The sequence below is a fragment of the Pelobates fuscus genome, chromosome 2 (genome assembly GCF_036172605.1).
Source record: "Pelobates fuscus isolate aPelFus1 chromosome 2, aPelFus1.pri, whole genome shotgun sequence".
Lineage (NCBI taxonomy): Eukaryota > Metazoa > Chordata > Amphibia > Anura > Pelobatidae > Pelobates > Pelobates fuscus.
The window spans coordinates 70,960,834-71,105,012 of NC_086318.1; the positions used below are offsets into that span (position 1 = coordinate 70,960,834).

Genomic DNA, 144,179 nt, shown 5'->3' on the forward strand with positions numbered 1-144,179 from the left:
TGCCTTTGAGAGCGTATGGTAGCCCAGGAATGAGAATTACCCCCATGATGAAAAAGTAGACAACCCAAGGTATTGCAAGTGGGGTATGTCCAGTCTTTCTTAGTAGCCACTTAGTCACAAACACTGGCCAAATATTCGTTTTTTGCTTTAACACAAAAACAAATATGAACGCTAACTTTGGCCAGTGTTTGTGACTAAGTGGCTACTAAAAAAAGACTAAACATACCCCACTTTCAATACCTTTGGTTGTCTACTTTTTCAAATGGTATGCCATTATGGGGGTAATTCTCATTGCTGGGCTACCACACCGTCTCAAAGGTAACATTACCAATCTGGCAAATTTCTATTTGAAAATGGAACGTTCTATATTTGACCCTGTAACTTTCCAAAACACCATAAAACCTGTTAATGGGGGATACTGTTGTACTCGTGAGACATTGCTGATTACAAATATGTGCATTTTTGTGCAGTAAAACCTAACAGTATTATGACATTCACAGCTAAAATGTCAGACGGAAATACAAATTTAAAAAAAAAAAATCTTATTTTCTCACTTTTTTTTAAATTTTATTCATAATGAATTATGTTCCATATATGAATAGTTAATGATAAATTAAAGCCCTGTTTCTCCTGAACAAAATTATATATAATAAGTGTGGGTGCATATAATATGAAAGAGGGGAACTACGGGTAAACAGACATATAGCGCAAATTCCAGTTTTTGTTTACGTTTTGTTTTGATCAGAACGTGCACTATTGACTCCGTCCTGAAGGGGTTAATAGGCTTTTTTTTTGGCGGTTTTACTTCTCCTGTTTTACTTTTTCCTGTGAATTAAAAAAAAAAAAAAAAAAAAAACAGGTTTCTGGCTGTGCTATTAGCTGTCATGTAAACAACTTAAAATAAATAATATATAAAATAACCATAACTTGTGCAGGAGATTGGGAGTTAAAACTGTGGGGATCATTGTTGCCGCTTCAGCAAAGGAAGCAGCACACATGGTTATTTGTTTACCCTATACAATGCATTGTGGGTAGAAGATGAAAACAGATGGGTTTGGGTAACCTCACTCTGCCAACCTATTTTCACACTAGGGTTGGCAGAGTGAGGTTAAATATAAGTATTCAGTTACCACCAACTAGTTCATTCACACTGTTGTATCAGAAGGGCTAATACAATTAATCTGGAAATATCCAGATCCTCTTCCTAGTCAGGCATAGTCAGGGAATCTCTAATTACCATACGCCATGTTTACCCAGCATAATACCTGAAAAAAATCTTTGCCTACAGGTGCTTGTGATGTAAATCCATCCGTGTCGGAGTGTTCATGCTCTATTTCTCACATTGATTACTGTAATTCTCTCCTAAATGGTCTCCCCAGAAACTGTACTGCCTCACTAAAGTCTGTAATGAATGCTGCCCCTAGAAAGAATTTTCCCAAGCCCCCCATGGAAATTCCCTGGATACTTCCACTCCAATACAGGACTCCGGGTGAAGGTTTGAAAAAAGCGGCTTTAATTTGTATAAAAGTATAAAATAGATACAAACAATGGACCATTGTTTGTATCTATTGTATACTTTTTTTAAATTCTTTATTTATTCCAGTGCAAGACATCACAAGCAGATTACATACATCAACTGTGCGATCAGCGTGAACAAGTATATATACTGAGAATAAAGCACTTTACTTTTACAAGACAAAGTAGTAGATAAGGTCTGTTAACAGGGATCGCCAAGTATCAGCAGGTTTCCACCCTCCTGAGTAAACAGCTGTCCATAGGAATCTTGGACCTCCTGCCTGGGTTTTTTTCCATATATAAAAATTAAACTGACATTGAACATTAAGGAAAGATCGCGTTCGTCAGGTCAAAAGAATAATAGGGATATTACACCATTTTGCCATATGAAAAGCATAACGTTTCCCCACAACATTTCGGTGTTCCCCATGTATAGTCCGCATATGCGATCTTGACCAAAAAATAAATAAAATAAATAAATAAAAATTAAAGGTAAAGAAGAAAGGAATAGTGTAAGAGGTGCCTCGGAGATCCGAGGACTTAGAGAAGGTGGACATAAGGGTAGGGAGTTGGGGGGGGGGGGGGGGTAGGCCGAGGGAAAGTGCCCAGGAGATAGGTGTCTGAAAAAGTATCCCTATTGTGTCCCCGCTGTCTCTCGCTGGAGGCCACAGGAGCGTACCCTGTGTCCAAATCAAAGTACAGCATCCTGCCGCCCTCCTTGTACTTCCTCCCACAAGCTAGTGGTGTCCTTAAGTCACCCGGCCCAACTCAAGCGTTTGCTGTGCTATTGATCCAGGGGTCCCATATTTTAGCAAATTTCTTCTGAGTCCCCCTGACCTGAGCCGTCAGCTTATCCATCAGAAAAGTATCTCTGATTTTCTGCCTGACCATCTCAATAGTAGGTGATCTCCTCTGCATCCACACCTGCGCCAGTGCTCTCCTAGCAGCTAGGTTTATTTTATGAACAAGAGCTTGTTCCGCTCTCGTCCAGCCATCCATGGATCTTGACAGCAGGTACACCCATGGGTCAAACTTCACCTCTCTTCCCCATACTTCTCGCTGCAGAGCCGCAATCCTTTTCCAATAGGCTTGTGCCTCCGCGCAGTCCCACCACATGTGCATATAGGTGCCCCTAATACCGCAGCCCCTCCAGTATAGGTCTGTCGGGTTTACACCCATACGCACAGTTTCACTGGGGTGGTGTACCACCGAAACATTATCTTGTAAGATTGTTCCTGCACAGAGACACATACCGAGGACTTTGCGGCCGTTTCCCAAATATCCTGCCATTCTACTCCCTCTAATGTCTCCTTAAGGTCTGCCTCCCACTGGTCCGTATATCTAAGATCCCCCCATTCCAGAGTACGCAAGCTTAAATGAGAGTACAAACAAGATATGATGCCGGTCGGGAACTGTTCCCCTTTGCACATCTTTTCAAAAAAAGTCAACGGGGCCAGCGCCGCCGTTTTGACCAGGGGATCTCTGACAAAATCCCGAAGCTGGAGATACCGAAAATAGTCAAAGGGGCGCAGCGGAGCTCTGCTTCGCAACACATCGAATGTAATAAAAGAGCCATTTTCGAATAACTCACATAACCTTTGTATCCCCGCGTTCTCTATACCCTTGAAATCTCGGGGATACAATCCCGGCGAAAAAGCCTTGTTCCTCAGGAAGGGGGTCATGGGCGATAAGGTAGAGGTCAAGCCATATGTGACGGCGGCAGTGTCCCAAATCTTAAGTGAGCTGTGTATCGCCGGGCACACCACTTGATCAGTCGGTCTATGTTCTTTAGGGGTCCACATAAGGAATTGAGGCATGTCCTGTCCCATCATCTATTGTATACTTTTATACAAATTAAAGCCGCTTTTTTCAAACCTTCACCCGGAGTCCTGTATTGGAGTGGAAGTATCCAGGGAATTTTCCCAAGCCCCCCATATCATCAGGGGAGGCACCATATATGCCTGAACTGTCCAAGATCCCGTGAGTGCATTTCATATTGCGCAGTGTCAATATTGTAAACTGTATTACACTATATTTTGTTTATTTATTTCCATTCAGATAATCAGCTGGTTCCCTCGTTGTGTTTTGTATATTCTATTTCCATCAGACTCTACCCATGTCTTTAATCATTTAAGAAGTCCCTCAAAATGCATCTGTTCTGAAATGCTGTTACTTTGTTTTTCATAAAAGACCACACTTCTCTTTCCCCTTTGAGTTCTGCTAATTTCCCACCTTGTTGGTCTGTTGCTATCTCCCTCAATGTCCTTTCTATTTTGTTTTTATGCCCCTACTCCTCTAGATTGTAAGCTTGTTTTGAGTCCTCATCAACCTATTTTTCCTGTAACATTTTGTAATTGTCATTTCCCCCCTTTTACAATGTAAAGCGCTGCGAAAAGAATATGTTGGCGCTATATAAATGCTAATAATAATAATAATAATAAATAATAATAATAATAATAATAATAAGTGAATAAGCCACTTTCACTTTCAGTCCCACTTTAATTGAAGAGCTGAAACCAGATTGAAGTCAGTGGATATTGAAATGTAGTTCAGGGTTGTCCAACCTGTGGCCTGCGGCCCTGCATACAGCCCAGGACTGGTAGAAGTGCGCCCGGTTGCCATCTACATTGCCAGACGGCGAGGGAGGCTGGAAGCTCTTTACATTCTGTGCTCCACATGGACAGCTCCCTTGTGCATCCCGCAATGAGCCGGCCGCTGCGCTATGACATCATCCCTGGATCAAAATCACTTTTAAAATCATTATTGTTATTATTATTATAGAACCAGAATTTTATATTGAGCCCTATATCTTACGAGAAGCCAATGCAGGGACTGACAGAGGGATGAGACATGGGAGGTGCGGGCGGACAGAAAGATGAGCCTTGCCGCCGCATTCATTATATACTGCAGGGGGCAAGTTGGAAACATGTAATACCACTGAGAAGCAGATTGCAGAAGTCAAGGCAAGAGAGGACAGTAGCACCTTAGCCGCATCTGGCATTAAGAAGCGACGGATGCGCTCAATGTTTTTAAGATGGAAGCGGCAGAATTTGGCGATTGACTGGACATGAGGGATGAAGGAGAGGTCAGAGTCAAAGAAAACGTAGGCAGCGAGCCTGCATGGTTGAGCTGATGGTAGCACCATTAACGTGGAGGGAGACAGAAATGGGGGTAGCAACACTTGAGGGAGGAAAGACCAGAATTCTGTTTTGGACAAGTTGAGCTTAAGGAAGTGGGCAGCCATACAGTTAGAAATAGCAGAGAGGCAATCAGAGACACTAGTCAAGAGGGGCTGGGAGAGATCAGGGGAGGACAGACAGATTTGTGTGTCATTCGCATAGAAGTGATATTGGAAGCCAAAGGAGCTGATGAGTTTACCAAGGGCGGCAGAATAGATAGAGAACAGTAGGGGACCAAGGACTGAACCTTGGGGGACACCAACAGAGAGATGTTGGGAGAAAGAGATACTAAAAGAGCACTGGGTGAGGTAGGAAGAGCACCAGGAAAGAGCAATATCTCGTAGACCAAGATTACGGAGGATGAGAAGAAGCTGTTTATGATCAACAGTTTTAAAAGCAGCAGAAAGGTCAAGGAGAATTCTGATAGAGTAGTGACCTTGAGATTTTGCAACAAGTAGCTCGTTTGGTACTTTGGTCAGCGCTGTTTCCACAGAGTGCTGAGCGCGGAAACCAGACTGAAGTGGACTGAGCAGAAAATTGGACTCAAGGAAGTCTGTCAATCTCACAGACACAAATCTTGGGCGCAAAAGGCAGTAGCGAGAGAGGGCGGTAGTTGGACGGGGAGTTAAGGTCAAGGTTGAGCTTTTTTAAAATCCGGGTTACAGTTGCATGTTTGAAGGGTAATGGAAATATGCCAGAGGAGAGGGAGAGATTGAAAATTTTAGTAAGAGGCATATGAGATATGAGGAAATAGGATCAAGGAAGCAGGTGGTGGGGCGGGAGGACTGGAGCAGGTCAGAAACCCCTTCCGCTGTAGCAGGTGTGAATGAACATAGAACAGCAGAGGGAGTGAGGTTGGGGGAAATATTGTAAGGGGAAGGAGAGAGATGAGAGATTTCTTCCCTGATTGTAGAGATCTTGTCAGTGAAGTAAGTTGCAAAGTGTGTGGGGTTAAGTCGGTAGGAGGAAGAGGAGCAACAGGGCATGGAAGAGAGTTAAAGTGTGAAATAGTCATTTGGGTTGGTGGGAGAGTGTGGTTATGAGAGTATTGAAGTAATTTACTTTTGAAGAGTAAAGAGCCAAGCTGTAAGAGTGCAGCATAAATTGATAGTGGAGAACGTCAGATGCGGAGTGAGACTTTCTCCAGCAGCGTTCAGCAGTTCTGGAGCATTTTTGGAGGTATCGAGTCAGCTTGGTGTGCCAAGGTTGTAGTTGGGGGCGCTTGGTGTGTTTAAGTTGTCTAAGATGTCTAGTTGAGAGGAGAGGGTGGGATTGTAGATGGAGATTGCAGAGCTAGAGCAGGTGAGGTTTGACATAGGTAAAAGGAGAGTTTGGAGGTTAGTGGAGTAGTGCTTTACGTCAAGACATTGGAGTTTTCAGTGATATTGATGTGCCGAGGGTGGTCAGTTGGGTCCTGGGTGTGCTGATGTCAAAGTCAGCAGATGGTGGTCAAATACAGAAAAAGGAATATTGGAGAGATTAGAGGTGATACAGAGGTTGGTGAAGGCGAGATCAAGAAAGTTTCCCGCTGTATGGGCTGCTGAATTGGACCATTGTGTGAGGCCAAAGGAGGAGGTTACAGAGAGCATGCATCAGTGTAGTTGGGGTTATTGATTGGGATATTGAAAATATAACAGAAGTAGTGCTAGAGGAGAGGAAGTGAGGTAGCCAGGAAGAAAAGTGCTCAATAAATAGTCTAGGATGACTGGGGGGAGGAGAAGGGGGGCAGTAGATGATGACAATTCTTAAAGGAGTGGGTTGAAATAGGCAGACAGTGTGAACTTCAAAGGAAGTAAAGGATAGGGCAAGGGCAGGGGAGATTGGTTGAAAGGTACATTGAGGGGAGAGAAGCATGCCTACACCACCTCCTTTACAGTTAGGTCTTGGAGTGTGGGAGAATTGTAGCCCACCAAAGCATAAAAAGGCAGGAGTAGCACTATCGAGGGGGAAAGCAAGGTCTCTGTGAGTGCTAGTAGTGTGAGTGAGTTTGAGATAAAAAAAAAAAAAAGGTTGTGTTTGGCTGTTGATATCAGATTGCCACAGACCGAGCAGGCGTTCCACAGTGCACACTGCATGTTGGCAAATAAGGATAAAGGGCAGGGTATTTGTGTTGTTTCTGGTTATCTTAGTGTGTGCAGAGGGGATGAAGGGCCCTGGGTTGGGAGAGACATCACCAACTGCTAGAAGATGGAGGAGAGATAGTGACAGGAGGTGTGAGTGGGTTTTATGTGCATGGGGTCTAGGAGAGAGGGAGCAGAAAAATGAGTGTGGGGCATGAGTTGAGAGGGGGGAGTGTAGCAGAGAAGGGGAAATGTAAAGGTTGTTGGGTGGAAGAGGAAAGTGGTTGTAGGGAGAGATTTTGATACTGAGGGAGAAGGAGGAAATGAAGAGGAGGAGAAGACAGAGCATTGCTAAACTGGGAAAAAGTCAATTTGGAGGGAAAAAAAATAATGAATAAATAAATTCATAAATAAATTGGAATATCAGTGTAGCGGTACTTACCCTTTCCAGGGGCCGGCCGGGGTCCTCTGTTCAAGCCGGGCGCGGTCCTGCTGCTGCACGAGCCACGCGCGGCTCATCCGACGGCTGCAACAGGAGGGCGGGCAGTGACCGCGAGAAGCGGTCACGTGTCCCGCCTGACTCTAAGAGCGCACCGCGGGTCTCGGGCGCGCTCTTAAAGGGACAGTGGTAGCCTAAATTGGCAAAGGCCTCCCATTGGTCCCTGTCATGCCACACTCCCCATACACTTACCTTTTGGGGGCGTGGATGTGACAGGGACCAATCAAAATAGATGTTAAGGCATTTATACTCACCTTTTTCCCTTAGTTCATTGCCCTATCGTGGTTTCTGTTTCAGTTCCCTTTAGCGCTTGTTGTGTTCAGTTTTGTTCCTTCGTACTTGACCTTGGCTTTGTTTCTGACTACGTTATCTCTTTATCATTATCTGTTCTGTTCGCCGGCTTGCTGTTTACTGTGTACCAGACCCCGGCTAGTCCTAGTTTACGCTGTCTCTTTGTGCCCTTGACCTCGGATCGCTCCTGACTCTGTACTCCTCTCATATACGTCGAGTCTGGCCATTCTAAGGTCCGGTAGACATATCTCCCCTCTGTGTTGTTTTCTGTTGAGTTGAATCCTGCGTGTTGGGGTATATTTTCGTTACAATCAGGAGTAGGAAGTGTAAAGATTAAGTTTTGGGAATAAAGAAAGTGCAGGAGTGTAGTGATAAGAGGCAGTGTGTACACCTGCTGTTTCTGCTTATCTAAAATTTGAGTGTGACAGACTATCTATTAATGTAATAATGATTGTGGGGTGATGAGGGTAGGGGTGGGTGGGTATCAGACTTTCTTGCAGCAATAATAGGGCTGGGAAGTTTAGAAATCGGGCTGTGGAAGAAAGGTATGTGACGGTCAGATATTGTGTATGTGTGTGTGTGTGTGTCTGTGTTTGTACAGCTGTGATTACATGTGTGTGACTGTGTGTATAGGTCTGTGATTGTGTTTGTGTATATTTGTGATTGTGTGTAAAAGTCTGTGATTGTTTGCATGTGTGTCTGTGATTTTGTGGGTATATGTGTGGTTATGTGTGCATATGTATATACATGTGCATGTGTTTAGTAGATAGCTCCCTAAGTCGGTATCCTTAAAGATGGCAATCTCACATAAGGATAACAAATAAGAGAGTTATCTACTAAACAAATTTAAGAAAAAAGCATTAGACATTTTATTATATAAATTATTCTATTATAGATTTTAATTGTATTATAGATTTTATGTGCAGCCCAAAACAATTCCACTACGCTCAATGCGGCCCAGGGAAGCCAGAAGGTTGGACACCCATGATGTAGTTGATTGAAAAGGGCTATGAGTTTTGTGGGTTCAAAATAATAAGAAGTACTTTTGTTAAGTTATTAGTAAGCATAATATAACAATACTTCCACTATAAAAATATACATATATGTAATAACAGCTATAGCTTCCACAAATATGTTTAGTAATGACTAGAAACACTGGCATGTATTATTTATATGGTGAATTACCAATAACAGATTTATCAGGTATTATGCTCAATTTTTATTATGAGCTAATGGTTTGTTTTTTTCTTCTCCACAGTGTCAGCTACATTAACAGTACATTGCAACAATGTTGAAAATCCAAAAGATCCTGCTCTTGTACATTGTAATAACAGCTGTAGTACTTGACATTGCTATCAATAAACAAAGTGGCATCCAATTAATGTACTCATATATGAGAAATTATACAGGTTTAGATCCTTTAGGACCAGAGGATGTCTTAAGAAGCGGCAATGGTATCATATTTCTGGAGACGAGTAACAGGACAGAGCTACCCTCCTTAATACTATGTGCAATAGAGTCGGCTGCTCGTGTATATCATGATAGGCCAATAGTTTTCTTCCTTAAAGAATTGTCTGAAATAAACTCTGTCAAAGATGAGAGGATAACACGGAGGAGATACCCAACACTCTCAGCTTTTCGAAATATCTATTTCTTCCCTTTAAAACCTGAAGAAATATTTAAGGACACACCCCTTCTCCATTGGTATCAAAACGTAAGTAAACTATTGAAAACATTAATGAACTTTGTCAAAACTAATAATTCTTAAACTTCTCATATAGAATCACAAATATATTTGCAGTGGAAATGATAATTTTACCTATATGTACCTAGCAGCTGTATGTTTGTTTGTTTTTTAAACAAAATTAAAATATACGTTATTTAATATTTATACCATCAGAGATCAGACACCAGAGAGGCCAACTTTCAACATTATTCAGGGAGTTGATCATCTCCCCAACTTTATCACTGCTAATGAAAATCCCTAAATAATTTAGTTAATATAGTTGATCGTTTTACTTACAACACACCAAAGAAGTTTCTGTAGAAACCTTATGGAATTTGCAAATGATTTATCCGGTATCTTAGTTTTTTTTCCATTTAACCTCGATCAGGTAGACTGGGGAGGAGGGATTATTAAGTAAAAGTGCCGCCCATCATTCATGAGCTGGCATTTAAAAGGAGAGTTCAGTAAGCACTACTATATGCATTGATAAAGTCACACTTGTTGCGAAACCCGTTTGGTGTTCTACACCTGTGAAGTTTCATAGACTTTTGTCTATTAGTTTTATGAGTTCTAGACTTGAAAATTAATTTTGGGCCGTACTGCAATTCATCCGAATTTGGGGAGATTAAGTGTTCATCCAAATTCCTAAACTCCAAGCTGAAATGTAGCTAATCATGAACCAAACAAGCCACAAAATACCAAACATGTTTATGTTTTGTGATTCAGAATTCTGTGTCAGTCCCAAAATTCTGGCAACCAAACCAACTTATGGCCTAAATTCAAGCATCCCAAATCTTTCTTTTTTTGTTTTTAACCCCTTAAGGACACATGACATGTGTGACATGTCATCATTCCCTTTTATTTCAGAAGTTTGGTCCTTAAGGGGTTAAACTGGCAAATATTCCTATTGATTATGTCCTAGGGTCAAGGTTGCAGAAACCAGATTCATTATTGTACAGCATACAGAAATATAAATGGGGAAATGCATTGAGTCTTTTGAAAACCAAACCTTGATTTAGAACAATTGATAACACTTTAATCTAATGAAAATGTATTTCATAATTTTAATAGAAATTTCTAAACTTAAATTCTTCATACAAAAGGCAGGGAACATACCATTAAGAATGAAAAAGTTAATATAGATTTTAAAAATATCTCAAGATAACATAATTTTATTGTTATAATATTATATTGTTATTTAAGATTTTTCATGGTTTTACTGATGTTAAAATTACTTATTCATTTTACTTAGTAACTTCAATTTCTAATTGCAGATTAATCCTAAACAGGAGCCATACTTGGTAAACAACTACGCAAATGGCTGTAGATTGGCCCTTATTTGGAAATATGGTGGCATTTATATGGACACAGATATGATTTCCATTCAACCCATTGCACATTTCAACTTCCTGACAGCGCAGAGTCCAGAACTATCAAACAATGCTGTTTTTGGACTATCCTCACATCATTATTTCACTTGGAATGCTATGGAGGATTTTGCTGAGAACTATAACGGAAGCTTGTGGGGAAATCAAGGTCCCCACCTCTTTACACGTGTTTTGGAGAAATTTTGCAACATATCTAATTATGAAGGTGTAGAAGATGTCATATGTGGAGATATCTCCTATTTACACCCGCAAAGCTACTATCCTTTTTCATTTGGATCTTGGAGAAAATACTATGAGACATGGGATGAGTTTCCATCCTTCAATGACAGTTATGCTTTGCATATCTGGAATAAAATGAATGAAGAACATAACACTATGGTTCCTGGGAGTAAAACATTAATAGAACATTTATACCAAAAGCACTGTCCAACCACTTATGAAACACTTGCAAGAAATGAGAATATTTATATATAGACATATGGATCTCCCTACTACTGTTCTCCAAATTATTTACAACCACAAGCATATTACTTGTGGTTTGTTCATTTTACATATCAGCATTCTATTTCTGTAACTAATTTCTTTGACACATCCCCGCGAACTGTTCGGGACATCTCTAGTCACATCCAATCAGCCACCTCCTTATTGATATTTTATGTCCTGCACCCATCTTTTTACAAATGATCCTCAGCTTTATCTCCCTCCTAAACTCATTTGACCTTGTTGATAATACACATTTTAATTGATTTATAATTTTGATAATAATATGGACTACTGATTATAATGCATGTGCTTTTTTGAGGATTGTATCATTAATACGCTTTGTGATTACTGTACTATTGCTGAGCTACGACTCTTGCTAAGATGTCAAAGAAACAATTCATGCAAAACAATGAGCAGGTTTCTTGGTTATGTTAGCATTGGAATTTTCAAACCCTTGTTGCATAAAATAATGCAGCCTCCCTGTGTGTTTTGTTATGCATTAATCTTTTCAAGCACATCATCTTTTATACCTATGCTCTGTGGAAGCAATTCATCCTTTTTTGTCAGCAGTAATGCTCATCCGACTTAAGATAATGCTCAATTTGAATGTCTGAAACCAGCTAAGAATGTGACTTTTAAGATATCCAGCACTTACATATGAGGATTTGCTTGACACATGTGGACTATTGCACATAAATGTTTTCAAAGTAATAGAGGAGAGATAATTAATGAGGATGTGGATTTTTTAAGTTGTATTTAACATAATCTTACCGCCTTTAGCATTGTAAAATACAAACTAAAAATGCAAAAAAAAACACAATGCTATTAATTTATTCTGTAGTGATAACCAAGTGTATACAATGTTCCTATTTTATTTATAAACAGAAAATCTATTTAAATACAAAATAAAAAAAATTCTGCACTCAAACTCCCATCCCTCCTGGGCGGCAGCAAAGACCATAGTACACATCAGCCCCAGTACATACAGTAAAAACCAAAGAAAAAAGTTACCTGCGCTCTCTTCCAAATCCCTATGTATATTTAAACAAATGGAGGTTATTTAGTCTAAATAACCTCCATTTGTTTAAATATACATAGGGATTTGGGAGAGAGTACATGTCACTTTTTTCTTTAGAAAATTAATTTACTCAAGCTGCAAGTAGGGATCTAAAAGGAGGGTAAAAATAGTTTTATCCAAGATACAATATTCTCCTGCAGCTGTTTTTAATCAGTGTACATCTGCTAGGCAGATGTCATCATTAGATTGAGGATGAACTACCTTAATGTCCTAATGTTCATATTAGTGAAATATGGATATTAACAGTAGTGGAACTACCAGGGTTGCAAACTACAACTGGCCTGGAGTTTCGTCTTTAAGGGAGAGGCTCAGCCGAGATGAAAAGTGCAGGGAGGGCAGCAGTTGGTAAATAACTTTAATTAGTTTGCTCACCTGCTGCTGCCCTGCACAGAATTCAGTCCCTGCTCCACTCCTCCCCTGGTTTTCCGGTGTTAATATGTGATGCTCTGAAACCCTTCTGGTAACCATCATATCCTCTCCCTCATAACTCCTGTACTCAGTGAGTCAGAGTGCAGCTGAAGGCATTCCCAGAATGCACTCTGACTCAACTTTGAGCACAGGAAATTGGAGGGAGAGGATATGATAGAGGGTTACCGGGAAGGGTGAAGCGTTTTTACAGATCATCAACCGGACCGCTAGGGCTAAGAGCCAGCAGTAGCACTGGACCACCAGGCAAGGAAGTGCCATGGGGTCCTGCCGCATGAGGGATGGAGGCAGGCTCCTTTGTAGCCATACCCCGGGGTCCAAGGGGAGGCAGTTAAAATGCTACAAGACCACAGGAGAGAGAGCTGGACTGAAACAGAGGGTAAGTGTGTCTATGTGTGTCAGTGTATGCATCTGTACATGCGTGTGAGCGTGTGTCAGTCTATAACTGTGAGTATGTTAGTGTTTGTATGTCAGTGTATGCATCTGTGTTTCTGTGTGTGTCAGTGTATGTATCTGTGCATGTTTGTCAGTATATGCAACTGTGCCTGTGTGTCAATGTTTGTATGTGCCAGTGTATGTGTCTGTACATGTATCAGTGTTTGTGGATCTGTGTGTGTGTGTGTGTATCTGTGTATGTTAGTCAATGTAATTATGTATGTGTGTCATTCGGTGTGTGTGTGTGTGTGTGTGTGTGTGTATCTCTCAGAGTGAATCTGTGTGTATATTCATCTGTTGGCATCATTTAGTAGCAGTGTATAAATGTTTCTATGTATTGAAATACCCCTGTATGTGTGTGTGTGTGTGGCAGTGCATATGTATTTGTGAATACACATTTGCATGCAATCACAAGTATTATACACAAACACATCTCTGCATTCAAACACCAATACTGCTCAAAATAGCAGTTCTGCATTCAAATGCCAACACTACACACAAACACACCTCTGCATTATTATTATTATTATTATTATTATTATTTGTATAGCTCAAACAAATTACGCAGCGCTTTACAGTGGGTGGACTAACAAACATATAATTGTAACCTGACAAGATGGACACTCAGGAACAGAGGGGCTGATGGCCCTGCTCAATAAGCTTACATGCTAGAGGGAGTGGGGTAAAGTGATACAAAAGGTAAGGATAGTATTAAAGAAGTAGATTAGTATAATAGTATTCAATGAAGACTAGAGTGTGTTTTTTGTGGGGGGTTTTTTTGCAGGAGAGGAATCAGTTGGATACATTTTTGTGAACATCCCAACATTACAGACAAACACACCCCTGCATTCATACACTAACACTACATAAAACATATTGCATTCAAACAACACTACACCCCCCCTGCATTTAAATGCCTTCACTACACACAAACAGACCCCCTGCATTCAAACATCAGCATTATACAAAAACGTTCACACAAGTATACTCCATACAAAAGAGATACTGCATAATAAAGAACACTGCAGGTAAATAACAGATCCACAGCTGGCAATGCATCATAGGGTTCATACTGGCACTGAAGAGAATCTACATTTTAGCTACCTCTGCCCTATAGACGATGGAGGGGGGGCATTAACAGATTCTGGCACCAGAGGTTTCCAGTTACACATCTGGTTATTAAGTGCACAATGTGATGAAAAATATATGATGTAAGTAATTTAAATGATTATCAAGCAATATCAGTATATAAGCTAGTTAGGTAATGACATATTCATTGTCATACTGGTATGATAGACATACATATCACATCTGAGTAATTAAGCGCATGTAACTGGCCCTATTTAAAAGATAGCGCCACTGAGCCTCAGTGATGGATTAGTGCTTTAGACAAGCTGTCAGTTTAAGCCCGCTTCATTTTTTACATAGGCATGGTTAATGGAGGCAAAGCAGATTCATGGTACTGGGGCCCCAGATTAACCCATTGAAGCTAGACAGTTGCCTATCGCTATTGTATGGTTAATCTTTCTCTACTTTGATTGCATATAGAAAGAAGTGCTTATTAAATATCTTGTTATAACTTTATTGGTAGATTACTGGGATGAGTTATCAACTGAAAATTGAGAAGAGTCAGAATAAGTGACAGAAGTCTTTTTCCCATTTGCCCATATCTGAAGGAAGTGAAGTGTGATTAAGGAAGGGAGTGTTTCATAGAAAGTAAATGCTCTTTGTAAGTAATACAGATGTTGCAGTAATATAGATTACATATACAATTTGGTTAAAATTATAGATTTGTAGCGGAGCGCTAGTCCTAACAGGGACTCTCCTCCGCTGGTTACTCCAACATACATTCAGGAACAAGTAGAATACTCCAAGGGAACAGCCAAACACAGTAAAGTAATTCAGGAATATTCCACCACCTCCCCAGCAACTGGACAACACTCAACTCTGAGGGTATAACTGATTTTAATGAAGCCACACATAGTCTTTAAGGTGAATCCCCGTGCAAGGGGTTTCCAAATGCACATTCCAGGGGCATGTCAAAATACACAACATAATTACATTAACTCTCAGGTCCAATACATGTACAATATGAATCACCCCAAAACATACATTTCCCACAAGGTATCCCCTTAAGTCCTATATACCCGGATAGCCTGGGTCTGAGTGCCCAACATATCTGAAAAGTGCTCAGATCCCACAAACGCAGCCAAAACGCCACCAGGGTATAGTTTAGACTGTTAGCACACTAGGCGCCTGCTCAAAAAGGTTCCATGAAATTAGGCTGTGCAGTCGGTCTCTTTCGGTAGTATTAAATATACAAAACACCAAGCATTCATTTTTTGTGCAAACATTCTGGGTACCTGGTTCGGGACTTTGCTCCCCCAAACACCACTCTGTTCGTTTGAATCCCCACGAACATAATGGAGGATGGAAGTCCCAGCGGAGTTCGCGCTGTCGAGTGTCCGATTTTAGTTCCATGCACTCGACAACCAAACACTGCTGTTCGCGATTAAAGATGGCCGCCGCCACGTGTTCGCACATACGAACTCTGGCCACCCAGCCTACCGCTTGGAATGTTCAGGTTATTGCGGTTGGTGGAGGTGTGAACAGAGGTTACTGGGGTTAACGAGCGGAACACTCCACATGCGGGTGGTCTGGCCGTTCGGAAATTTGTTCGGGTGTCGAACAAGACGTTGTTAATAGACCAGGGAACTGCTATTTTACCAAACAGCCAGGCAAATGAGGGAAAGAACAAGATGATCCCGGGACTAGGAGCACAAAACATAGGAAATAACAGGGGGACAAGCTACGGACAGCCCATAGCAGGAATAAGGGTGACAGTCCAAGGTTCAATCTGCTACACGATTAACTGACAACTGTCAAACTAAGTATATTTTTATATTTATATATACATATACATTATTATAAGAAGTAAATAAAAATAAATTAAAAAATGTAAAAATATTTTTTTCATTTAAAAAAAAAAAATGATTATATATATATATATATATATATATATATATACACACACACACACACACAATTCACGCTGGGTCCCGTACTCCTGCCCCCAGTCTTGTTTATTGCCTAGGTGCCACTTCGACCTCAAAATATAAAATACCTTGCTGGAAGTGCACTCACAGCACTCTATACTGTTGGCAAAAATGTGCTATTTATTCAAGCTTCCAAAGTAATCAACTTTTGAAGCTTGAATAAATGGCACGTTTTTGGCAACAGTATCAAGTCCTGTGAGTGCACTTCCAACAAGGTATTATATATATATATATATATATATATTTATGTCAAAATACACTTAGAATGAAATGAGATCTCTCTATATCTATATATATATATATATATATATATATTTGTGTTCGGGGCATTCTCATATGATATAGAATAAGATGGTTGTAGCGATGTAGCTTTAGGAATAATCGGTTGAGGTGTGCCGAAACAGACGTATGCTGTAGGCCGGTAAAAAGTGGGCTTACATAGAAGAAATATGAACAATGGGAGTGGAGGGTGGGGCTATTCGTCTGACCCACAAAGGTAAGTAGGGAAAAGGGGGAGTCCCTTTTGTAGGTCTATAGCCCCCTCCCACAACTTCAGACCATGCCTTCCAATATGCTGTAGGCCGGTAAAAAGTGGGCAAAAAGAGAAATATTAATGCAAAACATTATACAGGATCATAGTGCCTTTGTTAACCATCAGGTAGACATTTTAATGAAAGCTTCCCAATTCCTGAATCGGCTGTGGTATGTAAGTCGCATAAGCCTATGATTCCGAGCGGCCCCGTGTCTTTAACGTGTGTGGGGATATCTTGGCTAAATAGTGCATGAACTTACCTGTGGTAAGGACAGCATTGTATAGTGACAGTAATGGTTCAGTGGTACGTATGGTGGCATGCCCAAGAACGTAACCAGTACCTTAAACCGGGCACCCAGCATTGCTTGTAAGATAGTAGGTTATATGCACTGGTTCGCACATCCGACTCGTCTTAGTTTTAGGAAGGGACCGGACATAGTGGTATTGTGTGTTTTAGAACAATAAGAGGTCAACAGGCACTCTTGTTTATGATGTTTGCAGCTGATAGTGAGTTATACCTTGAGAAAGCAGTTAAAGGCTAGATAGGTAGCAGTTTTGATGACTGCATTGGTGCATGGTTCGGAAGGTGCATGGTCGAGTGGTTCTGATATGGTTTGAACATTGTATGTCTATGGCCAGTATTTAGTTGTAGCGGGAACGTCCGCTTGGCTATGTCTAAGTAAGGTATGGATGGGGTAGGAGGATAGGAACCTTTGTTGTTTGGGAAGGAGAAATATGTATAGTGTTGAATGTTCGTGAGATAAAGTTTAACCGTGTTGTGCAAGAATTTTTAACTTAAGGTGGCAAAAAGAAGTGAATGCCATAAATGGTGAAACCTCAAACCATGGTCCGACATGAAACGTATTGTATAAGTGGAAACCCTGTAGCAAGCGTGTTGAGTGCTGGTGGACAAGGCCAGTTTAGTCAGAGCCCTGCTATGTTGGCGAGGTTCATGTAATCCATGACCTTGACCATAAATGACCCCCTGCCATGGCGGCTGTCACGTCAGCTGCCACAGTAGTTTACCATTACATGTGGTTAGGTCTGCCGTGGCTTGGTTGTCTAGGGACAGCCCCTGATCATCATGCGGGAGTGTGGAAAAAGCAAAGTGGTCTGAGATGAAAGCGCAGCCTGCGGTATGATGCGCATGGCAAATTTTAAGGAACCTGGTAGGGATTGTAGTTCCATGCGGTTGCGAGTACCAAGCAGGAGTTGGTAATTGGTGTTGTTGCGACTGTTCCTATTTCTCACATGGTAACTTGTTGGCAAGGATGCCAAGTCAAGTTGTATGCCCAGGAATGTAACGATAGTGTCTGGGTCTTCTGTGACCTTAGGGAATACTGGGACCCCCAAGTGTTCAGACATACTAATGGCTTCCTTGAAGCTTCTAGAGGGAAAGGCGTTCCTTTTGACCAACAAGAAATCATCTCGGGAGTGTATGACTGTGGGGCCTCTGGATATGTTTAACCACAACCAGCAAATAGTTCTACGAATATATTTAAGATTGTGGCTGCTATTGACCCGAAAGTTAAGCAGGAGAAGAAATATATGACTGCTGCCCATAAATGCCAGTGTAGGGTGGATGATGGCAGTCTGAAATGCGTTGTGATATCAGTTTTCCTTAACCAGGCTTCCCCCGCTGCTTGAGTGATAGCTGTAATGGTATGAACAATGGTGGTATACTGTAATGAAGACTCCTCAGAAGGGTATGAGGGAGTTGAGACTTGGGGTAGCCGAGGCGTGAGGTGCAGATAAGTCTATGATCAGTTACAGTGTGAGGGAAGATTCCCTGTGACAATCCCAATGGGATTGCGCCACGCGGTAAATGGTGTAGATCGGAGAGGCCCAAGTAGAAATCTTTCTGCCATTCTTGGGCCATGAGTGTATTGCTAGCTGTTGGATGCTGCTGTGATGACTGCAAGTTAGGGCATTCTAGATTTCCCCAAAAGTATATGGCAATACCTGTCCGGAAGGCCTTTAAAATCGGAGATTAGGAAATCAACTAAATGTCTGGAAGGGTGATGAGTTAGAAAGTACTGGAAATGCATAATGTTTACAGAGGTGAAGTAATGTTCAGGGTACATTTATTTGGGACACATGGTTTTCATGTGCCCTGACGTATTGGGAACATACCTGCCACAGTCTGCATGCACTGAAACTACTTGTGCCAACATGGAAATTGTTGCAAATCTGGGATTTGCCAAAGAGAATGAGACGACCCAATTTGTCTCTGGTAGTTCTGAGGTGCTAGAGCTTGGAGCCTGAAACGTGATCGTCCGCTGTGTTGGGACAAAATTGTTGTGTGGGACTAGCAACATCCTCTCCAAGTGAAAGATGCAGATAGCCATTATTATATGAACCCACAGTGTGCTAGTACTGGCTTGCTAGCTAAAGCCACATGGCGAAACAATTAATCCTTTGTTTAGTGACAGGTGAGGCCCTGCTAGTTGCCAAGTGGCTTGAGAGGCTCTATCTATGCAATGGCGCAAGGGAATTTTGTGGCCACCAACGTAATGGCAGGATGTTGGCCTCTCGGTGACTGTAACCAGAAAAAAGGGGAGGGGAGTGACAGGTGATGCCCTCTCTATATACCATGCGAGGCGGCTAGATCACGAGTGGCCCGATGGGTGTTTGCCTCCGAGCGTTGAGGCGGGGTGTTGGCCTTGCGGGACCACTATACGACAGGCGTAGATGCCAAGAAAGGAGAATACCTATTGGAAACCTATAGTCCCTAATTGCCAGTACGCTAAGGATGTATCCAGGGGAAAACAGAAAATGTATGTAAATACCATATAAGCAGGTGTATATACCTGGTAGTATGATTAGATACCCCTACTGGTCGTAAGGGTTATTAATACCTGTGTCCTGGATGGGTAAAACAATGTATGAAAATTGAATATAGACATTAAAAGCGTATACCCATATGTGTGTTATGCATGTTTAATAGCGCAAAGTGCTCCGTCCCAATGTTTTTGTATGTTTGTTAATGCCCCTGTTTGAAGGAAATTAACTTGTCGGGAGTGTTATATCATCTGTGATATGGAATACAACTGTACCCAGAAACATGAGTGTAGTGAACCATGACTGGCTGCTGAATAACCTAATGTGTGAAAGTACGTAATTGGAAGGACTTATATTTTAAGCGTGCAACCATGCAAATATTCCGTAGGAGTCAGTATAAAAGCGAAAATGCTGTAGTTAGTTTGTTTGCTTATGAAGTGAAATAAAGTCTGAGAAGCCTGTAGTATACCGATTTACCAGTAGGGGGTCAGCATGTAAGCGAAAATGCAGTGGTTCGTTGGTTTCTACATGAAATGCAATAATGTCTGAGAAGCCTGTAGTACACCGAATGACCAGTAGGGGGTCAGTGTGTAGGCTCAAATGCAGTGGTTCGTTGGTTTGTACATGAAATGCAATAATGTCTGAGAAGCCTGTAGTACACCGAATGACCGGTAGGGGTCAGTGTGTAGGTGAAAATTTAGTGGTTTATACATGAAAAGGCAAACAACATCTAAGAAGCCTGTAGTACACCGAAATGACCGATAGGGGTCAGTGTGTAGGTGAAAATGCAGTGGTTTATTGGTTTGTACATGAAAATTCAAACAACATCTAAGAAGCCTGTAGTACACCGAAATGACCGATAGGGGTCAGTGTGTAGGCGAAAATGCAGTAGTTAGTTGGTTTGTACATGAAATGCAATAATGTCTGAGAGGCCTGTAGTACACCGAATGACCGGTAGGGGTCAGTGTGTAGGTGAAAATTTAGTGGTTTATACATGAAAAGGCAAACAACATCTAAGAAGCCTGTAGTACACCGAAATGACCGATAGGGGTCAGTGTGTAGGTGAAAATGCAGTGGTTTATTGGTTTGTACATGAAAATTCAAACAACATCTAAGAAGCCTGTAGTACACCGAAATGACCGATTAGGGGTCAGTGTGTAGGCGAAAATGCAGTAGTTAGTTGGTTTGTACATGAAATGCAATAATGTCTGAGAGGCCTGTAGTACACCGAAATGACCGATAGGGGTCAGTGTGTAGGCGAAAATGCAGTAGTTAGTTGGTTTGTACATGAAATGCAATAATGTCTGAGAAGCCTGTAGTACACCGAAATGACCGATAGGGGTCAGTATGTGGACGAAAATGCAGTGGTTCGTTGGTTTGTACATGAAATGCGATAATGTCTAAGAAGCCTGTAGTACACCCAAAGACCAGTAGGGGACAGTGTGTAGGCGAAAAATTGTATTTCGTTTGTAGTTTTAACCGCACAGATGATTTTAAACAACAGATTTTACATGAACAGCTAGGTGAGTATTAGGTAATGAAATAACCGTGCAAAACGAAAGGAAACCGTAAAGTGAGGACCCGTGCTGTGCTGAACGCCGTGGGAACTAATCCTAGCGCGACAGGTGGGTCAACTTACGGTTTGAGAGTCCCTGCATTGACGGATCCAGGGGGGGGGCAACGGGGCAATTGCCCCCCCCGAGATTCCCCCCTGCCGGCTAGTGCAGGGCTGGCATTGCCCAAGCGCCAGCCCTGCAATGTGCCTGCGGATCGGGGAGAGTGATCAGTGATCTCCCTCCCCGGTCTGCAGGCACTGTGCTGACAGCCGGCAGGGGAGGGAGGGAGAGAGGACCCGGGAGCTGTTACCAGCAGCTCCTCCGGGTCCTCCTCTCGCGAGATTTGGAGCATTGCCGCGGTTACCACGGCAACGCTCCAAATCTCGCGAGAGTGAACTCTAGCCCTGGAGCGCGGGCTAGAGTTCACTGGAACCACTGGACCACCAGGGATTCCCCACTGGGACCACCAGGGATCCAGAAATGTCCCCCCTCCTCCTCAATAAAGGTAAGAAGGGAGGGGGGGCATAAATATATTTTATTAAATACATTTTTTTTTTAATTAAAAAAGCGCCCCTTCCCTCCTCCCCTCCCCCCCATACACACTGCCCCACATACACACTATACACACACTACACACACTGACCCCATACACACACTACAAACACTACACACACTGCCCCACATACACACACTGACCCCATACAGACACTACACACACTGACCCCATACACACACTGACCCCATACACACACTGACCCCATACACACACTGACCCCATACACACACTGACCCCATACACACACTGACCCCATACACACACTGACCCCATACACACACTGTCCCCATACACACACTGCCCCCATACACACTGCCCCATACACACTACACACACTTCCCCCTTACACACTGACCCCATACACACACACACTACACACACTGACCCCATACACACACTGTCCACATACAAACACTGCCCCCATACACACACTGCCCCCACAAACACTGCCCCAACATACACTGCCCCCATACACACACTGCCCCACAAACACTGTCCCCATACAACACTGTCCCACAAACACTGTCCCACAAACACTGTCCCCATACAACACTGTCCCCATACAACACTGTCCCCATGCACACACTGCCCCGCACACCCATACACACACAGTGCCCTACACAAACTGCTGCCCCATACACACATTGCCCCAAACACACACACACGACCCCCCCCATACACACAGTGCCCCCCATACACACACTGCCCCACACATACATACAGTGCCCCCATACACACACTGTCACCCTTACGCACTCACACTCACTTCACCGCTCACACACACACACTGCACCTTTCACACACACTTCACCCGTAACACACACCACTTCTCCTATGCCCTATATCCCAGCAGACCCCAGGTAAGTTGTCAAACTGTTCTTAAACGGTATGACTACTTACTCTGGGGTGGGATCCTGGCACTACTGGCACCATAACTACTAAACTGAGCTGTAGTGGTTATTGTGCCAGGATTATTTTTTTTAAATAATCTACAAGTGCCCCTCCCGAGATCAGGCTCTGGATCCGCCACTGAGTCCCTGAGGCACCAAATGTGATGCTGACCGGAAAGAAAGCCACTGGATTAACGGAAAGCCCTGCAGCAGGATTCCTGGACACAGCTTGGAGTATGAGACCTCATGGAGCAAAGGTGAAATCAAAATGGCGTCTTGTATGACCTGGAAGTGCTATTCGTCTGACCCACAAAGGTAAGTAGGGAAAAGGGGGAGTCCCTTTTGTAGGTCTATAGCCCCTCCCACAACTTCAGGCCATGCCTTCCAATATATATATATGTGTGTATAAATAAATAAATAAAAATAATACAAAATATACATATGTCCATATACATAATTACATAAATAATTTCATGAATATACACATAGACTTCAAATATATAAATATGTATATATATATATATATATATATTAAATTCTACGTTCATATTTATGTAATATTTTTACATAATTATGTGATTTTATTGATTGCAATTTGAGGGACATGCATGACAACCCAGGCCAAAAGTACAGAGAATTTAATTTGCTAGCACTGTGTTTAACCCTGTAACTTTCTATGACACCCTAAAACCAGTACATGGGGAGCACTGTTTTACTCGGGAAACTTTGCTCAACACAAATATTAGTGTTTCAAAACAGTAAAACATATCACAGGGATGATATTGTCAGTGAAAGTGACGTTTTTTGCATTTTTCATACACAAACGGCATTTTCACTGATGAGATTATTGCTGTGATACGTTTTACTGTTTTGAAACACTAATATTTGTATTCAGCAAAGTCTCCTGAGTATAACAGTACCCCACATGTAGTGGTTTTATAGTGTTTTTGAAAGTTACAGGGTCAAATATAAGGCTTGGTTTTACTTTTTTTTCATTGAAATTTGTCAGATTGGTTATGTTGCCTTTGAGAGCGTATGGTAGTCCAGAAATGAGAATTGCCCCCATGATGGTATACCATTTGCAAAAGAAGACAACCCAAGGTATTGGAAATGGGGTATGTTCAGCCTTTTTTTGTGGTCACTTAGTCACAAACACTGATCAAAGTTAGCGTTTTTTACATTTTTAACACACAAACAAATATAAATGCTAACTTTGGCCAGTGTTTGTGACTAAGTGGCTACAAAAAAAGACTGGACATACCACATATTGAATACCCTACTTTAAAATAAATATGTACATGTGGGGTGTTTTTCAGAGATTTATGACAGATAACAGTTTTACAATGTCACTATTGATAAATTTAAAAATTATATATATTGAAACAGCAATTTCCTACTTGTACTTGTAGCCACATTCTATGTTTCTATGTTTCTATAACTTGCAAAAAAAAAGCAAAAAAGCTAGTAAACACTGGTTATTTTTAAACTCAGGACAAAATTTTGAATCTATTTAGCAGGTTTTTTTTATTAGCTTTTGTATATACGTAAAAGATGTTTCAAGTAAGAGTCCAAAAACATGTTTTCTTTTCAATTTTTCATCATATTTTATTATTTTTTTTAAAGTAAATTATTTGACATGATACAAATAATGGTATGTAATGAAAGCCCTTCTTGTCCTGAAAAAAAACAATATATAATTTGTATGGAAACCGTAAATGAGAGAGCGAAAAATTACATCTAAACACAAACACCACAAAAGTGTTAAAACCGCTCTGGTCCTTAATGTGCAACATGGCCAAAACAGGCTGTTCTTTAAGGGGTTAAGCACCTAACTGACAGAGAATTGAATTATACTGCAGAGGCATAGTTTATACACAGAAACCACAGGATTAATCTGTTTTGGTGCTTAAAGTGTCCCTTTAAATCACAGGCTGAAGTGGTACACCTGCTGGAAATTGTTGGTAAACTCAAACTAGGGATTTATCCTCGAGGTATGTCTGCAAAAAGCTCTCTGATGGTTTGCTATTCAGCAGTAACTATGGTGACATAGAGCAAACTGATTTACAACAAAATTCCAAATAACCACTATGCTACTTACGTGCACAGGCTTTTCAGAGATGAGATGACAATGACAACATGACAATTTATTAGTCCTTAAAGGGTTATTCAATATAATGAAAAATATTTTTTCTTTAACATATTTTCATAAATTGAACATGGCCTTAGGACGTTTACCCAACTTGATTATTTTACTATGGGATTTACTCACAGGGCATTATAAATAATTGAGAAAGGTATCACAAGTATTATACCAAATAGATGTCATGGACTTGGTGCATAGTGTTTACAATATTGTGCAGCAGTTGATATTTTTATTATTAATTCCTTCACAACCGAGCACTTTTTGATTGAAGTATAGCATAACATATTTGAAGGGAGGCAATATTTGCATGTGAACATAATACAGCATTTTTCAGTATGTACTGCTTTGCAGGCATATGTAACAATGGTCAAATATCTTGCTTTAAATATTTTTTTTTTTATTATTATTATTATTTTTATTTTTGTTTAACATTAAATAATGGTATTTGATTCATAATATCTTTGTCTATTATTATATATACTATATTATTATATTATATATACTATATTAAATATTTATATTTAAACAAAATGACGTAGCTGCAGTCTGCCTCAATTACACATCCAGTCACACTGATCTCATACATTCTTGAGCACTGTCGGGAGGAGAGGGAATCAGCCTTCTAGGTCACCTCGGAAACGTCTATATTCTCACAGGGATTCCATGTTCTATAAAATTCCTCTTTTTTTTCCATATTAACATACACTGCTCTTTCCATCATTTTTTGAAAATGTATCTGAGCTTGTATTTCCGTCCATGTCGGGACTAGACTAGTTTTCCATCGCCTAGCCATACAAATTTTTGATGCCATTATAATCTGCATCGTCAGCCTATGAGAATAAATATTGCTATCTGGAAAATCTAAATGAAATAAGAATGTGTAAGAGGTTAATCAGATATTCATTCCATATATTCCACCTATTACCATTTCCAATTTATTTTTCACTAATTGAAGCCTTGGACAATCCCACCATATATGTAAATGTGTGCCCATAAACAGATTACATCGCCAACAGATATCATTCAAACTTTTTTGAAATATAAAAAGTTTCACTGGTACCATGTACCACCGATGTAGAATTTTGATGTAATTCTCATAGATAATAATATTATGTTTTTGCTTTTTTTGTTAATTTAAATGCCTTTGCCCAATCTTCTTCAGAAAAAAACTATTTTGATTTCTTGTTCCCATCTACGGATTTTATTTCATTTGTTCCTAGGAGTATAATCATATGATATTCTATTTATTTTTGAAATTATCTTATCTTTCCTCTTAATCGATACAATTTTATCAAACAGATCTTCAATACACTTAGTTTTCAGAATGTTTCTTATTTTTTGGTAAGCTAAGAACTGCGATCTTAAAGGGCTATTCAATTCATATATTTCTTGGAAAGACTTTATGTTTTTATCTATATAAAAATCTCCCATGACTTTATATCCTTCCTGTTTCCATTTGTTCAGATTTGTACCAATTAGATATCCCTTCAATACCTCAATTGGAGCGGATACTGAAATATTATTTTCAATTTTATATATTTTTTTTAAATAATTCATATAATTATATAATTCTGTCAAGATATTATTTTGTACTTTTAATTTCTTAAAAGCTATATTATCCAACCATATTAAGCCAATTGAGTCTAAATTATTCATTAGTCGTTCTATATTTGTCCAGGAAGTTTGTTCTGGATCTTTAAATTTTGAAATCAATAAGTGCCTAATAGTGATGTCCCGAATGGTTCGCTAGCAAATAGTTCCTGGCGAACCTAGCGTGTTCGCCACGGATGGCGAACAAATGCGATGTTCGGTCATCATTGAGTAAACTTTGACCCTGTTCCTCACAGTCAGCAGACACATTCCAGCCAATCAGCAGCAGACCCTGCCTCCCTCCCAGACCCTCCCACCTCCTACACAGCATACAATTTAGATTAATTCTGAAGCTGCATTCTTTTTTTTATTATTATTCTTTTTTTGTGTGTGTTTGTGTTTATTATACTTTATCCTCCATAGCCAGTAACCTGTGTTTACTATACATTATCCCCCATAGCCAGTAACCTGTGTTTATTATACATTATCCCCCATAGCCAGTAACCTGTGTTTATTATACATTATCCTCCCATAGCCAGTAACCTGTGTTTATTATACATTATCCTCCCATAGCCAGTAGCCTGTGTTTATTATACATTATCCCCCCATAGCCAGTAACCTGTGTTTATTATACATTACCCCCCCCCCCCCATAGCCAGTAACCTGTGTTTATTATACATTATCCCCCCCATAGCCAATAATCTGTGTTTATTATACATTATCCCCCATAGTCATTTATCGTTGGACCTAGGCAGCATGATTTCTTAGGCCGGCCCAGAGAGTGAGTGAGTGAGTGAATAATATAATATATAGGTTCAGAAACATATTAGTAATATATGTAAATTGGGTTCATGCAAAGAGGGTGAAAAGGTATTAAAAAAAACACACTTAATGCATCAAATTTACAAAGCCAAACTTTTAAAAGCTTTCCTCATTTCTTTCTCGGGATGAGGAATATATCAGTTGTAGACTGAGGATTTCCATCTGCCCAATCTTTTAATAATATGCACTGGAGCGTCAGTGTTGAAGGAGACCGAAGCTGCCCCTATTCTAAATGAAAGACCCGAGACATGGATACATCCCCCATAGCCAGTAACCTGTGTTTATTATACATTATCCTCCCATAGCCAGTAACCTGTGTTTATTATACATTATCCTCCCATAGCCAGTAGCCTGTGTTTATTATACATTATCCTCCCATAGCCAGTAGCCTGCGTTATTATACATAATCCCCCCATAGCCAGTAACCTGTGTTTATTATACATTATCCTCCCATAGCCAGTAACATGTGTTTATTATACATTATCCTCCCATAGCCAGTAACCTGTGCTTATTATACATTATACCCCCATAGCCAGTAACCTGTGTTTATGCAAAGAGGGTGAAAAGGTATTAAAAAAAACACACTTAATGCATCAAATTTACAAAGCCAAACTTTTAAAAGCTTTCCTCATTTCTTTCTCGGGATGAGGAATATATCAGTTGTAGACTGAGGATTTCCATCTGCCCAATCTTTTAATAATATGCACTGGAGCGTCAGTGTTGAAGGAGACCGAAGCTGCCCCTATTCTAAATGAAAGACCCGAGACATGGATACAACCCAATCTTAGGAGTAGTGTTCTGATGTAGAAGATGAATTTAGCCGTAGTCAGAGGGATTCAGTGAGTGTAGTAGTGAAAGTGTGTGGCATGACTGCGTGTGGGTAAGTAAGAGTCAAGTATTTTAACTGGGCACTAGCTCTAGGTGGGATAAAGTGGTATAGCGGATGGATGAGTAGTTTGGTTAGTTTTAGAGGTTTGTAGAGAAAGTATATAGTGATCATGATTTTTAGCGATATCCAATATTTTTAAGGTGGTCTCAAACAAACATAAAATGCTATATAAAATTTGTGGGAGGTCTCAAACAAACATAAAATGCTATATAAAATTTGTGGGAATATCGAATAGTCGTGTACAGTAAATCAGAATATCGAACCATCGATCGGTAACCTGGATGAAGTAGGGGATCTGTTTTATTAAATACGCGGTAATATGATTTTAATGGGATAGGACGTTAGGAAAGGTGTGTGATTGGGATAAGTGGTTGTGGCTGTATTTACCTTATCCTGGGACCAACCTGGCTCCTAAGCCTGAGCCGCGCATGGCTGGATCACTCCTGCCTCCACACGAGCCGCATGCGGCTTGATCTCCTCTTCTGACTTAGCCGCGTGCACTGACCGCAGTGATCGGTCACATGGCCCGCCTGGCACTAGGAGCATGGCTCGAGCCACAAGCTCACTCTTAAAGGGGCAGTGGGAGCCAAACGTTGATTAAGGCTCCCATTGGCCCATGTCATTCCAGCACCCCCACACACGAACGTTTTGGGGGCACAATAGCTTGCATTTAAAAAAAAAAAACTTTTTTGACTGTAATATAATAGCAGTCAGTCTCCTTCACACATGTGCGTTTCAGGGCCTGCCAGGGCACAGTGTCACACCAATGCAACTCACATCTGGTGTAACAGTAGAATACATTTAAAAAAAAAATACAGGTGGCTTGTTGTCACCTTTCGGGGACCTTTGGTGTTATGCGTGGCTAGGTGGAGGAAGAGACCTTCAATGACATCAGTGAGGACAAGGAACGGGACATGGCTAGCTTGGTATCCAACCTTGTGAAAATGGGGGGTTTGCGGTTGTCAGGATTGGGACAGGGATCCAACACGCAGAATACAAACAGGAGCTAGGTACGTATATCGGACCTTAGAATGGCCGGACTAACGTAAGGAGAAAGCAAAGAATGGTCAGAGACAAGCCGAGGTCGAGGGAATGAGAGAACAGGTAAGCAAGAGACGAGCCGAGGTCAAAGGACACGAGAGTTAAGCAGGAACGAAAATACAAGCCGAGTCAGAACCAAAAAGACAAACAGTAATAAGAGCACTGAGTGACCAGACAAGCTAGAACCTGTCAGGATCGGGACAGGGATCCAACACGCAGAGTACAAACAGGTACAGGGTACGTATATCGGACCTTAGAATGGCCGGACTAACGTAAGTAGTAAGTAAAGAATGGTCTAGAGACAAGCCGAGGTCGAGGGAACGAGAGAGCAGGTAAGCGAGAGACAAGCCGAGTCAAAGGGTAATAGAGGTAAACGAGGTAGAACAGACAAGCCGGGTCAAAACCAAAGAAACTAACAGAATACAAGAGCACTGAGTGACTAGACAAGCTAGAACCACGACAGGGCAATGAACAAATGTAGAAAGCCCTATTTTATACCCTGGTTCCAAACAGGTAATCACGCCCCCGACGAATCCTCATTCGTGCTTGGGGCTTGATTGACAGATCGGGTTGGGTTGTCGTCATGACGTCGGCTACTGAACGCCGCGTCATAAAAGGAAGTGGATCCCTCGCGGCCAGCGTGTAAACGACCGAGGGAACCGCGAGGAACGAGTGATTCAACCCTTTTGCGAGGAAGAACGTCCAAGTGTCTCACCTCCACAGAGGTAGAGACAACAGGTACCCTGACAGTACCCCCCCCCCTCAGAAACGCCCACCGGGCGGAAGGAACCGGGACGAGATGGAAAACGGGAGTGAAAAGCCCTGCGGAGGCGGGGCGCATGCACATCCAACCTGAGGTATCCAAGACGTCTCCTCAGGACCATATCCCTTCCAATCAACCAGATATTGTAACTTCCCCCGGGAGATACGAGAATCGATGATGGAATTGATTTCATACTCCTCTTGTCCCTCAACCTGAACAGAGTGAGGAGAGGATGCAGTGGAGGAAAACTTGTTACATATTAGGGGTTTTAACAAGGAAACATGAAAGGAGTTAGGAATGCGTAAGGCAGATGGAAGAGCCAGACGATACGCAACTGGGTTAATTCGAGTCAGAACCTTGTAAGGTCCAATGTAACGAGGAGCGAATTTCATAGAAGGGACCTTCAAGCGAATGTTTTTGGTACTCAACCATACCCTGTCCCCTGGAACAAAGACTGGAGCCGCCCTTCTATGTTTATCAGCGTGTTTCTTGAACAACATGGAATTATGCAGAAGAATTTGTCGAGTCTGATCCCACAACTTCCTCAAATTGGCAACATGAACATCAAGCGACGGTACTCCTTGGGAAGGAGAAACCGAGGGAAGAATGGAGGGATGAAAGCCATAATTCATGAAAAAGGGGCTAGAACGAGTAGAATCACAAACGAGATTGTTGTGTGCAAACTCTGCCCAAGGAATCAGACCAACCCAATCGTCCTGGTGTTCGGAAACGAAACAACGCAAATATTGTTCGATCTTTTGATTAGTGCGTTCAGCAGCTCCGTTAGACTGGGGATGATAGGCAGAAGAGAAATTCAATTTGATACCCATTTGAGAGCAGAATGACTTCCAAAAACAGGAAACAAATTGGGAACCTCTATCAGAAACAATTTCGGAAGGTATCCCATGTAAACAAAATATCTGTTTAGCGAATATCTCAGCCAATTCAGGAGAAGATGGAAGTTTAGGTAAGGGCACGAAATGAGCCATCTTAGTAAACCTGTCAACCACCGTGAGAATCACAGTCTGTTTTTTAGAAACAGGTAAATCGACAATGAAGTCCATAGCCAAACAGGTCCATGGTTTCTCGGGAATTTCCAAGGGATGCAAAAGCCCACATGGAAGCGTCTGAGGTCGTTTAGTCTTCATACAGACCTCACATCCTTCGACGAAATCCCTAATATTTTTACGTAAGGAGGGCCACCAGAAATCTTTGGCTATTAAGGAGCATGTCTTACGAATGCCAGGATGCCCAGCCACCTTACTATTGTGAAAGCATTGTAGCAGTTCTAGTTGGAGTTCAGCAGGAACAAAATACCGTGACTCAGGACTCTGTCTAGGAGCCAGATGTTGTAGCTTCATAATCTCGGCAAGCAACGGAGAATGAATCCTGAGGCTAGTGTTGGCGATAATATTGCACTTGGGAACTATAGAAGACAAAACCGTCTCAGATATAGTAGAAGGTTCATGTTGGCGAGACAAAGCATCGGCCTTAGAGTTCTTAGAACCAGGTCTATAAGTGAGCACGTAATTGAAATGGGTGAGGAACAAGGACCAACGAGCTTGTTTGGCGGATAAGCGCTTGGCCTCCCCAATATAAGACAAGTTCTTGTGATCCGTCAGAATAGTAACAGGATGCAAGGTCCCCTCCAATAAATGTCTCCACTCCTTTAAAGCCATGATAACAGCTAGTAGTTCCCTGTCACCAATATCATATCTGCTTTCAGTCCCAGATAGTTTCTTGGAAAAAAAACCACATGGATGTAATGGTTTATCCACGCCTAACCTTTGAGACAAGATGGCACCTATACCTGTCTCTGAGGCGTCTACCTCGAGTAGGAAAGGTAAAGTTGTATCGGGGTGAACTAAAATTGGTGCAGAAGCAAAAAGTTCCTTAAGTGTCTTGAAGGCAACGAGAGCTTCAGTAGACCAAGTCTTAGTGTCAGCCCCCTGTCTGGTCATATTGGTAATAGGAGCAATAATGGAAGAGTATCCTTTAATGAAGCGCCTATAATAATTGGAGAATCCAATAAACCTCTGAATGGCCTTGAGACCCCTGGGTAATGGCCAATCTAAAATAGACTGGAGTTTATCCGGATCCATTTTAAAGCCTTCCCCAGAAATCACGTAACCAAGAAAGTTTATCTGAGATTGGTCAAAACTACATTTCTCCAATTTGCAGTACAACCCATGTTGTAGGAGTTTGCGCAATACCCTTCTGACTTGTCTGTGGTGGGTCTCAATTTCTCTAGAGTGTATTAGTATATCATCCAAATATACAATAACACAATCCTGTTGAAATTCCCTAAGAACTTCATTGATCAGATCCTGAAATACTGCCAGTGCATTACAGAGCCCAAAAGGCATTACCGTGTACTCATAGTGCCCATATCGAGTATTGAACGCTGTTTTCCACTCGTCTCCCTGCTGAATTCTCACCAAGTTATACGCCCCTCTGAGATCTAACTTGGTGAAAATCTTGGAACCCTTTAAACGATCAAAGAGCTCAGTAATCAAAGGAATTGGGTATGCATTTCTGATAGTTATTTTATTCAAACCTCGGTAATCAATGCAAGGCCTTAACGTGCCATCCTTCTTATTCACAAAAAAAAAACCGGCCCCGGCAGGCGAGGATGATCTCCTAATGAATCCCTTGTCTAGATTCTCACGGATATACTCCTCTAAGACTAAGTTCTCCTTAGTGGATAAAGGATATACATTGCCCCTCGGAGGCATAGTACCAGGTAGGAGATTAATCTTGCAATCAAAGGACCTGTGTTGAGGTAAAGTATCAGCATTCTTCTTGTCAAAGACTGCCTTTAAATCTATATACCGAGACGGTATTTGTAAGTCTGTAGACTGGGTGGAGTTAACCGGTGTATTACCTACGCAAAGTGGTGAGACTTTCTGTAAACACCTGTCCTGGCAACCCTGACCCCATGAAGTTATCTCCCCTAGCTCCCAATCAATAATAGGGTTATGTTTCTTTAACCATGGATACCCCAGAACTATAGGAACAGAAGGGAACGAGATAAGCATAAGGGATATACCCTCCTCGTGTAAGATACCAACAGTCAAAATAACAGGTATAGTCTCATGAGAAATCACAGGTTAAGATAATGGTCTACCATCTATGGCCTCAACGGCCAAGGGGGTGTCTCTTAGCTGAGATGGGATAGAGTGTTTAGAAACAAAAACTTGGTCAATAAAGCTCTCAGCAGCTCCGGAGTCTATCAATGCCATAGTCTTTATTACTCCCTTCTCCCATGCTAAAGAAACAGGTAGCAGAAGCCTGTGATCTTTATAATTGTGTATAGAGGACAAAATAGAAACACCCAAGGCCTGTCCTCTAGAGAAACTTAGGTGCGAGCGTTTCCCGGACGATTAGGACAATTTAGGCGAAGGTGCCCTCTTACTCCACAATACATACACAACCCCTCCTTTCTCCTGTACTGTCTCTCTTCTTCTGAGAGGCGAGTCTTGCCTATCTGCATAGGTTCAGAAAAAACTGGGATAGTGGTTTGAGGACTTTGAAATAAAGGAGCTAGTTTAAAGGAAAGTCTACGAATATTATCTCGAGTGTTCTGTCTCTCTCTTAAACGTTCGTCAATACGAGAAATAAAATAAATTAAATCCTCCAAATTTTCAGGAAGCTCTCTAGTAGCCACCTCGTCTAGAATTACATCAGATAATCCGTTTACAAATACGTCTATATAGGTCTGTTCATTCCACTTAACTTCTGCCGCCAAAGACCTGAACTCTAGTGCATAATCCACAAGGGTTTGGTTATCTTGTCTAAGGCGCAATAGTAATCTAGCTGCATTGACCTTTCTACCTGGAGGGTCAAAAGTTCTTCTAAAAGCAGCGACAAAGGCATTATAATTATAGACTAACGGGTTATCATTCTCCCACAGAGGATTGGCCCATCTCAGAGCCTTATCAATGAGGAGTGTGATAATGAATCCAACCTTTGCCCTATCTGTAGGGTAAGAGCGAGGTTGTAATTCAAAATGAATACCAATTTGGTTTAAGAAACCACTGCACTTCTCCGGAGAACCACCATAACGTACAGGAGGTGTAATACGGGAAGAAGCACCTACAGTGGCTACTTCTAGACCTGAACTTACAGAGGAGATGGACGTGGGTCGCATCTCTTCCGGTGGATTACTAGATCGAGATAATAAAGCTTGCAGCGCTAGAGCCATCTGGTCCATTCTGTGATCCATGGCATCAAATCTAGAATCGGAAGGACCAACCTGAGTGTTTGTACCTGCAGGATCCATTGGCCCTGTCGTAATGTCAGGATCGGGACAGGGATCCAACACGCAGAGTACAAACAGGTACAGGGTACGTATACCGGACCTTAGAATGGCCGGACTAACGTAAGTAGTAAGTAAAGAATGGTCTAGAGACAAGCCGAGGTCGAGGGAACGAGAGAGCAGGTAAGCGAGAGACAAGCCGAGTCAAAGGGTAATAGAGGTAAATGAGGTAGAACAGACAAGCCGGGTCAAAACCAAAGAAACTAACAGAATACAAGAGCACTGAGTTACTAGACAAGCTAGAACCACGACAGGGCAATGAACAAATGTAGAAAGCCCTATTTTATACCCTGGTTCCAAACAGGTAATCACGCCCCCGACGAATCCTCATTCGTGCTTGGGGCTTGATTGACAGATCGGGTTGGGTTGTCGTCATGACGTCGGCTACTGAACGCCGCGTCATAAAAGGAAGGGGATCCCTCGCGGCCGGCGTGTAAACGACCGAGGGAACCGCGAGGAACGAGTGATTCAACCCTTTTGCGAGGAAGAACGTCCAAGTGTCTCACCTCCACAGAGGTAGAGACAACAGGTACCCTGACAGAACCACGACAGGGCAATGAACCATTACACACATCCCTATTTTATACCTTGGCTCTTTAATTGATGACTCCGCCCTTGCCGAGCCCTGATTCGTTGTTCGGAACTAGATTGACAGGTCGGGACGTGATTGCTGTCATGACGTCGGCTCCTGAGCGCCGCGTCATAAAAGGAAGCTGGGCTATCGCGGCCGGCGTGTAAACGGCTATGAGAGCTGTGAGGATTGGGTGAATCAGCCCCCCTGAGAGGACGGCCGTTTGAAAGTCTAACCTCCTCCAAGGTAGAGACTTCAGGTACCCTGACAGCAGGTTCCTCAGATTTGGATACTTCATTCTGAATAAATCCAACAAACCCCGTTTTATTTGCTCTTACTCTCTCATAAAGAGATTCCATAGACCATGGCACCCCCACAAAAGTATAACCATAGTTCATGGAATGCGGAGCAAACCCACAAACCCAACAATGATTACTTTTGTTTGACAATTTATACAATTCAGTAGCTGTTTTAACGCAATGATTATCTATCTCCCATGAAGAAAAATCGCTTGGGTTTTCGGCCCAAACTACATGTGTATTAAAGAAAAGAAAGGAGCTGACGTAGTGTAGAGGAGGAAACATTTTAAAAATGTCATGTCAATCATTAAGGACAATTTAAGTTTAACCAGTTTGAGATTATGAAGAAAAACAGTAGAGTTGACTTTGGATTAGAAAGATACTCCCCTTAAAAAGTACCCCTTTTTATAAGGGAAAACGGCTTCCTTAGTCCTCTATTCTTCTTCCAGTGAAAAAATCTTTTTCAGCGCTTGTCAGTTTACAATGAGAAACGTGGATCCAAGATTTAACTTCTGCGACTTTAACAGCTGAATTAGTGGTTAATAACACTTGACAAGGTCTTTTCCCCCTTGGTTGCAACGCGTGCTTTCGTGAATGATCTTTTATCATAACATAATCTCCAGGAGCGATGGCATGCAAAGGTTGGTATTCACTTATTCGCTGTACAGCCTTTTTACCTGCATATAGAGAGACTAATCGTTTTGTTAGCTACATGCAATATGACATCACCAAATCATAATTTATCTCATAAGAATTACATTTTATAGGTACCCCTCCTGTGAACACTGGTCTTCCCATTAAAATTTCATGAGGGGATAACCCTGCTTTCAAACTGGAGAGAATCTCATAGACATTAAGGCAAGAGGAAGTGCATTAAGCCACTTTAACTTTCTCTGCTGCAATTTTTCTAATTTTGTTTTTCAATGTTCCATTGACCCTTTCTACTGCTCCTGCTGACTGAGGACTGAGCAATGTAAATGGTAAGGGATTTGTAAAATGTTTGTTATCTGTTGCACTACTTTTCCTGTGAAATGTGTTCCCTGATCTGAGTAAATGTGCCGAGGCAATCCATACCTGGGTATAAATTCTTGTAACAATTTCTTAAACATTGTAGACATATCGACATGGCAACAAGGATAAGCCTTAATCCAACCTGAGAATGTATCTAATATTACCAGCACATACCGATACTGCATTACCCTTGGTAATTCAATGAAATCCATTTGTAAATTTACAAATGGGCTCCATGGACAGGGAGGATGATTTAGCTGCCTAATCTTAGGTCCCTGACCTGCATTGTGTTGTAAACAAATAACACATGAAGAACACACCTGTGTCAATACAGCTTCTAGACCCACCATTCAGAATTAAACAACAATAATGGCAATACTGGTCTCCCATTAAATCTACATTCTCCCCACCAAAATCACTTACTTCTTCTTCCCTCAGTATCACATACAATTCATTTACTTTCAAATGTACCATAGGTTCTGGACCTTGGGTCACAGGTACACTAACAATACATATTCAGACCCCAATCTTCCTCTATATCTAGTCTGTCTTTTTCTTCTAATTGCTTTCTTGCCCCCTTTACCTCCTTGCAATCTCTTGCTATATGACCATATCCATCACAATTTAAACATTTGATGAATTTTCTTACATTATTTTTTGGGTCTCTTGGCTGCTGTGCACAATATCTAACAGGCATTTGTTCAGCTTGTAGCATTATGTGATCAGCTTTTGCATTTTCCTTGATTTGAATAGCTTGCCAAATTTCTGATGCTGCACTCAATACAATATTAAGTGATTTATCACACCATCCCAGTAAGGATAACATCAATTGATTTTTTACTTTAGCATCCAAACCATTTACTAAGGTATTCACTATGAACGGCTTAATTGATTCAATCGTGATATCTTCAAAACCTCCAAAAACCTTAATTGCTTCTGCATATTCATGGGGGGATATTCATGGGGTTTTCTCCTTTCTTTTGCACTATGCTATGTATTTTGGTCCAGTCAATAGGCTGGGTAAAAACTGTTTTTACTTTAATGCTGAGGAATGCATACCAATTCTTAAGGACAACATCACTCCTCTCATCAGGGCAATTTTCCCATATGTGTGCAACTGCTTGTCCCCCCACCCCTGCAGGCCATGAGAAAGGTGACTCGTTATATCCTGCCACCCATTTAGTATGTTCTGTAGGGGTTAATACTGTCTCCATTAACTGTTTAAGATCTTGTGTTGTGGGGAAATAGCTGGCACACATTATTTTTAAATGTTTTACAAACCCATTTGGATCTTTAGAGGGGGCAGGAAATGATACCTGTAAAGATGCTATGTCTTGTGGGCTCCAAGGTTGCTAAATCCTCCTTGGTCTCCCATCATTATCCATCTGTCCCACTTCTCTAATGGGTAAAATCATAGCCTCACTCCCATCACTCTCAGGCAACACATTGCTACATCCTGATAAACCTGTAGTTACCACAGCATGATCAACAAATCTTTTAGGCAGTCTAATATCCCTATCAGGTCTACCACCTCGATGCAACATGGCCGGGGCACCAGCTAAATTTTGGGGTACAAGCTGTGGTGCATCAACCATCTGCTGAGGGGGGTAACCCAAAGAGGGATTCATAATCTCATGATTAATCAAAAAAATCCTCATCATTATAAGGCGGAGGATTTTTAACATTTCTTTTTAAATTGTCCAGTGAGGGAAATAAACAGGCAACACCAGTACCCTCTCCTTTACATGCCCCTCCTGTTGCACCTGACTGGGGGGAACATTCTTGCTTTTTCTTTTCAATTTCCTCATGCCATAACATATATGCAGACCATTCCAGTTTTGAAAGACTTTTTCCATTTAACAACATTGTTCTTAAACTTAACAACACCCAAGGGTCTAATGACCCCACCACTGGCCATGGATTTATATTATTCTTAGTTAACTTTGCCGATTTCTTTGAATACATAATACTTGAAGGGCCATATTTCTGTTTCATTAAATAAACTGGGGAATCACTGGGTATACTATCCCCATAATCAAGCTGCTTGCCATGATTCAACCCCATTTCTGTTACTTGTACTTTGAAACACCACTCACTGTATCACCTTTTGAGAGATCGAAAGGTCACAATTTTCAGTCTGTATACTGACTGACAACTGGAGTTTACACAAAAATCTCTTCTCAAATGATGTTACAGTTTATCAAAATTTAAACCATATACACACAGTTATACAATTTTAACACAATACACCTTACTCAAATGCTATATTGAACTTATGAGTTTAAACAATTAATACAAGACAACTTAATTTCACCTTGCTACGTTTAGACTGGGTGAAATTAAGACAATAAAACAAAATAATCTAATCTCACTTTGCTACGTTTAGACTTGGGAGATAAGATGACAAGACAACTTAACTTCACCTTGCTACGTTTAGACTGGGTGAAATTAAGACACTAAAACAAAATAATCTAATCTCGCTTTGCTACGTTTAGACTTGGGAGATAAGATGACAAGACAACTTAACTTCACCTTGCTACGTTTAGACTTGGTGAAATTAAGACACTAAAACAAAATAATCTAATCTCGCTTTGCTACGTTTAGATTTGGGAGATTAGATTCTCGTGGCTAACCTCAACATTTAGCCACAATCACATGACAGGGATACATCATATCAAAGAGACTCTCACCGACAGAGCTACGTTTAGACTTCTGAAGGCCCACCAAACCCCTATTGGGTCTGCGAAGTTTAGTCACTTGTCTTCCTAGGGGACTACCTGTCAGTGCTACCACTGATTCTAGAATTACTCAGACATAGACACCAATACTGCAGTATATTTTACAACATAGACATAAATAGTAACGTTACAAATGAAAAGGCTAAGAAAGTCAATAAAAGGCTAAGAAATCAGGTCACACAGACTAGCATTTACCTGCACCGTTCTTTGTTTCATGGACACTCAAAAATTACACTAATGCCATGTTTTATAAATGGTATGGCTTACCTTTCATATGACCGGTCTTTTTGAGTGCCCACAAAATGGTTGGCAGGTGCAGGTGTTCCGCTGGTGTCTGTGGTATTCTGATCCCGGACAAAGAGTCCCTAACTGTGGAAGTAGAAAATAAATATTACCAGGTTCAATAAAAGCGTTTTAATTGACCATTACAATACACAGAGATATCTCATGGAGATTGGCAAGAAGCAATCTAACATCATATTACAATTCCTCATATTTTATACATATGACCCGGAACCGGCCTTTCGTTTAGCTTGAATCAGAACTCCAAATATGGTCTTATTTCCTATTGGCTAAATTCTAGCATAACTGACAAATTTAAGGTTCACAAGTTTAAGCCTCCCATGATCTTTTTAACAGATGACTTGACCACTGTCATGCGTCTTACTTCCCTAAAATATTGCTTGTCTATGATAAAAGTTAACACATATAAGCCTGACTTCCTCTTTCACAACTTAAGCACACAGTTCACCCCCCGGCAACATCTGACAGGACACATTTTCAAAATAACTTTTCCTTTTACAATCCAAAAAACAGTCCAGACATTCATAAATGAATCTGTAGAAATATTCTTCTTTTGATTATACTTCAAGATGATGGATAAACAGCAAAATGGCTGACAGCATGTCAGTAGCAGGTTACATATGTTCACAATTCCTTATTGTTCTTTCTTACATCTGGAGTTATTTTTTTTTTGTATCTACGCCAATTGTGATTGTTTTATATATGTGTTAATATATTTACAGCATTCTGTTGTAACTATTCCTATATCTTCTTATCATCTTTATCCTCCCGTCTCAATCTTCAATATCTTCATTCTTATATTCTTATTAATGTGTCATATATTCAAACTTGTATAGCTGTGTTTATATTTTCTCTAAAGAATCATTTATATTGTGATTAATATCGACAAATTGTAAATATTATCTCTTATACATTTTTTTTCTTCATATATTTCTACAATATTGTGAATTAAATGTATTTAATTTCTGTGTTTTTATTTATTTTATTTTTTTTTTAAGTATAAATTACTGAGAAATGAATTTCCAATACGGATTCCCAATTTGTCCAACTCCTCTGTTGGATCCTTGGCCACAGTCATTTTCTCGTTGTATTGAATAAAAAAACTTGATGGGAAACCCCCATCTATATGGGATATTATGATTTCTCAATGTAGTAGTCATATCCCTATATCTTTAATCCTTCTTACGAAGCCATTTTGAACTTAGGGATATTCTATTTATCTATATGTCCAGATGTTATGGAGGTATTCAATGACTCATGTTGATCTGGGGATATTGATAGTCTTTGTTCCTTGCGAGGAGGTAAATTATTTTTAGTGAGAAGAGGATGTTTGTATTAATTTATTTAATTTTCTCTATCTCTAGAGTTTTCTCTTTGAACCCATTTTTCCCTGGTTAAAAGGGGGCTGAAAAAGTTCCCTTTTGATCTTACTAATACTAACAGTACTAAACAGTAGTGATGTCCCGAACGGTTCGCTGGCGAATAGTTCCAGGCGAACATAGCATGTTCGCGCCTGCCACCGCGGACGAACACATGCGGTGTTCGGTCCGCCCCTATTCGTCATCATTGAGTAAACTTTGACCCTGTACCTCACAGTCAGCAGACACATTACAGCCAATCAGCAGCACGCCCTCCCTAGCAGACCCTCCCACCTACTGGAAAGCATCCATTTTAGATTATTTCGGAAGCTGCAACCATTTTATTTATTTTTGTCAATTTATTATTTTTTCTTTTTTAATTTTTTTTAGTGCATATAAATGTTACAAGCAGATACTCCCCCCAGACACTCTGTATTACTGCAGATACTCCCTCCAGACACCCTGTGTTACTGCAGATAATCCCTCCAGACACCCTGTGTTACTGCAGATACTCCCTCCAGACACTGACACAGAGCAGAATAGGGACTGTTCCCCCTACATAGGGTCACTTGGCAGATATGGATTGACACCTATTCTAAGGATCCCTGATACACACTGACACGAAGCCCTCCATGGGTGAAGATGGATTCATTTTTTTTGCGCTCGGGTTTTTTATTTTATTTTTAAGTTCGACGGGTATGATGGCTTTTTATTTGGCCTTTTTGGGGCTGAAAAATTAAGATTTTAGAAAAAAGAAGACGTTGAATAGTAAGTTGAATTTTACTTTTCAGGGTAGTAATTTTATTCCCCCCTCACTATTTTTTAGGGTGAGGGGGGTAGGTAGGGGCTTTTTTATTTGGTTGTGTGACTAGGGGCTTGGGGACCCCTAGTCACCTTTGATGGGGGAGGGGGGAATTTTCATTTAGGGCCCCCACCCGCCGCTCTACACACACTATACACACTCTACACACACTATACACACTCTACAGACACTGCACACACACTATGCACACACTGCACACACTATACACACACTGCATACACCCTATACACACACTGCATACACACTATACACACACTGCATACACACTATATACACACTATACACACTGCACACACTATACACACACTGCATACACACACTATACACACACACTGTACACACTATACACACACTGTACACACTATGCACACACTGCATACACTATGCACACACACTACACACAGTGAATACACTATACACACACTGCACTAACTATACACACACTGCACACACTATATACACACTGCATACACCATATACACACACTGCATACACACTATACACACACTGCATACACACTATATACACACTGCACACACTATACACACACTGCATACACACTATACACACACTATACACACAAACTGTACACACTATACACACACTGTACACACTATGCACACACTGCATACACACTATACACACACTGCATACACACTATACACACACTGCATACACACTACAAACACTGCATACACACTATGCACACACTGCACACACTATACACACACTACACACACTATACACATACTATACACACAATATACACACACACTGTACACACTATACACACACTGTACACACACTACACACACTGCATACACACTGCACACAATATACACACACTGCATACACACTGCACACACTGCATACACTATACACACACTGCACATACTATACACACACTGCATACACCCTATACACACACACTGCATACACACTATACACACACTACATACACACTATACACACACTGCACACACTATACACACACTGCATATCCACTATATACACTCTGCACACACTATACACACTGCATACTCACTATACACACTATACACACACTACACACACTATACACACACTATACACACACACTGCACACACTATACACACAATGTACACACTATGCACACACTGCATACACACTATACACACACCGCGTACACACTATACACACACTGCATACACACTACACACACTGCATACACACTGCACACACTATACACACTGCACACACTATACACACACTGCACACACTATGCACACACTGCATACACTATGCACACTGCACACACAATACACACAATGCACACACTGCATACACTATGCACACTCTGCACACTCTATACACACACTGCACAGACTATACATACACTGCACACACTGCATACACTATACACACACTGCATACACACTGCACACACTGCATACACTATGCACACACTGCATACACTATGCACACACTGCATACACACTATACACACACTGCATACACACTATATACACACTGCATACACACTATATACACACTACACACACTGCATACACACTATGCACACACTGCACACACTGTACACATACTACACACACTATACACATACTATACACACAATAAACACACACACTGTACACACTGTACACACTATGCACACACTGCATACACTATGCACACACTATACACACACACTACACACACTGCATGCACACTGCACGCAATATACACATTCTGCATACACACTGCACACACTGCATACATTATACACACACTGCACTAACTATACACACACTGCACACACTATACACACACTGCATACACCCTACACACACACTGCATACACACTATACACACACTGCATACACACTATATACACACTATACACACTGCACACACTATAAACACACTGCATACACACTATACACACACTGCACACACTATATACACTACACACAATATACACACACTACACACAGTGCATACACACTGCACACACTATACACACACTGCATACACTATGCACACTGCACACACTATACACACAATGCACACAATATGCACACACTGCACACTCTATACACACACTGCACAGATGATACACACACTGCATAAACTATACACACTCTACACACACTGCATACCCACTGCACACACTGCATACACACTATACACACACTGCATACACACTATACACACACTGCATACACACTATATACACACTACACACACTGCATACACACTATGCACATACTGCACACACTATACACACACTACACACACTATACACATACTATACACACAATATACACACACACTGTACACACTATACACACACTGTACACACTATGCACACACTGCATACACTATGCACACACTGCATACACTATACACACACTGCACTAACTATACACACACTGCATACACCCTATACACACACTGCATACACACTATACACACACTGCATACACACTATATACACACTATACACACTGCACACACTATACTCACACTGCATACACACTATACACACATTACACACACTATACACACACTATACACACAATATACACACACACTGTACACACTATACACACACTGTACACACTATGCACACACTGCATACACTATGCACACACTATACACACACACTGCATACACACTGCACACACTGCACTAACTATACACACACTGCATACACCATATACACACACTGCATACACACTATATACACACTATACACACTGCACACACTACACACACACTGCATACACACTGCATACACACTATACACACAATGCACACACTATACACACACTACACACACTATACACACACTATACACACACACTATACACACTATGCACACACTGCATACACTATGCACACACTATACACACACACTACACACACTGCATACACACTGCACACAATATACACACACTACACACACTGCATACACACTGCACACACTATACACACACTGCACACACTATACACACACTGCATACACTATGCACACTGCACACACTATATATTCACACTACACACACTACATACACACTATGCACAAACTGCACACACTATACACACACTACACACACTATACACACTGCACACACTACATGCACTACACACACTGCATACACACTATACTCACACACTATACACACACTGCATACACTATGCACACACTGCACACTCTATACACACACTGCACACACTATTGTTATAGGCAAATGCAAATATTACAAGTTTTAGAATGAAATGTTGTATTTCTTAAACTGTGTACTTTGTCTTTAAGAGTTATTGCAAATTGACAAGGTGTTAGAAATGGAACATATTGTTTTTCATAGATGTTTCTTTAAGCAATAACCTCAGTGCATAATATGTTATATTTTGGCCCAGACGAATAACAATAACAATAATGCATAAACAAGCTTCAAGGCTATACTACGACTCTTTCAGTACACAATATACTGTGGTAACCCCAAGTTAATGGGACTTCCCCAAATCTCCCACGACTGTGCACTTACGTCTTAGTATAAACAACAGATAAGCTATTCAGACTTTGGGAAGCCATCTTGTCCCAAGTTGGTGGAAGTTCCCCAGGTCCGGGAGTTTCCCATGACGTGTGAACTTGCTTTTAGTTATGGCCTTGTATCTAAATTGATTTAAAGTAGAAAAGTAACTTTTTCATATATGAACTACAGTGACCGTAAAATTACGGCACCTAAGGTATAAATAGGTGTACTTTTTAAATTTTAAGACACAGAGGAGAGACTTGGAGACAGACACTGCTCCATCTGAAAATGACTGAGAGGCTGACATGATGACATGTTCAGAAGGGTATGTTATCCTATTAATGATGTTTGCAAGCATTTAATTTCATCTTATAAACTCTGCTATAATGGATTTTATATTTATATTTTTATATAATAAATATCCAAAAAGACAAAACTATTGCTTCCAAGACAATCCTTATTTTATATTGTATTCTAAATTATTTACATATGTTAAATAAATAGAGGATCTCTTACTAACTATATAACATTATGGCTAAGATATCTGTATGGTTAGCCCTACTAAGTTCTATGCTTTAAGACATTATAGTGGTAAATAAGGGAACCAGCCACGGTTACACTATACACACACTGCACACACTATGCACACTCTACACACACTGCATGCACACTGCATACACTATACACACACTACACACACTGCATACACACTATACACACACTATACACACACTGCATACACTATGCACACACTGCACACTCTATACACACTGCACACACTATACACACATTGCACACACTATGCACACTCTACACACACTGCATGCACACTGCACACACTGCATACACTATACACATACTGCATACACCCTATACACACACTGCATACACACTATACACACACTACATACACACTATATACTATACACACACTGCACACACTATACACACACTGCACACACTATACACACACTACACACACTATACACACACTATACACACACTATACACACAATATACACACACTGTACACACTATACACACACTGCATACACATACATTTAAAAAAAATTGCAGTTGTTTTTTACATTTCAAAATTAAAAAAACAGACTCTGCATCAACTATGTAATTTTCCATGGGAGTTTTGCCATGGATCCCCCTCCGGCATGCCACAGTCCAGGTGTTAATGCCCTTAAAAACAACTTTTCCATCACTATTGTGGCCAGAAAGAGTCCCTGTGGGTTTCAAAATTTGCCTGCCTATTGAAGTCTACGGCGGTTCACCCGTTTGCAAACATTTGCGGAAGTTTGCGTTCGCCATTCGCGAACGGAAAATTTTATGTTCGTGACATCACTAGTGCATAATCATAATTGCATCGTGTTTCATTATCAAATCAGTAAAAGATACTCCTCCTTCATTTTGTCTTCGGCTTAATATCTGGTATGATGTTCTTGGCTTTTTATGTCCCCAGACAAATTTCAGGAAGGGTTCATGAAACTCGAGCAGTGTTTTTTTTGGTATCCTCATTGGGATTGATCTCATTAAATGTAACAGATCGCCTGGCACCCCGCCTGGGTACCTCCGTTGAAGGATGCTCCTAGCGTTTCCTGAGGACTCCAAGCACTGCAGCAGACACCACAACCACCGAATCAGAGAAGCGTATAAATCCTCTCAAGCATATGAATGCTGTAGACAGTTGAATAGGAAACCATACAAATAGGTTTACACTCCTAGCAGTCAAACTGGAACAGCATACAATAAATCCTCCCCCAATAATGAGACGACACTTCACTTTGAGGGTTAAGCAGGAACTCTGGACTGGCACATCCAGCCTGGCTTTTATTACAATTGTACACATACAGGCCACACCATGGGGGAGGCATAAAATAACCAATAGTATCACGGGTGCAACCCACACATCCCCTCCCCTTAGTGTGACACATAATCCCATTATTCATACAGTTTAAAATATACTTTTTACACAATATTTATAACTTCAAAACCATACATCACATTCACATAAAAATACATATCCACAATCAATCCATTAAGGGGAAGAACATATTCAACATTGGCATGAATCAGACCAGGGGTTCAAAAGTTAGTAAAAGTTTATTTTGTTCCCCTGACTGGCAGCATATCAATCTGACTCAACCAGGTTTTACAGTAAACTACAAATCGACCAGGGATTCAGCTTGTATCACTAGAATATAAGCATAAAATACAACATAGTGTAATAAAGTTAGATTTAAATATTAATTTCATATTTCAAGGTTGCACTCACAAATTGATGGTTTTTTTCAAGCCCTCAGGTTGCCTCCCCTGTAGTTCGGGGGGTTCCTCCTTTTGTCTGGTTGCCACGCCAATTCCAAATTTAGGAAGTCCACACACTCCCAATGGTTGGTAAAAAAGGAAATTTATTGGCTTTAAAGTATAAAAATAAAATCATAAAATGATATTACTGGTCCTACGCGTTTCGTCTCCCTTAGGAAACTTCCTCAGGGACCAAATATCAAATTTCAGTTAAAACACACAATTTACATACACTGTCAAGACATCAAGTGTATAAATAAGCCTCTATCCTGGAGACAAAGTTTTTACAGTAGCCTCTATCCTGAAGACAAAGGGGAAAGTAATCCAATTATCCAGGGCTAGAGGCAGACTCCATTGAGCACATGGTTGCAAAAAGACATAAAACACTTTAAAATACATAAAGTCCCCTTTTACACATAACACACAGACATTTTACATATCCCCAGATAGCTGAGATCTGAGCGCACAAAACTACCGAATAGCGCGCAGATCCTATTCACACAGTTCAATTGCCATGGAGCCGAAGTCTTTAACTACACGAATGGGCTCCATGGCATAGCTATCACATTGTCAGGGTACCTGAAGCCTCTACCTCTAAGAGAGGTAGAGACTTAGAAGTTTATCCGTCCGGACGGCATGTCTCCTCGGTTCCTCGCGGTTCACCCGGTCTTGCAAACGCCGGCCGCGAGGGAGCCACTTCCTTTTATACCAGGAGGCTCAGAGGCCGACGTCATGACGCCAACCCAGAACACCCTGTCACTCAATTCAGTGGAGACGAATCAGGACTCGCCGGAGGCGTGTCTTCTCTCCCTAACCAGCATACTTAACAGTGGCTATCTCATTCACTCATTGCCCTGTCGTGGTTCTAGTCCGCCTAGTCACACAGTGCTTTGTTATTCTCTTGTCTTTTGGTTCCGACCCGGCTTTGATATTTACTCTCCTGTCTTTCTGTTATCCTTGACCCGGCTTGTCTCTCGCTTACCTGTCTTCTCGTTCCCTCGACCTCGGCTATCGTAGTTATACGTTAAGTCCGGCCATTCTAAGGACCGGTATACGTATCTGCTACTCTTTGTACTCTGCGTGTTGGATCCCTGACCCGATCCTGACATTACGACAGGGCCATGGATCCTGCAGGTACAAATTGTCAGCTTGGTTCTCCTGATCCTAGGTTTGACGCCATGGATCATAGGATGGATCAGATGGCTCTAGCACTACAGGCGCTGCTGTCTCGTCCTATTAATCCACCTGAAGAGATGCGTAATATGTCTGCTTCTTCTGTGGGTCCAGGGCTAGAGGTAGCTACTGTAGGTGCTTCTTCCCGAGTTACCCCACCTGTACGTTATGCTGGTTCTCCTGAAAGGTGTCGTGGCTTTTTGAACCAGATTAGTATTCATTTCGAACTACAGCCTCGTTCATACCCTACTGATAGGGCAAAAGTGGGATTTATTATTACCTTACTCATTGAGAAAGCTCTGAGATGGGCTAATCCGTTGTGGGAGAATGATAATCCATTAGTCTATAACTATAATGCCTTTGTAGCTGCTTTTAAAAGAACTTTTGATCCCCCTGGCAGGAGGGTCAATGCAGCCAGATTACTGTTGCGCCTTAGACAAGACAACCAAACACTTGTGGATTACGCACTAGAGTTCAGGTCTTTGGCGGCAGAGGTAAAATGGAATGAACAGGCCTATATAGACGTATTCTTAAATGGATTATCTGATGTAATACTTGATGAGGTAGCGACAAGAGAGCTTCCCGAGAATCTGGAGGACTTAATTTCCTTTATCTCTCGTATTGACGAACGTCTAAGGGAGAGACAAAATACTCGAGATAGAACCGGTAAATCTTCCTTTACACTAGCACCATCATTTCAAATTTCTGAAACCAAAAATCCACAGGTTTCAGAACCTATGCAGTTAGGCCTTACTCGTCTATCAGAGGAGGAGAGACAGTACAGGAGAAGGGAGGGACTGTGTATGTATTGTGGGGCCAGAGGTCATGTACGTTTGAGCTGTCCCAGTCGTCCGGGAAACGCTCGCACCTAAGTTTCTCTAGAGGACAGACCTTGGGTGTTTCGATTTTGTCCTCTACTCATAATTACAAAGAACATAGACTCCTATTACCGGTCTCTTTAACTTGGGAGAGGGGAACTTTAGAGACTATGGCATTGATAGACTCCGGCGCTGCTGAGAGTTTTATCGACCAAGAGTTTCTCACCAAACACACTATCCCATCCCAGTTAAGGAAGACACCCTTGGCTGTTGAAGCCATTGATGGTAGACCTTTAGTTGAGCCTGTGATTTTCCGGGAGACCATACCTCTTTACTTAACTACTGGTATTCTACACAAGGAGGAAATATCCCTACTACTCATTTCATCTCCTTCTGTTCCCATAGTCCTGGGATACTCCTGGCTTAAGAGACATAACCCCGTTATAGATTGGAGATCAGGGGAAATAGTTTCGTGGGGTCAGGGTTGTCAAGAGAATTGTTTAAAGAAAGTGTCACCTCTTTGTAGTGTCAACTCACTTAATAACACTACCGACTCTACCAAAGTACAGATACCGTCCCTGTATCAAGATTTAAAGGCAGTATTTGACAAAGGAAAGGCTGATACCTTACCACCACATAGGCCTTTTGATTGCAAAATTAATTTACTTTCTGGTACCATGCCCCCCAGGGGTCATGTATACCCTTTGTCTACGAATTAAAACTTAGTTCTAGAGGAGTATATTCGTGAGAACCTAGACAAGGGGTTCATTAGAAGATCCTCCTCTCCTGCTGGGGCTGGATTTTTTTTTGTTAAAAAGAAGGATGGCTCTTTAAGACCCTGCATTGACTACCGAGGTCTTAACAAGATAACCATCAGAAATGTATATCCGATTCCCTTGATCACCGAGCTTTTTGATCAATTAAAAAGTTCTAAAATTTTCACTAAGTTAGACCTTAGAGGTGCTTATAATTTGGTGAGAATCCACGACGGTGACGAGTGGAAAACTGCATTCAATACTCGATATGGTCACTATGAGTATACTGTAATGCCTTTTGGCCTCTGCAATGCCCCGGCGGTATTTCAGGACCTTATTAATGAGGTTCTTAGGGAGTTTCAAGATGACTGTGTGATTGTATACCTTGATGATATACTTATACATTCCAGGGATATTGAGACTCACCACGGACAAGTCAGAAGGGTTTTACACAAACTCCTTCAGCATGGCTTATACTGCAAACTAGAGAAATGCAGCTTTGACCAATCCCAGACTACCTTTCTTGGTTATGTGATTTCTGGGGAGGGGTTTGAAATGGACCCGGAGAAGCTCCAATCCATATTAGATTGGCCTTTACCTAAGGGTCTCAAGGCTATTCAGAGATTTATTGGTTTCTCTAATTACTACAGACGTTTCATTAAGGGATACTCCTCTATCATTGCTCCCATCACCAATATGACCAAACAAGGGGCCGACACTAAGAATTGGTCTACTGAAGCACTTCTGGCTTTTAAGACACTCAAGGAGCTGTTTGCTTCCGCACCAATTTTAGTTCACCCTGATACTACTCTACCTTTCCTACTCGAAGTTGACGCTTCTGAGACAGGTATAGGTGCTGTTCTGTCCCAAAGGTTGGGTGTAGATAAACCATTACATCCTTGTGGATACTTTTCCAAAAAGTTGTCAGGTACTGAAAGCAGATATGACATTGGTGACAGGGAACTACTAGCGGTTATAATGGCCTTGAAGGAGTGGAGACATTTATTGGAGGGTACTTTGCATCCTGTTACTATTTTGACAGATCATAAAAACTTATCCTATATTGGAGAGGCTAAACGACTATCATCTAGACAGGCTCGTTGGTCCATATTTCTCACTCACTTCAACTACGTACTCACATATAGGCCAGGTTCTAAGAATTCTAAAGCCGACGCCTTATCTCGCCAGTATGAACCTGCTGCCGTATCTGAGCCGGTTTTGTCCTCTATAGTACCCAAGTGTAACATTATTGCTAACACTACTCTCAAAGTCCATTCTCCGCTACTTGATCAGATAAGGAGCTTGCAGCATCTGGCACCTAGACTGACTCCGGCTTCCAGACTTTTCGTTCCTCCTGAACTCCAATTGGAGCTCTTACAGTGTCTTCACGAGAGTAAGGTGGCCGGTCATCCGGGTGTTCGCAAGACGTATTCTTTGATCTCCAAGGATTTCTGGTGGCCTTCGCTACGGAAGGATATTAAGGATTTTATCGGAGTTTGTGTGGTCTGTACTAAAACTAAACTACCGCATTCACTTCCTTGTGGTCTTCTGCAGCCTCTGGAAATTCCTGGCAAACCTTGGTCCTGTGTGGCAATGGACTTTATTGTGGATTTGCCTATTTCTAAAAAGCACACTGTTATCCTCACCGTAGTCGATAGGTTTACCAAGATGGCACATTTCGTACCGTTGCCTAAACTCCCGACTTCTCCTGAATTGGCGGAGATCTTTGCTAAAGAAATTTTTCGCCTGCATGGGATTCCCTCGGAGATCACTTCTGATAGAGGCTCCCAATTTGTTTCACGCTTTTGGAGATCATTCTGTTCTCAATTAGGCATCAAATTGAATTTTTCGTCCGCCTATCATCCTCAGTCTAACGGAGCTGCCGAGCGTACCAACCAGAAGATTGAGCAATACCTACGTTGTTTTGTTTCCGAACACCAGGACGATTGGGTCGGTTTGATTCCTTGGGCGGAGTTTGCGCACAACAATCTCGTTTGTGACTCTACGCATTCAAGCCCCTTCTTCATGAACTATGGCTTTCATCCATCTATTCTTCCCTCGGTTTCTCCTTCCCAAGGAGTGCCGTCGGTTGATGTCCATGTGGCCAATTTGAGGAAGTTGTGGGATCAGACTCGACAGATTCTTCTACACAATTCTATGCTGGTTAAGAAACATGCTGACAAACGTAGAAGGGCGGCTCCGAATTTTGTTCCAGGCGATAGAGTTTGGTTGAGTACTAGGAATATTCGCCTTAAAGTTCCTTCCATGAAATTCGCTCCTCGTTATATTGGTCCCTACAGGATCTTGACTCGAATTAATCCAGTGGCGTATCGTCTAGCTCTCCCAGCCGCTTTACGCATCCCAAATTCCTTTCACGTGTCATTGCTGAAACCTCTACTCTGTAACAGATTCTCCTCCACAATCGCCCCTCCGCGCCCTGTTCAGGTGGAGGGTCAGGAGGAGTATGAGGTTAACTCCATTATTGATTCTCGTGTCTCCCGGGGGAGAGTACAATATTTGGTTAACTGGAAGGGTTATGGTCCGGAGGAGAGGAGTTGGGTACCACAAGAGGATGTTCATGCTCCTCACCTTCGCAGGGCATTTCACTCCCGCTTTCCATCTCGCCCCGGCTCCTTCCGCCCGGTGGGCGTATCTGAGAGGGGGGGTACTGTCAGGGTACCTGAAGCCTCTACCTCTAAGAGAGGTAGAGACTTAGAAGTTTATCCGTCCGGACGGCATGTCTCCTCGGTTCCTCGCGGTTCACCCGGTCTTGCAAACGCCGGCCGCGAGGGAGCCACTTCCTTTTATACCAGGAGGCTCAGAGGCCGACGTCATGACGCCAACCCGGAACACCCTGTCACTCAATTCAGTGGAGACGAATCAGGACTCGCCGGAGGCGTGTCTTCTCTCCCTAACCAGCATACTTAACAGTGGCTATCTCATTCACTCATTGCCCTGTCGTGGTTCTAGTCCGCCTAGTCACACAGTGCTTTGTTATTCTCTTGTCTTTTGGTTCCGACCCGGCTTTGATATTTACTCTCCTGTCTTTCTGTTATCCTTGACCCGGCTTGTCTCTCGCTTACCTGTCTTCTCGTTCCCTCGACCTCGGCTTGTCTCTGACCATTCTATCGTAGTTATACGTTAAGTCCGGCCATTCTAAGGACCGGTATACGTATCTGCTACTCTTTGTACTCTGCGTGTTGGATCCCTGACCCGATCCTGACACACATAAAGTCTGGTCCATAGTCCAAAGGCAAGAGGCGGGCAAGCAGCCCCCCTCAAGGACACGTGGCGAGGTCGATTTCGCCTCATTAAATATTCAAGTTTGGGTAATACGTAGTCTTTAATAACGCTTATTCTCCCCATCCATGAAATAAATAAAAGTTTCCATATAGATAATGTATTTTTTATGTCCTGATGAAGAGGTAGATAATTTATCTCAATAATTTTGTTCCATTTAAATCCCAATCTAACTCCCAAATACTCAATAAATTCAGATGTCCATTTAAATTTATATTTCTCTTTTAAACTAATAAGTTCCAATTCTGACATGTTATGATACAAAACAAGATATTTTTACATATTGATTTTATAATACAAATAAAAAGGTGCGCTGTACCTTTAAAAATTTAAAGTGCGAATATGTGCAAAAAATTAGTGCAAAAAGGAGTGTGTGTCCAATATAATCACACTCAAATGAACTTATGTGCAAAATTGCAAGTGAATAGTGGTAAGTAATAGAATAATGACTTACAATAAAAAATATGTCTCCTTAGATGCTCCAATCAAGTTAAAACATATGTAAAAAAAAAAATACAAAGAGGAAAAAACATAGCATAATATTGTTTGAGAAACAGGTATATAAAATAAACCCAAATAGGAATATTACTCACAAAGATAGAGCAGTAAAAGTCTGCTCTAACTTGTCCAGCTTATAAGTCCACACATCAGGACTTGGATGATGGTATAAAATAGCAGGGTACCAGCTCGATCAGAAATAAAAAACACTTTATTTTATAAGTAAAATCCAAGATCACCGTTCCCATATGGAAGTAAAACAATCATGTATCAGTGTTGTATGAGAGATATCTACCACTCCCATACGAAACTTCAGCACTTCACTGCACTTCCTGGAACTCGGAGTTTCGTCCGATGACGTGATGACGTAAATGACGTGATGACGCGTTTCGCCCAATCGGCTTCCTCAGATCACGTCCTGATGTGGCTGGTCCTGCCTTTTAAAGCCCATATTGGGGGCGTGAAATCTATTAGTTCATTGAATACATTCACATAGTCTTTTTTTTATATATAATAAAAATGGGGTAAGTCCACTAAATGTCTGAAAAGGGAAATCCCACAGTCCATATAAAATTGGAAGAAATGGCATAAAAACCAAATGACAACAGCAAAAGATAATATAAAACTATTTTTTTAAAAGTCCATATAGATTGTTCATAACAATAATCAAAAGGTATAAACATGTATATATATTATTTTAAAAAAGTATCTATATATATATATATTTAAAAAAAAAACACATTTGGTCAGAGAGAAACATTCAACAATAGAAATATAAGTACACCTACTAGCAGAAAGAGGAAAAAAGTGAGGATAATTAATATCAATATATACATTTAAATATAAAATTCATTAAATAAAATTGTACAAATCAAATTCAATATTAAGATGTAACGGCACTTTATACCTCTATCTCTCACGAGAAAGGATGTAAAATGGTTCAGGAATGTTTGGAAAAATCGGGAAATTTTAGTAACCCACATATTTTATTCCTTATAGACAGTATTAGATGGATTTTAGAAAACAATTATTTTAATTTCAATTCGAGATTTTACTTACAATTACAAGGTACGGCTATGGGGACCAGGTTCGCCCCTAGTTATGCTAATCTATTTATGTCAGGCTGGGAAACCGAAGTTATTTATGGCAGCCATAACTGGGGGTCGAACCTGGCCTCATACCATAGATATATCGATGATATATTTTTTATATGGAAAGGTACACAATCGGACTTAGAGCTCTTTTTAGCAAGTATTAATTCTAACGAGTGGGGTTTACATTTTAGCAGTTCTTTTAGTAGCCAGAATATTAATTTCCTAGATTTAGAAATCTATGAGGAAGCCGGTATTTTAAAAACAAAAAATTATTTTAAAAAAGTTGATGCCAATAGTTATGTACTATACAATAGTGGGCACTATACTCCGTGGTTAAATAATATTCCAAATGGCCAACTACAAAGAATAAAAAGAAACTGCACCGAACAGAATATTTTTGAAGAACAAGCTAAAATAGTGGTAGATAAATTTTCACAAAAACATTATCCCACTGATATATTAAATAGAGCATACGATGAAATAAAAAGTTTGGACCAAAATGAATTAGTTTTTAAACAAAGTAATTTTAACAGAGGACAAGAAAAAATTGAGAAAGTACCTTTGGTTTTAGATTTTAATCAGGATTTTAAAATGGTTAAATCTATTATTAATAAACATTGGCACCTTTTAAAAAAAGACAGAGAACTATCGACAATTATCCCAGATAAGCCTTTTATCACTTTTAGAGGTGCACCTAGTTTAAAGCAGATTTTGACATTTAACCACCCAAGAAAAGAAGTGCCAGAAACATTCTTAAGTGTAAATAAAAAAGGTTTTTATTCATGTGGAAAATGTGTAGGGTGCAAATGCAGCAAAAATAATACTGTAAGAGGGATTAGCAAATTTAAAACAAAATATACAACAGAAGAATATATCATTACAGATTTTATTACTTGTTTTTCTAAAAATATTATATACCTTTTAATATGCCCATGTGGTCTACAATACGTAGGGAGGACCATCCGACCCTTACATAAAATAATTTATGAACACGTTAATAATATTCGGAAAGGTGTAGATCACCATAGCGTATCTGCTCATTTTAAAAGGTACCATAATAAAGACCCTAGTGGCCTCACATTTTTAGGGATTCAAATGGTTAAAAAATCATGGCGTGGAGGCAATTTTATTCAATACCTAGGGAAAGAAGAAATGAAATGGGTTCACACATTAGATACCCTAGAACCCAAAGGTCTTAATATTGAATTTGATTTGTACAATTTTATTTAATAGTAAAAACAAGAGGAATAGGCGCTCACTAAATAAACTAGAGGTGGGCAGCAGTGAACCGAGTAGGAATTCCCAGCGCCTACTCAGAATAGTGAAACAAACAAGGAAAAAAAAAGTGGTAAACCGCGCCCAAACAGTACAAGTGATAATAAAGATGTATACATACAAAATGTTCTATAATAGTAGATGTATGGAACCTTCAATATAAAATACAAAACAATAATAGTGCAGTATATCAGGCAAGTAGGAGTAGTGAAAACTTATAAAAGACTAACTCACACTTTGCAGAGCTACTCAGAGCTCTGCCGTATAGCGCCTAGACGGTACAATCCCCGTCTCAGGATGTCAAGTGGTGGTGCAGTGCAAGGTCCAATCCTCCACAGTAGTATATGGAAAAAAATAGAGATACGATCCAATAGTATAATATGTTTTGAAAACAGTGTTGGTAAGAAAAGGAAAATTATCCTACTTACAGATTTCAGAGCAAATATCTTGCTCTAGTATGTACAGCATACGGTGGTATAATCCCCACCAACGGATATGCATCAGGATATATCAGGATTCAGGAAAATCAGGAACAGCAAATAAAATAGTAAAAACTATAACTTACTACTTAACGTGTTTCGCCCAGTCTAGGGCTTCTTCAGAAGTATCGAGTCCGAGTTTGGGTAAAATCCGCTTATATAGGTGTTCCTGATTGATGAGATTTAGTCCTGGTGTGTTTTCGCTTCCTACTTCCGGGTCGGAAAGATACGATGACGTCACTTCCGGGCGACGTGCGCGACCCGGAAGTAGGAAGCGAAAACACACCAGGACTAAATCTCATCAATCAGGAACACCTATATAAGCGGATTTTACCCAAACTCGGACTCGATACTTCTGAAGAAGCCCTAGACTGGGCGAAACGCGTTAAGTAATAAGTTATAGTTTTTACTATTTTATTTGCTGTTCCTGATTTTCCTGAATCCTGATATATCCTGATGCATATCCGTTGGTGGGGATTATACCACCGTATGCTGTACATACTAGAGCAAGATATTTGCTCTGAAATCTGTAAGTAGGATAATTTTCCTTTTCTTACCAACACTTTTTTCAAAACATACTATACTATTGGATCGTATCTCTATTTTTTTCCATATACTACTGTGGAGGATTGGACCTTGCACTGCACCACCACTTGACATCCTGAGACGGGGATTGTACCGTCTAGGCGCTATACGGCAGAGCTCTGAGTAGCTCTGCAAAGTGTGAGTTAGTCTTTTATAAGTTTTCACTACTCCTACTTGCCTGATATACTGCACTATTATTGTTTTGTATTTTATATTGAAGGTTCCATACATCTACTATTATAGAACATTTTGTATGTATACATCTTTATTATCACTTGTACTGTTTGGGCGCGGTTTACCACTTTTTTTTTTTTTCCTTGTCAATTTTATTTAATGAATTTTATATTTAAATGTATATATTGATATTAATTATCCTCGCTTTTTTTCCTCTTTCTGCTAGTAGGTGTACTTATATTTCTATTGTTGAATGTTTCTCTTGGACCAAATGTGTTTTTTTTTAAATATATATATAGATACTTTTTTAAAATAATATATATACATGTCTATACCTTTTGATTATTGTTATGAACAATCTATATGGACTTTTTAAAAAATAGTTTTACATTATCTTTTGCTGTTGTCTTTTGTTTTTTATGCCATTTCTTCCAATTTTATATGGACTGTGGGATTTCCCTTTTCAGACATTTAGTGGACTTACCCCGTTTTTATTATATAAAAAAAAAAAAGACTATGGGAATGTATTCAATGAACTAATAGATTCCACGCCCCCAATATTGGCTTTAAAAGGCAGGACCAGCCACATCAGGACGTGATCTGAGGAAGCCGATTGGGCGAAACGTGTCATCACGTCATTTACGTCATCACGTCATCACGTGATCGGACGAAACTCCGAGTTCCAGGAAGTGCAGTGAAGTGCTGAAGTTTCGCATGGGAGTGGTAGATATCTCTCATACAACACTGATACATGATTGTTTTACTTCCATATGGGAACGGTGATCTTGGATTTTACTTATAAAATAAAGTGTTTTTTATTTCTGATCGAGCTGGTACCCTGCTATTTTATACCATCATCCAAGTCCTGATGTGTGGACTTATAAGCTGGACAAGTTAGAGCAGACTTTTACTGCTCTATCTTTGTGAGTAATATTCCTATTTGGGTTTATTTTATATACCTGTTTCTCAAACAATATTATGCTATGTTTTTTCCTCTTTGTATTTTTTTTTTTACATATGTTTTAACTTGATTGGAGCATCTAAGGAGACATATTTTTTATTGTAAGTCATTATTCTATTACTTACCACTATTCACTTGCAATTTTGCACATAAGTTCATTTGAGTGTGATTATATTGGACACACACTCCTTTTTGCACTAATTTTTTGCACATATTCGCACTTTAAATTTTTAAAGGTACAGCGCACCTTTTTATTTGTATTATAAAATCAATATGTAAAAATCTCTTGTTTTGTATCATAACATGTCAGAATTGGAACTTATTAGTTTAAAAGAGAAATATAAATTTAAATGGACATCTGAATTTATTGAGTATTTGGGAGTTAGATTGGGATTTAAATGGAACAAAATTATTGAGATAAATTATCTACCTCTTCATCAGGACATAAAAAATACATTATCTATATGGAAACTTTTATTTATTTCATGGATGGGGAGAATAAGCGTTATTAAAGACTACGTATTACCCAAACTTGAATATTTAATGAGGCGAAATCGACCTCGCCACGTGTCCTTGAGGGGGGCTGCTTGCCCGCCTCTTGCCTTTGGACTATGGACCAGACTTTATGTGTGTCAGGATCGGGTCAGGGATCCAACACGCAGAGTACAAAGAGTAGCAGATACGTATACCGGTCCTTAGAATGGCCGGACTTAACGTATAACTACGATAGAATGGTCAGAGACAAGCCGAGGTCGAGGGAACGAGAAGACAGGTAAGCGAGAGACAAGCCGGGTCAAGGATAACAGAAAGACAGGAGAGTAAATATCAAAGCCGGGTCGGAACCAAAAGACAAGAGAATAACAAAGCACTGTGTGACTAGGCGGACTAGAACCACGACAGGGCAATGAGTGAATGAGATAGCCACTGTTAAGTAAAGTGTTTTTTATTTCTGATCGAGCTGGTACCCTGCTATTTTATACCATCATCCAAGTCCTGATGTGTGGACTTACAAGCTGGACAAGTTAGAGCAGACTTTTACTGCTCTATCTTTGTGAGTAATATTCCTATTTGGGTTTATTTTATATACCTGTTTCTCAAACAATATTATGCTATGTTTTTTCCTCTTTGTATTTTTTTTTACATATGTTTTAACTTGATTGGAGCATCTAAGGAGACATATTTTTTATTGTAAGTCATTATTCTATTACTTACCACTATTCACTTGCAATATTGCACATAAGTTAATTTGAGTGTGATTATATTGGACACACACTCCTTTTTGCACTCATTTTATGCACATATTCGCACTTTAAATTTGTAAAGGTACAGCGCACCTTTTTTATTTGTATTGTTTGTATGGTGTTTTGTGAGCTTGTACACATTTAGGTGCTGCTCTACCTTTTTACTTCAATATTTACACCTTAATTTATACACTTAGCGCCTTTTTTTGCTTGTCTACTTTTTTATATTGATTTTCTAGTTTGAAATTAAGCTAAATTGTTCAATACTCGATAGTACTGCTGGAATAGATTTATTAGGTGAAGAAAGTGTAAGAATTACGTCATCAGCGTATAGTGATATCTTATATTGTAGGGCTGCTATATTAATTCCCTGTATCTCCTTTGTTTGCCTGATCAATGCAGCCAATGGTTCTATGGTAAGAATGTAAAGCATTGGAGCCAACTGGCATCCTTGTCTCGTCCCATTGTTTATCATAAATCCTTTAGAATTCAGTCCCCCACCACATACTTTTGCCGATGGTAATTTATAGAAACTTATTATTCGATTATGAAAAATATAATGTATCCCAAAGGTTGTTAAGACCTCCGACATGTATACCTAGCTAACCCTATCGAAGGCCTTTTCGGCATCTAAAGCGGCAAAAACTACAGGGTCATTATCTCTATTTACTTCTTGTATCAAATTCATAATTTGATGTATATTATCACTTCCACTCCTATTAACCACAAAACCTGTTTGATCTTGATGAATTAAGCTGGGTATTATGTTTTTCATTCTTTCCGCTAAGATCTTAGAGTATAGCTTAATATCAATATTTATAAGAGAGATTGGACGATAATTACTAACATAATTCGGGTCTTTGCCTGGCTTAAGAATTGGAATTATATTTGTTTGCAACATTTCTCTAGGAAATCCCATCTGATTGCCAATCCCATTAAATAATTTATTTAGCATTGGGAGAACCGAGACCCCAAATCTCTTAAAAAACAATGATGTATACCCATCTGGGCCTGGAGCTTTTCCTGTTTTTAATTCCTTAATGTTCCTCTCTATCTCTTCATTGGTTATGGGAACATTTAATTCTAATAATGTTGTACTATCCACCTTTGGGAGTTTAATTTTCGTCAAGAAATCCCTGATGCATGATATTGACACCTTAGGAGTAATCAAATTATATAAAGATTTACTAATTGTTTCAGGGGATAAACATATCTTATTTCCATCAACTATTTTCTAATTAGAGAGGTTTTTCTTAGATTTTAATTTATTTGAAAACCTTTTCCCCACTCTGTTATCTCCTTAATACCATAATGGTTTAATTTCAAAATAGCATTTGATGTTTTAAGTTCTAATCTCTTTATTTCCTTTTGGAGATCATTTATTTTTAACGTGTTATATACTGTTACCTTCTGTTTATTCTCTTTTTCTAACAGTGCTAGGGAAATGTATAAATACTGTAATGGTTTACCCAACTTTCTCTTTTGTCGAATCCCCATTTTGATTAGAACTCCTCTTATATAATATTTAAATGTACACCATAAAGTACCTATATTTACTTCCCCATTATCATTATTTTTAATAAATTCATCTATTTTGTTTGCAAAAATTTAAGATTCTCTTCTGATTTCAATATAGTTTCGTCTAATCTCCATTGGGGTATATTTCCTCCTTTATATTCCTCATTTATCTCAAGGGTTAATGGAGCGTGATCTGACCAAGTGATAACTTCAATCTTAGAATTCACAAACATTCCTAAATTATAGGCATCTGTGATAAATAAATCAATTCTTGAATAAACCTTATGAACCTTAGGAAAAAAAGAGTAATCTCTTTCTCTGGGATGTTGAACCCTCCATATGTCATAATAATTAAATTCCGTCAAAAGAGCTTGAACATTTTTAACTTTCCTCCTTTCCCCTTGATTATTCATATGTATCTGTTTTTTTGTTCTATCGATTTTATCAACTGGGGCCACATTCATGTCTCCTGCTATTAATAGTCTCCCTTTTTGTATTTTGAGAATATTTGAGAAAATCTTCCTAAAAATCTTTTGGGAATATACATTTGGGGCATAGATGTTAACTAGTGTGTACAATATGTCATTAATCTTACAAATAATTATGATGTATCTACCTTCAGTATCCTTTTGTTCTAGTATCAGATCAAATTTTAATTGTGCGGCTATCAATATGGCAACCCCTCTCTTCTTTTTGTTATCTTGTCTTTATTCGAATATCAGTGGAAATTTTGTGAATCTCCATCTTTGTTTATCTCCCCTCCTTCCAATGTGTCTCTTGTGTAAAACAAATATCTATATTTCCATTTATTAATGAATTATACAGGCAAACCCTTTTCTGAGGTGAATTTAACCCCTGGGAGTTTATTGAAAGCACCTTCATCGTCATAATTGATGATAAGTGCTATATTATTATCAGAAGTTGACCCAGCTTATTTCCCCTCTCCCAAACCGACAGTGCTCTTCCTTCATCCCAAACATATATTCTAAACCTTTCAATCCATATTGAAACCATGCCTAGTCTATGCTAAGCGTCCCTAGCAGAAAAAAGGATTAAAAAAATAAAAAATAAAACAAATTACTCAGCTAGGTTGCAGTTGCTGGCACAAGGAGGAGCTAAGAGTGAGTGAGAGAACCTTAGTATATCCCCAAATATGTCAGATTCAAAAAGGGATTATTTACGTCTGATATAACTTAACATATGTCGGAATGTTCTTTTATGATATCTTTATCTCTTCCTTTCTCTTTACCTTTCCCCCTTTTTTTTTTTTCCTCCCTCTTCTTTGGATTCTATTCAGCAAGTGAATTTATCTCTGTTGTGCTTAATTTTTATTAATCTTTCCATTCTTCTCTATTCCTCTCTTGTTCTTCATCTGTTATTTGTAGACTTCTCCATAATCTTCCTCTCTTGTTCTTCATCTGTTATTTGTAAACTTCTCCTTTATTAAATTAATCAGGATTCCGTATATTTTTATTCCTTATTGTTCTTTCTTACATCTGGAGTTATTTTTATTTTTTTTGTATCTACGCCAATTGTGATTGTTTTATATATGTGTTAATATATTTACAGCATTCTGTTATAACTATTCCTATATCTTCTTATCATCTTTATCCTCCTGTCTCAATCTTAAATATCTTCATTCTTATATTCTTATTAATGTGTCATATATTCAAACTTGTATAGCTGTGTTTATATTTTCTCTAAAGAATCATTTATATTGTGATTAATATCGCCAAATTGTAAATATTATCGCTTATACATTTTTTTTCTTCATATATTTCTACAATATTGTGAATTAAATGTATTTAATTTCTGTGTTTTTATTTATTTTATTTTTTTTTAACTCCATTTTCCAATTATATCCTATATATTGGTCTTTAAGTATAAATTACGGAGAAATTAATTTCCAATACGGATTCCCAATTTGTCCAAATCCTCTGTTGGATCCTTGGCCACAGTCATTTTCTCGTTGTATTGAATAAAAAAACTTGATGGGAAACCCCCATCTATATGGGATATTATGATTTCTCAATGTAGTAGTCATATCCCTATATCTTTAATCCTTCTTACGAAGCCATTTTGAACTTAGAGATATTCTATTTATCTATCTGTCCAGATGTTATGGAGGTATTCAATGACTCATGTTGATCTGGGGATATTTCTCGTCTATGTTCCTTGCGAGGAGGTAAAATTATTTTTAGTGAGAAGAGGATGTTTGTATTAATTGATTTAATTTTCTCTATTTCTAGAGTTTTCTCTTTGAACCCATTTTTCCCTGGTTAAAAGGGGGCTGAAAAAGGTCCATTTTAATCTAGCTAATACTAACAGTACTAAACAGTAGTGATGTCTCGAACGGTTCGCTGGCGAATAGTTCCCGGCGAACATACCATGTTCGCGTCCGCCACCGCGGGCGAACACATGCGGTGTTCGGTCCGCCCCTATTCGTCATCATTGAGTAAACTTTGACCCTGTACCTCACAGTCAGCAGACACATTACAGCCAATCAGCAGCACACCCTCCCTAGCAGACCCTCCCACCTACTGGACAGCATCCATTCTAGATTATTTCGGAAGCTGCAACTGTGGCGAAACCAACCTCGCCACTGGGCCCTGGAGAAGCCTGTTTGCTAGCCTCCTACCTACTGACTATGGCCCCTGGGTTATTTGGGGCATATTGTACTGTATATTGCTGCTACTGGCCCTTTTAACAGCATCTATGGACATATTGGGACTTTTGGGACTACTGTCCCTTTAAGACTGTGAAGCATATTCAAGTGTACTGCCTGTAATATTATATATGTATTTATAGATGTGTTAAGTTTATCCTGGGTGATTTGTATGCAGCATTCTGATTGTTCGGTAGAATCACTCCATTCAGTATATTGAGTGAAACTACCGAACAACCAGACCACCCAGGAATGAGTGTGCCTCCAATTACCGTTTGCAACAATGTTGCAAACAGGTAATTGGCAATCAGTGCAGTGTGGTCTTTGTCCTCTGGGTGGCCGCCATTCGGGAAACAAACACGTGGCGGCGGCCATCTTAAACTACCGAACAGCGGTGTTTTGCCGTCGAGTGTCTGGAACTAAAATCGGACACTTGACTAGGCAAACACCGCTGAGACCTCCATACTTCCAGAAATTCGTATGGAAACTACCGAATGACCAGCCGTTCGGTAGAAAGAACCCCACAAACAAGGGAATTCATTCAAACCCTCTCCAGGCTCTATAACACAGGCAATTCGCCTGTTTTCATTCCCTTGTTTGTGACCGACCGCAGGGCCAAAATGCATGGAACTGTTTTCGGATACTTTACCCATGCGGTCGGTCAAATCTTTGGAACCCCATATCTCACGAACCATTCATCCGAATTACTTGAATTTTGGATATGTTGTCCCCCTGAATAAGGGCTATCCAGCGATGCTGGATTTAAAGGTGTACCCCCGGGTTTTGGGGTACATCCAGAACTTGGCTGGAAAAGTGTACCGGATAATTGAGTTTAATGTTATCTGAGGGGAGGGGATGTGTGGGCTGAACCATGTATGTGATTGGTTATTTTATGCCTCCCCCTGGGTGTGGCCTGTATGTGGATTAGTGTAATAAAAGCCAGGCTGGATGAGCCAGTCCAGAGTTCCTGTTTTACCCTCAAAGTGATGTGTCGTCTCATTATTGGGGGAAGGATTTATTGTATGCTGTTCCAGTTGACTGCTAGGAGTACAAGCCTATTCGTATGGTTCCTATTCAATGGTCTACAGCATTCATACGCTTGGGAGAATTTAAAGGTTTCTCGGATTCGGTGATTATGGTGTCTGCCAGAGTGCTTGGAGTCCTCAGGAAGCACTAAGAGCATCCTTTAACGGAGGTACCAAGTCGGGGTGCCAGGTGATCCGTTACAGCAACCATTTTATTTATTTTTGTCAATTTATTATTTTTTATTTTTTTATTTTTTTTAGTGCATATAAATGTTACAAGCAGATACTCCCCCCAGACACTCTGTATTACTGCAGATACTCCCTCCAGACACCCTGTGTTACTGCAGATACTCCCTCCAGACACCCTGTGTTACTGCAGATACTCCCTCCAGACACTGACACAGAGCAGAATAGGGACTGTTCCCCCTACATAGGGTCACTTGGCAGATATGGATTGACACCTATCCTAAGGATCCCTGATACACACTGACACGGAGCCCTCCATGGGTGAAGATGGATTAATTTTTTTTTGCGCTCAGGTTTTTTATTTTATTTTTAAGTTCGACGGGTGTAGCGGAGAGCTGATATCCCACAGCTATTCTCCACTGACGATCCCAGGAAGGCTCAGGAACAAGGCAATAGTAAATCCATAGGCAGAGTTTCCAGCAGGCAAAATAACACAGCGATATCCCCACAGCAATCCCAATAACTGGACGACACACAGTTTCAGGAACAGAACTCCTGGCTGGTACATCCAGCCTGCCTTTTATTACAACTGTACACAGACAAGCCACACCCAGGGGGAGGCATAAAACAACCAATGGTATCTTGGGTAAAACCCACACATCCCCTCCCCTTAGTGTGACACATAATCCCATTATTGTACAGTTTCAAACATAGCTTTTACACAATATTCATAACTTCTATAATATTTGTGCTACAAACATAAAACATGCATTTTCAGAATCAGCAGCCTTTAATTAGTAATCCTCTCAAAAATCGTCCCAATCCCTCCAGCAGATCAAAAGTTAGTTGGAGGTCCCTTTATGACCGACCGCAAGCACATTTTCCTGCCCAAAATAGTTCCATAGATTTGAGCTGTGCGGTCGGTCAATTTCTGGCATAAAAATGTCTAAGTCCCGTTCGAAGTGCGGCCGGTACTTCGACGTTAGTCAAAGTGTCGAAGTGGAGTCGATGGTACGGGTCGGCGATGTTCGGAGTTAAAATGGCCGCCGCCACGTGGTCCTTTGTTCGATGCCGTGCACTTCGACGACTTTGACAGCTTCGACGGTTACTTCGGCACTTCGACGGTATCCGAAGTGCCCATTTGAAGTAGCAACACTGCCCTGAGGTAATCCAAGGGCCAGGCACAGTATTTGTCTTTAGGGCCAGGGTAGGGTAGATGAGGGCAATCCACAATACAGGGAGGACAGCCACAATAGGGTTCCGCTACAACGGGTATGATGGCTTTTTATTTGGCCTTTTTTGCGGCTGAAAAATGAAGATTTTAGAAAAAAGAAGACGTTGAATAGTAAGTTGAATTTTACTTTTATGGGTTGTAATTTTATTCCCCCTCACTATTTTTTAGGGTGAGGGGGGTAGGTAGGGGCTTTTTTTATTTGGTTGTGTGACTAAGGGCTTGGGGACCCCTAGTCACCTTTGATGGGGGAGGGGGGATTTTTCATTTAGGGCCCCCACCCGCCACTCTACACACACTATACACACTCTACACACACTATATACACTCTACAGACACTGCATACACTGCACACACACTATGCACACACTGCACACACTCTACACACACTGTACACACTATACACACACTGTACACACTATGCACACACTATACACAATCTACACACACTGCATACACTATACACACTATACACACTCTGCACACACTGCATACACTATACACACACTGCACTAACTATACACACACTGCACACACTATACACACACTGCATACACCCTATACACACACTGCATACACACTATACACACACTGCATACACACTATATACACACACTATACACACTGCACACACTATTCACACACTGCATACACACACTGCACACACTATACACACAATACACACACACACTGTACACACTATACACACACTGTACACACTATGCACACACTGCAAACACTGTGCACACACTATACACACACTACACACACTGCATACACTATACACACACTGCACTAACTATACACACACTGCACACACTATACACACACTGCATACACCCTATATACACACTGCATACACACTATACACACACTGCATACACACTATATACACACTATACACACTGCACACACTATACACACACTGTACACACTATACACACACTGTACACACTATACACACACTGTACACACTATGCACACACTGCATACACACTATACACACACTGCATACACACTGCATACACACTATATACACACTACACACACTGCATACACACTATGCACACACTGCACACACTATACACACACTATACACATACTATACACACAATGTACACACACTGTACACACTATACACACACTGTACACACTATGAACACACTGCATACACTATGCACAAACTATACACTCACAATACACACACTGCATACACACTGCACACAATATACACACACCGATACACACTGCACACACTGCATACACTATACACACACTGCATACACCCTATACACACACTGCATACACACTATACACACACTGCACACACTATACACACACTACACACACTACACACACACACACTACACACACTGCATACACACTGCACACAATATACACACACTACACACACACTGCACACACTATACACACTGCACACACTATACACACACTGCATACACTATGCACACTGCACACACTATACACACAATGCACACTATGCACACACTGCATACACTAGACACACACTGCGCACTCTATACACACACTGCACAGACTATACACACACTGCACACACTGCATACACACTGCACACACTGCATACACTATACACAAACTGCATACACTATACACACACTGCATACACACTATACACACACTGCATACACACTATACACACACTGCATACACACTATATATACACTACACACACTGCATACACACTACGTACACACTACACACACTATACACATACTATACACACAATAAACACACACACTGTACACACTATACACATGCTGTACACACTATGCACACACTGCATACACTATGCACACACTATACACATACTACACACACTGCATACACACGGCACACAATATACACACACTGCACACACTGCATACACTATACACACACTGCACTAACTATACACACACTGCACACACTATACACACACTGCATACACACTATACACACACTGCATACACACTATACACACACTGCATACACACTATATACACACTGCATACACACTATATACACACTACACACACTGCATACACACTATGTACACACTACACACACTATACACATACTATACACACAATAAACACACACACTGTACACACTATACACACACTGTACACACTATGCACACACTGCATACACTATGCACACACTATACACACACTACACACACTGCATACACACTGCACACAATATACACACACTGCATACCATCGACTTCACTTCGACACTTCGACTAAAGTCGAAGTACCGGCCACACTTCGAACGGGACTTAGCCGTTTTTATGCTAGAAAGTGACCGACCGCACAGCCCAAATCCAGGGAACTATTTTGGGCAAGAAAAGGTGCTTGCGGTCGGTCATAAAAGGATTTCCGTGTAACTTTTTATTTACTGAAGGGATTGGTATGATTTTTGAGAGTGTTTATGTTTAAAGTATGCTGAGTCTGAATCTGTGATTTTTATGTGGATGCGATGTATGGTTTTAAAGTTATGAAAGTTGTGTAAAAGTATATTTTGAACTGTATGCATAATGGGATTATGTGTCACACTAAGGGGAGGGGATGTGTGGGATGTAACATCTATGTCATTGGTTATTTTATGCCTCCCCCTGGGTGTGGCCTGTATGTGTACTCATGTAATAAAAACCAGGCTGGGTGCCCAGCACCTCAGACCCCTGCTTGACCTTCAACACGGAGCCTTGTCTCGTTCTTGGGGGGATTCCCTGTATGCTGCTGGAGATTGATTGCTAGGAGTGTAAGCTGATGTCTGCTTTTCCTGTTCGTCTGCCAGCAGCTATTCGTGAGGTTCCAGTTTGGAGTGCTATCTTATTCCCTGGTATACAGTTCAGGAGTTTGATGTATTCGCCTATATCCAATTCGTGAGTTTTGATGTTCTGCAGTAGCTGTGCCTTTTCTGTAAAAAGGGGATTATCGCCTAAACGGATTTTAACCCCTAAACGGATTTTAACCCCTCATATGCTGAAACGGTCCGTTACAATTGGTGGCAAGCGGCGGGATCGTTCCTACAGCCAGAAGGACAGCTACAGAACACCATTGCTTTGGATTTTTACAATTTGAGGGCAACGCATGTCCCAGTACAGCGAACCTAAAAGCAACAGCATGGAACCAGCAGTGGAGTACAAGGAGGGTGACATAGATGACCGGGATGCATTGAGGAAAGGCATTTGGTACCAGGCCCTGGATAACGTACAGTACCAGCGGGGCAAGAGTCTCCCCAGTGAAGAGCAGCGATGGCAGACACGACTGGTACTGTGGATGCCCTTCCTGGGAGAGCAGCCTCTGGAGCAATGGGTAAAGGAGCTCGAGCACCGGGTATGGCAGGAGCTGTGGCTGGAGGATGCCTACCAGGCGCTCTGGTGGTATATGGCACAGTATATACCCTGGACAGCCAAACATGACAAGCCAGAGGGAGAGGAGTTTGATGGCCCTGGCTTGTTATGGGAGTCCTTTGCAGAGCCTGGCTTCGGGAGCCCTGCGCAAACCAGACTTCAGGATATTTTCTATGAGAGGGAGGCTAGGCATGAGTGGGATGACCCCCATGAGGTAGAGCAAGACCTGGCTCACCTAGCAAACATGGAGTGGGAACTGGAGCAGGACTACCAAGATCTCTTCCACTCCATTGGGAAGGCTCAGCAGGACAGTAAAGTGACAGACCCAGATCCAGACCCATTCCGCTGGGAAGATATTGTGGAGATTTACTGGGAAGAACCCCAGGTGGCCAGTAGAGATGGGACCGAGGTCTCTCCACTGGTCCTGCAGGGAATTGGGAGCCCAGTCTCCATTCCCCAGCGGCAGGCTGAGTTACAGGGGGCAGAGGTAGTTGGTCCTACCCCCCAACAGCAGAGTGATATGCCGGGAAGACAGTGTGAAGTGCAGGGAGAGGAGAGCAGCGTCCTCCCTCCCCAGCGGCAGGCTGAGTTACAGGGGGCAGAGGTAGTTGGTCCTACCCCCCAGCAGCAGAGTGATATGCCGGGAAGGCAGTGTGAAGTGCAGGGAGAGGAGAGCAGCGTCCTCCCTCCCCAGCGGCAGGCTGAGTTACAGGGGGCAGAGGTAGTTGGTCCTACCCCCCAGCAGCAGTGTGATTTTTTGGGAATTGGGAGCCCAGTCTCCATTCCCCAGCGGCAGTGTGAATTGCAGGGAATTGGGAGCACAGTCTCCATTCCCCAGCGGCAGGCTGAGTTACAGGGGGCAGAGGAAGTTGGTCCTACCCCCCAGCAGCAGCGTGATTTTTTGGGAATAGAGAGCCCAGTCTCCTTTCCCCAGCAGCAGGACACTGTATTGGGAGAAGAGACAGTCGGTCTCCCTCCACAGATGATTGAAGTATGTATGGGAGAGGAGCTTGCTACCACCTCTCCCCAGTGGCGGATCATTGAGGTGCAGGGAATAGAGAGCCCAGTCTCCTTTCCCAAGCGGCAGAGTGTCCAGCAAGGAATAGAGAGCCCAGTCTCCTTTCCCCAGCAGCAGGACACTGTATTGGGAGGAGAGACAGTCGGTCTCCCTCCACAAAGGCGGAAAGTATGTATGGGAGGGGAGCTTGCTACCACCTCTCCCCAGCGGCGGATCCGTAATGTGCAGGGAATAGAGAGCCCAGTCTCCTTTCCCCAGCGGCAGAGTGTTCTAGTGGGGGAGGAGCATGTTACCCCCTCTCCCCAGCGACAGCTCAAGGTACCAGGGGGAGACTGTAAACCCCCCACCGGTGCAAATGGGACCGTGGTCTCTGCACTCACAACACAGGGGGTAGGGACGGTCGGTCCTACCCCCCCATGACAGAGCTGTGTATCCAAGGGGGAGACAGTCCGTCTCCAGCAACCAGGCTCCAACCAGACTACTCCGGTGGTAGTGCTGGCACCAGGACAGAGTACCGCTGGTCTCTGCCCACTCAGCAACCCACCAAGGCAGCCTACCAGTCCCCCACACAGCCGTGCTGAGGCACCTGGACATGGACCAACTTCTCCTCTACCCAGGTGTAGTAACCATTTATTGTGGGTGGGCTGTACTGTTTTTTCTGCTTTGTGGGTGGGTTGCTGGACTAACCAGGGCACTGACCGGCAGGAGGTCAGGTACCCTGTTAGTCTTTTTGGAAAGGGGGAGAGATGTGACGGAACCAATCTCGACACATTGTATTGGAGGAGCCTGGTTGCCCGCCTGCTACCTTTGGACTATGGCCCTGGAGATTGGGTCCTTTACAAACAGTGTTCGGCCCTTTAATTACTATGGGAGAAGAATTGACACTTGTGACGAAACCAATCTCGCCACATTGTATTGGAGGAGCCTGGTTGCCCGCCTGCTGCCTCTGGACTATGGACCGGCAGCTAAAGGGTTAATTTTACTGTGCAGAAGGATTGATTTCTCCCTTTCTGCACAGCAGTTCGGTAGATTTCATCTACCGAACAAACAGCCGTTCACCAATCTCCCCAGAGCCGTGGGAAGCCGGCCGGCGTTGTTAATTGGCCACCCAGAAGCTGGAGTGTGCTGCCAATTTACCTCCCTGAAGCTGCGGTTAACCGCAGCTTAATTGCCTGTTAACTGTGTGGCCGCTGTTACACTTAGCGGCTGCTAGGTGGCGCTGTTCTGGAGCTCCCCGGGCAGCCAGCACTTTTCTGCCCGGCTTTCATGCATCAAAATCGGACACTTTTCCGTGCAGGCACCGCTGAACCTCCAGCCCCTGGTTCTCATTCGTATGAATTTGGTGAATGCAGGGAAATTCGGTATTTGATGTTTTATGTGAACTGTAGTAACCCAGATAGCCATGCCATGGAGCCTGTTCGTATAATTAAAGACTTTGGCTCCATGGCACTTAAACTGTATTCGGGTGATCTGGGTGCCATTCACCTAATAATGTGCACCCAGACCTGAGCTATCTGGGGATATGTTACATGTCTGTGTTTTATGTATAAAATGTGTCTGTATGTATTTTAAAGTGATATAATGTTTCTGTGTCACCATGTGCATAATGGAGTCTGGCCTTTGTCCTAGGAGATAATTGAATTACTTCATTAATTATCTCCAGGACAGAGAGGAGGAAACCAAGATGCATGGTGGGAAAGTATTGTGGCTGTGTGTACGAAAGTGATACATGTCTGTCTGCTGTTTCAGTCTTCCATCTGGTCCCCTAGGGGAGTGTCCACCAGGTGGGAGACCTGCATAAATACAGGGGCAGGTAGCCCTGAATAAACAGACCACTGCTTGACCTTCAACACGGAGCCTTGTCTCGTTCTTGGGGGGATTCACTGTATGCTGCTGGAGATTGACTGCTAGGAGTGTAAGCTGATGTCTGCTTTTCCTGTTCGTCTGCTAGCAGCTATTCGTGAGGTTCCAGCTGGAGTGCTACCTTATTCCCTGGTATGCAGTTCGGGAGTTTGGTGCATTCATTTATATCCGAATTCGTGAGTTTTGGTGCTTTTACAGTAGCTGTGCCTTTTTGTGAAAAGGGGATTATCGCCTAAACGGATTTTTCCCCTTTTATGCTGAAACGGTCCGTTACAATTGGTGGCAAGCGGCGGGATCGTTCCTACAGCCAGAAGGACAGCTACAGGAGACACCATTGCTCTGGATTTTACAATTTGACAGCACCAGCATGGAACCAGCAGTAGAGTTCGATGAGGGTGCCATGGAGGACCGAGATGCAGTCCGTAAAGGCATCTGGTACCAGGCACTGGGCATTGTGGAATACCAACAGGGTAAGAGACTTCCCAAGGAAGATCAGCGTTTGCAGAAGCGACTAGCCCTGCGGATGCCCTTCCTGGGAGAGCAGCCCAGGGAGGAATGGGTAAAAGAATTGGAGCTCCGGGTATGGCAGGAGATGTGGCTGGAGGATGCCTACCAGGCGCTTTGGTGGTATGTGTCAGGGTACCTGAGGTCTCTACCTTTGAGAAGGGTAGAGACTTAGTTGTTTATCCGTCTAGACACGCCATATCTCCCGTTCCTCGCGGTCCATCCAGTCATTCTAACGCTGGCCGCAAGGGATCCGCTTCCTTTTCTAACATGACGCTCGATACGTGACGTCTTGACGCTATCCCGAGCGACCTGCCACTCTATTGGCTTTATCCTATCAGCACCCAGCTGAGGCGTGTCTACTCTCCGGACTCAGGGTATTTAAGCTTGCTTCTCTCGTCAGCTCATTGCCCTGTCGTGGTTCTAGCTTGTCTAGTCACTCAGTGCTCTTGTATTCTAGTATTCTCTTTGGTTTTGACCCGGCTTGTTGTACTATTCTGCTTATCTCTGTTATCCCTCTGACCCGGCTTGTCTCTCGCTTACCTGTCTTCTCGTTCCCTCGACCTCGGCTTGTCTCTGACTATTCTCTGTTATACTCTGTACGTTAGTCCGGCCATTCTAAGGCCCGGTATACGTACCTTTCTACTGTTTGTACTCTGCGTGTTGGATCCCTGTCCCGATCCTGACATTACGACAGGGCCAATGGATCCTGCAGGTACAAACAGTCAGCTTGGTTCTTCCGACCCCAGGTTTGATGCCATGGAACACAGGATGGATCAGATGGCCCTAGCACTACAGGCGCTATTGTCTCGTGCTAGTAACCCACCAGAGGAGACACGTACTCCTTCGATCTCTCCTGTAAGTTCAGGTCTAGAGGTAGCTACTGTTGGTGCTTCTTCTCGTATTACTCCACCAGTACGCTATGGCGGTTCTCCTGAGAAGTGTCGTGGCTTTTTGAACCAGATCAGCATCCATTTCGAATTACAACCCCGCTCCTATCCTACAGATAGAGCGAAGGTTGGATTTATTGTTACGTTACTCATTGAGAAGGCTCTGCGATGGGCTAATCCTTTATGGGAGAATGATAACCCGTTAGTCTATAACTATAATGCCTTTGTAGCTGCTTTTAAAAGAACTTTTGACCCCCCTGGTAGGAAGGTCAATGCAGCTAGATTACTGTTGCGCCTTAGACAGGAAAATCGAACACTTGTGGATTATGCACTAGAGTTCAGATCCTTGGCGGCAGAGGTTAAGTGGAACGAACAGGCTTATATAGATGTATTTTTAAATGGGTTATCAGATGTAATCCTTGACGAAGTCGCTACTAGAGAGCTCCCTGAGAATTTGGAGGATTTAATTTATTTTGTCTCTCGCATTGATGAACGCTTAAGAGAGAGGCAGAACACTCGAGATAGGACTCGTAGACCCTCCTTTAAACTAGCTCCTGCATTTCGAAATTCTGAGATCGAAACCTCACGTTTCCCTGAGCCTATGCAGATAGGTAATACTCACCTCACAGAGGAGGAGAGACAGTACAGGAGAAGGGAGGGTTTATGTATGTACTGTGGAGACAGAGGTCATCTACGCCTAAATTGTCCCAATCGTTCGGGAAACGCTCGCACCTAAGTTTCTCTAGAGGACAGGCCTTGGGTGTATCTATTTTGTCCTCTGTTCACAATTATAAAGATCACAGGCTTCTGCTACCCGTTTCTTTGACTTGGGAGAAGGGAGTAGTAAAAACAATGGCTTTGATTGATTCTGGAGCTGCTGAGAGCTTTATCGATCAGGTTTTTGTTAACAAGCATACTATTCCATCCCAGTTAAGGGAGACACCTCTGGCCGTTGAGGCCATAGATGGTAGACCTTTACTTGAGCCTGTTATTTTCCGTGAGACCATACCTGTTAATTTAACTGTTGGTATCTTGCATGAGGAAGACCTATCCCTGTTGATCATTTCCTCTCCTTCTATTCCCATAGTCCTGGGGTACTCCTGGTTAAAGAGACATAACCCTATCATTAATTGGGAGTTAGGGGAGATAATCTCATGGGGTCAGAATTGTCAAGAGAAATGTTTGCGGAAGGTCTCCCCCCTTTGCCTGGCGAACACGTCGGCTAACTACTCTAATCCTACAGAGACTCAAATACCACCTCAGTACCTGGATTTAAAGGCAGTATTTGATAAAAAGAGAGCCGATACTTTACCTCCACACAGATCCTTTGATTGCAAGATTAACCTACTCCCTGGTACCATGCCTCCCAGGGGTCATGTTTACCCGTTATCTACTAAAGAGAATTCAGTTCTAGAGGAGTACATTCACGAGAATTTAGACAAGGGATTCATTAGGAGATCCTCCTCCCCTGCCGGGGCTGGATTTTTTTTTGTTAAAAAGAAGGATGGTTCACTTAGGCCTTGTATTGATTATCGAGGTTTGAACAAGATAACCATTAGGAATGCTTATCCCATTCCTTTGATTACCGAACTCTTTGATCGTTTAAAGGGTTCTACCATTTTCACCAAGTTAGATCTCAGAGGGGCATATAACTTGGTGAGAGTCCAGCAGGGACACGAGTGGATGACGGCGTTCAATACTCGTTACGGTCATTATGAATATACAGTTATGCCTTTTGGGTTATGTAATGCACCGTCTGTATTCCAGGATCTGATTAATGAGGTTCTTAGGGAATTTCAGCAGGAGTGTGTTATTGTATACCTGGACGATATACTCATACATTCTAGAGAGATTGAGACTCACCACGAACAGGTCAGAAGGGTTTTGCACAAACTTCTTCAACATGGTCTGTACTGCAAATTGGAGAAATGTAGTTTCGATCAATCCCAAGTAAATTTCCTCGGTTATGTGATCTCTGGGGAGGGATTTAAGATGGACCCGGATAAGCTCCAGTCCATTCTGGATTGGCCTCTACCCAAGGGTCTCAAGGCCGTTCAGAGATTTATTGGGTTCTCCAATTACTATAGGCGCTTTATTAAGGGTTATTCTTCTATTATTGCGCCCATCACCAATATGACCAAACAGGGGGTTGATACTAAGAATTGGTCTACGGAGGCTCTCCTTGCTTTTAAAACTCTCAAGGAGCTTTTTGCTTCCGCCCCAATTTTGGTTCACCCTAATACCACTCTTCCTTTCCTACTTGAGGTAGACGCCTCGGAGACTGGCGTAGGTGCTATCCTATCCCAAAGGCTAGGTGTGGATAAACCATTACATCCATGTGGATTTTTTTCTAAAAAATTGTCTGGTGCGGAGAGCAGATATGACATTGGGGACAGAGAACTACTAGCTGTTATCAAGGCTTTAAAAGAATGGAGACATTTATTGGAAGGGACATTACATCCTGTTACTATTTTAACGGATCACAAGAACTTGTCCTATATTGGAGAGGCCAAGCGATTGTCTTCCAGGCAAGCTCGTTGGTCGTTATTCCTCACCCATTTCAACTACGTTCTTACTTATAGGCCTGGTTCAAAGAATTCTAAAGCCGATGCTCTATCTCGCCAATATGAACCTTTGGCTTCTTCTGAACCGGTTCTGTCCTCTATTGTACCCCAATGCAACATTATTGCTAACACAAGTCTCAAAATCCATTCTCCGTTGCTTGCCCAGATCTTGAACTTACAGCATCTGGCACCTGGACAGACCCCTGAGGGAAGAAAATTTGTTCCTCCTGAACTCCAACTGGAGCTCTTACAGTGTTTCCACGAAAGCAAGGTGGCTGGTCATCCTGGCATTCGCAAGACTTATTCCCTGATCTCCAAGGATTTCTGGTGGCCTTCCTTATGAAAGGATATTAAGGAGTTCGTCGGGGCTTGCGAGACTTGTACCAGGACTAAACAGCCTCACGCATCTCCTTGTGGTTTGTTGCTCCCCTTGGACATTCCTGAGAAACCATGGTCCTGTTTGGCCATGGACTTTATTGTGGATTTACCTGCCTCCAAGAGACAGACTGTTATTCTCACGGTGGTGGATAGATTCACTAAGATGGCTCATTTTGTACCGTTGCCTAAACTCCCCTCGTCTCCTGAATTGGCGGAGATTTTTGCGAGATAAGTTTTTCGCTTACATGGGATACCTTCTGAAATCGTTTCTGATAGAGGCTCTCAATTTGTCTCACGATTCTGGAGATCCTTCTGTTCTCAATTAGGTATCAAATTGAACTTTTCCTCTGCATATCACCCTCAGTCTAACGGAGCCGCTGAGCGTACTAATCAAAAGATTGAACAATATCTGCGCTGCTTTGTTTCCGAACACCAGGATGATTGGGTCGGTTTGATTCCTTGGGCAGAGTTCGCACACAATAATCTCGTTTGTGATTCTACTCGTTCCAGCCCCTTCTTCATGAACTATGGCTTTCATCCCTCCATTTTTCCTTCGGTCTCTTCTTCCCAAGGAGTCCCGTCGGTTGATGATCATGTCGCCAATCTGAAGAAGTTGTGGGATCAGACTGGTCAGATTCTCCTGCATAATTCTATGTTGTTCAAAAAACACGCTGATAAACACAGAAGGGCGGCTCCAGTTTTTGTCCCTGGGGATAGAGTATGGCTGAGTACTAAGAACATTCGTTTAAAAGTTCCCTCTATGAAATTTGCGCCTCGGTACATAGGTCCTTACAGGGTTTTGTCTCGTATCAACCCGGTTGCGTATCGCCTAGCTCTGCCGTCGGCCTTACGCATTCCCAACTCCTTTCATGTGTCGTTGCTGAAACCACTGATTTGCAACAGATTCTCCTCTACGGTTTCCTCACCTCGTTCGGTTCAGGTGGACGGTCAGGAGGAGTACGAGGTCAACTCCATTATCAATTCCCGATTTTCCCGGGGAAGATTACAGTATCTGGTCAACTGGAAGGGATATGGTCCCGAGGAGAGGAGTTGGGTACCTCAGGAGGACGTCCATGCTCCTCGTCTCCGCAGGGCGTTTCACTCCCGCTTCCCATCTCGTCCCGGTTCCTTCCGCCCGGTGGGCGTATCTGAGAGGGGGGGTACTGTCAGGGTACCTGAGGTCTCTACCTTTGAGAAGGGTAGAGACTTAGTTGTTTATCCGTCTAGACACGCCATATCTCCCGTTCCTCGCGGTCCATCCAGTCATTCTAACGCTGGCCGCAAGGGATCCGCTTCCTTTTCTAACATGACGCTCGATACGTGACGTCTTGACGCTATCCCGAGCGACCTGCCACTCTATTGGCTTTATCCTATCAGCACCCAGCTGAGGCGTGTCTACTCTCCGGACTCAGGGTATTTAAGCTTGCTTCTCTCGTCAGCTCATTGCCCTGTCGTGGTTCTAGCTTGTCTAGTCACTCAGTGCTCTTGTATTCTAGTATTCTCTTTGGTTTTGACCCGGCTTGTTGTACTATTCTGCTTATCTCTGTTATCCCTCTGACCCGGCTTGTCTCTCGCTTACCTGTCTTCTCGTTCCCTCGACCTCGGCTTGTCTCTGACTATTCTCTGTTATACTCTGTACGTTAGTCCGGCCATTCTAAGGCCCGGTATACGTACCTTTCTACTGTTTGTACTCTGCGTGTTGGATCCCTGTCCCGATCCTGACAGTATGTTGCACAGCACCTGCCCTGTTCAGTGATCTCTTGGGGTGGAGGGAGAGCAGGTATGACTGGGATGACACTCATGAAATTGAGCAAGACCTGGTCCACCTGGTGACCCGGGAGATGGAGCTAGAACAGGGCTACCAGCAGCTGTTCCAATATTATGAGAAGGCTCAGCAGGAGAGCAGCAGGACAGACCCAGAGCCAGACCCATTCAGAGGGGACGAGATGGTACAGTTTTACTGGGAAGAACCCCAGGTGGCCAGTGGAGATGGGACCGAGGTCTCTCCACCGGTCCTGCAGGGAATTGGGAGCCCAGTCTCCATTCCCCAGTGGCAGTGTAAAGTGCAGGGAGAGGAGAGCAGTGTCCTCCCTCCCCAGCGGCAGGCTGAGTTACAGGGGGCAGAGGTAGTTGTTCCTGCCCCCCAGCAGCAGAGTGATATGCCAGGAGGGCAATGTGAAGTGCAGGGAGAGGAGAGCAGCCTCCTCCCTCCCCAGCGGCAGGCTGAGTTACAGGGGGCAGAGGTAGTTGTTCCTGCCCCCCAGCAGCAGAGTGATATGCCAGGAGGGCAATGTGAAGTGCAGGGAGAGGAGAGCAGCCTCCTCCCTCCCCAGCGGCAGGCTGAGTTACAGGGGGCAGAGGTAGTTGTTCCTGCCCCCCAGCAGCAGAGTGATATGCCAGGAGGGCAATGTGAAGTACAGGGAGAGGAGAGCAGCATCCTCCCTCCCAGCGGCAGCGTGATTTTTCGGGAATTGGGAGCCCAGTCTCCATTCCCCAGCGGCAGTGTGATGTGCCGGGAATTGGGAGCCCAGTCTCCATTCTCCAGCGGCAGAGTATCCAGCAGGGAATAGAGAGCCCTGTCTCCTTTCCCCAGCAGCAGGACTCTGTATTGGGAGGAGAGACAGTCGGTCTCCCTAAGCAAAAACTAAAAGTATGTATGGGAGAGGAGCTTGTTACCACCTCTCCCCAGCGGCGGATCATTAATGGGCAGAGTGTTCTATCGGGAGAGGAGCTTGTTACCCCCTCTCCCCAGCGGCAGCTTAATGTACCAGGGGGAGACTGTAAACCCCCCACCAGTGCAGATGGGACCGTGGTCTCTGCACTTAACACAGGGGGTAGGGATGGTCGGTCCTACCCCCCCACGACAGGGCTGTGTATCCAAGGGGGAGACAACCGGTCTCCCCACTCAGCAGCAGAGCTATGCAACTAAGGGGGAGACAGTCCGTCTCCAGCAACCAGGCTCCAACCAGACTACTCCGGTGGTAGTGCTGGCACCAGGACAGAGTACCGCTGGTCTCTGCCCACTCAGCAACCCACCAAGGCAGCCTACCAGTCCCCTACACAGCCGTGGTGAGGCACCTGGACATGGACAAACTTCTCCTCTACCCAGGTGTAGTAACTATTTATTGTGGGTGGGCTGTACTGTTTTTTTTGCTTTGTGGGTGGGTTGCTGGACTAACAAGGGCACTGACCGGCAGGAGGTCAGGTACCCTGTTAGTCTTTTTGGAAAGGGGGAGAGATGTGACGAAACCAATCTCGCCACATTGTATTGGAGGAGCCTGGTTGCCCGCCTGCTGCCTCTGGACTATGGACCGGCAGCTAAAGGGTTAATTTTACTGTGCAGAAGGATTGATTTCTCCCTTTCTGCACAGCAGTTCGGTAGATTTCATCTACCGAACAAACAGCCGTTCACCAATCTCCCCAGAGCCGTGGGAAGCCGGCCGGCGTTGTTAATTGGCCACCCAGAAGCTGGAGTGTGCTGCCAATTTACCTCCCTGAAGCTGCGGTTAACCGCAGCTTAATTGCCTGTTAACTGTGTGGCCGCTGTTACACTTAGCGGCCGCTAGGTGGCGCTGTTCTGGAGCTCCCCGGGCAGCCAGCACTTTTCTGCCCGGCTTTCATGCATCAAAATCGGACACTTTTCCGTGCAGGCACCGCTGAACCTCCAGCCCCTGGTTCTCATTCGTATGAATTTGGTGAATGCAGGGAAATTCGGTATTTGATGTTTTATGTGAACTGTAGTAACCCAGATAGCCATGCCATGGAGCCTGTTCGTATAATTAAAGACTTTGGCTCCATGGCACTTAAACTGTATTCGGGTGATCTGGGTGCCATTCACCTAATAATGTGCACCCAGACCTGAGCTATCTGGGGATATGTTACATGTCTGTGTTTTATGTATAAAATGTGTCTGTATGTATTTTAAAGTGATATAATGTTTCTGTGTCACCATGTGCATAATGGAGTCTGGCCTTTGTCCTAGGAGATAATTGAATTACTTCATTAATTATCTCCAGGACAGAGAGGAGGAAACCAAGATGCATGGTGGGAAAGTATTGTGGGCTGTGTGTACGAAAGTGATACATGTCTGTCTGCTGTTTCAGTCTTCCATCTGGTCCCCTAGGGGAGTGTCCACCAGGTGGGAGACCTGCATAAATACAGGGGCAGGTAGCCCTGAATAAACAGACCACTGCTTGACCTTCAACACGGAGCCTTGTCTCGTTCTTGGGGGGATTCACTGTATGCTGCTGGAGATTGACTGCTAGGAGTGTAAGCTGATGTCTGCTTTTCCTGTTCGTCTGCTAGCAGCTATTCGTGAGGTTCCAGCTGGAGTGCTACCTTATTCCCTGGTATGCAGTTCGGGAGTTTGGTGCATTCATTTATATCCGAATTCGTGAGTTTTGGTGCTTTTACAGTAGCTGTGCCTTTTTGTGAAAAGGGGATTATCGCCTAAACGGATTTTTCCCATTTTATGCTGAAACGGTCCGTTACAACACTTTTTATAGGGCACTTTGGATGCAGCCGAAGTGCCGAAGTTGCCGAAGTTGCCGAAGTTGTCGAAGTGACCGGCATCGGACATAGGACCACGTGGCGGCGGCCATTTTAACTTCGAACACCGCCGACCCGTACCATCGACTTCACTTCGACACTTCGACTAAAGTCAAAGTACCGGCCACACTTCGAACGGGACTTAGCCGTTTTTATGCTAGAAAGTGACCGACCGCACAGCCCAAATCCATGGAACTATTTTGGGCAAGGAAAGGTGCTTGCGGTCGGTCATAAAAGGACTTCTGTGTAACTTTTTACTTACTAAAGGGATTGGTATGATTTTTGAGAGTGTTTATGTTTAAAGTATGCTGAGTCTGAATATGTGATTTGTATGTGGATGCGATGTATGGTTTTAAAGTTATGAAAGTTGTGTAAAAGTATATTTTGAACTGTATGCATAATGGATTATGTGTCACACTAAGGGGAGGGGATGTGTGGGATGTAACATCTATGTCATTGGTTATTTTATGCCTCCCCCTGGGTGTGGCCTGTATGTGTACTCATGTAATACAAACCAGGCTGGGTGCCCCAGCACCTCAGACCACTGCTTGACCTTCAACACGGAGCCTTGTCTCGTTCTTGGGGGGATTCACTGTATGCTGCTGGAGATTGATTGCTAGGAGTGTAAGCTGATGTCTGCTTTTCCTGTTCGTCTGCTAGCAGCTATTCGTGAGGTTCCAGTTTGGAGTGCTATCTTATTCCCTGGTATACAGTTCGGGAGTTTGATGTATTCGCCTATATCCAATTCGTGAGTTTTGATGTTCTGCAGTAGCTGTGCCTTTTCTGTAAAAAGGGTATTATCGCCTAAACAGATTTTATTCCCTTTTATGCTGAAACGGTCCGTTACACACACTATATACACACTACACACACTGCATACACACTATGCACACACTATACACATACTATAGACACAATAAACACACACACTGTACACACTATGCACACACTGCATACACTATGCACACACTATACACACACTGCACACACTATACATACACTGCACACACTATACACACAATGCACACACTGTGCACACACTGCATACACTATGCACACACTGCACACTCTATACACACACTGCACACTCTATACACACACTGCACACACTGCATACACTATGCACACACTGCATACACTATGCACACACTATACACACACTACACACACTGCATACACACTGCACACAATATACACACTGCACACAATGCATACACTATACACACACTGCACTAACTATACACACACTGCACATCCTATACACATACTGCATACACCCTATACACACACTATACACACACTGCATACACACTATATACTATACACACTATACACACAATATACACACACTGCACACACTATACACACACTGCATACACCCTATACACACACTGCATACACACTATACACACACTGCATACACACTATATACACACTATACACACTGCACACACTATACACACACTGCACACACTATACACACTGCATACACACTGCACACAATATACACACACTACACACAGTGCATACACACTACACACACTATACACACTGCACACACTATACACACACTGCACACACTATACACACACTGCATACACTATACACACACTGCACACAATATACACACAATGCACACACTATGCACACACTGCATACACTATGCACACACTGCACACTTTATACACACACTGCACAGACTATACACACACTGCATAAACTATACACACTCTACACACACTGCATACACACTATACACACACTGCATACACACTATACACACACTGCATACACACTATACACACACTACACACTATGCACACACTATACACACAATATACACACACACTGTACACACTATACACACACTGTACACACTGCACACACTGCATACACTATGCACACACTATACACACACACTGCATACACACTGCACTAACTATACACACTGCATACACACTACACACACTATATACACACTGCACACACTATATACACACTGCATACACACTATACACACTATACACACACTATACACACACACTATACACACAATATACACACTGTGCACACACTGCATACACTATGCACACACTATACACACACACTGCACACACTATACACACACTGCACACACTATACACACACTGCATACACTATGCACACTGCACACACTATACACACACTGCATACACACTATATACACACTACACACACATCATACACACTATGCACACACAGCACACACTATACACACACTACACACACTGCACACACTACATGCACTACACACACTGCATACACACTATACACCCACTGCATACACTATGCACACACTGCACACTCTATACACACACTACACACACTGCATACACACTATACACACACACACTATACACACACTGCACACTCTATACACACACTGCACACACTATTGTTATGGGCAAATGCAAATATTAAAAGTTTTAGAATGAAATTTATTTCTTAAACTGTGTACTTTGTCTTTAAGAGATATTGCAAATTGACAAGGTGTTAGAAATGGAACATATTGTTTTTCATAGATGTTTCTTTAAGCAATAACCTCAGTGCATAATATGTTTGCGCCATTTTGGCCCAGACGAATAACAATAACAATAATGCATAAACAAGCTTCAAGGCTATACTACGACTCTTTCAGTACACAATATACTGTGGTAACCCCAAGTTAATGGAACTTCCCCAAATCCGGGAATCTCCCACGACTGTGCACTTACGTCTTAGTATAAACAACAGATAAGCTATTCAGACTTTGGGAAGCCATCTTGTCCCAAGTTGGTGGAAGTTCCCTAGGTTCGGGAGTTTCCCATGACGTGTGCACTTGCTTTTAGTTATGGCCTTGTATCTAAAGGGAGGTCCTAAATTGATTTAAAGTAGAAAAGTAACTTTTTCATATATGAACTACAGTGACCGTAAAATGACGACACCTAAGGTATAAATAGGTGTATGTTGCGGACCGTTTCACACACAAGAGGATAAAACACAGTTTAGGCGATAATCCCCTTTCAGATAGACCAGCAGCTGCTGCAATCACCAATCTCCCGAACTCCAAACTGTATAAATCTTCCAACTCCCGAACTGGAAACACATGAACCCTGGAATAGCTGAACAGGAAAAGCATACAATCCGCTTACACTCCTGGCAGTCAGCATACAATCCAATTCCCCCAATAATGAGACGACACTTCGTTTTGAGGGTCAAGCAGAATCTGAGGCTGGCACACCCAGCCTGGTTTTTATTACAGTTGTTGAGAATACAGGACCGCCCACAGGGAGGGACAAAACAACCAATCAATCTGTACAATACACATAGACACTCCCACACAAAATCCTCCCCTCTGCCTGTGTAACGGACCGTTTTGCTCAAAAGGGGATAAAACCCAGTTTAGGTGATAATCCCCTTTAGATAGACCAGCAGCTACTGTAAGCACCAATTTCCCGAACTCCCAAACTGCACGGATTCACCAACTCTCGAACAGCAGACACACGAACCCTGGAAGCAGCCGAACAGGAAAAGCAATACGAACAGCTTACACTCCTGGCAGTCGGCATACAGTCAAATTCCCCCCAAGAATGAGACAACACTTCAGCTTCAGGGTTAAGCAGGAACTCTGGACTGGCTCATCCAGCCTGGCTTCTATTTCCAACTCACACATACAGGCCACACCCAGGGGGAGGCATAAAAGAACCAATGACATAGATGTAACATCCCACACATCCCCTCCCCTTAGTGTGACACATAATCCCATTATGCATACAGTTTAAAATATACTTTTACACAACTTTCATAACTTTAAAACCATACATCGCATCCACATAAAAATCACAGATTCAGACTCAGCATACTTTAAACATAAACACTCTCAAAAATCATACCAATCCCTTCAGTAAATAAAAAGTTACACGGAAGTCCTTTTATGACCGACCGCAAGCACCTTTTCTTACCCAAAATAGTTCCATGGATTTGGGCTGTGCGGTCGGTCACTTTCTAGCATAAAAACGGCTAAGTCCCGTTCGAAGTGTGTTCGGTACTTCGACTTTAGTTGAAGTGTCGAAGTGAAGTCGATGGTACGGGTCGGCGGTGTTCGAGTTAAAATGGCCGCCGCCACGTGGTCCTTTGTCCGATGCCGGTCACTTCGACGACTTCGACAACTTCGGTAACTTCGACACTTCGGCAACTTCGGCACTTCGGCTGCATCCGAAGTACCCTCTAGTAAGTGCCAATCCTTCTCCCATAGTCATTAAATGGGCGAACACTGTTTTTAAAGGTCCCAATCTCTCAGGGCCATAATCGCTGGGCAGGAGGCTAGCAACCAGGCTTCTCCAGTTCACAGTGGCGAAGTTGGTTTCGCCACAGCCTGTAATATGATTACTGAACACAATGGGTAATCTCATTATCACAGGCAGAAGAATACAGTTTTATAAAACATATCACAGGGAACCCAAAACATGCAATAACCCCATATAAAGTATATCCTCAGAACCGGGGGATCTGGTTGAACCACATATCCAAAATTCACCCAGATCCATTCAGTAGTTTGGAAGATACAGTTTAATGCAGATTCCGCTGAACATATACAGATTATAAAAAAAATAATTACTGTATAATGTGTCCCCTGTTGTATAGTTTGAAACTACTGCACAATGTCTTTGTGTACCAAATACCGGCGAGATGGCACCGTGTAGAAAAGTCACAACAATGTCTGTGAGTTAAAATGGCCGCCATCCATTGTTCTCACCATGTGCTTCATCCATTGTTCTCACCATGTGCCTCTGATACATGAAATGGTGGCCACCCAATAACTCCACAGTATGTCTCCAGATGGTTCTTAAAGGGCCAGTAGCAGCATAATAGAATACAACATGCCCAAATCAGTTTCTTAGAGGGCAATCTATCCCAGGGCCATAGTCGCAGGGCAGGAGGCTAGCAACCAGGCTCCTCCAGTGGACAGTGGCGAGGTTGGTTTCGCCACAGTGTACTTTTTAAATGTTAAGACACAGAGGAGAGACTTGGAGACAGACGCTGCTCCATCTGAAAATGACTGAGAGGCTGACATGATGACATGTTCAGAAGGGTATGTTAACCTATTAATGATATTTGCAAGCATTTAATTTCATCTTATAAACTCTGCTATAATGGATGTTATATTTATATTTTTATATAATAAATATCCAAAAAGACAAAACTATTGCTTCCAAGACAATCCTTATTTTATATTGTATTCTCAATTATTTACATATGTTAAATAGAGGATCTCTTACTAACTATATAACATTATATCTGTATGGTTAGCCCTACTAAGTTCTATGCTTTAAGACATTATAGTGGTTAATAAGGGAACCAGCCACGGTTACACTATACACACACTGCATACACTATGCACACTCTACACACACTGCATGCACACTGCACACACTGCATACACTATACACACACTGCACTAACTATACACACACTATACACACACTACACACACTGCATACACACTATACACACACTGCATACACTATGCACACACTGCACACACTATACACACACTGCACACTCTACACACACTGCATGCACACTGCCCACACTGCATACACTATACACACACTGCATACACTATACACACACTGCACTAACTATACACACACTGCACACACTATACACATACTGCATACACCCTATACACACACTGCATACACACTATACACACACTGCATACACACTATATACTATACACACTATACACACACTATACACACAATATATACACACTGCACACACTATACACACACTGCATACACATACATTTAAAAAAAATTGCAGTTGTTTTTTACATTTCAAAGTTGGGGAGGGGGGTGCCAAATAAAGCATCCGCCCCGGGGGCCAAATGCTCCAGGTACGCCCCTGTATAGAGGGGAGCCATGTTACTCTGTATATAGAGAGGAGCCATGTTTACACTGTATATAGAGGGAGCCATGTTATTCTGTATATAGAGGGAGCCATGTTTACACGGTATATAGAGGGAAGCCATGTTACTCTGTATATTGAGAGGAGCCATGTTTACACTGTATATAGAGGGAGCCATGTTACTCTGTATATAGAGAGGAGCCATGTTTACACTGTATATAGAGGGGAGCCATGTTACTCTGTATATAGAGAGGAGCCATGTTACTCTGTATATAGAGAGGAGCCATGTTTACACTGTATATAGAGGGAGCCATGTTACTCTGTATATAGAGAGGAGCCATGTTTACACTGTATATAGAGGGGAGCCATGTTACACTGTATATAGAGGGAGCCATGTTTACTCTGTATATAGAGGGAGCCATGTTTACTCTGTATATAGAGGGAGCCATGTTACTATCTGATGTGGTTAACTATGATTGGCCCTGGCATGTTTGTTAGTCTGGCCTGCATGGTTGTCTGGCATTAATAAAAGTAGCATGTTTCAACTATATTAGTAGTTAGACTAGTTTGCATTAAAACATGTGCAAATGGGGAGTTTGCGGTTGTGCAAATGGACTGTTTGCGGTTGTTTGCGGTGCGTTAAACGGGGAGTTTGGTCTGTCACTGTGAAGCGGGCGTAACCCTTACACTACCTGATCGATACAACATCATACCTGATGTTTTAAAGCACGTTATTCCAAACAATTTAGGAATGTTAGGTGATTTCTGCCCTTTATGGATTAAAACCAGACTCTGCATCAACTGTGTAATTGTCCATGGGAGTTTTGCCATGGATCCCCCTCCGGCATGCCACAGTCCAGGTGTTAGTCCCCTTGAAACAACTTTTCCATCACTATTGTGGCCAGAAAGAGTCCCTGTGGGTTTTAAAATTCGCCTGCCCATTGATGTCAATGGCGGTTCGCCCGGTTCACGAACGTTTGCGGAAGTTCCCGTTCGCCATTCGCGAACTGAAAATGTTGTGTTCGCGACATCACTACTAAACAGTACTAAACATTGATTAGATGCTTATTAGGACATAGTAAAGATACCGTATATACTCGAGTATAAGCCGAGTTTTTCAGCACATTTTTTGTGCTGAAAAACCCCAACTCGGCTTATACTCGAGTCAATAGTCTGTATTATGGCAACTTACATTGCCATAATACAGACTGGGGGCTGTGGGGGCTGGCAGAGAGCTTACTTACCTGTCCTGCAGCTCCTGTCAGCTCCCTCCTCCTCCGCGCCGTCAGTTCAGCACCTCGGTCAGCTCCCAGTGTCAATCTCGCGAGAGCCGCGGCTGTAACAAAACTATGAATTACATAGAAGAAGGGACGGACTCTGCCTATACTGTGGTAGGAGAGACCATATGGTAAAGGAATGTCCTTTGCTTCTGGAAAACTCTCGCACCTAAGACCTTATAGGGGACTGGCCTTGGGTGTGATATCTAAGTCTCCTAAATTGCCTCCTAACCGTTTGCTTCTTCCTGTTTCTTTACATATGGGAGAGAGTTGTATAGCTGAGCACATATACACTCTGGTTGACTCCGGGGCAGCTGAAAATTTTATAGACTCTGGGTTTGTTAAGAAAAACAACATTCCCATCAGTGAGAAGGAGATACCCTTGGCCGTTGAGGCCATAGATGGTAGACCATTAAGTTCTCCAGTTGTTACTCATGAAACTATACTGTTACACATGTATACAGGGGTTTTACACTTTGAAACCATTCAGTTCCAGGTCATCACCTCTCCCTCTTCACACTTAGTGTTAGGGTACCCATGGTTACGTGCTCACAATCCCATTTTTGACTGGGAATCAGGGCAAATAAAATCATGGAGGGAAGCCTGCCACGAGTCTTGTACTATTGAAGTCACGCCTTTGAATTCCATTAATGTTCCTACCACTCCTCCTTTGTCTACGACTATACTCCCTCAGTACTTATTTCTCAAGACTGTCTTCGATAAAAGGGAAGCTGACAAATTACCTCCTCACAGACCCTACGATTGTGCTATCGATTTATTGCCTGGCACTATACCTCCAAAGGGCAGGGTGTACCCTTTATCGGTTCAAGAAAACCGTGTCATGGAGGAATATATTAAGGAATCACTAGACAAGGGATTTATTAGGAGATCCTCTTCTCCGGCTGGAGCGGGGTTCTTCTTTGTATCGAAGAAAGAAGGTGATTTAAGACTGTGTATCGATTATAAAGGTCTAAATAAAATCACCATCAAAAATGCATACCCCATACCGTTAATCACGGAATTGTTCGACAGGCTCAAACATGCTACTGTATTCACCAAACTGGATCTTAGAGGTGCATACAATTTAATACGTATTAAGAAAGACCACGAATGGAAGACGGCATTCAACACTAGATCAGGCCATTACGAGTATACCGTTATGCCATTTGGTCTATGTAATGCCCCAGCAGTATTTCAAGAATTTATTAATGACGTCTTAAGAGACTTTATTCACACATTTGTAATTGTGTACTTGGATGACATATTAATATATTCTACAGATTTACACACTCACCACAGACATGTTACAACAGTTCTGAAGACCCTTCTTGCTAATGGTCTTTATTGTAAATTGGAAAAATGTCTATTTGACCAATCCGAAGTCCAGTTTTTGGGGTATTTGATTTCTGCTAAAGGTTTTCGTATGGATCCCCAGAAGCTTTCATAGAATGGCCTCTACCACAAGGTCTGAAAGCCATTCAGCGTTTTCTTGGTTTCTCTAATTATTATAGATGTTTTATTAAAGGTTTTTCGTCTATTGTAGCACCTATTACCCATATGACAAAAAAGGATGGCAACACACGTGTCTGGTCTCCCGAGGCACTTCAGGCTTTTGAATTTCTTAAAACTACGTTTGCCTCTGCACCTATCTTACAGCATCCTGTCCCCTCACTGCCCTATATTCTTGAAGTTGATGCTTCCGATATCGGGGTAGGTGCTGTCTTATCCCAAAGAGAGTCGCCTGAAAAGCCATTGCATCCTTGTGGCTTCTTTTCCAAACAAATGTCCAAAGCGGAAAAGAATTATGATGTGGGTAATCGCAAACTCCTTGCTATTATTTTAGCACTTAAAGAATGGAGGCATTTGCTAGTAGGAACCAAGGATCCTATCCTCATATTTACGGATCACAAGAACCTATCCTACCTTAGTGAGGCTAAAAGATTGTCTTCTAGGCAGTAGGTGGTCACTGTTTTTGTCCCATTTCAATTATATTATCACCTATAGGCCGGGTGATCGCAACACTAAAGCGGACGCACTGTCCAGACAGTTCGAAACTACTGACAAACAGGAGATTGATGTTACTCCCGTCATTTCCCCAGACAGGATAATAGCTACTACTATTTTGTCTATTTCCTCATCCCTCTTGCAGGCCATACAAGCGAAACAAAGCATGGCCTCTAGCGAGAGGCCTACTGATAAACTATTCATTGATGTTCCCGAGAGACGGGATATTCTGTCGTTATATCATGACACTAAGACTGCAGGACATCCTGGTATTTCCAAAACGGTGTCGGCTATTTCCCGGTATTTCTGGTGGGATTCCTTACGCAAGGATGTCACCGACTATAGGTGCCTGTACCACTTGTGCCTGTATGAAATCTTCTCGTAGGGTTCCTTGTGGGCTGTTGCATCCGTTACCCGTTCCCGAGAGGCCTTGGTCTAACCTGTCCATGGATTTTATTGTTGAATTACCCCCTTCGAATACTGTTATCTTAATGATAGTTGATCGGTTTTCCAAGATGGCCCACTTTGTGTCTCTTCGCAAGCTGCACACGTCTAGGGAACTGGCACTTATCTTCGCGAAAGAGGTGTTTCGGTTGCATGGCATTCCCATATCTATTGTGTCTGATAGGGGTAGCCAATTTATTTCCAGGTTTTGAAAAGCCTTTTGTTCGGAAATGGGTATTACTCTCTCATTTTCCTTTGCATACCACCCCCAATCTAATGGAGCTGCTGAACGTGCCAATCAATCTCTGGAGCAATACCTTCGTTGTTTCGTGTCCCACCATCAGAATAATTGGTCTGACCTTCTTCCGTGGGCTTAGTTTGCTCGGAATAACGCTTCTCATGATTCTTCCGGCAAAAGTCCTTTTTACGTTGTCTATGGCCAGCATCCCGTTGTTCTTCCGGCTGCTTTCTCCTCACAGGGAATGCCAGTTCTGGATGAGCATTTAGCTGGTTTGCGTAATACTTGGGAGCAGGTTCAGCGTTCTTTGGTGGATTCCGCTGCTCGCCAGAAGGTGCAGGCTGACAAGCATCGCAGGGCGGCTCCTTCTTATGTCGTGGGGGACAGGGTTTTGCTTTCCACACAAAATATTCGCCTCCGGGTGCCTTCAATGAAATTGGCTCCCCGCTTTATTGGTCCTTATCGTATTTTGCACAAGGTTAATCCTGTCTCGTATGCCTTGAGTCTTCCTAAGAATCTGCGCATTCCTAATGTCTTTCATACTTCTTTGTTGAAGCCTTACGTACGAAACCGCTAAACACGGCATACTCCTCCTCCCCCTCCTGTCTCTGTAGAGGGTCATGAGGAGTTTGAAGTTTCTGCCGTTCTTGACTCTCGTTTCCTTAGGGGTCGACTTCAATACCTAGTGCATTGGAAGGGCTATGGGCCTGAGGAGTACAGTTGGATTTCCACTGAAGCTGTTCACGCTCCTCGCCTGGTGCGTTCCTTCCATTCTCGTTTTCCTACCAGGCCTGGCCCTCCCCGCCCAGAGGGCGTGTCCTCGGGGGGGGCGGGGGGTACTGTAGCAGTACTTACCCTTTCCAGGTGCCGGCCGGGGTCCTCTGTTCAAGCAGCGCGTGGCTCTGCTGCTGCACGAGAGGCGCGCGGCTCATCCGACGGCTGGAACTGGAAGGCGGGCAGTGACCGCGAGAAGCGGTCACGTGTCCCGCCTGACTCTAAGAGCACGCCGCGAGTCTCGGGTGCGCTCTTAAAGGGACAGTGGGAGCCTAAATTAGAAAAGGCCTCCCATTGGTCCCTGTCATGCCACACTCCCCATACAATTACCTTTTGGGGGCGTGGATATGACAGGGACCAATCAAAATAGATGTTTAGTTATATATACTTACCTCTTTCCCTTAGTTCCTTGCCCTATCATGGTTTCTGTTACAGTTCCCTTTAGCGCTTGTTGTGTTCAGTTGTGTTCCTTCGTGTTTGACCTTGGCTTTGTATTCTGACTTAGTTTACTCTTTATCCTTATCTGTTCTGTTTGCCGGCTTGCTGTTTACTGTGTACCAGACCCCGGCTAGTCCTAGTTTATGCTGTCTCTTTGTGCCCTTGACCTTGGATCGTTCCTGACTCTGTACTTCTCCTATATACGTCGAGTCTGGCCACTCTAAGGACCGGTAGACGTATCTCCCCTCTGTGTTGTCTTCTGTTTAGCTGGATCCTGCGTGTTGGGGTATTGTCACGGTAATATACCCCAACACGCAGGAATAGTCCAGATAGTCAAGAGACAAAAAAACAGGATTCGTCTTACCGGACCTTAGAATGGCCGGACTTAGACGAGTACAAGAAAAGACAGAGTCCAGAACAAGCCGAGGTCAAGGGAACGGAGAGACAGCGTAAAGTAGAACAAGCCAGGGACTGGTACACAGGAGAGCAAACCGGCGTATAGACAAGCAAGGATAAAGAGAGAATGGAGTCAGGAACAAAGCCAAGGTCAAGCACCAAAAAAACAACTGAACGATACAAGCACTAAAGGGAACTGAACAGAAACCACGATAGGGCAAGGTACAAAGGAAACAGGTGAGTATAAATACCCTAGTGTTCACTTTGATTGGCCCCTGTCATATCCACGCCCCCAAAACGTGAGTGTATGGGGAACATGGCATGACAGGGGCCAATGAGAGACTGATTCTAATTTTGTCTCCCACTGTCCCTTTAAGAGCGCGCCCGAGACACGCGGCGTGCTCTAAGTGTCAGGCGGGACACGAGGCCGCGTCTCGCGGTCACTGCCCGCCTTCCTGATCTCGTCGTCGGATGAGCCGCGCGCGGCTCGTGCAGGAGCAGGACCGCGCGCGGCGTGAAGAGAGGACCCCGGCCGGCCCCTGGAGATGGTAAGTACTGCTACAGGTATATTCTCGTTACATGATTATTTTATATATGTGTTAGTATATTTAGAGCATTCTGTTGTGAGTATTCCTATGTCTTCTTATCATCATTATCCTCTCGTCTCAATCTTCAATAACTTCAATACTTTTTAATGCTTCATATACTCAAACTTATATACCTATGTTTATATTTTCTCTAGAAGATCATTTATGTTGTGATTAGTGTCAACGAATTATATATATTATCTCTTTTATGTATATTTTTTTATATTTTCTCTTTTTTATATATATTTCTACAATATTGTGAGTTAAATTTATTTAATTTCTGTGTATTTATTTTTTAACTGCATTTTCCAGTTGTATCCTATATATTGGTCGGAAAAATTCCGTAATTACGGAAAAATTACGAAAAAATGAATTCCCAATACGGATTCCCAATTTGTCTAACTCCTCTGTTGGATCCTTAGCCACGATTGTTTTCTCATTATATTGAATAAGAAGCTTGGTAGGAAACCCCCATCTATATGGGATATTATGATTGTAGTGTAGTAGTCATATCCCTAGTGTAGTAGTCATATCCCTAAATCTTTTACGATTATTCCTGGTGGCTTGTGACAAGTCCGGAAAGATTACTATATCAGTATATTTTCCTTCTTGAAGTTTTTTATAACGGACCTTTCTCATCAAGGAGTCTTTAAGTGAGCAATTCAGGAATCGTACTATGACGTCCCTTGGTTCTGTTGTTTTTATATTAGTAGGTTTCTGAATCCTATGTATTCGCTCAAATGGTGCTTCTCCAATCTCGTGAGTTTCCATATATTGAGCCATATATTCTTTTAAATAATCCTCCATTTTATCTGATTTAATTTCTTTGTTTGTTCTAGCTAATGCTAATGCTAACGGTACTTAAACAGTACTAAACATTGAATAGGTGCTATTTAGGACATAGTAGAAATGGTAGTGCTACTGTATACTTGCGGCCCCCTTTGTCAGTCCCAGTTATTCTAAATATTGTTGCCTGTTCGTCCGCTGGTACTGTCCATTCGTCTGATGACCTGCTCTAAACGGCTATTCGGCGTTCCGTGCTGCTGTCATTGCCACTATTGCCAACCTCTCCCCTGCTCCGAAGTCTCCCTCTCGCTCTCCTGTCCCCCGCGCGCCCGCAATGTCACTCCGTTGGCTACGTCATCACACCTGGACCCGAGCACTGCGTGTCCAACCTACCGACTCCGCTTTAAATATTTAAACTTCAAGAAAGCATATCAATTAAACTGTTAGCAGGTTTTTATCCCCCACCCTCCACGACTCCTCTCCTGCAACTGTCAAAAATTACCTACTAAGCCCTCAATTAATACTTTTCTAACAACCTACTTCATACCCCTACTTTTACCCTTTGTGTCACTATACCCCACTCCCTCTAGGATGTAAGCTCATGGAGCAAAGCCCTCCACCCCTCTGTTCCAGTACGTCCAGCTGTCTGGTTACAATTACATGTCTGTTACTCCACCCATTGTACAGCGCTATGGAGCCTGATGGTGCTATATAAATAATAAAATAATAGTAATTTGCTGGGGCATTGAAGGCTTTACTAGCAACAAAGCTTACTAGAAGTGTCAACGGAATGTAAAAAAAAGTCTGCATTTGATCAAAAAATATACTAACAGCAAATACAGGTAAAGCAGCACTGTCATACTAAATGTACCTTTCTCCTATTGTTTCTTCATTTTTCAGAATCTGTTCTTTTTCTTGTAACTTACATTACAAGGGTTGTTTTACGTTTCAGCTGATATCTGAACCCTTTGCATATATCTGACATTCTCATTTCTGGTTTTGCTTGGGTATTACAAATTAGTTAAAGGAATACTATAGGCATCAAAACAACTTTAGTTTAATGAAGCAGGTTTGGTGTACAGATCATGTCCCTGTAGTGTCATTGCTCAAGCATCTGACATTTAGGAATATAATCACTTTATTTTCAATTTATGGAGTCCTGGCCACACCACGTCTGGCTGTGACTGACACAGCCTGCATGAAAAATGATACAAGGTTTAATTTTCAATCAGACCTCTTAACCTGCCTTAGAAGTTTTTGTTTATATCTTTCTGTGTAAATTGAACTTTAATCATACAAAGGAGGCCACTACAGTGTCTTGAAGGCTATTGACAGAACATGATATAAGAAATTCTAGATTAAACAGACCGTATATACAGAAATCCACTTTTTGGGAAGTGTTTAGGAAGGCTGTGAAAGTCACATGCAAGGAGGTATGAATAGGACTGTATAACTCCAAAAAGGCAGGGGCATGCTCTATACACCAGAACTGCTTCCTTAAGCTAAAGTAGTCCATTTAATGCTTAAGAATAATTACATTGTTTGCATTTCTATCTAATAGCCCTCTCCTAAAGGGCAGTCCACCTTATTTGATTGCAAATTCCTGTCCTAATGTGTTTTACACCCCACCTCCTATAGAATGTAAGCTCGATCGAGCAGGGTCCTGTTCAACCTATTGTTTCCTGTAAGTTTATTTGTAATTGTCCTATTTATAGTTAAATCCCCTCTCATAATATTGTAAAGCGCTACGGAATCTGTTGGCGCTATATAAATTGCAATAATAATAATTAGAATATAATTGTCAGTGTTTTAAAGTGGCAGGAATCCAATAAGCACAATGTCACCGATAGCAAGGTACAAAAAGGTAGAATCCATAGATGGAGTCGTGCAAGGAGTAAGCTCAGTCCAAGCAGCTTGGGTTTTTGGGCAATTAAATAGGCAAGTGGTCAAATCCAAAAGTAAGGCAATGGTTTAACAGATACAGAGTGCATAAACAACTGAACTGAGAAATGTAGGCACATAACTAAGCACTGAGGGAAGATACAGAGAGTCTTAAATAGGGAGGGGGAGATACTCCCATCCATCATGATCATGACTCCCACCAGGCTGTTCCATAAAGCACACGCTCTCCATGGAGTCCAGGAAGGCACTTCCCTGATGGCTGTGGCGGTGAGAAAGCCCTGATCATGAAACACATGGCTGTAGTCACTAATGGTGTCACACCGGTACACTGGGAGTCAGGGCACCCCATGAACCACCAGCTTAGAAGGTTGAACACCCTCATGTTGACTTTGGAGGGGGGAGGACCGCGGAATGATTGGCTGGCCATGCTGGAACTTCAAGCAGAAAGGTAGATTTTTGACAATAATCTGTTTGTTTGTTTTTTGCTACTTTGTATGACCTTGTTATGTTTGCAGAAATAAATTGTAGGACTAAAAAAATCTCACAGTGAAAATGTTAGAGACAATTAGAGTAATGTCTGTAAATTATATACAATTATCATTTCATAGTGAATAACAAGTAATGCTAATTAGTATGCATGTTTCTTTTTTACCCTTCCTCAAACTAAGGTCACAGTTTAATAATGTAGAATAAGCTTTCCAAATCAGCAGAATGAATCATATAATCAGTAAAAAGTTAAATATTCAAAATTTTCTACATTTTAAGAGCAATTTTAGCATAGAATGGTAAAAGTTGGTAAAAACTAGGGATGTGCATGGGCAAAAAATTTAGTTCCGTTCAGAAATTCGGGTAAGTAAAAAAAATGGACAATTCTGCACTTCGGTTCGGCAATTCCAAAATTCTGAACTTTGGCAATTCTGAATTTTGGCAAATCGGGACGTCTGCAATTCGGAACATCTGTAGGGCTCCCTAACCCTAACCCTAACCTAGCCCTAACCCTAGCCTATACCTTAGCCTATACCCTAGCCCTACAACTGCCCCTAACCCTACCTCTACCCCTAATCCTACCCCTAATCCTACCCCTAGCCCTAAACTCTACCTCTTCTCCTACCCCTAACCATACCCCACCCCTCTCATCATTTACCCAATTGTCCCTCCCTCTCTTGTTTTGCCACTTTTCAGAAACCCGAGGCACTTCAGCAATTTGGCACTTTGGCAATTCAGCACTTCGGCAATTCGGTTCAGTTTGGCACTTTAGCAATCCCAAGCACTTCGGCACTTCCAAAATTCTGCAATTCGGTACTTAGGCACTTCAGGCATTCGGAAGCATTTGAATGTCCAAATTGCCTGAAATTCGTCCGAATTCACATTCGGAATGAAACTAATTGCACATGTCTAGTAAAAACATGTGAAAAAACAGAAAGTGCTGGTGCGGAAAGATTGAACAAAAACACCTCAAGTGTTTATACATGTAACAAAGTGCTGTGTATACACAGTGGAACGAGTGTTATCCCACACTCAAAACAAAACAAACACATATGTGCATATATACTTATAATCTTCAAATATGCACTGATTTGCACATTGGTGTGCTTTCATGCAGTAGTGAGCATAGCACAATATGGCCACAATATGATGAAAGTAAATCCCTCTATTTCATACATACATACAAAGACACATACACACATACAGACAGACAGACAGACAGACACACACACAAGACATACATAAGACATACATACACACAAGACACACATACACACAAACAAACACACACACAAAATATTTTTGTCACCCTCCTGTTTCCTACCTTTTAGGTGCAGGAGGGTGACATTCCCTGGGGTCCAGTGGTTGCTCAGTTTGATGGGGGTCAGAAATCCCACTCTGAATCACTCCTCATACCTCCCGCATGGTCTGTGTGTTTGATGGGAGAAGTGACATGCAGTCACTCCTCCTAGCTGTGTGTGATGTAATCACAGGAGGCCCAGTAGCTCTGTTAAAGCGCCCGGCGCTGACTGGGCCCCCTGACAATCCATATCCATTGGGTGACCCTGACAGCATGGGCCACCCGATGGATCACTTGGATGGTTTGCTGCGCGGGCCAGTGCCGCAAATGGTGATGGCAGGCACCCGGTCGCAGGGGTCTGCAGGAAGGCCGGGCCCCCTGGAGTGACAGGCCCGGTCGCAGCCACGACCCCTGCGACCGCTGTATGTGTGCCGCTGCTCAAAACCCTCTGTTCCTGTGTGTCCAACTCGCCTGGTTACAAATATGTGTTTGTTAGTCCACCCATTGTACAGCGCTGCGGAATTTATTGCCACTTTATAAATAATAATAATAACTATGCATATTGTGTTATTAGGTGGTTGTAATTGCAATTCAACCATTTGGGGATCTAATTTTTTAATTATCCTTAACTGTTTATACAACTGTAAAATCACATTTAGTTCTCAGAGCATTGTAATAGACATTTAATAGACAGGATATCACCTGCCTACTTGTGAACATGGGTCTCATCATTTGAAAGAGAATACTCACCTATTTCATATGAAGTTTGTTTTGCGTTTGCTTTAAGCTGTACCAAAAACAAATTAAGTAGATGAGTGACATTTTTAATGAGTACCCGAAACAAATTTCCAGTGTGTAGTTAATCACCATAAGAAAGCAATCACGGCTGTAAGGAATGTGAATTATTTCCTTTAAGGAATTAGGTCCCCGCCATCAGATAATGTCAGCAGAGGAGCGTCATCCAGCAAAAAAAACACATATTTGTGTTCAGTGGTGTATCTTGGTTTTGTGCTGCCCTAGGCAGGACAAAACTCAGACACCCCCCCCCCCGCGCGTACGCGCGCCACCCCCACCCAACCCTTCCCCCCTGCCCCGCCTTCTAAATACACACACATTCACTGACAGATACGCATACACTAGCTAACAGACACACACAGTCGGACACACACAGTCGGACACACACACACACAGTCGGACACACACACCAACAGACACACACAGTGAGACACACACACCAACAAACACACACAGTCGGACACACACACCAACAAACACACACAGTCGGACACACACACTAACAAACACACACAGACTAACAAACACACACAGTCAGACACACACACTAACAAACACACACAGTCGGACACACACACACTAACAGACACACACAGTGAGACACACACACTAACAAACACACACAGTCTGACACACACACTAACAGACACACACAGTGAGACACACACACTAACAAACACACACAGTCGGACACACACACACTAACAGACACACACTAACAGACACACACTGTCGGACACACAGTCAGACACACACTGTCGGACACACAGTCAGACACACACACTAACAGACACACACACACACACTAACAGACACACACACACACACTAACAGACACACACACACACACACACTAACAGACACACACACTATCAGACACACACAGTCAGAGACACACTCACATTAACATTTTTTTTTTTTATTTACTCCCCCCCCCCTACCTTTGGGAATGCTGGGGGTGGGGGGGTTCTCCAATTCCCTGGTGGTCAAGTGGCTGCAGGACGGCACTGGCGGGCAGGCTGGGCGGCCGGCGAGGGAGCTCTTCCCCTGAACTCTCTGCTCAGCTCCCTCGCGCGCCGCCCGCAGAGTGAGGCTGGGAGGCGGAGCCGGAATATGACGTCATATTCCGTCTCCCAGTCTCACTCTGCGGGCGGCGCGCGAGGGAGCTGAGCAGAGAGCTCAGGGGAAGAGCTCCCTCGCCGGCCGCCCAGCAACCAGCAACCAGCCCAGCATGTCTGTTAGCCGCAAGGCTAACAAGACATTTGCCTTGAGCATTTGGGGGCGGCGTTTTTTGCCGCCCCCTGGAAAATGCCGCCCAAGGCAAATGCCTTGTTTGCCTCGCGGCTAATACGCCCCTGTTTGTGTTCAGAGATATCTCACAAGTACAAAAGTTGTCCCCATGTACACATTTTATGGGGTTTTGGAAAGTTACAGGTTCAAATATGGGGCTTTCTTCTTTTCAGTTTTTACACATTGACATTGAGGCCAATCAATGTTGTCCTGAGGGGTTGGCATAGCAACCAAATGGTTGGTTTTACAGTTGGAAGCAGTGAAATTACCACACTACCAGTGAACAATACTGAGTAAGTCTGGCAGTGTCTTTCCTGCCCCCTTCCCAATTGTTCTGTTCTGGAATTGCTGCTTTGTGTTGTGTTTTCTTTGTTTTTTAATTTTGCCACAGCTGTGGGTTTCCTGTGCAGAAAGTTTGGTAAAGGAATAATGCCCGGGCGGACTTGGGGAATCACAGCCTGAATTTAGTTGATAACGAAAGACAGGCTGAAGAGGCTCTGCAAGAAGTTTAAAGTGTACCAGTCTTCTGGGTAAAACCAGCAGCTGACAGTATTTGGCTGTGCTGATTAAGTAAAGCTGTGGCTGTTGCCAGTACCCACTTAACATGGTGTTGCGTTACTTGTTGGGAATGGAAGGGTAACAGGATTTGGTGATCAAAGGAGTCAGCAGTCATGGCATACCATTTGCAAAAGTACACAATCCAGTGTATTCAAAATCGGATATGCCCATTCTTTTTTAATTGACACCTAGCCAACTTGGCCAAAGTTGGTGTTCATATTTGTTTTTTGCAAATTTCACATAAAAACTGCACTTTTGAAATGTCGCCACTGTACACTTTAACAAGCCATCTCTAAGGGGCTTGACCGCGTATTTGCATATATATATATATATATATAGAGAGAGAGAGAGATCAAAGGTAGGAAAAGCACTCCAAGGACTTCTTTCAATGTAGAAAATAAGTACATTTTATTCGGCAACTGCCATGAAAACTTCAACGTTTCAGTCCTGTGTCAGGACTTTCGTCAAGGCAATTATCTATAATTTTAATGGTAAGTGTATTTTAACAGTGAGACAGAACAAAAAAAAAAAATTCCAGAAAAAACCCATGTCAAAAAATTATAAATGGATTTGCATCTCAATAAATGAAAAAAGTATTTGATCCCCTATTAATCAGCAAGATTTCTGACTACAAGGTGTCTTTTATACAGGTAACGAGTTGAGATTAAAAGGGAGTGCTCCTAATCTCAGCTCATTACCTGTATCAAAGACACTATCCACAGAACCAATCAATCAGGTTCCAAACACTCCACCATAGCCAAGACAAAAGAGCTGTCCAAGGATGTCAGGGACAAGATTGTAGACAAGATTGTAGACCTACACAATGCTGAAATGGGCTACAAGACAATGAACATCTGAATGATTCAGAGGAGAACTGGGTGAAAGTGTTGTGGTCAAATGAGACCAAAATCGAGCTCTTTAGCATTAACTGAACTTGCCATGTTTGGAGTAGGAGGAATGCTGCTTATGATCCCAAGAACACCTTTCCCACCATCAAACATGGAGGTGGAAGCATTATGCTTTGGGGGTATTTTTCTGCTAAGGGGACAGGACAACTGCACCGCATCAAAGGGACAATGGATGGGGTCATGTACCATCAAATATTGGGTGAGAGCCTCCTTCCCTCAGCCAGGGCATTGAAAATGTGGATTAGTATTTCAGCATGACAATGATCCTAAACACACAGCCAAGGCAACAAAGGAGTGGCTCATGAAGAAGCATAATAAGGTCCTGGAGTGGCCCAGACAGTCTCCAGACCTTAATCCCATAGAAAATCTGTGGAGAGAGCTGAAGATTCAAGTTTCCAAATGTCCGCCTCGAAACCTTAATGGCTTGGAGAGTATTTGCAAAGAGTATGTGTGTAAACCTGGTGGCCAACTACAAGAAACAGCTGACATTTGTGATTGTCAACAAGGGCTTTGCCACCAAGTACTAAGTAGGGGTACAAATACTTATTTTGCATATTGACATGCAAATCAAGGTATACGTTTTTTAACCTGCGCTTTTCTGGGTTTATTTATTTTTTGTTATTCTGTTTCTCACAGTTAAAATATATCTACCATTAAAATTATAGACTGATCATTTCTTTCAGTGGGCAAACGTTCAAAATCAGCAGGGGATCAAATACTTTTTTCCCTCACTGTACTTTTATTTGTGCTTTTTCACACACATGAACTCCATTTTCACAGGACATTTCATATTCCTGATTTGAGTTAGTGCAATAAAGCCTTTGCATTTTGATTTGACATTGTCTCCTGAATATAACAGTACCTCCATTCACCAGTTTTTCAGGTTTTTTGGGGAAGTCAAAGAGTCAAATATATTACATGCCCATTTCAAAGTTGAACATTTGACAAAGTGATTTTCTGGGCCTATGTCGTATGTGAGAGAGTATGCCAGGCCCGAGTACTAACATTTCATTACATTTTCAAAGATAGGCAACCCAGATTATGTCAATCCATTTTTATTTGTGTTTTTTCTTCACATAAATTCAGTTTTCCCAGGACATTCATAAAAATTCAGTTTTCCCAGGACATTTCATAATCCTGGTGTGTATTAATGTAATAAAGCCTCAATATTTTACTCAGCGTTGTCTCACTTTTATTTATTTTTTTTGTTGCAAAATGTTATAGAATTTGTTAAAAACTTGTTACAAAAGTGGAACGTTGTCTTTTACAAAATTGTAAGATTGTGAAATATGTACAAATGTTTTTTTAATGTAATCCTTCTTTAGAATTTTTTTCAATAAAAGAAAAACATAGTAAAAAAACAAACATGCATTGTCTCAATAACAGAACCCCCATGTACCGATTTTTTTCTTTTTTTTTTTTTTTTGCTGAATCACAGGTCCAAATATATTAGATGCCCATTTCAACTAGTAAAATCAGCCAAGTGATTTTCTTTTTAGATGTTGCCTTTGAGAGTACATGGTACCCTAAGAAAGAAAACTATCCCATGATGGCATTTCAGTTTATGTATTCTAAATGTAGTATTTTGGGTTGTTTGGTGTAGCCACTTAATAATTGCTGTACTTAATGTAAACAGGGAGAGGCCAAGGTCAGGGGAATCCAGAAGTAGTTGATAAAATAAGCCAATAAGTTTGTGCAGGCAGCTACCAAAGAGTAATCAGGACAAGCCGATGTCAGAAACCCCAAAAAATTAAACAAACTAACAAAGTCCCATACCGAGTGATTCAATAGTTCAGCTTGGTATGGTAGATTCAGAAACAATCTGTCACACAGACAGTAGGTAGAGATGGGCCAGAAGGGCAGTAACAACTGGAGTGCTTTCAGAATCATTTACCCAGTGCCCCAGTGGAGAATCGGGGGACTGGGTAAGTTAGATATTGAACAAAGTTTCAACATAAATCAAGGAATGGGTATAGCTTACCAATGGCTGCTTTTTTATATAGCACATAGGAATTGAAAAGTGCAACCTGGCTTAAATAGATTGCAATCTTCATGTACCTGGCCCTACCTTTTTAGTATACTGTACTTTAGTTTTTCCATCTGCTAAATTCGACCTCTTGCAAACACTGTCACTGTACTTTTGTTGTGCATTGTAGACATAATGTATACATCTTTCTAATGTGTGAATTGAAGGGCCAGCACTTCATCTTGGTATAGAGGTTACGAGGTTAAGAGGAACCTTTGCTGCTTCTGCTGCTTGTCAGGGTTTGGGGGGAAACCTCTTTGTTGTTTATGCACTGTGCCAAATACTAGAGTTTTGAAACAAAATACATGTTTAAATAAATGAATACAGGTATAATAGTTATCAACCCATAGATGGGTTTTAACAAGGGAAGGATCACATTTTACATTGCTATGTTACTATATTCAAATTAAAACATAACTTATTTTAACAATTCTAAAATGATTGACTAGTTGAATTTGGAGTTTCCCATTGTAAACTCTTGATCAGGTAGGTGTTGTTGGCTTCTCTGAGGCAGTGTCTTGAATGAATAAAATGCATAAAAATAAACTGGTGAACCCCTTCTATTTCTTAAAATGCTGATTGTTTACATAAATTAATAATAAAACATTTTTTTGAATTCCTAAAGAAGTGGTGATTGAAGACTTGTGTATTTATTTCCAGGAATATTGAATTTAACCGTAATGGCAGGCAAAAAAAAATAATTCTGTTACTCAGCTGACGAGATGAGTGTAATTGTGACTGTGCAGGCATGGCTTCCTGGTTGCTAAGTTGTCTCCAATTGTTTTTAAGTATCCAAGTAATTGGATAAGTGTTATTAGTTGTTGACCAACCTGATATTATACCTTTATATTTTTGGAAACAAATACTTTGTTTGGAAACAAATTACTATGTTTATTAAATAAAACTATTTTATCTTAAACAAAATTGTTGCATGTTTAATATTAGAATGGTAAAATCCACTTTTTATTTTTTAAAAAAAATGTAATGTTTTTTTGTTCCTCTTTATTGTGTTTATATTTGTTTAACGTTTATATTGAATGTTGTATATTTTTTGAATTTGCAAAAAAACTAAAACCTCATTTAAATAATTTGAAAAGAAGGGCATTCATAGGCGTATAAACTATTAGAAATTCAAAGGGAATTGGAGCTGGGAAGAATAGTGATTTGAATATTTTTTCCAATTCAGATATTGTGGTCTAAACTTTGATTTCCAGACTTTAGTGAATAATTGCTTGTCACAGTCATGGCATTTAAGTTATAATTTTATCATAGACATGTAAATCTGGCTCTTGCTTTGTATATACAAAATATTTAATTTACAAGAATATCTATTATGAGATTGGGGTATTACATAACCCATACTGATCATTTTACAAAGAATGTAGAGGCATCCATTGAAAAACAAAATACACAATACGTATTCACTGATTTGTTATTCATGATAATGAATGATAATCATTTCACCCTTTGGATATATCAGGCTATAACTGTACAACAGGCCAGGAGGCATGGAGTAAGAATAGGAGCCAGGGAGCCACAATGATTAAAGGCTACTACTTTAGATGACCTCCTTGTCACTCACTGGATTTGTAAATTGCCAAGTGACCTAGACAACTAATCAGAGGTTATTCTAAAACAAAAACAAGGAGATGAGACATGAAGTAAACCGAGACTCATGCAATGTGTATATTATCTGAGAGTTGAGAGAATATATGGGAATTATAAAAGGCATCCAAAAAAGAAGAGTAATGTGATATTCAAGATATTTAGTAATAAGTTATCTTAAAATGAGACCAGGCACATAATGGTAACATTATTCCAGAGGGAAAAGGGCTTGGAATGGATTTGTTTGATAATCTCCCTATATGGTAAAATTAATTCTTGTAGGATAGCAATAGGGGGGTGAACCATGGAAATGAGTTTTAAAGTGAGGTTGAAGGGAGAGACCCACTGGGCAGGTGTCTTTATTTGGGATGAGTCAGAGCTATGCTTATTACATCAACAGTGGAGAAGTGGAAGGGTGTAGTGGCAGAACTACTGCCAGTTTAGCTGGTGCAGCTGCACCAGGGCCCGCACACTGAGTGTACTCAACAGGTGCAGCCCTGCAACAGCCTAACCAAGCCTCTTTAAAGGACCAGTATACCAGCTCAATGAACTGGTCTGGGTGCCAGGTCCATCTTGGGTTAACCACAGAAACTGCCATGTTTACATTAGGGTAATCCAGCCTCTAGTGGCTGTCTCATTGACAGCCGCTAGAGGCGCTTCCACGCTTTTCACTGTGATTTTCACAGTGAGAAGACACCAACGTCCATGGGAAAGCATTGAGAAATGGTTTCCTATGGACTGATTGAATGTGCGCGCGGCTCTTGCCACGCATGCGCATTCAGGGGATGATGTCGGAAGAGGGAGGAGAGGAGATCCAAAGACCCTTTTGAGCCAGGAAAACAAGTGTTTTCCTGGCACTATAGTGGTCATTTAATTATGAAAGCTGGTCACATCCTCCCAGATAACACTAAGCCACGTGGGAGGAAGAGGATAGAGAGGGAGGGGAGGGCAGACTGGGGAACCTGTGACAGTCTTAATCAGCAGACTGAACTCAAGGAAGCTACGCTCCTGCATCCAAAAGGTAGGAAATAGGCAGGTGGATAAATAGGCAGCTACCCTCCTGCATCCAAAAGGTAGGAAATAGACAGGTGGCTAAAACATGTTTACATTTTCTATGTGTGTTTGTGTATTAGTATACGTACCAAAGAAAATAGTTACTTGCGCACTATCCCAAATCACCATGCATATTAAGTAATGGGAGGTTGTTAGTATCACTCCAATGGCCATTAGGTGGATTCTCACCTGCCATGTCAAGGCACATCTCTTGAGTAGGTGAGTCCTACATGTGTGTCAGTGTGTGTATCTGTGTATCTATGTCAGTGTATATCTGTATGTGTGTCAGTACTTGTATCTGTATGTGTATCAGTGTGTGTCTGGATATCTGCATATGTATATGTGTGTCTGTATCTGGATGTCTGTCAGTGTATGTCTGTATCATTGTGTGTGTGTGTGTGTGTGTGTGGCAGTGTTTATGTAAATGTGCATACATTTCAGCATTCAAATGCCAACACTACACACAAATACACCCCTGCATTCAAACGTCAACACTACATACACATACACCCCTACATTCAAAACACTACACACAAGTAAACCTGCTTTCAAATGGCAATACATAAAAACACAACACTACTCACAAATACTCCTGCATTCACACACACATACTCTATAAAAAACATGATTACATTCAAATGCCCAAACACTGTTCAGTGATAAATACAACCCTGCAAGGATTGGCAAATTATACATCCCCAGCTGTCAAAGTATTGTTGGAGTTGTACCACAGACAAGGAACTACCTTTTGGCCATCCTTACAATAGTGCACCAGGGCCAGCCTTTACTATAGGGCTGCTACTGGAAGGGTATACTATATAATAAGATGGGGAAAGGGAACAAGCTGATGAGCACAGGAAAGAAGATGGCAACTGTATGAAGGTGTTGTCAGGGGCTGAAAAACTATTAAATGGACAAAGTAACATGTAATTTTAACTTAATGTAATGGGTGTGAGATGATTTGTGTGACCATAGCATCAAGCATCAGGAGGTGGGGTTTTAATGGGCAAGGCATCCCTTTGTCCTTTGACCCAGGCATAAACTGTCTTTGGACAAACCAGTTTATGTCTCCTAGAAAGCCTGTTTTTGATGGTTATATTTGAGCCAACAAAGGCTAGAAGTCTTTTTGGTAACCTGTGATACCTATTTGCTGGATATGCTGATGCAAGGCATGGCATGATTTTTATATTTTTATTACATATTAGTATAAATAGTTTTATTTGTAATGTGCTAACACATTCTACAACACTGTACAGTAGGTGGACTAACAAGCAAATAATTGCCACAAGACAAGTTGGACGTACAGGAAACGTAGGTGGTGAGAACCCAGCTCAGAAGAACTTACATTCTATATGATGCTTAAATAGGTAAGTGTCTGTGTTTACATTTATATGTGGAGCATAAAGTTTATACATCCCTGAATTTTAATTGTTCTAAACAATATTGTCTTATTCTGTGTTAATATATTTAGTTGTTAATATTTAATTTTAAATAGATGAAATTGCCAATTCAGTATACCAAAACTATAAAATGATATTCCTTGTAACTGAGCCATACTGCTGCAAGTATCAGACTGCCTATACTAAATTTTGTTTTTGGCCGAAACAAATGTTTCTGTTGTGCACGTCTAATGTATATATTTTGCAATACAATCATAGGTGGGGTTTTAATGGGCAAGGCATCCTTTTGTCCTTGGACCCAGGCACACATTATCTTTGGACAAACCTGTTTCTGCTCCTAGAAAGATTATCTTTCTTGTTTTTCATAGTTAAATGTGAGCCAAGAAAGGCTAAAAGTCTTTTTGCCAATCTGTGCTACTTATTTGCTTTATGCCTCTGCTGGATATACTAATACAAGGCAAAAAAAAACAGACACAATTTGTATATTGTAATACCTTTTTTATTGGACTCACAGGATTTTTTTAAAGACAAGCTTTCGGGAAAACCTCCCTTTCTCAATCTGAAGCATTTCTGATATATATTATTTTTTTTGTATTGTGCTATCAAATTTTACAACACTGTACAACAGGTGGATTAACAAACAAATAGCTGCAACAAAACAAGAAGGTGGAACAGACAGGAACAGAAGGTGGTGAGGACCCAGCTCAAAAACGCTTACATTTTAAATGATGCTTAAATAGGTAAGAAGCTGTTTCTACATTTATCTATGAATCATACAGTTTATACATCCCTACATTTTTATTTGTTTACACAATATTGGCTTCTTCTGAGCCATACTGCTACATAAATGACTATCAAACTACCTGAACTAAATGTTGTTTTCGGACAAACCAAATATCTAATGTATATATTTTGCAATACACTAAAATTGTCCCACCCTCTTGGTTCATCTAAATCTTTTGTCTTTGAATCTTATCTCAAACACTGCATGAACAAAATTTGGTTCCAGGCCCGTCTTTAATTTTGATTGGACCCTGGGCAAGCATTTACTTGGGCCCCCCTGACTACATATAGATACACACAAATACACTACCTGACACACATGCAGATACACACTGACCGCATATAGATACACAAAAGAACATACAGATACACACAGACACTGACACACACATAGACACACACACAGATACAAACACTGACATACATGCAGATACAAAAGGTACACACACTGACTACATATAGATACACTGACACACATACAGACACACATGCAGATATACAGATACAAACACTGACACATACAGATACACACACAAACACAGATGGACAACATACAGATACAGAGACACATTCTGACAGACGTACTGACACAGACAGCCATACTGAAACACACATACACAAAGACATACTGAACCAAACAGACATACAGATACACTGACAGACATACTGGCACATATACACACAGACAGATGGACATACTGAAACACACATACACTGACAGACATATTGACAAACACAGACATACAGAACCACACGGACACTGACAGACTCACACATAGACATTCTGTCACACCTACACACAGACAGATTCATGCACACACAGACATACTGACACACTGACAGACATTCTGGCACACATACACACAGACAGACATACTGAAACACATACACACAGACCCTGAGAGACAAACACACATACAGACATACTGACAGACATTCTGGCACAGACAGACAGACTGAAACACATACACACAGACACTGAGAGACAAACACACACACACAGACATACTGACACACTGACAGACATTCTGGCACACAGACAGACAGACTGAAACACAGACACTGAGAGACAAACACACACACAGACATACTGACACACAGACAGACAGACTGAAACACACACACTGAGAGACAAACACACACACAGACATACTGACAGACATTCTGGCACACATACACACAGACAGACATACTGAAACACACAGACACTGAGAGACAAACACACATACAGACATACTGACACACTGACAGACATTATGGCACACAGACAGACTGAAACACATACACTGAGAGACAAACACACACACAGACATACTGACAGACATTCTGGCACACATACACACAGACAGACATACTGAAACACACAGACACTGAGAGACAAACACACATACAGACATACTGACACACTGACAGACATTATGGCACACATACACACAGACAGACATACTGAACCACACATACACTGACAGACACACACACACACAGACATACTGGCACACATACACACAGACAGACATACTGAAACACACATACACACAAATAGACATACATATATACTGACACACACACACACTCAGACATTCATGCAAAATGTGATAACCACCCTCCAGTTTCTTACCTTTTCCTGGAGGGTGGATTCCCTGGGGTCCAGTGGGCTGGCTGGGGTGGCTGGGAGTTAAGCTCTCGCTCTCTCCCGGCCTGGCCCCCTTCTGAGCAGCTGGTCCTCCTTCCTCCCGCGCGGTTCCGGTTTCTGTGGGAGGAAGTGACGCGCGGCGGTCACTTCCTCCCAGACGGCTGCCGAAAAGCAAGGGCCTGGTCGCGCTGTTAAAGCGCCACCGCGCCCGACCGGGCCCCTGCTGACACCGGCCCACCGGGTGGCCCTAAGTGCATGGGCCACCCGATGGGCCCCCATAGTTTGCGGGCCGGGGCAAACGGAGCAGCTGTCTTGGGCCCCCCAGCAGGGACAGGGCCCGGGGCAGCTGCCCCGTTTGCCCCACGTTAAAGACGGCCCTGTTTGGTTCCACTGAACAAATTTAGATTTTCAAACTAAGCGATTCGGACAAACAGAACCTTTACGCCGTGTGCAAGTCCACCAGATACACACTGTCAGACACACACTGCGACTATGTGTCTGCATCTATCAATATGCTTGTGCCCTTGTGTATCTGTGTGCATCACTGTGTTTGTGTGTGCTTTCATCCTTGTGTGTATCAGTCCGTGGGGTGACTCTTAGGAATCAGAGTGCATATCTTTGCATGCAACAGTAAGTGTGTATTACAGCATGTGTGGTTCCAAATAGGCAACAATATGCCAAATGTGTACAATACAAAACAGTATATGTATAGCTCCAAAATCAGCCAAGACTCTAATGCCAACATACTAGAGTGTTACAGTATGCAATACTTCTTTTTTGAGGTAAATGTGTATGATTTCCACCTCCACAGCGGTGGTTTAGGAAATTGGGAGTATTCTGTGTAAACTTTGTATCCAACAGCAGTGGTCACAGTAACGTATCTTCAAAGATACAAACCAAGCAGAGAAAGTGCAGCACAGTTTATTAATATCATATAAAAATAAAACTCCAAATCCTTTAAAAAAACTCATACACAGTAAAAAAGATGGTGTTTAAATCCTACTTTCCATCAAGGGATCCAAACAGAGTCCAGAATATGTAGCAGATAAGCAGTGTGCTGAAAGTATTACCACTCCCTTGGTGCAGTAGAAATCCAGAAAATGTCCAAGGATCTAGCCAAAATGCTGCAAGTTCAAATGGAGGGATGACAAAGCACTTAAAGGGAAACTCCAGTGCCAGGAAAACGATCCGTTTCCTGGCACAGGAGGGTCCCTGTCCCTCCCACCCCCCAATCGCCGGTTACTGAAGGGGTGAAAACCCCTTCAGTGACTTACCTGAGGCAGCGGCGATGTCCCTCGCCGCTGTCTCCGCCTCCGCAACGCTCCTCCTGTCCATTGCGTCGGCCGGTGGGCGAGACTGATCCCGCCCACCGGCCGAGGAGACCTAATGCGCATGCGCGGTAATGCCGCGCATGCGCATTACGTCTCACCATAGGAAAGCATTGAAAAATCATTTCAATGCTTTCCTATGGGGTTTTGAGCAACGCTGGAGGTCCTCACACAGCGTGAGGACGTCCAGCAACGCTCTAGCACAGGTTTCCTGTGCTATGGACCAGGAAGTGACCTCTAGTGGCTGTCTAGTAGACAGCCACTATAGGTGGAGTTAACCCTGCAAGGTAATTATTGCAGTTTATGAAAAACTGCAATAATTACACTTGCAGGGTTAGGAGTAGTGGGAGTTGGCACCCAGACCACTCCAATGAACAGAAGTGGTCTGGGTGCCCCTTTAACTGCCAAAGGTGTCTGCCTGGAAATATAACATAAGGCTTCTAACTCATCCACCCATACTCAGCTTTTTCAAGATAATGAGTCTGCCTTATCTTGTGATTTATATACCCTGTCAGATGTAGCAGAGAGCATTTTCTCTTTAAAGACACAGGATTCCTTTCTGTGGCAGAGCTTTTCATGTCTAAACATCTTTTTTTGCAAACATTGCATTATACAGGGTATATTAAATGAATCATATTTATTTAAACAAATGTATATAAAAAACATAAATGACATTCTGTTTAAACTAAGTGTAAACAGTAATAAAAGTAATTGTATAACTTATTTAGCAGCCAATGCAAAGGTGGATGTACCCCTTCTAAAACACATCAATACAATGCATTTATATTTATTTAGTAAACAGGACCCTTTTGTTTTTGTCCAGAAAAAAAATATAAATAAAAAATACTTGAACATCCAAAATTATTTCAGTGTATATTACAAACACAAAGTAATCTGATTTTTTCTTACACATCAAATAATCTTAAAAACACTCTAAAACACTAATTAAATAAAAATACACAAATGAGCTCAGTAATCCACATTCATTAAAAAAGGGTTCAAACATATATATATATATATATATATATATATATATATATATAATAAACAATACACAAGATCCAGCGCACTCTCCTATCTACTAAACAGCAACTTCAATGTTGACAGATTTTATTAGTTTTTAAAAGGTTTTGTTTAAAAACACCTTATCTAGGCAAAAAATAATGGGGATTTAGTTACATTATATGATCATACATTGCATAAGCCTGCCACAACGTCAAATATATATATATATATATATATATATATATATATATATATATATATATATATATATATATACACATATGCACAAGACCTTATCTGTAGAAAGGACTTAGTGTCTAAACCTGTGTTAATTATATAATTACACAAGGAAATTGATAGCAGAAGAGAGGATTTTAAACCGTTATCCTTAGAAAAATACAGTTCTGTACAACATTAAGGTGAATACAAGTTTATAAAATATTGATTAATTCTAGTTCGGCATTTAAGCCAAACGGAATTAAAGTTTTTTAAATTAAAAATCCAAAACATTTCTTGATTGGTCAATTTCTGACTCAAATCTCCTCCTCTCCATGGTGCTTTTACAAATCGTATGCCACAAAATTTAATGTTTTGGGGTCATGGTTGTGAACTTCTGAAAAGTGTTTGGACACAGTGTGGTTCAGATTTTCTTTTAATATTGTAGACATGCTCTCCGAGTCTTGTCTTTTTAATAGCCTTTTGGTATGGCCCACATATTGCAGACCATATTTACACTCCAATAAATAAATAACCTGTTTCGAATGGCATGTGATACAATCTTCGATAATATATGATTTATTAGCCTTTTGTGACTGGAAGCTGGTTATTCCTGCCTTTTTTTTTTTTTATATATTATATGTTTCCTATATATATTTGGGAGTCTAGCCAACTCCTTGGTTCTGCACCCCTCCCTGTTACAGGTGCCTCATCTCAGGTCCCTATTTAGCCTTGTACTGCAGAGAGCCTCAGATGGAATTTTTTCCCAAGTAAGTGGTTAATCTCATAAGAGCAGACATTAGACTGTGAGAGTAGGACCTGCCAAAGATGGGGTACATTGACGTTGTGGCAGGCTTATGCAATGTATGATCATATAATGTAACTAAATCCCCATTTTTTTGCCTAGATTAGGTGTTTTTAAAAAAAACTTTTACAAACTAATAAAATCTGTCAACATTGAAGTTGCTGTTTAGTAGATAGGAGAGTGCGCTGGATCTTGTGTATTTATTGTATAATATGGCCCCCAGCAGCACCCCATTTAAGCATGTTTAGGTGAGTGCAACCATCCCCCCATGTTTCCTATATATATATATATATATATATATATATATACACACATATGCACAAGACCTTATCTGTAGAAAGGACTTAGTGTCTAAACCTGTGTTAATTATATAATTACACAAGGAAATTGATAGCAGAAGAGAGGATTTTAAACCGTTATCCTTAGAAAAATACAGTTCTGTACAACATTATGGTGAATACAAGTTTATAAAATATTGATTAATTCTAGTTCGGCATTTAAGCCAAACGGAATTAAAGTTTTTAAATTAAAAATCCAAAACATTTCTTGATTGGTCAATTTCTGACTCAAATCTCCTCCTCTCCATGGTGCTTTTACAAATCGTATGCCACAAAATTTAATGTTTTGGGGTCATGGTTGTGAACTTCTGAAAAGTGTTTGGACACAGTGTGGTTCAGATTTTCTTTTAATATTGTAGACATGCTCTCCGAGTCTTGTCTTTTTAATAACCTTTTGGTATGGCCCACATATTGCAGACCATATTTACACTCCAATAAATAAATAACCTGTTTCGAATGGCATGTGATACAGTCTTCGATAATATATGATTTATTAGTCTTTTGTGACTGGAAGCTGGTTATTCCTGCCTTTTTTTTTTTATATATTATATATATATTTCCAAAATGTGGCTTGCACTCCAAATCGCATCATCCTTATTTGCCTGGGTCTAGGAGTAAGAATTGTGTAATAGCTCTGAATCAATCCAGCACTCTGGGTCCTTAAACCAAATTATCTTCTTTATTCCATCAATATATAAAAGTCAACGTTTCAGTTCTACTAAGAGAACTTTCTGCAGGATGGCTAGAATATGCAACATACAGTAATAGTATTAAATAGACATATGATTAGTTACCACCCAGGTAAGGCTACCATCGTGTCTTCCCTCTATGCATACATTAAGTGCCTCCCACTTCTGTGAATATGTGCATCTACCATGCGCATTACCATAGTGACCATTAGCAGGAGCGCAGATGCATTTTGGCACAAACGCCTTTAAAATGCCTGTGGTTCAGCATTTCTATTTAAATATATATAGCGAGAGGAAATCTGACGCCAAGTTTGTATTGGTTGTAGGGTATTCAGGGCATAACCCAAAATGAAGATGCAGAGAAAGATTAGACTTGGCTTGAAAAAACAAGACCAATACTAATCCTATTACCATTGTTTAAATTAACTAAACAGGTATTGGGCTAGGTGCCTTGATTAAAAACACAAAGTTTATTGAATCCCTATACGGGTAAAGAAATCACACACAAAAAGATAATAAATGTAGTGAAAGCGTCAAAAAATGTGCTTTAAAAAAGAAAAAGTAAAGTAAATATACTTGTTTAACCCCTTAAGTCCGGAGGGCGTACTATTACGTCCTTTTAAAAGCGGCTCTAAACGCCGCCGGACGTAATAGTACGCCCTCCGTTTTTTAGTAACTTACCCGGTCGCTGGCGGTCCCACGCCGGCGATCGCGGTTCGGGGGACTCCCAGGGAGCCCCCCGCGGCACGTCCGCCCTCCAGGAGCCCTCCCGGCCATGTGAGAGTGAGGTCCTTGCGAGGACCTCACAATCACATGGCCGGTATAGCTGCCTGCTGCATTGCCAGCAGGGGGACCAACTGTAATGACAGTTGGTCCCCCTGCTGGCTGAAAATAAAATAAAAAATGTTTAAAACAGTGTAAAAAAAAAAAAATTATATACTTAGATCATATATATATATTATATATATATGATCTAAGTGTATATATATACACATATACACACATACACATACACCGTCTAGGTGTATTTTAATATTAATATATATATAATTATATATATATATTAATATCAAATTACACGTAGACTGATACTGATTAAATATATATATAATTATTGTTATATATATATTTATAAATAATATAAAAAAAATTAATATGTAAATACGTAAAAAAATTTAATAAAAAAAATAATTAAAAATAAAATATTAAAAAATATATAGATGTGTTTTATTTCGTTCTAACTGTATTCTGATATTAATATATATATATTTATATCAAAATACACTTATAACGAAATAATATATATCTATATACATAAATATATACGTATATATCACTATATATACCTATATATAAATAAAAATATTAAAAATATATATATATATATATACGTATATATACACATATGTATATATATACATATATTAATTCTACACATATATTTATGTAATAATTTTACATAATTAGGTATCCTAATTAATTACAATTAGCGGGACCTGCCTGACCACCCATGCCGAAAGTATAGGGAATTTAATTTGCTAGCACTATATTTAACCCTATAACTTTCCAAGACACCATAAAACCTGTACATGGGGGGTACTGTTTTACTCGGGAGACTTCGCTGAACACAAATATTAGTGTTTCAAAACAGTAAAATGTATTACAACCATGATATCGCCAGTAAAAGTGACGTTTTTTGCATTTTTCACGCACAAACAGCACTTACAGGGACGATATTATTGCTGCAATACTTTTTACTGTTTTGAAACACAAATATTTGTGTTCAGCGAAGTCTCCTGAGTACAACAGTACCCCTCATGTACAGGTTTTATGGTGTTTTCAAAAATTACAGCGTCAAATATAAGGCTTGTGTTTAATTTTTTTCACATTAAAATTCGCCAGATTGCTTACGTTGCCTTTATGACCCTATGGTAGCCCAAGAATGAAAATTACCCCTATGATGGCATACCATTTGCAATAGTAGACAACCAAAGGTATTGCAAATGGGGTATGTCCAGTATTTTTTAGTAGCCACTTAGTCACAAACACTGGCCAAAATTGGCGTTTTTTGCATTTTTCACACACAAACAAATACAAACGCTAACTTTGGCCAGTGTTTGTGACCAAATGGCTACTAAAAAAGACTGGACATCGCTTATTTGCAATACCTTGGGTCGTCTACTATTGCAAATGGTATGCCATTATGGGTGTAAATTTATTTCCTGGGCTACTATACAGTCTCAAAGGCAACGTAACCAATCTGGCGAATTTCAATTTCAAATGTAACACGCTATATTTGACCCTGTAACTTCCCAAAACACCATAAAACCTGTACATAGGGGGTACTGTTTTACACGTGAGACTTTGCTGAATACAAATATGTGTATTTTATTGCAGTAAAAGCAAACCGTATTATGACATTGACAGTTAAAATGTCATGAAGAACGAAAAAAAAAAAAAAAAATCTTATTTTCTCCCATTTTTTTCATATTAAATTATGTTTCATAGCTAAATATTTGATATTAAATGAAAGCCCTGTTTCCCCTGAATAAAATGATATATAATAAGGGGGGGTGCATTTAATATGAAAGAGGTGAATTACGGTTGGACAGACATATAGCGCAAATGCCAGGTTTTGTTTACGTTTTGTTTCGTTCACAACTTGTACATTTGGCTGCGGTGTTAAGGGGTTAAAATAGGACCAACTGTCAGAACTTCAATGGTAATTCCAAGATTACACACCCACTTTAAATCGAGATACACTAGCTAGTAGACCCAATACAGTGTTGCAAAGAGTTGCAATAATCAAGGGTACTGAGCTGTGTATATTTAAACAGATGGAGGTAATTTAGTAACTCCAATTACCTCCATTTGTTTAAATATACATAGGGATTTAGGAGAGAGCGCAGGTAACTTTCTTTGGTTTTCACTGTATGCATTGGGGCTGATGTGTACTGTGGTCATTGCTGCTGCCCAGGAGTGATGGGAGTGAGCGCAGGACTTGTTTTTTTTTTATTTGTATTCACTTTTTGTATCACACAACTATGTTACAATGCTGCCGCCCATCCCATGTGCTCCCTATAAAGGGTTAATAAGTATATGGGGGTGTATATAAAAATACCCCTCTCTGTCTCATTGGAGATATCTTTGCCAGAGGCTCAAGGGAGCAAGGTGAAGGGTCAGTGTAGGACCCACCTAAGGGGGTCTGCCTTGATGTTGGCAGGCGGGCATTCCCTCCAATGGTCATTGGAGCAACTAAATGACCTCCATTTGTTTAAATACACATAGGGATTTAGCAGAGAGTGCAGGTAACTTTCTTTGGTTTCTACAACTTGGTAATTATAGACCAATATCACTCTTTAATCTAGATATAAAGATATCCTTTGGCATTGGGGATATATTCAGAGATTACACCATGGCTTTATATGGGGACCCACAAGCCAGGGTTTTAGGTTTTATGTTCCAGTTGTCCATTAGCCCCTTTTTAAGGAGAATTTCAAGATAGATTGGGAGGTGAAGTGCATAAATTATCTAGATGTTAGGTTATCCTTAGATCTCACATTAATTAATAGACTCGATTACTCTATACTGGCTATGCAATTTAAGGAAAACTTTAAAGGTACTGAGCTTTTATGGATAGGCATAGTAATTAACTCCTATGTACTACCTAGACTTCTATATTTATTCAGGAATATCCGCTGATGATAGACTCCCAGATGATACCAGGTTTCCAGAGACAATTCTCTGACTGACTCCATATGGCAGGATAGATGTCCCAGAATAGCTCTGGAAATATTACAGAGGTCAAAGAAGGAGGGCGGGGTGTCCTTTCCAGACATACAAAGATTATATTTAATAATTGCAATGGTTCATTTTGCCGGCACCGATAATTTCTCCCCTCTCAGACCAACCTGGCTAAATCTAGAGAGAGCTGGATTAAACAACATTGAGACATTTAATCTTATAAATTGTGATATAAGTGCGATTGTTAAAAACTTAAATTCAGATAATCCGATGATTCAAACTCTGATATCCACAGTTAAATATTTGAAGAAAAGATTTGGTATGGAGAAAATGTCCCTCCAACCTCATATAGAATGTTTAAAATATTATCTGGAAGACGTAAATATTCAAAAATGGTATAATAACGGTTTGACAGTTCTTTCAGAATTAACAGATGGAGACAATTTTCCCGTTCCCTTTATTACAATTTAAATTTAATCTCCCCCATAGGAAGATATTCAATTATCTAAGAATTAAATCCTTTTTGATTGGCAAAGCCTTAGCAAGGCAAACTCCGATATACTAGAGGTATATTACAAACTTATTTACCACTCGTACATGGTTCCCATCTCATCTTTCACAAATAGATTCTTATGTATCTCCTGATTGCTGGCACTGTGACAAAGCTCTGGGTACATTTTCACATATGTGGTAGCAGTGTGATGAGCTGCTCACAACAAAAGAGACTCTCTCTAGATTGCAAAAGCTCACTTTAAACAGGATAATCAAATTAACAGCACACATGCTATTATTCCATATAGCCCTCCCCCTCCCCCCCCCCCCCCTGGCAATAATAATGCAAAAACCCTTCTGATTCATATCTTTATGGCCACAACATTAATAATTGCCAGAAACTGGATGGAAATAGGCCCTCTGACCTGGACCGAAATAAGTTTACAGGTTAATTTTCAGTATAGCATGGAAAAAGGGTTCCTCCGGGACAGATTGTCCTCTGACAAATATGGAGAGGTGTGGCTTTCCTGGCATAAATGTAACACATCTTATGGTCATTAGACGCACCCTCCTGCCTTCCCCCACCTTCTGCCACAAGTATGACAGGTATGCTTGAAGTGTGATTGTAGGTTATTAGTTGGGAAACAGATGTTTGATTTTGTATGATTTGGTTGGAAGACTACCTTGGTTTCTAAAAAACAGAAAGATACATACTCTGCTTTGGTTTTCATCTAACTCTTAGAGAATAAAGAAAAAAAGAAAAAACTGCCATTCTACCTGTGTATGATTTGCTGAGAAGATTATAGGCTTAAAAAGTAACTTTTAATAAATAAATCTAGAATAAAAATATAGAAAAGAAAAATAATATGAACAGCAGGAGTGAGTGGAGACTATACAGCGAGTAAAACTCTGTGACTACTTATATAAGCTGTAAAAGTGTATACATAATAACACTAATTCTGAAGCAATTATGTTTTGCTACAATATAACATCAGTGTATTCCCAAGTAATAGAAGTGATACTGTATTATCTCATATATCACTAATAGCTGTAACAAGAGGGGGGAGATAAGACAACTGCTAAACCGGTGCTGTCAATAGTTAAAAGATTTATGGATAAGTAAATCCCTACATGATATTACAACTAACGACATGGGTTAGCTCCACACACAACAATTGGTAATGTTCTATGGTGCTTAACCTCAGAAAGATCAACGTTAATGGTTCAGCTGAGACAGATTTCTGACAGAAGACGATTAGCCAGTTAAATATCACAAAAGCTGCCCTCTGATGAGCTTCACTGGCGAAACGTGCACGTCAGGGGCTCTGGACACATACTGACGCATAATTGGTGTCGGCACCTAACTCTCTGCTTATCAATTGCTAAATTACTGACATCAAGTTAATTCATGTCCAGCATCTCAGGAATGCATATTGGAGACTCTTCACACTCATTTTGTGTACTCTGTACATACTTTATTTCTCTTTATTTTTCCTTTATTACATTTATGGGGGGAGATTGATAAGACCAGGCATTTTATTAAGGGGTGCCCTCGAAGGCACAAAACTCAGGAATCTTTATTCTATACGCCTTCCTCTGTCACTGTCTGTATATTTTCGACTACCTAGGCAACCTGTTCAAAACTGTTTGCAAACCCTCTCTTTATACTTTGACCTATTATTTAGATGTAGCTAGCACTTAGGCAACTTGTGTGACTTTTAACCGGTTAACTGCAGCCTGTCAGCAGTCCTTCACAGCTGAGCTACTACTTTGTGCTCCACTGTGGTCAAGCATAAGATAACATCATTCAGTGCAGGCAGCCATTGTTACACTAGAATATACTGCTAGGTATCTTGGAAAAACTGAGCCAGTTCATCCACCCCTTATTTTACACTTTACTGCTTGACAGCAACCTTTAATTTATTATCCATACGCTGCTATGATCTAGGCAGCATTTGTGATATTTAACTGGCTAATCGCCGTCTGTCAGAAATCTGTCTCAGCTGAACCATTATCGTTGATCTTTCTGAGGTTAAACACCATAGAACATTACCAATTGTTGTATGTGGAGTTAACCCATATCGTTAGTTGTACTATCATGTAGGGATTTACTTATCCATAAATCTTTTAACTATTGACAGCACTGGTTTAGCAGTTGTCTTATTTCCCCCTCTTGTTACAGCTATTAGTGATATATAATACAGTATCACTTCTATTACTTGGGAATACTCTGATGTTATATTGTAGCAAAACAGTATTGCTTTAGCATTAGTGTTATTATGTATACACTTTTACAGCTTATATAAGTAGTCACAGAGTTTTACTCGCTGTATAGTCTCCACTCACTCCTGCTGTTCATATTATTTTTCTTTTCTATATTTTTATTCTAGATTTATTTATTAAAAGTTACCTTTTATGCCTATAATCTTCTCAGCAAATCATACACAGGTAGAATGGCATTTTTTTTTCTTCTCTTCTCTCTTTTTCTTTCTTCTCTTTGAAATTCACCATTTAGGGGCTACCCCCCTTTTTTGTGCCCTCTACCTTGTGATATCTAAATTTTGGCCCTTGGTTAATTGTTTTTTCATTTTCTTCGTATAATAATTAATCTAACTCTTGTTCCAACTATGGACCTAGTAGTTTGTAACAATTTTTATATTTACTGTCTTTCCACTATTTATAATTACCGTATGTACAACAATATGTAAAGCTGTAACCTGTGAAAAATAAATTATTAAAAAAATTAAAATTAAAAAATTAAAGTGTACGTACACACAACAGAGATGGGGTTTAGTGGTGGAACTACCACCGGTTCAGCTGATGCACTGCATTGGGGCCCGAATACTTTGAAGGCCTATCTAGTGTCCTATGCAATTGTCAGTAAGAAACCTACCTGCAAATGTGGCATTTAATTATGTGTCTGACAACTAAAGACCACATGGATGGTACTATACTGCCGCTATGTGTTGCTGAACAAGTATTATCTGCAAGCTGGGAGAAAATGAAAACCTGTCACTTACCTATAGCTACATGCAGAGAGCCTGTGCGGAAGGAAGCAGGCAGCGGCAGCAGCCAAGGCAGCATGGGGAAAGAGAGGCATAAGTGAGCTGCTGCAGACCCTCACACGTACTCTGAGCAGCCTCATCCAGAAACAATAGGACCCTAAGCAAGCAACCCTCCTTGACACAAAAGGCAGGCTAACAGGAGAATGGCTGCAACTATAAAAAGATGACATGTATATGTCTATGTATGTCAGATTGTGTTTGCATGAATGTGTCAAGGTGTGTGTGTATCTGTGTGTCAGGGTGTGTGTATATGTGTATGTATATGTGTGAGTCAGTGTGTATATGATTTTGTGTTTATATGTATCTGTGTGTTAATGTGTCACTCGAATAACTCAAACACCAATACTACACACAAACGTGCATTTCAAAGCCAACATTACATCCAAACACACCCCTGCATTTATATGCAAACATTACATATACACATACCCCTGTATCAAAACACTAACATTATTTACAAACATCCTTTCATTCAAACACTAACATTACACACAAAAGCACACATGCATTTAAAAGCCAACACTAAAAAAACATTCCTGCATTCAAACACTACACACAAGTACACCATTGCATTTAAATGGCACTAAAAATAAAATGCAGCACTGCCGTTCAGTGTCTCCACGCTCTGTATGTAGATGCTGAACTTTCCTTATAGAGATGCTGTGATTGCTGACCCCTCTGCTCCAAGTCTTCATGAACAATATTAAAATGCAGATGTTAGTGTAAGCAAGAGTGCCAGACTTGTCAAACGTTTAAAAATAATGTTGTTTTTCACAGGAAAAATCCTTTGACATTGACCTACTGGAGCACCTGTTAATCCTCTTATTTCCACTTCACGATCGTGTTAAGAGGAAGTGTGACCACCTTTTCAAGTTCGTATATGCATTCTTTTATATATATTCTTTTTAAGGTTTTAAGGCACAAACATTACAATATACCAAAGTGTCCAAAGACTCAGTAGACACATCTCCAAATCCCTTCTCCCCAGATAAGTCTCCCTTGTTTTCAAATTAGTTTTCTCTCGATTCCCAGACTTCCAAGCTTAATATTTATTACCTCTCCTTCCCCAATATTGTTAGCTTTTTTCCCCTCACCTTATTATGCAAGCGTATCCCTAAGTTTGTTTATTTATAGCCCTGAACTATTTCACACTTAAACATTATTACAGCCTCAATTTATTGACATTTAAACATTCATAATCTGCTTCCCTCACTCTTTCTATACATCTTATTCAGTTAAAGGTAAGCAGGGCTACAACTAGGTACAGTTCTAGCATGCACAATTTGGAGGGGCTAACATATTAATGTGCAAACATACACGTAGTGATACAAACATCCAGTTACATAATCGCCCCCAAAAATTAAATTAAAATTATTTACTTACTACCAGACATGAATACGGATGCACATACAGACATGCACACAAACATAAATACTACAAAGCATACACAAACAAGACAGATAATACAGAAAAACAGGCTCCTCATTTGCAGAAAAATATACACATTTCCTTTAGCCACCATGCTCGTAAATCAAATCAACATTAATTTGTAAAAATAGCTGTTCCTATACAAATTTGTTTGGACAAACCATATTTTTTGCTGTTTATGTATCTTTTTTGCCAATGTTCGTAATTCACACATAACACAAGTGCATGCACACTTAACATCACCTGTTAATTATACTAATTTTGTTATTCTTTTTTTATATTGTCCACAGTTGCATTTTCAGACAATACAATCATGGCAAAGCATAAGAAATTGATTGCCATCTACCTGCTAGTTGTGGGTTTTGCTTCTTTAATCAGTATACACATCATTACGAAACAAAGCAGCATTATAGAAGACGTTGGATTAAAAATTCGATTATTTCTCAAAGATGTAACATATAATGAAAATGTTATATCATTGGATACTGTAAATCATTTGACTCCAAATGATGTCCTGGGTAAAGGAAATGGTGTCATAATGTTGGAGATTTCCGATAGAATGGATCCACCACCATTGGTGTTGTGTTCTGTTGAGTCTGCAGCTCGTGTATACTCCCAAAGACCAGTGGCATTTTTTATGAAAGGTCTGCCTAACATAAATTCCACCGATTATCAGGAACAGGCACGAAAGAGATTTCCAACCCTATCGGCTTTTGAAAATATTTACTATTTCCCTCTCCGAATGGATGAACTGTATGCGGGTACTCCTCTACTGACCTGGTATAAAAAGGTACGTATAACCGGATAATTTGGATCATCCATAGAAGTTGAGAAATGATATTCAGAATAGCTAATGCAATTTGTTAAACTGACAATTTTTGATACAACTAATATAGATGAAAGGGAAATTAATTGTTTTGCTTTTGACAGTCCTTCTCCCAAGCATTTCCTCCCTTAAATGTGTGAAGGAGCTCTACACTAGACTGCTTTAGGAATCAGTAACCTAATGGGAAAAAAACTTTAGCTCCCAAAGTGTGTGTGTCCCCAAACACAAACACACTAGCATTGCCTATGGTTGTTAGTTGACTTCTTCAAATCTTAAGGCATGTCACTTTTTATTTAGCCTTTCTGCACTCTGGATAGTGTGCCTTGGCAGTATAGTACCCATCCATGTGGTCTTTAGTTGTCAGACACATAATTAAATGCCAGATTTGCAGGTAGGTTTCTTACTGTCAATGCAGAAAAATATATAAATATTTTTATAAAATAGCCCAACAATCCCATGAACTTTCTTGGAAGTTATACAATGTAATCAAACTAGAATTTTGGTGCTTAGGGGCAGAGAGTACTGTCCCCCCTTTTGACATTGTACACCGTTATCCTGTACATTAATATCAACAGAGGTTAAATCTTAGAATGTAACATCTAAAAGCAGTTTAGTGTAATGATCTCTAACCAACCTTAAGTAAAGCATATATTATTATTATAGTAACTGTAATGCATGTAGTACAACATAATGTGTTTTAACCAGAGTTTAAGCAGTAATTTATACAGAACAACAAACTATTTAACCCAAATTGCAAGCATGTAATTGTATATCTAACTTCATACTTTGACCGACAAACCAGACCCCCCCCCCCCATCCGTGTGTAATATCAGCGGGAACAGGGACTCCTTACGGTACAGGAGTCTGTGAGACCTGTTCCCGCCCATACTGTGTAGTTACCCATACCCCCTTCACATATGTGTAGCCGGCGGCTGGCGGGAACAGGGACTCCTAATGCTAATGGAGTCTTTGCCCCTTTCCCCGTCCGAGCCGTGCTGCCTGGCGAGCAAACATTCCCCCGTGGTTTTGCTGCCCCCCATCAAGCTGGGGGCGCGGGTAGGGATGAAGGTTGTATGGGCCGGTTGTGAAGCCGGTCGGCTGTGGACCGGCGTGTAGCATACTCACGGTATGACGTCAGGAAAGCGCCGCGTCTCACTGGAAGTGACGTGACGCAACAGGAAACCGGAAGCAAACGATGCCGGTGAGTATCCCAGCTGTTCGTCTAGACCAGGGGTAGGCAACCTTCGGCTCTACAGATGTTTTGGACTACATCTCCCATAATGCTTTTACAGCCATATTGCTGGCAAAGCATCAAGGGAGATGTAGTCCACAACATCTGTAGAGCCGAAGGTTGCCTACCCCTGGTCTAGACCAACGAAGGTAAGTGAGGGAAAGGGGGGAGTCCCTTAAGTAGGTCTATAGCCCCTCCCACAACTTCAGGCCATGCCTTCCAATATATGTGCTCGTACTGTGCAGCGGGAACTAGGACCAAGCATAGAGCACTTCAGCAGAACCTGCCCACCCTGTCTGACTCTTTCTAATGTTGGGTAGTATGTTGTAAACTGTTCAGACTAGGGTTTCTGCTAGATAAACTAGACAAAACAAAGAAAGCAGTCCATATATTTAACACATACACACTGCACAAGGTTATGTGAGATAAAAGGGGGTCTGTAGATAATGATTGATTAACTTATCACATAACACACCGATGTGAGTGGATTATTAATAATAAAGTATTTAACCAGGTAAGGTATATTCAAATTACTCTGATTTCCAAGTACATCCTGGGGATATTACTAGTGCACAACATCCAGAGGATGTTACTATTACTTGATTTAATGCTACTCATTTTACCTAACTTGCAGGGATGCTGGGAAATGAACCTGAGACCCCTAAGGGTTGAACAGATCCTATTGATGATGCATTAGCCCATTGAGCTATCACACCTGCCTCAAACATATACATAATGGGCTGCCCAATTCTTTATGCAAAATTAGGTCCTCGGATATTTACTTAGATAATGACATAGACATTATGATTAAACACAATTCAAGATCCTTAGGTTTTTTTGTTTTTTTTTTTACAATGTGGAAGGTAGAAAAATACTGCATTATCAGTTTGATTAATGTTTAAGATGTAATGTTCCTATTTAAAAACATTTTACAAACATGTGTTAAACTTTATTTTTTAAATTTCATAATAGTTTCTGTATAATTAAATTATTTATTTTATTTGTAGATTAACCCTGAAAAGGAAATGTACTGGATTCACGTGAGCTCAGATGCTTGCAGATTTGCAGCAATGTGGAAATATGGCGGATTATATATGGATGCAGATGTCATCTCAATGCGACCAATTCCAAATAAGAATTTTCTTGCAGCTGAAACCTTTGACGTTTGCAGCAGTAGTGTTTTTGGACTTTATCCTCAACATAAGTTCACCTGGGAATGTATGGAAGACTTTGTAAAAAATTACAGAGGAGAAGAATGGGGATATCAAGGTCCAGGACTCTTTACACGTGTTGTGGATAGGTTGTGTGGGATGCCTAAGTTTAAAAATACAGCTGATGCTTTGTGTGGAGATATCGCCTACCTACACCCTCAGCGTTTCTATCCTATTACATGGAGTTCTTGGAGAAGATATTTTGAAGTTTGGAATCAGTTCCCAACCTTTGATGATTCTTATTCTCTACATCTGTGGAATTTTATGAACAAAAAAAATGAACAAACTGTGGTTACTGGAAGTAATACATTAGTGGAGCACCTGTTCAAACAGTACTGCCCTACCACCTATGCGTCTCTGTTAAATAATAATGTCAAACATTTACAGTGATTTTCCAATATATATATTTTTTTTTGGGGGGGTGGGGGTTATTTTTAATGGTGTAAATTCCAATGAATCAATCTCTATATTTTGTTAATCTTCATTTTGTTGAAATGCATTGTTATAACTTCACATGGATCAAGACTGTTTGTTTGTTTTTCATCAATTTAACCAACGTAGATTGAAAATATATTATTAAAATTAATACATTAATATAAAAACTGGTGCAGCAGAATAAACTGAAAATACAAACAGCTCTTTTAAATTGTGCTTATTTAAAGAAAATGTAGAGGTCAGTTTGATAACTTGTGACAAAACTGCCTAATTGATATATCGGCCATTTTATCAGCATAAAAGTATTTTTTTTTCATGTGAAAAAAACTTAGTGTTTATAAATTATTGCGTTATAGTTTCTGCACAGCCACAAATGAGACTCATGACCACTAATGTTATCCATTTGCTTGTGATTCAGATTCAAATGAAAAATATTGATATTTAAATTTAGATTATTTTGTAGGAAGATGGGTCTTGTGAAGACCAGGTCTTAACTAATATTACATGTAAAAATGGGCCAAGCGTATACAGAGATGTTGTTAATGTTCCTTTTCAAAATGGCTAAATAACACCAATTACACAATATTCAAAATGCAGTTGCCGAATATCTGTATAGTGGCATTGTTTTTAGAAAGTAGGAAAAAATATATGCAAACAAAAACATTTTGGATGCCTTATTTATAAAATTTTTGGTGGTTTCTTGTGAATATGGTGATAAGCATTGTCCATGCATACTAATGAATCAATCTGAGTTTTTATGTCAAATGCATCATTTGTGTTTCAATAGCAATTTCGATAGACCACAGTGACTGGCAAGACAGGACCGTTTTCCTTAAAATTATGTATGTGACAAACTGCCATTTGCCACTGGGCATTGGAGAGGACTTATTGCTAGCCTCCTGCCCTGCGACTATGGCCCTGGAAGGTATTGCCCTTTGAGACTTGCATTTGGGCCTAATGGATCTTGGTATACTGTTTCTGGCCCTTTAACTGTGTTGTACAAAGAAAGGGTTTGTACTTTTAAACTGGCACTTCGAATGCAGTCGAAGTGCCGAAGCCGTCGAAGTGCCGAAGCCGTCGAAGTGGTTGCCATTAGACAGTCGAACACGTGGCAGCGGCCATTTTAATCCAGTCGAACGCGGTGACCTGTACCTTCCCCTACCCTTCGACACTGCGGCTGGAGGCTAAGTCCCATTCGAAGATTCGAACACCCGTTCGAACAGGACTTTGTCATTTTGGTGTAAGTTAGACCTCCATTATACTATTGAACACTGCTGGAACGCAACCCCGGTTCCACTTCGACACTTCAAGGAAAATGTGCATGCGGTCGGTCATAAAGGACTTCCAGCTAACTCTTTAACCCCTGGATGGTATTGGCTGAATTTTGAATATGTGTGAAAGTAAAGTATGCGGATTAATAATATGTGTTTTTTATGAAGATTGAATGTATCGTTTTAAAGTTATAAAAATGTATGTTTAAATTGTACGTTATAATTGGGTTACCTCTCAGGCTAAGGGGAGGGAATCTGTGGGATGTAACCATTGTGTGATTGGGTAATGTTTAATTGGATGTGGCATCTCCCTTGCAGGGGAGAATTGCATAAAAGCAGAGTGTGTGTGTAATTAAACCAGAGATCTTCTTGACCCTCAATACGTAGCCTTGTCTCGTTACTGGAGGGAACCAGGGCCAGATTAAGAGCCCAGTGGGCCTGGTGCTGACAATTATGACGGGCCTAATTACAGAATCATATCGACCAAAAACAGTAAAACACTCCCAAGCATCATGTATCTGATGGACATGGTGCTGGAGAGAAAGAAAACAGCAGCTATAAGAAAACACATACACTAGGCTAATCTCTCACTAATTTATGTTTTCATCTTTCAAGTAAATCCATAACCCCTAACAGCAGTGTCCAGTCAAGCAGGAAGTCAATGGGCATGGTAAAGGGGTGTGCCACTGACACCAATCACATAACCTGCCAAAAGGGCCGAACATGCCCAAAAAGAGGACATGTCTGCCCAAAGAATTACATGAATGCATGTCAGGCTGACTGCGAATCATGCAGCTGGCCAACTAAGGGCATACTATGCAGACAGCACCCTGAGCTTGGCATAAATGCATCTAATGATGCGCTCGCTCAACGCTTTCTAAGGACTGTCCCCTAGCACTCGCTGGTCCACTTACCTTCTTACTAGCAGGCAGAAGCTCCTGGTATATAGTCTGGGCAGAGAAAAGCTGTAGAAGAAAGGGAACATGCCACAGTGTTAGAGAGACCAAAGTCAGCATTACCTTAAAGGATCACTTTAGGGTCAGGAACACAAACATTAATTCATGACTCTATAGTGTTAACACCACCATCTAGCCTCCTGGGCCCCTCATGCCTCCATAAGTATAGCAAAATCTTACTGTATTCAGGCCTGAAGCTGTAACTCTGCATGCTGTTAGACTCAGAAACACAAGCAGTCTGCTGACATCATTAGAAGTGGTGGCCTGATCCAATCACAGTGCTTCCCCATAGGATTGGCTGAGACTGACAAAGACGCAGATCAGGGGCAGAGCCAACATGTTTCAAACACAGCCCTGGCCAATCAGCATCTCCTCATAGAGATGAATCTCTATGAGGAAAGTTCAGTGTCTGCATGCAGAGGGAGGAGACACTGAATTTTTGGATGCATTTTAGACAGCCATGACCCGGAAAGGATATCTAACAGCCATCTAAGGAGTGGCCAGTGAAGTTATCACTAGGCTGTAATGTAAAGACTGAATTTTCTCTGAAAAGACAGTGTTTACAGCAAAAAGCCTGACGGTAATGATTCTACTCACCAGAACAAATTCAATAAGCTGTAGTTGTTCTTGTGACTATATTGTCCCTTTAACTATATTCATTTTCAGCCAGTCCACACAAGTTTTGTTCCCATACATCCCTCTTACATTTCCATACTTAAGTAAGAGTATGTGAAAAGTAGTTAGGGTTGCCACCTTTCTGGGAAAAACACACCGGCCTTACTAATTTGCATAATTTAATATGTAGGGGTGACATCATATGATGTAAATCACAAGTAGTGACATAAGAGAAAATGCTGTAAAATCACCAAACAACTACTTAGTTTGATTCTGCTGTATAGATGGCTTTCTCCCAGTGCCCCCATGTCTCCCAGTGCCCTCATGACTCAGTGCCCCCATGTGTCGATTATTCCAGGTCTCAGTGTTCCTATGTATCAGTGTCTCAGTGCCCCATGTCTTCCAGTATCCCCTAGAGTCGTGTCCCCAGGTCTCCCAGTGATCCTATGTATCACAGTGTCTCAATGCCCCATGTCTCCCTGTGTCCCCATGTATCCCAGGGTCCCCATGTCACTAGGACACTAGGAAGACGGGGAGACCTGGGGACATGGGGAGACCTAGGGACACGGAGACACCAATGACACTGGGAGACTAGGGGACTCTGGCTGGGACACATGGGGACACTGGGAAAATAGGGGACACTTGAAGACATGGGGGCACAGACACCAGGGACACAGACACTAAAGGCACTAGTAGACATGGGGACAGTGAGACACTGGAAGACTAGGGGCACTGGGAGGCTAGGAGTCACTGGGAGACTAGGGGGCACTGAGACACCAGGGACACTGGCTGGGAGACATGGGGACACTGTGTCATAATGTCTCCCAATGTCCCTTAGTGTTTCAGTGTATGTCTACTTGCAGCCTTTCCCCCCATCCCTTACTTCCCTGAGCTGTAGGCTGTCTCTGCAGGATGGGAGTTGCTGTCTGGACTCTCTGTAGCTGCACCCCTGCAGTGCAGATCAGTGAGTATAGATAGGCAGGGAGGGATATCCTGGAACTTCCTATCCCTGCCTGTCTCCACACACGGCGACCCCTACTGGCCAGTGCTGGTATTGCATAGTAATCTCTTGTTTATACTGAGAAAAATACCAGCATTTGTATTGCCAGTATCACTGCAATATTGGCACCAGCCAGGCAGTCTCAAATACTGGCTGTGCCAATAAAATAAAAGCCAGGTGGAATACCTAAGAGTAGTTTAAATCAATGGGCCTATTCCATGGGCCTGGGCCTGGAGCTGCAGCTCCATCAGCCCCTATGTTAATCCGGCCCTGGAGGGAACTGCTATATTCACACTGGGGATTGCTATGCTCTGCCTACTCCCTTGAGCTTTAATCACTTAGCTCTTTTGAGAGTTTGTTCCGGTTACGCTCTCCTTGGAGGAGAGGTCTTCCCCACACGGTTCTGGATGCTGGAGGTTCATACAGGGTGCAAGGAAGACGGCGCGGCTCCAGTTAAGCTACGGCGGTTGTGGAGTCTGAGGTGGGTTGTGGTGTCTGCTGCACTGCTTGGAGTCCTCAGGAAGCGCTAGGAGCATCCATCAATGGAAGGTGTCCGTTACACTATCTATCTCTATCTATATATCTATATCTATCTATCTCAATCTATCTATCTATCTCTATCTATCTATTGTGACAAACTGCCATTTGCCCTTGGGCATTGGAGAAGACTGATTGCTAGCCTCCTGCCCTGCGACTATGGCCCTGGGATATATTGCCCTTTAAGAACTGCATTTGGGCCTAATGGATCTTGAAATACTGTTTCTGGCCCTTTAACTGTGTTGTACAAAGAAAGGGTTTGTACTTTTAAAACTGGCACTTCGGATGCAGTCGAAGTGCCGAAGTCGTCGAAGTGCCGAAGCAGTCGAAGTGGCCGCCATTAGACAGTCGAACACGTGGCAGCGGACATTTTAATCCAGTCGAACGTGGTGACCTGTACCTTCCCCTACCCTTCGACACTGCGGCTGGATGCTAAGTCCCGTTCGAAGATTCGACACATGTTCGAACGGGACTTTGTCATTTTGGTGTAAAATAGACCTCCATTATACTATTGAACACTGCTAAAACGCAACCCCAGTTCGACGATTTGAACGCCGCCTTCGGATGGGACTTGGTTACTTTTCAGGGCAGAAATAGACCGACCGCACAGCCTGAATCTGTGGAACTGTTTTGGGCATGAACATGTGCTTGCGGTCGGTCATAAAGGACTTCCAGCTAACTCTTTAACCCCTGGATGGAATTGGCTGAATTTTGGATATGTTTGTAAGTAAAGTATGCTGATTATTAATATGTGGTTTCTGTGAAGATTGAATGTATAGTTTAGGAGTTATAAAAATGTATAAATATTTACAAGTTTTAGCTTGGAGATAATTGATTAGATACAGTAAGAAACTCAATTATCTCCCAAGCAGAGGGGAGGGAATATGTGGGATGTAACCGATATGTGATTGGTTAATGCCTAATTGCCTGTGGGCGTCTCCCTTGCAGGGGAGCACTGCATAAAAGCAGAGTACCTGCCATTAAACATCAGAGTTCTTCTTCACCCTCAATCTAGAGTCCTGTCTCTTATCACTAGCTATATCACTACAAGGGATTGCTATGCTCTGCATGCTCCCTTGGATAATCACTTCTAAGCTCTTGTAAGAGCTTGCTCCTACTTCACTCTCTTGGAGGAGAGAATCACCCACTGGAACCTGGAGCCTTGTCGGAGGTCCAGGGTGGAAAGGAGACAGCGAGACCCCAACCGAGCTGCGGCGGTTCGTGGGGTCTGCAGTGGTTGTGGTGTCTGGGGAGCGCTTGGAGCCCTCTGTAAGCGCTAAGAGCATTCTTCAATGGAGGTACCCAGTCAGGGTGCCAGGTGATCTATCTATCTATCTATCTATCTATCTATCTATATCTCTCTCTATCTCTCTCTCTCTATCTCTCTCTCTATCTATCTCTATCTATTCTATGACTGGGGTGATTTGGTCCAGTCTGGATTTATATAGTTATTTAGTTATATAGTTATTTATCGATACTCTGTACTTGCGGCTGATATTGAGAGGGGACAGATGAAATAAGGCTGCTTTGAAGCAACAGTGGATAAATCAACTGGGGATGTGTTAGCAAGCAACCTTCGATCATATGTATACAGCTACTCTTTGAGTTTTGAGTTTGGAACAATAACTTGTGGCAGTAACCTAATAGCAAGACGAACTAGTGTGGTGGAATCCCGGTAAAAATACATTTAGTAGGCCGAGATTACCACGTGGCATGCGTACGTGCATATGCTGACGTATCGGTCGGTTGGTTGCACGTGGCAAGATACGATCAGTAGTGTACGGAGCATGTGCAAGAATACCGGATGTAGTATTCCCCTCCTCCATTGTGCTGGACAAGCCATGCGGTCAAGCAGGAAGTTAATTCTTATTTGTATTGATTGGTCAAGAGAATGTGCGGGTGGAGCTTAATATGGGAGGAGTCATGTGCCTATATAAGGAGCCTGCACTATTGTCCGGGGCTCAGAACTTGTTGTATTTTGGTGACATTAGTCCCTCTGAGTCCCGATCGGTGAACCGAATAAAGAATCTCTTCCTTCCTGAAGAAACCTGTGTCCATCTCTCTGTGCTTGGCTTCCGTCAGTTTCTCCGGTATCACTAGCACCACAATTACCCCAGCTATTGATTCCATCAGCAGACACTCTCCCTGCATACCTTGAGAGGGTTTGTCCACTTTACTGCAAAATATAGACTTTTGGTGTACTACCCCTGTCCATGTTATTATACAAGAATACTTGGGGCTAAACTTATAACAAGATAACTAGATTAACCTCTTTAATAAGGTAAGTGTTTTGCTCTGTGGGCATTTTTGCTATTGGATACAAAGTAAAATTAAAATTGGTTACTGTTCATATCCTCTTATAACTTACTACTAGGGATTTTAACACACCTCTACCTGTCCCTTCTACCTTCTAAATACAACTCTGTTCTAACTTCATATACTGTTTAATATACCATCTACATCTGAGTTGATATAAGTTGAGAGAGAGTTAGTAACTATCTTGTTTTTCCAAGTTCCCAGACGTGACCAGACATTTATCATAGACACTGATCATGTTCAGGATATGAATGCTGTCTACATATACGTCTCCTATACACACTTTTAGAGTCAAATTCCCCCTAATCTTTTAAAGGTGTATCACGATTGTCTATTTAATTTTTTGGTTTTACACATTACACATTTTTGGATTTGCACTTTTGTGTTTTTTATCTATTCGGCTCTAGATATCAATAAAGGTTCATACCACTTTGACAATATTTTAACTCTTGGAGGGTGATGTGGGCTCTGCCTACTTTTAGTGGGCATATTCCCAACTCCACTTTATAACTATCCTTTTTTCTAAATATTTCTAGGGTTCATACCCTCTAGCATCTCTGTAACCTACTGTGAGACAACAGCACTGGTTTATCCTGCACTGTAGCCTCTTTTTCTCTTGGGTATTCAACCTATATATCCAATATAATTCTCTCCAATTTAGGATTTTCAATCTGTCTCCACCTCTAGGTGGAATTTTAACCTGTTCAATGGCCAAGAATTGAGGCTGTTTCACTGATGTCCCATCTCATTGAAATGTCTGGTTACTAACAATGTTATTAACTGGTTTCTTATCGTGCTTTTGTGTTTGCCTGTTTTTGTGGTTAGGTGTCTCATGATCTGTCCCACATTTAAACAAATACATGAGAAACTCAGACTGGCAATTCATGTATGATTTTAGGTCGATCCCATAACCTAGACTGGGATATGTGAATGAACTAACCTTCATGGCAATATTACAATTCACACATCTCCTGCACCTATACATAATTCTGGGAGATACTGGGGCACAGACCTGGAGTTATCCATTGCCACTGGACCATCAGTAAATCTCCTAATCCCTGCTGTATCATGAACAGGTTTTTAACGGCATCACTCGCTCTAAGTTAGCTTTGAGTGTCCTGTTTGATCGGCACATTTAGTTCTTTAATTAGTGATTAGCTGCTGTTCTCTGACAGCAGCACTGTCAGTATTGTATGTATGTTCTTGCTGCCGGTTGTAGTCAGCTGAACGGTTAGTACGATCACTTAACCTTGTAGCATTTCACTGGAGTTGGTAGCCCTTTTGATCTACCTGGGTGGGAGGAGGCATACATATTTTCCTTAGCCACTAGGAGACTTATCGGGTCTTATTTAAGGGGTGCCCTGGAAGGCACAAGTGGATAGGGACAGTATTTAAAGAAATATCCACTGTTCTACTCACTCACAGTATTAGTTATTATGCCTGACTCCACACGGTAATTCCGTGGGGAATTTCCCACATCTATATCACCTCTATCAAACGCTATCAACCACCTTGTCTGAGGAACAGCACTTCATAGAGATAGAAATACTGCCTTGTGTACACGTTCCGCTCAGTGTCCCTACCCTAACAGCGTGAATGTACTGAGACTGCTAACAGATTGGAAATAACGGACGAACACAATGTTAAGTAATTGTGTTCATCCAATATGTGCTCTCCATAATTTGTGACAACTAAGGACATATCTTCCTACTTCACACTTTATTCTGGTATTTCCTCGAGACTAGAGATCAGCAGTACCGCTGACAAAATATCAAAACATTGTACCGCTTAGTTAACATACCCTTACAGCACAATTTGTTTAAGAATTTAAAGGATCACTATAGGGTCAGGAACACAAACATGTATTCCTGACCCTATAGTGTTAAAATCACCATCTAGCCCCCCTGGGCCCCACATGCCTCCATAAATATAGCAACATCTTACTGTATTCAAGCCAGAAGCTGTAAATCTGAATGCTGTTTGCCTCAAAAAAAAACAAAAAAACAAGCAGTCTGCTGACATCAGCAGAGTGGTAGCCTGATTATTATTATTATTATTATTATTATTATTATTATTATTATTATTGCCATTTATATAGCGCCAACAGATTCCGTAGCGCTTTACAATATTATGAGAGGGGATTTAACTATGAATAGGACAATTACAAATAAACTTACAGGAACAATAGGTTGAAGAGGTCCCTGCTCAATCGAGCTTACATTCTATAGGAGGTGGGGTGTAATCACAATGCTTCCCCATAGGTTTGGCTGAGACTGACAAAGAGGCAGATCAGGGGCAGAGCCAGCATGATTCAAACACAGCCCTGGCCAATCAGCATCTCCTCATAGAGATACATTTAATCAGTGAATCTCTATGAGGAATGTTCAGTGTCTGCATGGTGGAGGTACTGAATGTTTGGATGCATTTTAGGCAGCCATGACCCAGGAAGGATCTCTAACAGCCATCAGAGCAGTGGCCAGTGAAGTTATCACTAGGCTGTAATATAAACACTGCATTTTCTCTGAAAAGACAATGTTTACAGCAAAAAACCATGACGGTAATGATTCTACTCACCAGAACAAATTCAATAAGCTGTAGTTGTTCTGGTGACTATAGTGTCCCTTTAAAATATACTAATCAAGCTAAATACAAGGTTTAGACATGGTACTGATATAATGTATCAATCCCTATCCTTTGAGTGACTAAAAGGAGACACCCATTTATACCGTCCTCGATTGATACTTTGTACCTGTCAAAATAGTACAGAAGCCACAAACAAGGTACTAACAGGATAGCTATTGATACAATCAACATTCTGACAACTTTAATCATTTTCAGTTGTTCATATCTTGAACTAACAGGACTAAAGATTGCATGTGCTATTTTTAGCAACGCTAATCCTGGATATATATAATAATATAATCCTTTGCCATATTTAGGCACTCAGTGCCATTTTCATTGCATGTTGCACGGTTATTAGGTATTTTTCACTCTACTTTTATTTTAGACTGCTAACTATTAGAAGTTAAGTTAAGTTTTAACATTGAATGGATGTATTTGCCATTCGTTATTACACTTCTTCCCTTTATGTTTCCCTAAAAACAGAGGGAAATCCACTCCTTAAGGATAATTTACCCTATTCCTTCTTGTTCTTTATTTTTATAATTTTGGGAGGATTTAACCATGATTCCGTCCTCACTACATGAGTGTTGGCTCTGGCATGTATCAAATCTTTCCTCAAATTCATGGAATTTTTAAAAACCATTATGGGAACATTCCTAAATATGCCCTGTAAGTCAGTGTCATCACTCAATATGTGCCAATGTTTTCTGATTATGTGTGTGATGTGCTTGGACCTGGTGGAAAATGTAAGCACAAAAGGAATTTGTCTGGACTGTTGTTCACTCACAGTTTCCCTGTTTCCCTCAAAGTTTGGGTGCATCACCCTTTCCCTGGCTTCCTGTAACAGATCATGTGGATATTCCCGATCCTTGAATTTTCTCATCATTCCACCCGCCCATTGCTCAAACATCTGATCGTCTGAGATAATCCTCCTAAGATGCAAAAACTGCAAATACGGTAGCCCTTCCGTGAGTTTGGACAAATGGAATAATGAGAAATGTAGATACGCGTTCCTATCAATCACTACACCCTGTTCCAAATTATTATGCAAATTCTATTTAAGTGTCACAAAGATTAAATATTTAGTTTTTCAGTTTAACTCATGTATAGCATTGGGTCTCAGGGCTATTTTTATCACTGAAATCAATCTCGGACATCTGTGATAATTAGATTGCCAGGTGAGCCCAATTTAAGGAAAAACTACTAAAGGAGGGTGTTCCACATTATTAAGCAGAGCACCATTTTCATGCAATATGGGGAAGAAAAAGGATCTCTCTGCTGCCGAAAAGAGTGAAATACTTCAATGCCTTGGACGAGGTATGAAAACATTAGATATTTCACGAAAACTTAAGCATGATCATCGCACTATTAAGAGATTTGTGGCTGCTTCAGAGCACAGATGGGTTCGTGCAGATAAAGGCACATTGAGTAAGATTTCTGCCAGATCTATGCATCGGATCAAGAGAGCAGCTGCTAAAATACCATTACATAGCAGCAAATAGATATTTGAAGCTGCTGGTGCCTCTGGAGTCCCACGGACATCATCGTGTAGAGTCCTCCAGAGTCTTGCAACTGTGCATAAACCTTCTATTCGGCCACCACTAACCAATGCTCACAAGCAGAAATGGCTGCATTGGGCACAAAAATACATGAAGACTAATTTTCAAACAGTCCTGTTCACTGATGAGTGCCGTGCAACCCTGGATAGTCCAGATGGATGGAGTAGTGGATGTTTGGTGGATGGCCACCCTCTTCCAACAAGGCTGCAACATCAGCAAGGCGGTGGTGGAGTCATGTTTCGGGCCGAAATCATGGGAAGAGAGCTGGTGGGCCCCTTTATGGTCCCCGAAGGTGTAAAGATGACCTCTGCAAAGTATGTGGAGTTTCTGACTGACCACTTTCTTCCCTGGTACAGAAGGAAGAACTATGCTTTCCATAACAAAATAATCTTCATGCATGACAATGCTCCATCTCATGCTGCAAAGGATACATTTGCATCAATGGCTGCTATGGGGATAAAAGGGGAGAAAATCATGGTGTGGCCTCCATCCTCCCCTGACCTCAATCCTATTGAGAACCTTTGGAGCATCCTCAAGCAAAAGATTTATGAGGGTGGAAGGCAGTTTACATCCAAACAGCAGCTCTGGGAGGCTATTCTGACATCTTGCAAACAAATTCAAGCAGAAACTGTCCAAAAACTCACAAGTTCAATGGATGCAAGACTTGTGAAGCTGCTATCAAATAAGGGGTCCTATGTTAAAATGTAACGTGACCTGTTAAAATGTTTAAAAAGTTAAAATGTTGTTATAAGTTTGATTGAAATAGCTTTTAATTATAGTAAATATGCTGCAAACACAACAAATGAAACTTTTCAGTTCTTTACAACCTATAAAGTGTTTTGAAACTTACTGTGTGTAATAATTTGGAACAGTGCATTGAAAGTTTTTTATGTTTAAAAAAAATACTGTTATCATTAGGAGGTTTGTTCAATAAAATTTGAATTGTACTCTTAATAGTTGATAACATGAGAATTATGCTGACTGTTATTTACATCAATTATTTAGGTAAATGAGAAAAATATAATTTGCATAATAATTTGGAACAGGGTGTAGGCACCCAGGCCACTTCAGCTCAATGAAGTGGTCTGGGTGCCAGGTCCATCTAGGGTTAACCCTGCAGCTGTAAACATAGCAGTTTCAGAGAAACTGCTATGTTTACAATAGGGTTAATCCAGCCTCCAGTGGCTGTCTCATTGACAGCTGCTAGAGGTGCTTCCGCGCTTCTCACTGTGATTTTCACATGCGCATTCGGCGGATGACGTCAGGAGAGGGAGGAGAGTCTCCATCAGAGAGGGAGCCCAGCGTTGGAGAAAGGTAAGAATTTAACCCCTTCCTCCCCCTTTAGCCCATCGGGTGTGCATCCCTGAGGGTGGGGGGGTACAACCAAAGACCATATAGTGCCAGGAAAACGAGTTTATTTTCCTGGCACTATAGTGGTCCTTTAACCCTCATGGGCATGGAGTTCACCAGAGCTTCACAGGTTATCACTGGAGTCCTCCTCCACTCCTCCATGATGACATCATGGAGCTGGTGGATGTTAGAGACCTTGGGCTTCCCCACCTTCCGTTTGAGGATACCCCACAGATGTTCAATAGGGTTTAGGTCAGGATACATGCTTGGCCAGCCCATCACCTTTACCTTCAGCTTCTTTAACAAGGCAGTTGTCATCTTGGAGGTGTGTTTGGGGTCATTATCATGTTGGATTACTGCCCTGTGGCCCCATCTCTGAAGGGAGGGGATCATGACCTGCTTCAGTATGTCACAGTACATGTTGGTATTCATGGTTCCCTCAATGAACTGTAGTTCCCCAGTGCCGGCAGCACTCATGCAGGCCCAGACCATGACACTCCCACCACCATGCTTGACTGTAGGCAAGACAAACTTGTCTTTGTACTCCTCACCTGGTTGCCGCCACACACGCTTGACACCATCTGAACCAAACAAGTTTATCTTGGTCTCAACAGAGCACAGGGCTTGGTTCAAGTAGGGCTTTTTTTTTTATTTTTTTGCCATGAAGTGCCATATTGAACTTCCAGAGACAAGTATGAGAGAGTGTGAGAGCGATAACACCATACTTAACACACCTGCTCCACATTCACACCTGAGACCTTGTAGCACTAATGAGTCACATGAATTGCTGAAGGGTAATTGGGCCTGATTTGGACATTCCACTTAGGGGTGTATGAATGGCCTTATTTTGAGGGGACAGCAAATTTACACTGTTATACAGGCTGTACACGTACTACTTTACATTGTAGCAGAGTGTCATTTCTTCAGTGTTGTCATATGAAAAGATATAATAAAATATTTACAAAAATGTGAGGGGTGTACTCACTATTGTAAGTTAAAGTGTGTGTATCTCACATATTTAAATTTAATACATAACAGGTAATAAATATATTCAACCATGACAGGTGTATTCTGTGCTGCGGTATATTGCCGTAGATCTCTTAAAAGATTTCAGATTGAATGAAGATTTGACTGTGTGCCTGAGGTTATTTCATAATTGCGTTGCTCTGTAGGAAAATTAGGATCAAGCCACTTTATTTTTCTATTGTGGTATGCTAAATATCTGTACTGGATCGGAGGTTATAGGAGGTGGGAACAGCTGGGGAGAGCTTTCTACTCAGGTAGCGTGGGAGCTTCATAGAAATGCTCTTATGCACAAGGCTGGAAAGATGAAGAGTGCGTTTGGAATCCAGCGATAGCCAGTTTAGCGGGTAAAGTGGGTAAAGTAATTACATTCTAGAACAAAGCAACAGAATGAATTATAGAACGTATTAAGTTTATTAAGGTGAGTTTGCGGTGCAGGTGCATACACTACATCCCCATAATCAATGACCAGCATTAGCGTTCGTTGCACTATCTGTTTCCTTACTGTAGGGATTAGGCAGGATTTGTTTATGTATAGGGCACCTAGTTTTGGGTAAGTTTTGAAGAGATTTTTTTTAAATGTGAAGGCCAAAGGATAGATTGGGGTCTAGCAACATAGATATTTGAAAGAGCAGACTGTTGTCAGTGTGCTATTTGAATTTGTTCTGATACACAGTTGTTGATTTTCTAGTAATTTAGGTTCCAAATATCATTGTAACAGTTTTGTCAGTGTTTAGGAAGAGTTTGTTATCTGCTATCCACTTTTCTAACTCTGTGAGCACAGCCTCAAGCTGCGGTAGATTGGGGTTACTAGCGTAGATTAGAGTGTCGTCTGCATACATGTGTACAGTTGAGGATTTGCAGACGTCAGGCAGATCATTTGTAAATAATGTGACTAGCAGGGGGCCGAGTATGGAGCCTTGGGGAACACCACACATGACTGGAAGAGGGAGGAAATGGCCACATATTGCAATCGGTCTGAAACATACGATCGAAACCAGGTTAGCAGACAATCACCCTTGCCTGAGATTTTAAGTTTTTGCAAAAGAATGCCATAGTCTACTGTGTCAGAGTCCTTGGAAAAATCAAGGAAAATAGCTCCAGTTAAGTCTCGTTGTTCCATGCCAATTTGGATGTCATTGCAGACTTTTAAGAGGGCAGTCGAAGTTGAGTGATTTGACCCTGGATTGGTCAGGGGTCAGATAATACCAAATTATTGTCACCACTTTTTTGAATAGGTACAAATTTTGCAGTCTTCCAAAGTTTGGGTATTTATCCTGACACCAGGGATTCATTGATAAGGGTAGTGACAGGTTTAGCAATTGCTGGCACACTAAGCTTCAGCAACATTGCTGTGATTTGATCTTGTCCACAATGGTTTTTCATTTTTAAATTGTTAAGATGTTTATTAACGACACTAAGAGGCACAGGTCTAAAATTTAATTTCTCTTTATGAGGATTTGGAAGATTTGGAAGGGACTGATCTTTATTTGTGGTCTGAAAATGAGTGTAATTTGTTATCTTAGCAACCTGGGTGGTAGCATGTCCAACAAAATAATTATTAAAGGCATTACATCTAGGGGGTGTTGCAGTGTTTGGTTGTCCATTTTGACAGTGTAGGGTTGGGAGTGGATTGCAGGGGTTTGTATGCTATTCATGATTTTCTAAAAGTTTCTTGGATTTGATAGGTTGTTGTTCAAATTTTCACTGAAATATTGGACTTTTGTCATTTTTGTTTGTTTTGTGCATGCATTTCACCATTGTCTGTAGGTGCAGTGATCGTTAATGGAGCCAGTACGCTTGAACTTTGACTACAGTGAATCACTAAATTGATACATTTGAATGAGGTCAGCTGTAACCCAGGAATGGTGTGTCCCTTTTATTCTCACTTAACACAGAAGGGTATGCAAATTCCAAACACGCAAGAGCTCGGACTAAAAAATGCAATTGCAGAGTCTAGATCTGGTATTAGACTTAATATGTGCCATGGTATGTTCTTGAGATAGTTTAAAAATAATTCAAGATTACATTATTTGGAAGACCTGGTGATTATAATATTGGGAGGGGATTTAGTGGCCTTTATTTTGCAGTACACTAGACAGTGGTCACTGAAACTGTTAGGGAGAACGCCCGCCTCCTGGATTCTGTCAGGACAACTGGAGAGAATCCAATCTAGCAAGGTATGGTTCTGGCTTTTAATATTAAAGGGAGTTGGGGAGGAAAATAATTGTGTTAGCTGCAAAGTCTTAAACAGCGTACATGATTTATGTTTTTAGGATTCAGCCAATCAATATTAAAATCTCCGAAAACCAACAGTTCACTTTTTGGTTTTCACCTACAGTTTCACTTAGTAGTTGGGCTATGTCAGAAAGAGAGTGCACCGGAGAGCTAGGTGGGCAGTAGATTCCATCAACAATGATAGTTTTACTGAAAGGGATCTCAGTTGTGCCAGAAAGGAAATCAAAGGCAGAAGGGGAGTTATTGTTTTTTAAAGGAGTACATTTTATAGACTGGTCAACATAAATAACAATGCCTCCTCCTCTCTTTGCTCTGTCATTTATAAAACATGAATAACCCTGTATTGCAATGGTGGAGTCTGGTATTTTAGTTGTTAATCATAGAGACTTATATATGGTCATCTCCACATACTCTTGACAATCCCCTCATTTTGATTATGTATACAGATGATTTTACCTAGATTAGTTTGTCTTGAGAAAAGTCTTAAGTGGGACTGAAACATCATCAATAATTTATTACATTTATATGTTTTGTGACTGTGTGAATTTAAACAAAAACAATTATTTTCTTTGTACCCAACTCCCTAGAATGCTCTTTTTTGCTACATGTGTTTGGGTCAGAGTATGCATAATTGAAAGTATGAATGAAACACTGAGTGCTCAAAATTAACACTCAACTTTTCCACTTGCCCATCAACTGTTGGTGATAAAAAAGCCCTGAAAAGTATAACTTTTAAATCTTTAAGAAGTGTGTAGCTGAATTAAACACATTCTAGTTGCTGTCAAGAGATTCACAAACTAGGGATTTAAAATTTCCTATAAGTGGAAAAATAAAAGAAGGGAATTTTAAACTTTGCTTATATCTGAATCCATCCACAGTTGTGTATAGTTTATTTGTGGATTGATGAGAGGGATCGACAATCTTAATACGGCGATCAAAGGTTGAGTGGAGTACAACCCTTTAACATTCAGCATCCTGAGAGGTAATTTTATTTGTTCCAGTAAGGGAATGATGAGAGTTCCAATTTGTGGGTATATTATATTCCACAAACTTTGGGTACAAGGAGGTTAAAACACAGAAATTAGCCCTATACTCAAACTGCCATCATTCTTGGTAGGCAGCAATGAATATAACATTTATCAACCCTAAACAACGAAAAATCAAAAAGCTCTCTCTCAAATCCCAAATCCCTTTTTCCAGGTAAATAACATATTTTTCATACTGCAATGGCCTTTAAAATGTAATCTCATGATTAAAGCAAAAATCTTATGATGTCCTACCCTACCAATTAAACTTGATGCTTTCCGCTAAATAGCCAAATCTTTAAGAAGACTGGACTTTTATTCATTTATTTTTATGTTTTGCTTTTGTATTGTTTTGTAACATATTCTTCCTCACCTTGCAGTCTCTGCACCCAACGGCCGTGCATCTGCATGACTGACACTTGCGGCATGTTAATGGACGCCGGCCGCTGTGGATCCACGGCAAAATATATCCCCACGTCCGCTCACGTGATTGACGACGTTGGCGTGCACGTGATGTCACACATGTTTTGGGTCAAAGAGCGAATTCAGCTGATCAGAATAGTAAAGCAGGTATTTAAACCTAAATATACCTTCCCTCATTGCCCTGTCGTGGTTTCCCTAGTGGTTGTCTGAGAGCATGTTCCTTATTTTGGTTATTCTGGTTATTTGACTGGCATTGATTATGACTTCCCTGTTTTCTGGTATCCCTGACCTCTGGCTTTCCTTTATCGTTGTGTCCCTTTCTGTGTCCCCTGACCTTGACTATTACTGACTATTACTGACTATTACTATCCTTTGGTACGTGAGTGTGGCCCGGTATACGTTACCTATTAGTCTCCTGTGTTACACAGTTCTACGTGCTGGATCATACTGTAATCCTGACATGTTTATAGACTTACATTTATTGCTTGAACAAGGAGCACAACCACAAAAGTATATAGAAAAAAGTGTTTATTACATGGGTCAAAATAATAGGCTCTCATAAACAGTATCAATGCATAATAAAGACAATAAATGTCCAATAAGGAATACAATGTAATATCTATAAGTTCTTAAGTTTGCATACAAGCAAACTGCATAATGCACAAAAAGTTATATATAAGTGTACAAGACAGCTATATGCGATGCCAAATTCAATAACCCCCAAAATAATGATAAATAACACA

The 144,179-nt window shown here is 41.3% G+C and overlaps 2 protein-coding genes and 1 long non-coding RNA gene across 3 annotated transcripts; all 3 read left to right on the plus strand.

Moving 5' to 3' along the window:
* Positions 1–8,832: 8,832 nt before the first annotated feature.
* Positions 8,833–11,132, plus strand: LOC134586152 (alpha-1,4-N-acetylglucosaminyltransferase-like). Its single transcript, XM_063441659.1, has 2 exons — positions 8,833–9,258; positions 10,545–11,132. Exons 1-2 carry the CDS (start codon positions 8,833–8,835, stop codon positions 11,130–11,132), a joined length of 1,014 nt encoding a protein of 337 aa, XP_063297729.1.
* A 13,285-nt stretch (positions 11,133–24,417) lies between these two features.
* Positions 24,418–107,994, plus strand: LOC134585483 (uncharacterized). Its single transcript, XR_010086524.1, has 3 exons — positions 24,418–24,442; positions 107,129–107,239; positions 107,901–107,994. It is a non-coding gene; the product is annotated as an uncharacterized LOC134585483 (long non-coding RNA).
* A 15,282-nt stretch (positions 107,995–123,276) lies between these two features.
* LOC134585275 (alpha-1,4-N-acetylglucosaminyltransferase-like) lies at positions 123,277–126,456 on the plus strand. Its single transcript, XM_063440698.1, has 2 exons — positions 123,277–123,588; positions 125,863–126,456. Exons 1-2 carry the CDS (start codon positions 123,337–123,339, stop codon positions 126,454–126,456), a joined length of 846 nt encoding a protein of 281 aa, XP_063296768.1. The 5' UTR covers positions 123,277–123,336.
* Positions 126,457–144,179: the final 17,723 nt, after the last annotated feature.

Bases quoted from the DNA above. Each gene is read 5' to 3' on its own strand.
- LOC134585275 (XM_063440698.1), top strand. From the start codon at position 123,337: ATGTTGGAGATTTCCGATAGAATGGATCCACCACCATTGGTGTTGTGT. The intron at 123,589-125,862 runs GTACGTATAACC...TTTTATTTGTAG, and splicing joins TACTGACCTGGTATAAAAAG to ATTAACCCTGAAAAGGAAAT.
- LOC134586152 (XM_063441659.1), top strand. From the start codon at position 8,833: ATGTTGAAAATCCAAAAGATCCTGCTCTTGTACATTGTAATAACAGCT. The intron at 9,259-10,544 runs GTAAGTAAACTA...TTCTAATTGCAG, and splicing joins TTCTCCATTGGTATCAAAAC to ATTAATCCTAAACAGGAGCC.